The 144,179-nt window shown below is 37.8% G+C and overlaps 1 protein-coding gene and 1 non-coding gene across 11 annotated transcripts; one reads left to right on the top strand and one right to left on the bottom strand.

Annotated features, from left to right (window-relative positions):
- The first annotated feature begins 45,829 nt into the window (after window positions 1–45,829).
- Window positions 45,830–103,372, top strand: LOC145061082 (3-hydroxyisobutyryl-CoA hydrolase 1-like). Of its 10 annotated transcripts, none has more exons than XM_079008458.1 (16): window positions 45,831–46,087; window positions 59,962–60,163; window positions 60,789–60,869; window positions 60,972–61,040; window positions 66,714–66,779; window positions 70,185–70,226; window positions 70,312–70,375; window positions 70,832–70,911; window positions 71,152–71,320; window positions 71,401–71,486; window positions 71,667–71,797; window positions 77,899–77,959; window positions 78,053–78,151; window positions 78,229–78,330; window positions 78,842–78,883; window positions 103,101–103,372. In XM_079008458.1, exons 6-16 carry the CDS (start codon window positions 70,224–70,226, stop codon window positions 103,236–103,238), a joined length of 975 nt encoding a protein of 324 aa, XP_078864584.1. In that variant the 5' UTR covers window positions 45,831–46,087; window positions 59,962–60,163; window positions 60,789–60,869; window positions 60,972–61,040; window positions 66,714–66,779; window positions 70,185–70,223; the 3' UTR covers window positions 103,239–103,372. The 10 variants fall into 10 exon arrangements, with proteins under 10 accessions (XP_078864583.1, XP_078864584.1, XP_078864585.1 ...); XM_079008459.1 differs by having other exon boundaries at window positions 66,699–66,779; XM_079008460.1 differs by lacking the exon at window positions 60,972–61,040.
- Window positions 103,373–126,661: 23,289 nt separating this feature from the next.
- LOC145065168 (small nucleolar RNA R71) lies at window positions 126,662–126,767 on the bottom strand. Its single transcript, XR_013688316.1, has one exon. It is a non-coding gene; the product is annotated as a small nucleolar RNA R71 (small nucleolar RNA).
- Window positions 126,768–144,179: the final 17,412 nt, after the last annotated feature.

Here is a 144,179-nt window from a genome sequence, read left to right as displayed (position 1 = left end):
TAATTTGTTTTATCTTGGGCCGAAATCTTGGGCTAGGAGGAAGGAAATAAATTAATTTGGCCCACTTCTTATCTTGGTTCAAAATTTTGAGGTCCATAAAGATGTTTTTGGCCCATTGGGCCTTTAGGGTGGTTCACGGCCCAATTTTGTATAAAAGAATGGATTTATGGTCCATGGAAGCTAATTAAATCTATCATGGCCCAATAAGGCCCATTAAGGTAAACCAATTCATTTTGGATTCATTATGGCCTAAAATGTTAAATTTTATGAAAGTGGGTCCAATTAGGGCCCATTTAAGGGTCCTAAGCCCAAAATAGTCAAGTTAGAAGCTTATTGGTCCATTAGGCCCAATAAGGAAATCCTAGTCCATAATGGACTTAAATTGGGATCTGTAGGGTTTCCAATCTTTTATTGACTATTTGAAGTGTTTGTATAGAGTTTTTGATGGAATTTTGTTGTCATTGAATAAACATCATGCATGCTTTCAAGTTTTAGTCACAAATGTCATCATTGTTAATGTTTACAAAAGCTTTAGAATTCCTAGTTGTGACACTAAGATTCATTGTTGTGTATCTAATAAAATGTGATTAGATACATATAACCACGTGTGTTTATATACACAATTACAAACATTGAATCAAGAATGCGAAAAACAAATCTTTATCCACATTCAACATATCTGATTTAATATATCTAATCACATGTGATTATCTGGATCTAATCGCATATGATTTATGTGGACACAATTCATTTTCTCTTTATTGGTTCAATAGTTGTTCTCATGTATTTTATCACATGTTATTATATATATAATCACATGTGATTAAGTACAGGAGCACAACTATTGAATCGAGAAGGCAAAAATAAATCTTGTCTACCTCAAATCATATATGACTATATATAAATATAATTACATGTGATTAAATACACAAAAACAATTATTTAATCAAAACCACAAAAATAATATTGTCTACATAAATCATATATGGTTAAATACATATAATCACATGTGATTATATGTATCTAATTACATACGATTTATGTGGATAAGATTCATTATCACATTTTCGATTTAGTAATTGTTCTTTGTCAACTTTAATCATATGTGATTAAATACTTTTAATAATATGTGATTATATGTATCTAATCACATCTGATTTATATGGACAAAAAAGAATGATGACAATATGTAAAGCCCGTAGATCCGGGCTAGTCAATTTAGAGGCAATAGGGGTCGAAAACGACTTTTCGACAAAAGATTATTTAGAATAAGTAATCTTAACCAAGTTTTAGAATATGTCACAAGGTTTCCGTACATATAAAGAACGCCGAAATCCAAGTTATAACGAAGAAGTTATGACCCGTCGAAGTTTCGCGACAGAACCAACACGGCACCGGGAAGCGTAAATAGTGAATTTACGATAAAGCGAGATTTAGCCTTAGCGATCTAAACGAAAATCGTAGAGTATGTTAAACTAAGAACATCGATAAAAAGAACTCCCAAATCCGACTTCGTATGAAGAAGTTATGATTTTTCGAAGTTTCGGATTAGCGGTGTACAGCCCGAAATTCGAATTTTAGTTCGAGCGGTTTTTGGCTTACGCGACCTAAATGATAGTTGAATATCTCATTAATAGGAACTCAACGGTAAAATGACAGACGAAAACGGAGTCCGTATGAAGGAGTTACGAATTCTTCGCGGTCATTTAACAGTCTAATCTCCTCCTACTGTTAAATTTAAGATCGGTCAAGAATTAGCCGACGGAGTCTAAATGAAAGTTGTATATCTTGTTTTTACCTACGCGTGGAATAAAAGAACGTCAAAAATGGAGCTCATATGCAAGAGTTATGATTTTTCTAAGTCGGGAGGCTGCTGTGCGAAATCGGATGACGTGGCGCAATCCTGGCCGTTGCTTCCTCCCCAAGGCTAGCCACCAGATGGTGACACCTGGCCATAAAACTCGACGAGTTTGAGGTAAACTCGACGAGTTTTGGTGATTTCCAGCCTATAAAAAGGGTGCCGGGGCATCCTCATTTCTCACACCTTCCAACTTCTCTTTCTCTCTCTAGAATCTTTCTCTAAGCCTCCTTAAGCCCCCTAAAGTCTAGGAAAACCCCCTAGCACCCGAAGGAAGCCCCGAGGCTCCCGGAGTCCCGAGAAAAGGGGTCTTTCGACTCGGGAACGCTGCTCCAGCGAAGCCCGGTTTTCGAGAAAACCCGCTGTAAGTAAGCTACGCCTAACCTATCTTTAGTTTAGCTTACGTTTTAATATAGTAATGTTATTAGGACCTTATAATAAGTACTTGGGCTATTATTATGGGTTATATAAGTATCGTTTAACGCTTATATAATAATAATAATAGCTAGACTATTAATTAATCGCGGTTATCGTTAGACTAAACCCTAGTGGCAATGATACTAGGTTTTGCCAAAGGAAAAGTGTGTTAAGAGTAACGAAGTGTTGTCCAAGCGCCGAGTCACCACCTACTCAGGTGAGTGCATAGTTACTTTCAGCTTACACATAGATATGAAATATTTTATGTAAATTACGTGCTATGTGTGCATATTATCGGAATACTTGCTATCTATGCTGTATGAACATTGTTATACATGTTTTCAATGATTTAAACTGTATATGTATTTTATATCTACAAAATGTGTTGGGTAAAACATGGGTAGATGTAATAGTTGCTGTGTGACGAAATAAAATAATGAGAGGCCTCGTTATAGATGTTATTGATGAATCAGTCATCTAGCAGGGTATAGATGACGACCACGAACTATTCTAGACAGTCCAGTGGAACACTAGCAGGCTCGCAACCTGTAGGTGTTTATTCGAACTGTGTGTTTATTTGAACTGTGTGCTCACCAGATGTACTCCATCCCCCACATGGTTGCCTCAAGGACATTTATTGCCGAGGAATCCCCTTAGTAGTAGTGTCCGTCCCGATGATAATCCTTAGGGTAGGTCCCTTATGATAGATGCTTAGGGACGTAATGTGAGGATAACGGGAATGGGTAATCGGGTTTGTTTAATTTAATGAAGTTAATAAACTTATTTATTGTGGGTTGAAAACCCTATGTGCTCACCAGGCTCCCAAGCCTCACCCACTTAGTTTCTTGTATTACAGGTAGTGGCGCATGAACATAGATGTGATGTCTTGGGATGAGAGATTAATCGGATACAGGCCTGTAGATATGAAATAATGTAGTAAGGCTTATATTGTACTGTTTATGCTTTTGATCTGTACGAACATGACATCCCAAGTCTTTTAATGATATACATTTCTATGGAAATGCTTTTGATAAATCTTTATCATATTTTGTTTTGGGACAAATCCACAACACTTTTATTTAAAATGTTACTTTGATTTTTAAACAAAGCATAAACAACCGGTCTTTTCTGGACGTGATTTTGGGGATGTCACACAATATAAATCATATGTGATTAGATACATACAATCACATATGATTATATACACGAGAACAACTATTTAATCAAGAACACAAATATAAATATTGTCCACATATATCATATGTGATTAAATACATATAATCACATGTGATTATATCTATGTAATCACATAGAATTTATATGGAAAATATTCATTTTCGTGTTCTCGATTTAGTCGTTGTTCTTGTGTGTTTAATTACATGAGATTATATGTATCTAACCAGAAATGATTTATATGGACAATATTCGTTTTCAGAATATCGTTAAATAGTTATTATTTTACATTTAGTCACATATGATTTATGTATACAAGATTCATTTTTGTGTTTTCGATTCAATAGTTTTTCTTTTTCCACATTAATCATATGTGATTAAATAAATCTAATCACGTGTTATTATATGAATCTAATCACATATGATTTATGTGAACACAATTCATTTTTGCTTTGTCGATTCAATAATTGTTCTCATGTATTTTATCACATGTGATTTTATGTATAATCGCATGTGATTAAGTTCATAAGCACAACTATTGGATCGAGAATGAAAAAATGAATTTTGTCCACCTCAAGTCATATGTGATTGTATACACATAATCACATGTGATTAAATACACAAAATCAATTATTCAATCGAAAACGTAAAAAAAATATTGTCTACATAAATCATATATGATTGGATACATATAATCACATGTGATTATATGTATCCAATCATATATGATTTATGTGGATAAGATTCATTGTAACATTCTCGATTCAGTAATTGTTCTTTGTAAACTATAATCATGTGTGATTAAATACATATAATCACATTTGATTATATGTATCTAATCATATATGATTTATATGGACAAAGAATAATGATGTCTATATAAATCATATGTGATTATATACATATAATCACATATGATTATATACACGAGAACGACTATTGAATCGAGAACACAAAGATAAATATTGTCCACATATATAACATGTGATTAAACGCATATAATCACATGTGATTATATGTATCTAATCACACCGAATTTATGTGGAAAATATTCATTTTCGCTTTCTTGATTCAGTTGTTGCTCTTGTGTATTTATTTACATGAGATTATATGTATCTAATAAGAAATGATTTAGATGGACAATATTCATTTTCACATTCTCGTTTAATAGTTCTTGTACATTTAGTCACATATGATTTCTGTACACAAGATTCATTTTTGCGTTTTTGATTCAATAGTTTTTCTTTTTCCACATTAATCATATGTGATTAAATACATACGATTAAATACATAAGAAAAAATATTTAATAAAAAATACGAAAACAAATATTATCAGTATAAATCATATATGATTTGATATATATAATCACATGTGACTGATTACATGAGTACAACTATTGAATTGAGAAAGAAATAATGAATCTTGTCCACATAAATAATATGTAATTAGGTACATATAATCGCATGTGATTATATGTATTTAATCACATATGATTTTTTGTGGAGAATATTTATTTTAGCGTTTTAATTCAATAGTTGGTCTCTTGTATTTAATCATATACGATTTATATGAAAAAGATTTGTTTTCACGTTCTTGATTCAATAAATCATATGTGATGAAATATATATAATCACATGTAAGTATATACACGAGAACAACTATTTAATCAAGAACATTAAAACAAATTTATGTCCACATTAATCATAAGTGATTAAATACTTATAATCACATGTGATTAAATATATGAGAAAAATTATTGAAACGAAAAATCAAAAAATGAATATTGTTCATGTAAATCATATGTGATTGGATACATATAATCACATGTGATTATACGTATCTAATCACATATGATTAAAGTTAACAAAAAATAATTATTGAATCGAGAACGCAACATTTGATTAAATATATCTAATCACATGTGACTATATGTATTTCATCACATGATTTATTTGGACAAAAAATATTGTCCATATAAATCATATGTGATTAAATACAAATAATCACATGTGATTATATACACATAATCACAGGTGATGGTGATGGGTGGTAGTGGTGTGTAGTGATGTTTGGTGGTGGTAGGTGGTAGGTGGTGGTGGTGGTGAAGGATGGTGAGGGTGACATGTAGTGTGGTGATTATAGTGGGTGGCAGGTGGCGGTGACGAGTGGTGGTGATGGGTGGTGGAGACGGGTGAAGGTGATAGGTGGTGGTGGTGGGTGGGTGAGTGGCGGTTGGTAGTGAGGGTGGTGATGGTGTATGTTGGTTTTGGTGGGTGATGAGTGGGGTGGTGGTGGATGACGGTGATGGGTGGTGGTGGTGATGGATAGTAGAGGCGGGTTGTGGTGATGGGTGGTGGTTGGTGGTAATGGCAGGTGGTGGTCATAATGGTAGGTAGTGGGTGGGTAGTAGTGATAGGTGGTGCAGGTGGGTGGGGTGATAGGGGAAGGTGGTGGTAGCGGGTGGTGGTGATGGCTGGTTTTGGTGGGTGGTAGGTTGAGGTGGTGGTGATGGGTGGTGGTGGTGGGTTGAGGTGGTGGTGACAAACGGTGGTGATGGGTGGTAGTGGTGGGTAGTGAGAGGTGGTAATGGTGGTATATGGTAGGTGGTGGTGGTTGGTGGTGATGGGTGATTGAGTTGGGTGGGGAAGGTGGTGTAGGGTGGTGGAGGTAGGTGGTAATGGTGGTGGCAAGTGGTGGTTTTTGTCGGTGATAGGTGGGGGTGGTGGTGGCAGGTGGTGGTGGTGGTAGGTGGTGGTGATGAGTGGTGGTGGTTGGTAGTGATGAGTGGTGGTGCATGGTGGTGGGTGGGTGCGGTGGTTGGTGGTAGTGACGGGTGGTGGTGATGAGTGTTGCAGGTGGTGGGTAGTGGTAGTGGGTGGTGGTGGCGGGTGGTGGTGGTTGGGTGGTGGTAGGTGGTGGGTGGTGGCAGGTGCTGGTTATGGTGGTGGTGGTTTTGGTGGGTCGTTGGTGGAGGTGGTGGTCATGGATGGGGGTGTGATGGGTGGTGATAGGTGGTGGTGGTGGTAGTGGTGGTTGGTGGTGGTGGCGGGTGGTGGTGATGGGAGATTGAGGTGGGTGGGGGTAGTGGTGGAGGTAGGTGGTGATAGTGGTGGTGGGTGGTGATATGTGGTGGTGGTGGTGGGTGGTGGTGGAGGGTGGTCGTGATAGGTTATTGAGGTGGGTAAGGGTGGTGGTGATGGGTGGTGGAGGCAGGTGGTGATGGTTGTGGCGGGTGATGGGTCGGGGTGGTGGTAGCGGGCAGTGGTGGAGGTGGTTGGTGGTGATGAGTGGTGGTGGTCGGTAGTGATGAGTGGTGGGTAGCGGTGGTGGGTGTGGTGGTGGTGGCGGGTTGTGGTGGAGGTGGTGGTGGGTGGTAGCTTGGTAGGTAGTGGTGATAGGTGGTATTTGTTAGGTGGTGAGTGGTTTTGGTTAGTGAGTTTTTTAATTGTTTGTAACAATTGATTGATTTTTATGAATATTATTTTATTGTTTTAATTAAAAAAATTATGTGGTCCAAATTTGTTCTCAAATGTTATCGCAATAAGAAATATTCTCGATTGAACGCTCCCTTATATATATATATATATATATATATATATATATATATATATATATATATATATATATATATATGTTCAAATGTTTCTCACATCTATTGTGTGCTAGAATGCACCAATAGGAATTTAGTATTAATTATATGTATATTAAATGTTATCCATACTTATAACTCATTTTTATGGAAACCAATTAAATTCGTCATTAATGTCAACAATAGTATTATTTCAGAATAAATTCATATCTATAAGAATGAGAGTGTATTCCAGCAGAATGAGAGTGTATTCTACTAGAATACACGCTCGTTCTTCATATTCCATGCAACTTTATTGTATTTTAAGTAAGTGAGTCCTGAAAGAAAAAAACAAACTCATATATAAAAGCCTAGATGCGAATTCATTTGAAAGAATGTTATTGTTGACCTTAATGACATATTTAATTAGGTTCCATAAAAAGAGAATTATAATTATGGATGTCATTTATATACATATAATTATGAAAATTATTTAATATCTATATTTATTTAATTAAATAATTATTTAATTTACTAAAATCATATTGGTGCATTCTAGCACATAATAAATGTAAGAAACAAAATAACCTAGCCATATATATATATATATATATATATATATATATATATATATATATATATATATCTTTATACCTTAATAAGCATTTACCTCCAAATGCTGAATTTTAAGAGGTATAAGGCTTATTGCATTATTTACAAAAAATTTATGCATTAGATGATCTGTTTGGCCAACAATTGAAAAATTCAAAGCATTGTATGATCTGTTTGGTTAATAATTGAAAAAGTCAAAGAAAAATGGGTTCAATTAACCAACAGCGTCTAATTTCATTGACAAATATATCGGTCTCATTTGACTTTCCTTATATCTCGACATTTTCAACAATTTTATCTCAAAGCGTAGACTCATTCATAGGTTAAAATGAAATTGATATAAAACCCAACATCGCCCTCACTTCACATGATTCTTGATACAAATCTCTTTGAAAACCGTAGACCCATAAAATTTAGCCGCCGTCCCTCACTCTCGATTTTGTATATTACATTCTACATCTAGGTTCGATTTCAGGTATGGAATACCCTTCTTCCACCACAACGAGCATGCACCTTATCTTTCTTATCATCTCTATTTGAAGCCCTAATATGGTTTTATGTTTGTTGTTATGAAAGAAATTTTAATTTATTGTACAAATTCCTTTTTACGGTTCTTTCAATTTAAGCAAGTTATGATGTAACACCGAAATTTTTCAAAATAAAATTTCTTTCATTTTCAAACACAATAAACACATGTCACATTTCCCAAAAATCTCAAGTATCAACATTAACACATTTTATATCAAAAGTTGTTTATTACAAAATCCAGGATCCTCTAAAACATGTCTCCAATGCGAGTGTGTGTACAATAGTGTCAGGGCATTCCCGCGATCATCGGAAGTACGTGAAACACACAACATGTGACATCCCCATTTTCACGGCCATAAAAGACCGATTTTGTTTATGATTTAGAAAAATCAGAGTATCTCTTTTAATAAAAATGTTGCGGAATTAGTTCCCAGAAAAACATGATAATCGCGTTATCAAAGCATTTCTAAAGAAATATATTTTTATTCACTTTTAAAACATTTGGGATGTCATCGTCAATACAGAAACATAAGCATAACCAGAACTTACATTCATTTACACTAGTGATCTACATCTCTTTTAAATCTCTCAGTGTAATGTGACTTCATATCAACACTTGTGATATAAATAAATTGAGTGGGTCAGGTTGGGAAACCTGGTGAGTACATAGGGTTTTCAACCCACAATAATATAATTATTATGTTTAAACAATCAAACAATCAACCCAATTACCCATCCCCATTATCTTCGTTATTCTTAAGGATCTACCCTAAGAATCAGCTATTTCTCATTCATTCATTCCTAATGATCATCCTAAGGAAACAACATGAAGTCCATTGTTGTCAATGACACATTGGTCAAGCGCAGCTGCTAATATTATCACTTAGGCGCAGCTGGTCGAATTGGGACATTTTCTATGAGGCGCTTCTGCCGGTATTGACCTTTAAACTCTACTGTCATGGTCATAAGGCTCACTATTAGGCGCAACTGCCGATACTGTCCTTAGAGTGCAGCTGCTAGGACTTTTACCGTAGATCTAAATTATCTATGGGTTGTGGCGCAGCTGCCAGTGCTCATCTATAGGGTACTAGGTCCACTGCTGCCAATGTATACCTATAGGGCACTATGTCCGCACTACTAATGTTCCTCTATTTCAGATTTTATTCCTCATCATTCATCTACCCATGTTTTACCCAACATATTTTGTAGATATAAAATACTTTGTACAGTTTACATCATTTAAAACAGGTATAAAAATCTTTCACCAGCATAGACATCAAGTATTCAGACAATATGCACACATAGCACGTAATTTATATTAAAACACTTCATATCTATGTGTAAGATGAAAGGGATTATGCACTCACCTGGTAAGGTGGTGACTCGGTACTCGGACAACACTTCGTTACTCTTAAAACAATTTCCTTCGACAAAACCTAGTATCATTACCACTAGGGTTTAATTTAATATTCACCGAGACTACTTAATAGTCTAACTATTATTACTATTATATAAGCATTAAATAACACTCAATATAACTCATAATAATAGCCCAAATATTTATTTTAAGGTCCTAATAATGTTAGTATAATTAATCAGAAGCTATATTAAAAATAGCATAGGCGTAACTCACTTACAACGGGGTTTTCGCAAAAACCGGGCTTCGCTGGAGCAGCGTTCCCGAGCCGAAAGGCTCTTTTCTCGGGACTCCGGGAGCCTTGGGGTTTCCTTCGGGTGTTAGGGGGTTTACCTAGGCTTTTAGGGGGATTTAGGAGTTTAGAGATAGAGAGAGAGAGTGTAGAGAGAGAAAGAAGAGGGTTGAGGGGTGAGGAAATGAGGGAACCCGACACCTCTATTTATAGTGTGAAATCCTGATGGACTCACCGAGTAGGAGGACCTACTCGCCGAGTTGGTGCAACGTGTCATCATCTGATGGCTTTCCTTGGAGAGAAAGCAATGGCTGTGATCGCGCCACGTCACCCAATATCGCGTATTAGCCTTCAAACTTAGAAAAATCATAACTCTCGCATACCAACTCCATTTTCGACGTTCTTGTTTTCAACGCGTAGGTAAAATCAAGATCTACAACTTTCGTTTAGACTTCGTCGGCTAATTCTCGACCGATCTCAAATTTAATAGTAGGAAGCATTTAGACTGTTAAATGACCGCGAAGAATTTGTAACTCCTTCATACGGACTCCGTTTTCGTCTATCTTTTTTCCGTTGAGTAACTATTAATGAGATCTTCAACTCTCATTTAGGTCGCGTAAGCCAAAAACCGCTCGAACTAAAATTCGAGTTTCGGGCTGTAACACGCCGAGATGCAGGTACATTTCTTTTATCCTTGTTCTTTGTTGATTGGGCATGTTTAGTCCTTGAGTGGTGAGTTTGTAGCAAGTGAGTACGCTGGGCGTACCAGAGGGGTACGCTGCACGTACTCATGCGCTTAAATTGGACACGGAGTCGCCAAGGTACGTTGGGCGTACCTAGTGTTACGCCTGGCGTACCCGGCCCAGGTGCAAAAACCCAAACCCATCTTGTGCACTATTTAAAGGGTGTTATGGCTCATTTCTCAGCCTCCATATCAGTGAGTGAAACCCTAAAAGAGAGCCCCATCGTCCTTAGTGTGTGAGAGTGTTCATTTGAGCTTTTTGGTGCTTTAGTGACTTAGTGAAGAAGAAGGAAAGGAGTTCTTGGAGGCTAAAGCTTGAGGTGCCATTTTGGATCTGAGATCTACAGAGGAAAGGGCTACACTTGGAGGTATAAAGTTCAAAACTTTCCTCTTCTTTTGGTTGTTGTTGTATGTGCCCTTTTTAGGGCTAAAAACCCCAAAGGTGGAGACTTTATGAGTGTAAAGTGCTCCATGATCCGAGATCTGTCCCTTTTCAGTGGTATTGGTGATTTAGAGCCATAAAGTTTCCATCTTGGATGTTAGTTTGAAGTCATACATGTGTATTAAGCCTCCTAGAGTTGAAGGTTGGATCATTGTGGGGGTTGGTGAGTTGTTCAGCCATGCAAAGGCTTAAAGTCATCTACTTTATGGATTAAGGGGCTTAGATGGGGTCAGATCTAAAATATGGACGTAGGTCTTAATTGTTTAAGACCTCAAGAGCTAAAGGGCTGATGCAGGGGAGTACGCTGGGCGTAATCCCTAGTATGCGCCGTGTACTGGGTGGCGCTCCCCGATTCTGAGATGCAGCTGGGTACGCTCAGCATTCACATATGGTACGCGCAGCGTAACCCGGAGAGTTGACTTTTGGTTGAATTTTAGGGTATGTTTTATTGTGGGGCCTTTGAGCTATGGGAGGGGTAAAATGGTCTTTTACCCTTCTGAGAGTGTCATAAGAGAGCATAGTCTAGCCTTTGAGAGTTATATTAAATAGAATGTTTATTTCATATGATTAGGCGGAAGCTAGGCCAGCGTTTACCGAGTCAGAGATTTACCGAGATACCCGAGGTGAGTCTTCTCACTATACTTTACCTAGTGTGGTAACAGAGTTATGTGACAGAGTACTATAGAGTTATATGCCAGTGTGATTGCATGTTATTTATGTGTTGTGAATTATTATGATATGTGATATGTATGATTCAGAGTTACAGATTTGGGACTTTCGGGTCTCTAGAGTTAGGGCTAGAGGGCCCACAAAGAGTTGGGGCTGGAGGGCCCCACTGAGACACATTGACCTGAGGGTCGATAGAGTTACAGCCTCGAGTGGCTATTATTTGTTAGAGTGGTATTTTGGGGAACTCGCTAAGCTTATGCTTACAATGTTCAGTGTTATGTGTTTCAGGTACCAGTGATGACCGCGGGAAGGCGCCAGCTTGATTCGTACACACACAAGGGATTAGATGTATTTGATCTTGAGGGACATTTTGTGAAACAAAAACATGATGTTATGACGCTTTATGAATGAATGGTTTTGTTAAAAAATATGTTTAGAAATGCGAAAAATTGTTTTAATTTTTACGGTGTTACAAGTTGGTATCAGAGCCTTGGTTTGAGGGATTCGGATGCATCTTCGGGCGTATCTGAACTCAAACTGAGGACTTGAGGAAAAGATTTTGATAACAAAGTAAAATTTTTAAAGAGCAAAAAGAGTTTGGGGACAAACAGAGCAGAGCCGTGTGTACGATCAGCCAGCGCCCGAACGGTGATTTCCCAAAATACCCTTACAATAAGTGTTATAAGATATGTTATGTTATGCTATGTGATGAACTATGTTATACATGCTAGAGTAGACTAGGTATTCTTATTAGGACTAGAGTGTCCTGATATGTGATGCCTTAGTCTAGGGATTTTGCTGCTAGAGATGCTTGAGAGTGTTTAGATAGCAACGAAGAGCTTATGAGAGATCTGCTAGTGAGTAGCACATGATTAGAGAGAGTAGAGTACTTGGGAATTGGGACTCTGGGAGGAGGATTTGGGGTGAATGCTGATGCGGTGTGAACAGTAGTATTGGGCCCGTACTACTGAAGACACCGGGTCAGTGCACGGTCCAAGTAAGAATCCTTAGAGTACCAAGGAAAAAGTAGGGTGGAGTATTCGAGTGTGAGTATGCTCGAGCGAGTACCTAATATTTTTATGTGTATTTCAGAGAGAGAGGGAGATCATGGTTGGGACGCGCCACACATCAGGGACAAGCGATACGAGGGATGAGGAGATCCGTAGGATCATCCATGAGGAGGTGGCTGCGGCCATCAGGGCAGAGATACCAGAGATGTTCGGATCTATCAAGACCACACTGATAGAGACATTTGATGAGAGATACGTTGCTCTTTCTGAGGCTGCTGTTGCTGCGGCCACTGCAGCTATAGCAGCGACTAGGCCGCAGGGTGGTGATGCGTTGTTGTTCCGAGAGTTCAGCAACACAAAACCACCGGAGTTTGACGGGACCCAGGACCCGATTGCGGCGATGAGATGGATTTCAGACATAGAGGGGTGTTTCTTTACTTGCTCATCTCCAGAGCATTTGAGAGTCCGGTTCGCGCTGAACCAGCTTCACTTGGGAGCGAAGGACTGGTGGAAGTTTGTGACGGCGCACTACACGCTTGCTGAGCTTGCAGCAGTGACCTGGGAGAGGTTCACTGCTATGTTCCGAGATGAGTACGTTCCCCAGGTGGAGAGGGAGCGTTTGGCACAGGAGTTTCTGACCCTCAAGCAGGGTACTGAGTCTGTTACGGTGATTACGAGGATGTTTCATGAGCGGGCGATGTTCTGCCCAGAGCACGTGTCCTCCGAGCAAGCATGTATGAGTCGATATTTGAGCATTCTGAGGAGGGACATACGTGAGTTCGTGGCGAACTCGACGTACCGGACATTTGCCGAGCTTCAAGAAAATGTCCGGAAGAGGGAGATAGAGCTGGAGACTCAGGCTAGGGAGGAGGCTGAGTCTTAGGGGAGGGATTGGCGACCGGTGCAGTCTCAGCCGGTAGCCAAGCGGGCCAAGCCCGCCGATTCGAGATCAGGGAGCCAGAGGGGCCGCACTTGTGGCAAGTGCGGCAAGAGCCACGACGGGGTGTGCAGAGCAGGGTCTTGCTACAAATGTGGCAAGGAGGGGCATATGGCCAAAGATTGCCCCAAGGGGTTTGCAGTATGTTTTAACTGCAACCAGACCGGACACCGGAAGGCAGAGTGTCCGCAGTTGCGGGGATCAGTACAGGGAGCATCTCAGGGATCTGCCCCTGCTGCCATCAGAGCTACTAAGAGCCGGCCAGTGAAGGCTGAGGCGCCGAAGGCACGAGGGAGAGCCTTTCAATTGACCGCGGAGAAGGTCTGCGCAGCACCCGATGTCGTGGCTGGTATGTATTCTTTCTTGTATTTATTTGGATGTTGAGATATTGTGCTTATATTATGTTATGCATAGTTACTTTTCTTGTGAGTTCTGTACCTGCCTTGGTATTATTTGACTCGGGTGCGAGTCGGTCTTTTGTGTCTTTGGCTTTTAGTTAGCACATCAGTGTTAGTCGTGAGGCGTTGAGTCGACCTCTGAGAGTTTCCATAGCTGACGAGAGGGTGGTATATGCCACAGAGGTGATCCGAGGATGTGTACTCGAGATATTCGGTGTTGAGTTCCCGATTGATTTAGTCCCTATTGCGATGGGAGATGTCTGTGTCATCGTAGGCATGGACTGGTTGAGCAGATTCGGAGCGGTTATCGACTGCGAGCGACAGCTGGTGACCATACGCGACCCTAGTGGGGGAGTTCTTACAGTGTACAGCAAGGGTACACGTTCTGGGTCAGCGTTTTGTTCGGCCGCTAGAGTGAGACAGTGTCTACAACAGGGCTGTAAGGACTTTGTAACATATGTGATGGATACGCGGGTTGATTCAGAGAGACCGAGGTCAGTTGATGAGGTTCCGATAGTGCGTGAGTTCCCGGACGTATTTCCAGAGGAGTTGCCAGGCGTGCCTCCCGTGAGGCAAGTGGAGTTCAGTATCGATTTGGTTCCGGGGGCCGCGCCTATCGCCAAGGTGCCTTATCGCCTTGCACCTCCAAAGATGCAGGGGTTATCCTCGCAGCTTCAGGAGCTGCTGGGAAAGGGGTTTATTCGGCCAAGCAGCTCGCCGTGGGGAGCGCCTATCCTTTTTGTCAAGAAAAAGGATGGTTCGCACCGGATGTGCATTGATTACCGGGAGTTGAACAAGCTGACGGTCAAGAACCGTTACCCGTTGTCGAGGATCGATGATTTGTTCGATCAGTTGTAGGGAGCGTCTTGGTTCTCCAAGATCGATTTGAGGTCTAGGTATCATCAGGTGAGGGTGCGAGATTAGGACATTCAGAAGACAACATTCAGGACTCGTTATGGGCATTATGAGTTTGTGGTGATGCCTTTCGGACTCACCAATGCCCCGACAGTGTTCATGGATCTCATGAACAGAGTGTGCAGGCCGATGTTGGATCGGTTGGTGACTGTGTTCATCGACGATATTTTGGTGTATTCGAGATCCAGAGTGCAGCATGAGGAGCATTTGAGGGAGATCCTCGGAGTACTGAGATCGGAGAGGGTTTACGCCAAATTCTCCAAGTGTGATTTCTGGTTGCGATAGGTCTAGTTCCTAGGGCACCTCGTTAACCAGGAGGGGATATTGATCGACCCGGCCAAAGTGGAGGCAGTGATGAGATGGGAGGTGCCGAGGTCACCCTCCGAGATCAGGAGTTTCTTAGGGTTGGCAGACTATTATTGGAGATTTATCAGGGATTTCTCCAAGATCGCCGTGGCACTCACCAGGTTAACCCGGAAGGGTGTCGCTTTTTCATGGGGCCCAGAGCAGCAGACCTCCTTTGAGACGCTTCGCCAGAGGCTATGTGAAGCCCCAGTGTTAGTCCTCCCATAGGGAATGGAGGATTTTGTGGTGTATTGCGATGCGTCGATCTTAGGGTTGGGAGCGGTGCTGATGCAGAGAAGGCATGTGATAGCATACGCATCGAGGCAGCTGAAGCCTCATGAGACGAGGTATCCCATCCACGATCTAGAGTTGGGGGCAGTGGTGTTCGCCCTCAAGATTTGGCGTCACTATCTGTATGGGGTTCGGTGTACGATATACACGGACCACAAGAGCCTAAAGTATTTGATGGATCAGCCCAACCTAAATATGCGACAGAGGAGGTGGTTGGACGTGGTCAAGGATTATGATTGTGAGATCCTGTACCACCCGGGAAAGGCTAATGTTGTAGCCGATGCACTGAGCCGCAGGGCGGAGAGCACCCCATTGCGAGATGTATGTTTGAGATTGACTGTGATAGCTCCGGTGTTGGACACCATTCGTGGGGCACAGGCTGAGGCTGTGCAGCCTGAGAGACAGAAGAGAGAGCGAGTTGTTGGGTTAGTATCGGATTTCGTTACCGATAGCCGGGGGCTTATGACATTTTAGGGGCGTATCTGGGTACCGTTTGTGGGAGGGACGCGTACCATTTTGATGGAAGAGGCTCATCGGTCGAAGTTCTCGATCCATCCTGTGGCCACTAAGATGTATTTGGACCTGAAAAGAGAGTATTGGTGGCTCTGTATGAAGAGGGATGTCGCGTGGTTTGTTGAGAGGTGCTTAACCTGTCGTAAGGTTAAGGCCGAGCACCAGAGACCGCATGGTAAGTTGCAGCCGTTGGAGGTTCCCGAGTGGAAGTGGGAACAAATTACCATGGATTTTATCACCAAATTTCCAAGGACTGCTAGGGGAGTCGATGCAATTTGGGTGATTGTGGACAGGTAGACGAAGAGCACCCACTTCCTTGCTATCAGTGAAAGCTCTTCTGCTGAGAGATTGGCAGAGTTGTACGTGAGAGAGGTGGTATCATGGCACGGAGTACCGATCTCAATCGTCTCAGATCGAGATGTGTGTTTCACTTCCAGATTCTGGAAGAAATTTCATGAGGAATTGGGTACGAGGCTGCATTTTTGTACCGTATACCACCCACAGACTAACGGGCAGAGCGAGCGGACGATTCAGACGCTCGAGGACATGCTTCGGGCATGTGTATTGGACTTCGGAGGGAGTTGGGACACGTATTTGCCCTTGGCAGAGTTTTCTTACAACAACAACCATCATTCGAGCATTGGTATGCCACCCTTTGAGCTGTTGTATGGGAGAAGGTGTCGAACCCCCATTTGCTGGGGGGAGGTCGGGCAGCGTGTTATGGGTAGTATCGAGATCGTGCTTCAGACGACTGAGCAGATACAGCAGGTCATGCAGAGGTTATTGACCGCTCAGAGTCGTCAGAAGAGTTATGCGGACAGGCGCCGGTCCGAGCTCGAGTTCCAGGTCGGCGACTTTGTCCTCCTGAAGGTCTCTCCTAGGAAAGGAGTGATCCCATTCAGGAAGAGGGGCAAGTTAGGGACCCGTTATATCGGTCCTTTTCGGGTGATTGTAAGGGTAGGCAGGGTAGCCTACCGGTTGGAGCTACCGACAGAGTTAGGTCAGATCCATGACACTTTCCACGTGTCGCAGTTGCGGAAGTGTATAGCCGATGAGTCGGCAGTGGTACCATTGGAGGATATTCAGGTGGATGCGAGCCTGAATTATGCTGAGAGACCAGTAGCAATCAGAGATCGGAAGATCAAGGTTTGAAGGAACAAAGAAGTACCATTGGTTTTTGTTTAGTGGCAACCTCGGAAGGGGTCCGAGATGACTTGGGAGTCAGAGTCGGAGATGCGAGGGCAGCATCCAGAGTTGTTCCCTAATTAAGCTAGTGCTTGTGTCTATTCAGGTGTAATTCCTAAAATATATTAGACACACTCCTCACGATCATCGCTTAGCATTCTAAGTTTAAGTCTAGAAATAAATCCTTATTCCTAGTTCGCTTAAACTAATGCTCTGATACCAACTGTGACATCCCCATTTTCACGACCATAAAAGACCGATTTTGTTTATGCTTTATAAAAACCAGAGTATCTCTTTTAATAAAAATGTTGCGGAATTTGTTCCCAGAAAAACATGATAATCGCGTTATCAAAACATTTCTAAAGAAATATATTTTTATTCACTTTTAAAACATTTGGGATGTCATCGTCAATACAGAAACATAAGCATAAACAGAACTTACATTCATTTACACTAGTGATCTACATCTCTTTTAAATCTCTCAGTGTAATGTGACTTCATATCAACACCTGTGATATAAATAAACTGAGTGGGTCAGGTTGGGAAACCTGGTGAGTACATAGGGTTTTCAACCCACAATAATATAATTATTATGTTTAAACAATCAAACAATCAACCCAATTACCCATCCCCATTATCTTCGTTATTCTTAAGGATCTACCCTAAGAATTAGCTATTTCTCATTCATTCATTCCTAATGATCATCCTAAGGAAACAACATGAAGTCCATTGTTGTCAATGACACATTGGTCAAGCGCAGCTGCTAATATTATCACTTAGGCGTAGCTGGTCGAATTGGGACATTTTCTATGAGGCGCTTCTGCCGATATTGACCTTTAAACTCTACTGTCATGGTCATAAGGCTCACTATTAGGCGCAACTGCCGATACCGTCCTTAGAGTGCAGCTGCTAGGACTTTTACCGTAGATCTAAATCATCTATGGGTTGTGGCGCAGCTGCCAGTGCTCATCTATAGGGTACTAGGTCCACTGCTGTCAATGTATACCTATAGGGCACTATGCCCGTACTACTAATGTTCCTCTATTTCAGCTTTTATTCCTCATCATTCATCTACCCATGTTTTACCCAACATATTTTGTAGATATAAAATACTTTATACAGTTTACATCATTTAAAACATGTATAAAAATCTTTCACCAGCATAGACATCAAGTATTCAGACAATATGCACACATAGCACGTAATTTATATTAAAATACTTCATATCTATGTGTAAGATGAAAGGGACTATGCACTCACCTGGTAAGGTGGTGACTCGATACTCGGACAGCACTTCGTTACTCTTAAAACAATTTCCTTCGACAAAACCTACTATCGTTACCACTAGGGTTTAGTTTAATATTCAAGTCTAGCTATTATTACTATTAATATATAAGCATTAAATAACACTCAATATAACTCCTAATAATAGCCCAAATATTTATTTTAAGGTCCTAATAATGTTAGTATAATTAATTAGAAGCTATATTAAAAATAGCGTAGGCATAGCTCACTTACAGCGGGTTTTTCGCAAAAACCGGGCTTCGCTGGAGCAGCGTTCCCGAGCCGAATGTGACATCCCCATTTTTACGGCCAGAAAAGACCGACTTTGTTTATGCTTTATAAAAATCAGAGTACTTCTTTAATAAAAGTGTTGCGGAATTTGTCCCCAGAAAAACATGATAAATACGTTATTAAAACATTTTCGAAGAAACGTATTTTATTCATTTTAAAACGTTTGGGATGTCATCGTCAATACAGGAACATAAGCATAAACAAAACTTACATTTATTTACACTAATGATTTACATCTCCTTTATTCTCTCAGTGAATTATGTCTTCGTATTGATACCTGTGATACAAAGAAAACTGAGTGGGTCAGGCTTGGGAGCCTGGTGAGCATATAGGGTTTTCAACCCACAATAATACATTTATTATATTCAATTATCAACAATCAACCCAAATACCCATCCCCATTATCTTCTTTAAGGTTTTACCCTAAGAATCGATTATACTTTCTTCATTCATTCCTAAGGGTTTACCTAAGGAACTGGCACACAGTCCATTTGCTACCACAGTTCATACAATAGGCACTACGTCGCATAATCACCAGGGTTCATACAATTGGCACTACGTCTCATAGTCACCAGGTCTTACACAATAGGCACTACGTCTCATAGTCACCTGGGTTCATACAATTGGCACTACGTCTCATAGTCACCAGGGCATACACAATAGGCACTACATCTCATGGTCACCTGGGTTCATACAATTGGCACTACGTCTCATAGTCACCAGGGCTTACACAATAGGCACTACGTCTCATGGTCACCTGGGTTCATACAATTGGCACTACGTCTCATAGTCACCAGGGCTTACACAATAGGCACTACGTCTCATAGTCACCTGGGTTCATACAATTGGCACTACGTCTCATAGTCACCAGGGCTTACACAATAGGCACTACGTCTCATAGTCACCTGGGTTTACACAAAAGGCACGAAGTCACATCGTCACCAAGGTTTATCAAATAGGCACGAAGTCGCATCGTCACCAACTATTCCATCTACCCATGTTCTACCCAACATTTTTGTAGATATAAATACAACACAATTTAAATCATTTAACACCCGTACAAAAACATCAATTCCAATCCATCTCAAATAGATAATTAATATCTAACACATAGCACGTATTTCATAGCTAATACTTTATATTTATGTATTAGAAGAAAGTAACTATGCACTCACGCATATAAACAACAATATATATAAATATACACATAACACGTATTTTATAAAATACTTCATATTTATGTGTAAGATGAAAGTGACTACACACTCACTTGATCAGAAGATGATCTGACAGCACTACGTCTTGCAGAAGTAGTGTCTCTTCGTAGATCTGGAAGATCTTCACAAAAACCGGCTCCTCGCGGGCAGGGCTTCGGCTCGGGAATAACGCTCTTCGGGATTCTCGGGGTTTCGGATCTCGCTTCGGGGCTCGGGAATGATACCGGGGCTTCGGGATATGATTGGCACGCAAATCGAGGCAAAACTTAGAGAGAGGGAAGAGTTTGAACAAGAGAAAATGGCTGATTTCGAGTTCTATTTATAGGCTGAGGGTCTGGGATTACGCGGGGCGTAATCTCAAATTACGCAGGGCGTACTCAGTATGCGGGGCGTACTCGGTTACGCGGGGCGTACTTTGACGTCACTGCATGCGTCGATCTGTGGCACTCGAGTATTGGTCAGACAAGTTGCATCCGACTGAGTACGCGGGGCGTACTCAATTACGCGGGGTGTAATTGACTCGTCGAACTTCTAAGTTGCGTAACTTTCGCATACGAGCTCCGTTTTCGACGTTCTTTATATCCACGCGAAGGTCAGACCATACTCTACAACTTTCATTTAGACTCCGTCGGCTAATTTTGACTTTTATTTTTATTATTTATTTTTAGAAGGCCGGGACAGAAAAACTTCGTTATAAATTCATAACTTCTTCGTCTGACGTCCGTTCTCGCCTAACTTTTCATCGTTTTGCTACTAACAACGAGATCTTCGATTCTCATTTAGATTGTTTCGGCTAAAAACCGCTCGATCTCAAATCGAGTATTTGGGCTGCATACTGCTAAGTCAAAACTTTGAAAAATCATAACTTCCTCATACGAAGTCAGATTTGGGCGTTCCTTTTATGCACGCTCTCGGTTTAACGAAATCTACGACTTTCGTTTAGATCGTTAAGGCTAAATATCGCTCTATCTTAAATTCATATTTTACGTCACTCGACGTCGTGCCGGTTCTGTCGCGAAACTTCGACAGGTCATAACTTCTTCGTTATAACTCAGATTTTGGCGTTCTTTATATGCACGGAAACCTTGTGACATATACTACAACTTGGTTAAGATTAATCCTTCTAAATAATCTTCCATCAAAAAGTCATTTTGATGCTTATCGTCTCTAAATCGACTAGCCCTGATCTACGGGCGTTACACCGAAAGACTTTTTTCTCGGGACTCCGGGAGCCTCGGGGATTCCTTCGGGTGTTAGGGGGTTTACCTAGGCTTTTAGGGGGGTTAAGGAGCTTAGAGAGAGAGAGAGAGAGTGTGTAGAGAGAGAAAGAAGAGGGTTGAGAGGTGAGGAAATGAGGGAACGCGACACCTCTATTTATAGTGTGAAATCCTGATGGACTCACCGAGTAGGAGGAACTACTCGCCGAGTTGGTGCCATGTGTCATCATCTGATGGGTTTCCTTGGAGAGAAAGCAATGGCTGTGATCGCGCCACGTCACCTAATATCGCGTATCAGCCTTCAAACTTAGAAAAATCATAACTCTCGCATACGAGCTTCGTTTTTGACGTTCTTTCTTTCAACGCGTAGGTAAAATCAAGATCTATAACTTTCATTTAGACTCCGTCGGATAATTCTCGACCGATCTCAAATTTAACAGTAAGAGGCGTTTAGACTGTTAAATGACCACGAAGAATTTGTAACTCCTTTATACGGACTCCGTTTTCGTCTATCTTTTTACCGTTGAGTTCCTATTAATGAGATCTTCAACTCTCATTTAGGTCGCGTAAGCCAAAAAACGCTCAAACTAAAATTCGAGTTTCGGGCCGTGCACTGCTAAGCCGAATCTTAGAAAAATCATAACTTCCTCATACGAAGTCAGATTTGGGCGTTCTTTTTATGGATGTTATCGGTTTAACATATACTACAACTTTGGTTTAGATCACTAAGGCTAAAAAGTCCTTCATCGTAAATTCACTATTTACGTCTCCCGGTGCCGTGCCGGTTTTACCGTAAAACTTCGACGGGCCATAACTTCTTCGTTATAACTCGGATTTCGGCGTTCTTTATATGTACGAAAACCTTGAGACATATTATACAACTTGGTTAAGACTATTTATTATAAATAATATTTTGCTGAAAAGTAATTTTCGACACTTATTGTCTCTAAGTTGACTAGCCCGGATCTGCGGCCGTTACAATTATCTCCCCCTTAGGATGATTACGTCCCGGAATCATCAATGAAACAGGGCTCACATGATGACTCCATACGTTATCTCTTCATCCTAGGTAATAATCGTAACTTTCTATGTTTCTTCGAATACGTATCTAACTCCTAGTCTTCTTGACTGTAAGCGGTGCTTGATCTTGCACCCGTTCTCTATGTCTTGTTACAGTTTCAATCATGACCTTCATGTCACAAACTTGCTCTTTATCATAGACTCCTTCTTATTGTTAACAAACTTAAGATAAGATTCTTCTATTACTATAATGGATCGATGTTTCATATTCTAATGACCTATCATCGCATATTGCAAAGCTTAGACTCAGGTCTCTTAGAGTCAAATTCCAGAACGGACTATACCTTTCTTCATGTTCTAAATCACATATGAAAAAGGTAGTATTTCTAGCTACAAGCAACTATCGCGATACCTCTACCGATTGCTTTAATTATCTTTTATTTCAATCTTTCGGCTTAAGTCAGATGCTACATCAAACTTGGTTCTCTGAACCACGTAACATACTTATCGTAGTCGGACTCAATTCGATATGACCACTAGGGTCGGAATAACAATCATCCTCTTAGTCATTACCGTAACGATGGTAACGACATATTTGAATAAAACGGTATCAATTACTAGCTTCTTGGTAACATTGTGATTTTCCCTGATCCAAGCGTGAGTCCTGTGCTTCCGGTAGTATAGGCCTCTACTACCTTTCACACCTACTCATACTCGTCCCAAGTATTGTCTCACAGTTTTCCAAGCTATCATCACAAAAACAATTTTAACACATAAAAATGTGTCCAAACAATCACAAAATTTTCCCTAGATTCTACTAGGACTTCTTCCATGTGTATCTTCAATCATCAATTCCGCTTTAGCTGGGTGGAAATGCCATACGATGGGTCAACTTCATGAATTACGCCAATCATTCCATCATCCTGCCAATCGAAGGTGTACTTCGGACGTACTGTACTCCTCTAAACGTACTGCATGACATATTCTAAAGGCAAGATACCACTCTTATGATATCTTCTGATAGGTGTCATTCACTATCATAAGCCTTTTCATTTCCTCTATTTACTCAATTCTCTATGAGTCCTTATCATGACATTCTATTCTCCAAAGCAGGCGTTTGATGTATCGAGACGAGAATATAGATAGAGGAAGAATTAGACGCGTATTCCTCCTTATTACTCCAAAAAGTTACATGCCAGTTCTAATATCGTAATTAAACGTTTAGAAACCTGAGCACATAAAATTTTAAGATCTGGTCGGCAACATACCATAGATCCGATCAAACGATAGCATAAAGCATCTGTAATATTTTTGGAGTTTACGGTCATGTTTACGGTTGAGTTTATGGCCGTAAACACCTTACGGCCGTAAACCCATTTACGACCCATGTTCACCAAGCCCATATTCTCCAAGTATAAATATAGGTGTTAGGGTGAGGAGTAAAGATTGAAAAACCCTAGAGATTGTACGGCCAAGAGAGTGAGAGAAGAAGAGAGAGCATATTGTGTGAGAGAATCTATTGTAAGGAATTTCCTTTATATCATCAACACAATCAAGATTCTTAATATTCTTCTTCTCCTTCTCTTCTATTTGATCTGACATCATCCGTTTGATTGGGATTCCGCACCATCAAACGGATCTGACTGATACACAGACAAATTAGGGACTTACAATTGGTATCAGAGCTTGGTTGTATCAATCATTTTTTTTTAGATCTGGAGCTGATTTGATCTTATTTTGGAAAGATTCTTGCGTTTTTGGATAGATCTCGAAAAATTAAGGGGGGGTTTGTTCTTCGCGTTTTTCGTAAAAACGAGTTTTGGAGCAAAAAGGGTGAAAAAACACTGTTTTTCGTCAAGAACAACGATTTCTGGAGAGTTTACGGTCTTTGAATGGTTTACAAGCCGGAGTTTACGGCTGGAAATTGGTTGCCGGAGTTTGCGGCCTCGGCTTGGATCGCGGCTCGGTAGCATCAGTGGACCAGCGCGCTTCAAATAAAAAAAAAGGATGCAAAGTTGTGAGTGGCGGGGATCGAACCCGCGACCTCTAGTTCTCAAACCAAGCGCCTTACCATCTCGGCTAGCCAAGCACTTGTGATTCCATTCCGATATTTTAAACTTAACCACTTCCTGTCGCACCTAATTTTGAAATTTGACACTTTTAACCCCAAAAATCAATTTCTTTCAATTTTAAATTTCATTTTCAACCAAAAATTTTAATTTTAATTTTTTGACTTTTTACTTAAATTTTTGACTTTGACTTTTAAAATTTGACCTTTGACCTTAAGCTTTGACTTTCTCATTTAACTTTTAAATTTTCAAATTTAGCTTTTCGGTTTGACTTTTAAGTTTGACTTTTGAGTTTGACTTTTTAAATTTGACTTTTTAAATTTGACTTTTAAGGTTGACTTTTGAGGTTTATAGTCAAAGGGAATTTTTAAATTTAAGTTTGACTTTTGACTTCTAGTTGTGCTTTTAATAGTTTTTTGAAGTTTACGAGGAAATTGAAAACATGAAAGAGAGTCGTTAGGAGACGTTAAGATAAAACTTCAACATGTTTGATTATATCCCTGGAGAAACCCTGGAAGCTCAGTTGCAGCGATTTACCACGCTCTCTACTGAGATGAATATAGCTGGGATCGTCTTGACCAAATCTAAGATAAACAAAAAGCTGCTAAATGCACTTCCGAAATCGTGGGATATGGACATGACTGACATCAAGAAGACAAAAGATCTCAATCGTCTTAGTCTGGCTGATATAATTGAAGAACTTAACGCTTTGAATTGTCGAAAAACAATGAGTTCCACAAATCTCCCGGTCAATGAAGTTTCATGTTCTCAATCATGTGAAGTTTCATGTACGCTATCTAGTGAATATACGATTAAATTTCTTCGGGAACAAATTGATTTATTAAAAAGGGAAGTTGAGGACCTGAGATATAAAGGATATCAACTCAGGAAAGGACAGAAACCCCTGAAGGCTGAATTAGAAGCAAAAACCAAAAACTTTAGGAAACTTCAGGAAGAGTATAGCAACAAGTGTGAAAATTATAACTATATTAAGAGATAACTTGCTGCTGTAACTGAAGAACTTGAAGCATTAAAAATTAAGTGTGGAAAAACGGATGTCAGTTTTAAAAATTATACTGCGTCAAGTCAGAGAGTCGAGTCCTTATATGAAACCCAATTAAAATTCAAAGAAAATCAAAACAAGGGTCTAGGGTATGATAGTGTACCTCCTCCTTATAATCATAACTACACATTTATCCCTATGACACAGGACGAAACTGACAGGGAGCCACATCTTCGATATGGCAAACGAGCTGGATTTGTGTCAGGAAGAGTTATTAATGTTGAAAATACTAATGTTTCTACTTCATGTGCAGGTAAAGTAGCAGAAGATGAGAACAAGGAGAGCACTACTGAACAAACCAATGAATCCTTGAACTCAGAATCTGTTGCTTCGAATTCTGTTAGTCCTAACAAACATGCCGTTGAGAAATACAGGCCTCTAATTCCAGCGCAACAGAGTGCATCTGGGAACAATAAGAGACAAGGCAAGGATACGCCACCAGGGGCAGGAAGAAACAATTTCCCAGTGAAGAAAAAGACTTGTTTTCACGGTGGAACACCTGGTCACATTGCCCGAAATTGTCCAAATCGCGCATACGTTCCTTACTACGCACAAGGCTGGCAGAACGCGCCAAGAGGGAGATACTTCAAAAGAAACCCTTCGAGATCACGATCAGACATTGACGACTGGAATTCCAAGAAGGCCAAGAATCAAACTCCCAAGGCCAAGAATCCGAATTCCAAGGGCAAGAAGGGAATGTCGGCCAAGAAGCCAAATCCAAGAGATGCTCCCGTGAAGCCAAAATCAAAGTCATCTCAACGGCCGACATCAAGTTCCAAAGCAAGTACTGAGCCACCCACCAGATCGAAAAATAAATGGGTTAAACCCAACTACAAATGGGTTCCAAAGGCTCACTCTCCCAAATCTCCTAATGCTTCTAACGTTTCTACATCTTCTGTTTGTGATAAACAGGATATATCTTGGGAGAAAGTACCGTGCAAGGATGAAAAAGGTCAACCCAGTTTCAAAATGGATTGGGTTCCAAAGACCAACTAATCCCGCTCTGTGTCGGAGCAGCTATGGAGGCATATAATCAGACTTCGGTTTGTTGGTAGTGGCTGCTCCAGGCACATGATAGGAGGCATATCTCAATTGTACAACATTCAGAACTTTGTTCGAGAGTATGTGTCCTTTGCGGGAAAGGAAAGAAGGGAAGAAAAGAAGGGATCACATGGGGTTTGTGCTTAAAGACATGAAGAATTTTCGGATCTGTTCTGAGATTATGCGTGCTGTTCTCAGACCTTCTGGATGCAGATTCAATCGGTGAATTACGGTTTGCGTTTTCTTCTCTATACTCCAGAGTTTTTCTTAATCTGGTTCGCTTTAAAGACTAATTTTTGTTTTAGGATAGTTTAAATTTGCGCATTTATTTTCGTTTCTCTCCTATGCACAAATTTAGGGGGAGAAATAAAAACAAAGCAAAAATTAGAAAATTAAAAAAAACATTAGAAAATCAGAAAATTAAAAAAATATATGTTGGTCATGAAATGTGCTTGAGGGAGATGTTTTGGGAAATGAAATTAGCAAGTGATTACGGGCAATCTGAATCGGCGTAACGTACCTAAGTTGAATCGTCTACGCTCTGTGTTCGATGCGTTGGTTGGCACGAAAGATTTTAAATGGACTTGACTAGGGAAAGTTGAACCTAATGAAATTAAGGACTTGACAAACTTTGACCTAGTTGGATCTGTTTAACCTGATGTCATGACGCTCGGATAGGTTGAGCAGGGAGATATACATGGGAATCTACCGGTCACATTAAATAACCCTTATCTAGAACTGTGGATTCACTTTTCCTCGATGTGCGGATTATGTCCTTAATTCTGATTGGATGGGGCGACTGGTAAATTCCGATAAATTAGGTCTATAGAATATCATTTTCTTTCTTTCCATCTGTTAGTCATATGTTGTCTCCTTTGCGTGACTTCCAATCCGACCTGGTACACAACATATGCAACTCTATTTCTCTGCAGGCTATATATATGAAATTCCTCTCATCTGTTAGCCATATGATGTCTCCTTTGCGTGACTTCTAATCCGACTTGGTACACAGCATATGCAACCTTCTACTTCTCAACCCCTCTGAAACAATAAGTAATAGAATTCTGAATCTATCCTCTCTCTGAATGGTTGTATGCTCACCCGGTGTAAGGAGTACTCTGGAAGTTCTTGATGGTTGGGGCATATCAGGAAGCGAGAAACATGTTCTAGTACACTTAAAATTGAACACATACAGATTGTCTGTAGATCTCGCTGCTCGATTTAGGTGGACAACAATATCCCTAGTCGTCGTCAGCTAAATGGTCCTTAAGATATAGTATCGAGGAACTTAGGATCATATATAATATCTAGGAACTTAAGTTCACCTTGTCTTGTAACAAATAGTATGTCCTAAATAAGTCACAATTTTTCGTGTTTAAGGCGACAACAATACCTGCGATCGACCAGACAAAGACGTGAAGATAGAAGGTACCGACAAGTGGATAAAGGCTGTCTAAAAACTTTGATCCCAAATCACTCTTAAAGTTAGATATCATTTTTATTTTTGTTAAATTTGTCATAGTTTCTTCTAATTTAAATATTAGGGAGAATTAAAATTAAAAAAAAAACAAAAAAAAAACAAAAAAAAACAAACAAAAATAAAAAAAATTCAAAATCCAAAAATAGTGTTATTTCTGTTTTATTTCTTGTTCAGAAAAATCAAAAATCCAAAAATATTTTTTTCTGTTTTAATTTGTGTGCTAAGTTTTCTTTTAGTTTTGTTTTGTCTTGAAAAGTGATTTCAGGTATAGATAAGACTCATGGAGTTTGTGTTGAAGATTTATGAACCAAGGTTTCGTCCGTGAGCATCGAAGAATTCTCATTCGAAGGACCAAGAAATGAAGATTATTCTTTCAAATTCAATCTTTCAACCCCAGAAGCAAGGTGAAGCTGAAATTGAAGATTATGTGACGGATTGCATTGAACCCTCCTCAATCAGTCTGTTGCTATCTTAAACCTGCTGAAGCGATCCAGAAGATTTGTTCTCTCTGATGTTCTCTCTGAAGATTCTCAAGCTGAAAGCGTGATCTTTCAAGAATCAGTACAAGAAGCCTCCTCATCCAATGTGCATTCAATGTCAAATCTTGAACAAAAGCTCAAGTGCTCAAGATGAAGTCATTCATTGAAGATTCATATGTTCATCTTGAAGCTGTGAATAAATCGAAGGTTAAAGCTGAAGCTAAGCTCCCATTGAAGATTGACAAGAAGAGCCAGCTACTTTTTAGGGGAGCTTGTTGGGTCATTTAAGAAAAGAAAGCTATAAACCAAGGGGGAGATCGTTGGGTCAAAAATATGGTTTATACTTTGCTTTTCTAGGAAATTGTATTTTTCTGTAATATTTTTGGAGTTTACGGTCATGTTTACGGCTGTAAACACCTTACGGCCGTAAACCCATTTACGTCCCATGTTCACCAAGCCCATATTCTCCAAGTATAAATATAGGTGTTAGGGTGAGGAGTAAAGATTGAAAAACCCTAGAGATTGTACGGCCAAGAGAGAGAGAGAGAGAGGAAGAGAGAGCATATTGTGTGAGAGAATCTATTGTAAGGAATTTCATTTATATCAACAATACAATCAAGATTCTTAATATTCTTCTTCTCCTTCTCTTCTATTTGATATGACATCATCCGTTTGATTGAGATTCTGCACCATAAAACGGATCTGACTGATACACAGACAAATTAGGGACTTATAGCATCACAAATCATTTAACACATAAAAGCATTTTTGGCATCTTCCCTAATTAAGCTAGTGCTTGTGTCTATTCAGGTGTACTTCCTAAAATATATTAGACACACTCCTCACGATCATCGCTTAGCATTCTAAGTTTAAGTCTAGAAATAAATCCTTATTCCTAGTTCGCTTAAACTAATGCTCTGATACCAACTGTGACATCCCCATTTTCACGGCCATAAAAGACCGATTTTATTTATGCTTTATAAAAACCAGAGTATCTCTTTTAATAAAAATGTTGCGGAATTTGTTTCCAGAAAAACATGATAATCGCGTTATCAAAGAATTTATAAAGAAATATATTTTTATTCACTTTTAAAACATTTGGGATGTCATCGTCAATACAGAAACATAAGCATAAACAGAACTTACATTCATTTACACTAGTGATCTACATCTCTTTTAAATCTCTCAGTGTAATGTGACTTCATATCAACACCTGTGATATAAATAAACTGAGTGGGTCAGGTTGGGAAACCTGGTGAGTACATAGGGTTTTCAACCAACAATAATATAATTATTATGTTTAAACAATCAAACAATCAACCCAATTACCCATCCCCATTATCTTCGTTATTCTTAAGGATCTACCCTAAGAATCAGCTATTTCTCATTCATTCATTCCTAATGATCATCCTAAGGAAACAACATGAAGTCCATTGTTGTCAATGACACATTGGTCAAGCGCAGCTGCTAACATTATCACTTAGGCGCAGCTGGTCAAATTGGGACATTTTCTATGAGGCGCTTCTGCCGGTATTGACCTTTAAACGCTATTGTCATGGTCATAAGGCTCCCTATTAGGCGCAGCTGCCGATACTGTCCTTAGAGCGCAGCTGCTAGGACGTTTACCGTAGATCTAAATCATCTACAGGTTGTGGCGCAGCTGCCAGTGCTCATCTATAGGGTACTAGGTCCACTGCTGTCAATGTATACCTATAGGGCACTAGGTCCGTACTACTAATGTTCCTCTATTTCAGCTTTTATTCCTCATCATTCATCTACCCATGTTTTACCCAACATATTTTGTAGATATAAAATACTTTATACAATTTACATCATTTAAAACATGTATAAAAATCTTTCACCAGCATAGACATCAAGTATTCAGACAATATGCACACATAGCACGTAATTTATATTAAAATACTTCATATCTATGTGTAAGATGAAAGGGACTATGCACTCACCTGGTAAGGTGGTGACTCGGTACTCGGACAGCACTTCGTTACTCTTAAAACAATTTTCTTCGACAAAACCTAGTATCATTACCACTATGGTTTAGTTTAATATTCACCGAGACTACTTAATAGTCTAGCTATTATTACTATTAATATATAAGCATTAAATAACACTCAATATAACTCATAATAATAGCCCAAATATTTATTTTAAGGTCTTAATAATGTTAGTATAATTAATTAGAAGCTATATTAAAAATAGCGTAGGCGTAGCTCACTTACAGCGGGTTTTTCGCAAAAACCGGGCTTCGCTGGAGCAGCGTTCCCGAGCCGAAAGACTCTTTTCTCGGGACTCCGGGAGCCTTGGGGCTTCCTTCGGGTGTTAGGGGGTTTACCTAGGCTTTTTATGGGGGGGGGGGGTTAAGGAGCTTAGAGAGAGAGAGAGAGAGAGTGTGTAGAGAGAGAAAGAAGAGGGTTGAGGGGTGAGGAAATGAGGGAACCCGACACCTCTATTTATAGTGTGAAATCCTGATGGACTCGCTGAGTAGGAGGACCTACTCGCCGAGTTGGTGCCATGTATCATCATCTGATGGCTTTCCTTGAAGAGAAAGCAATGGTTGTGATCGCGCCACGTCACCCAATATCGCGTATCAGCCTTCAAAATTAGAATAATCACAACTCTCGCATACGAGCTTCGTTTTTGACGTTCTTTTTTTCAACGCGTAGGTAAAATCAAGATCTACAACTTTCATTTAGACTTCGTCGGCTAATTCTTGACCGATCTCAAATTTAACAGTAGGAGGCGTTTAGACTGTTAAATGACCGCGAAGAATTTGTAACTCCTTCATACGGACTCCGTTTTCGTCTATCCTTTTACCGTTGAGTTCCTATTAATGAGATCTTAAACTCTCATTTAGGTCGCGTAAGCCAAAAAACGCTCGAACTAAAATTCGAGTTTCGGGTCGTGCACTGCTAAGCCGAATCTTAGAAAAATCATAACTTCCTCATACGAAGTCAGATTTGGGCGTTCTTTTTATGGATGTTATCGGTTTAACATATACTAAAACTTTGGTTTAGATCACTAAGGCTAGAAATTCCTCCATCGTAAATTCACTATTTACGTCTCCCGGTGCCGTGCCGGTTTTGCCGTAAAACTTCGACGGGCCATAACTTCTTCGTTATAACTCGGATTTCGGCGTTCTTTATATGTACGAAAACCTTGAGACATATTATACAACTTGGTTAAGACTATTTATTATAAATAATCTTTTGCCAAAAAGTAACTTTTGACACTTATTTTCTCTAAATTGACTAGCCCGGATCTGCGGGCGTTGCATAACACATAACATGGTAAACTCAAAGCTTAGTGAATTCCCCAAAATACCACACATACCTCAATAGCCACTCTAGGCTATAAATTAATAAAACCCTCCGGTCTATGTGTCTCAGTGGGACCCTCCGGTCCCAACTCAGTAAGCTCATAATAACAATACTCAATATAAATCACAAAGACATAATGCAAAATATCAAATACATAGATAGCACAATAAATATCTCAATCACACAAAGGTATCACTCATGGTAAGTATAGTGTGAAGACTCACCTTGCAAGAAATCAACAAATCTCGAACTCAAATTACCGGTCTAGCCTCCGCTTAACATACACGACAATTATTCCTGATTAATCATGGCTCTCAAGAGGCTACACTAACTCATAGAATGGAAAAAGACCATTTTACCCCTAAATGGCCATAAATGTCCACAAATTGACCAACCCTAAAAGTCTACCAAAAGTCAACGGCAGGGAGTACGCTGCGCGTACCAGCTCTCTACGCTGGGCGTACTCGGCTGCCATGCAGGCATCGGGGATGCGCGACCCCTACGTTGCGCGTACTGGAATTTCGCCCGACGTACGCTCCAGTTTTACCCTTCTCACTCGTTTGGTCTTAACCGGTTAAGACCTTGGCTGATATTACAGATCTAGACTCCCTAATAGCTGTTAACCCATAAAGTCCGTGACTTTTAAGCCTTTGCATGGCTGATATGGTCACAAACACACAAAATATTCACACTTTTATCTAAAGAAGCTAATAACTCATGCATGGATTGATTCCAACGACTAAGATTGGATTTTTATGACATTACACCACTAATACACTCAAACGGGGATGGTTCTAGTCTCTGGAGCTCAAGATCTCACAAAGTCTCCACCTTTTTCAGACAAAACCCTAAAATACTCTACTATGATGCTCATAACAAAAGAGTGGTAAAGTTTGAAGCTTTATACCTCAATATGAAGCTCCCAACTCAGATATGCTCAGATCCAAGAGCTTGGACTCCCACTCCTTCTTTTCTAAAGCTTTCTATTCTCTTCAAGAACACACAAGAACTCTCAAAGGCTCTCAAATGCACTCACAAGCTCTAAAACGAGGGTTAGGGCACACTTAGGGTATGTTGTTTGAGAATAGTGGCCATAAATGATGCCATCATATCCTTTATATAGGGGAATCACCCTAAATTAGGGTTTTCACTATGGGCCTAGTACGCCCAACATACCCTCTGGTACGCCCAACGTACTAGGTGGCTTCTGCGTCAAATGAACGCTTATGAGTACACTGAGCGTACTCTCTTGTATGCCCCGTGTACTCATTCACCACCTTTTCTTAATAAAGGGCTAAAATGAACAAGTGCTCAAAGATCAAGGGTTACAAGATATACCTGGACCTGGGATGTTACATATGAAGAAGGAGACCCTTGAAGCCTTCCTTCATACACAGACAAAATACGACATCTTTGCACAGGTTACGGGAAAAAAAGATGGAGAAAAATATTGATGATTCTTTCCTCTGAAATTCGTATTTTTTCTCCAAATCTCGATGGGTTGATGATGTCGTCCTTCTGACTTAAACCTCCCATGGTAAGGGCGGTGACGGTGGATTTTGTTTTTGCAGGTTTGTTCGATTTGATTCCATTTTGGTTTTTCTGGTTCATATTAACATAAGGTTTATGGATAATAAGTTGTGTATTAATGCCACAGTAGGTGCATATTTTGTTATTTCACAGCCATTAGTAACCACCACTAGAGTCCCTTTTCTTTCTTTAGGTACCATCTTTCTCTCCTATAGTTTTATTGTTACAGGTTCATGATTATAATATTTTTGATTTTTGTTAGTTGTGAATCTTTTTTTCCAAAAGTCATTACTCCCCTGTGGAGATCAGCGGGAATGTAAGAATCGTGAATTTATACATACATGGCATAGATTTCTCTGTTTTTTGTTGTCTACACATACACATACACATACACACGAAAGATTTAGAACTTAAGGTGTTTGCACATAAGGTGTAAAATGAATTTCCTCATAGAGTTATTTGCTTGTTTTTTTTTTTTTTTTTTTTTTTTTTTTGTTTTTGTTTTTAACATGGATCATAACACTCTCCGAAGAGGTAAGTATTTCAATTCTTCCTAACAAATGCAATCATGATAATCTACTTCTAAAGTAGTCTTTATGACCATACTTTGTTTATTTGAAGCAGGGAATGGCAAATGTCTTAATTGAAATGTAACACCGTAAAAATTAAAACAATTTTTCACTTTTTAAAAAAAAAAATTTTAATTAAACAATTCGTTCACAAAACGTCATAACATCAAGTTTTCAAATCACAATGTCTCCCAAGATCAAAATACATCCAATTCCCATATGTGTGTACGAATCAAGCCGACGCCTTCCCGCGGTCATCACTGGTACCTGAAACACATAACACTGAAAACTGTAAGCATAAGCTTAGTGAGTTTCCCCAAAATACCACAATAATCACATAATAGCCACTCGAGGCTGTAACTCTGTTGACCCTCTGGTCAATGTGTCTCAGCGGGGCCCTCCAGCCCCAACTCTCTGTGGGCCCTTTGGCCCTAACTCTAGGGACCCGAAAGTCCCAACTCTGTAACTCTGAATCATGCATATCACATATCACAATAAATCACAACACATAATAACATGCAATCACACTGACATATAACTCTATAATACTCTGTCTCTTAACTCTGTTACCACACTAGGTAAAGTATAGTGAGAAGACTCACCTCGGGTATCTCGGTAAATCTCTGACCCGGTAAATGCTGGCCTAGCCTCCGTCTAATCATATAAAAATAATACTCTATTTAGTATAACTCTCAAGGCTAGACTATGCTCTCTTATGACACTCTCAGAAGGGTAAAAGACCATTTTACCCATCCAATAGCTCAAAGGCCCCACAATAGACCATACCCTAAAAGTCAACCAAAAGTCAACTCTCCGGGTTATGCTGCGCGTACCAGATGTGTACGCTGGGCGTACCCGGCTGCACCACAGAATCGGGGAGCGCCTCCCAGTACACGGCGCATACTAGTAATTACGCTCGGCGTACTCCCCTGCATCAGCCCTCTTGCTCTTGAGGTCTTAATCAGTTAAGACCTACGTCCATATTTTAGATCTAACCCCTTCTAATCCCCTTAATCCATAAAGTTGATGACTTTAAGCCTTTGCATGGCTGAACAAGTCACTAACTCCCAAAATGATCCAACCTTCAACTCTAGAAGGCTTAAAACACATGCATGACTCCAAAGTATCATCCAAGATGGGAACTTTATGGCTCTACATCACTAATAACACTGAAAAGGGACAGATCTCGGACCATGGAGTACTTTACACTCATAAAGTCTCCACCTTTGGGGTTTTTAGCCCTAAAAATGACACATACAACAACAACTAAAAGAAGAGGAAAGTTTTGAACTTTATACCTCCAAGAGTAGCTCTTTCCTCTGTAGATCTCAGATCCAAAATGGCACCTCAAGCTTTAGCCTCCAAGTTCTCCTTTCCTTCTTCTTCACTAAGCCGCTAAAGCACCAACAAGCTCAAATCAACACTCTCACACACTAGGAACGATGGGGCTCTCTTTTAGGGTTTCACTAACTGATATGGAGGCTAAGGAATGAGCCATAACACCCTTTAAATAGTGCACAAGGAGGATTAGGGTTTTTGCACCTGGGCCGGGTACGCCCGACGTAACTCTAGGTACGCCCAGCGTACCTTGCCGACTCCGCGTCCAAATTAAGTGCGTGAGTACGCGCAACGTACCCCCTTGGTATGCCCAACATACTCACTTGCTATACATTCTCCACTCAAGGACTAAACATGACAATACAATAAAGAACAGTGATGAAAGATATGCACCTGAATTTCAGGGTGTTACAATTCTCCCCCACTAGAAGTAGACTTCGCCCTCGAAGTCTCATTCCTCGAACAACTCTGGATGCTGCCCTTGCATCTCCGACTCTGACTCCCAAGTCATCTCGGATCCCTTCCGATGTTGCCACCGAACCAAAACCAAAGGCAACTCCTTGTTCCTCAAAACCTTGATCTTCCGATCTCTGATTGCCACCGGTCTCTCGGCATAATTCAGGCTCGCATCCACCTGAATATCCTCCAATCGTACCACTGCCGACTCATCGGCTATACACTTCCGCAATTGCGACATGTGGAAAGTGTCATGGATCTGACCTAACTCTGCAGGTAGCTCCAACCGGTAGGCTACCCTGCCTACCCTTGCGATTATCCGAAAAGGACCGATATAACGGGGCCCCAACTTGCCCCTCTTCCTGAATCGGATCACTCCTTTCCAAGGAGAGACCTTCAGGAGTACAAAGTCGCCGACCTGGAACTCGAGCTCGGACCGACGCATGTCCGCATAACTCTTCTGACGACTCTGAGCGGTCAATTACCGCTGCCTGACCTGCTGTATCTGCTCAGTCGTCTGCAGCACAATCTCTATACTACCCATAACACGCTGCCCGACCTCACCCCAGCAAATGGGAGTCCGACGCCTCCTCCCATACAACAGCTCAAAGGGTGGCATACCAATGCTCGAATGATGGCTGTTGTTGTCCGCTCACTTTGTCTGAATTGTCCTCCTCCCATATCCTCGAGTGTCTGAATTGTCCGCTCACTTTGTCCGTCATTCTGGGGGTGATACGCGGTACTAAAATGCAGCCTAGTACCCAACTCTTCATGAAACTTCTTCCTGAATCTGGAAGTGAAACGCACATCTCTGTCTGAGACAATCGAGATCGGCACTCGATGCCGAGATACCACTTCCTTCACGTATATCTCTGCCAACTTCTCTGCGGAAGAGCTCTCACTGATAGCAAGGAAGTGGGCACTCTTTGTCAACCTGTCCACAATCACCCAAATTGCATCGACTCCCCTAGCAGTCCTTGGCAACTTGGTGATAAAATCCATGGTAATCTGTTCCCACTTCCATTTGGGAACCTCCAACGGCTACAACTTACCATGTGGTCTCTGGTGCTCGGCCTTAACCCTAAGGCAGGTTAAGCACCTCTCAACAAACCATGCGACATCCCTCTTCACACATGGCCACCAATACTCGCTCCTCAGGTCTAAATACATCTTAGTGGCCCCAGGATGGATCGAGAACTTCGACCGATGAGCCTCCTCCATCAAAATGGTACGCGTCCCTCCCACAAACGGTACCCAGATACGCCCCTGAAAAGTCATAAGCCCCCGACCATCGGTAACGAACTCCGATACCAACCCAACAACTCGCTCTTTCTTCTGCATCTCAGGTTGCACATCCTCAGCCTGTGCCCCACGAATGGCGTCCAACACCGGAGCTATCACGGTCAATCTCAAACATACATTTCGCAACGGGGTGCTCTCCGCCTTGCAGCTCAGTGCATCGGCTACAACATTAGCCTTGTCCGGGTGGTACATGATCTCACAATCATAATCCTTGACCACGTCCAACCACCTCCTCTGTCGCATGTTTAGGTTGGGCTGATCCATCAAATACTTCAGGCTCTTGTGGTCCGTGTATATCGTACACCGAACCCCGTACAGATAGTGATGCCAAATCTTGAGGGCTAACACCACTACCCCCAACTCAAGATCGTGGGTGGGATACCTCGTCTCATGAGGCTTCAGTTGCCTTGATGCGTATGCTATCACATGCCCTCTCTGCATCAGCACTGCTCCCAACCCCAAGATCGATGCATCACAATACACCACAAAGTCCTCCATCCCCTCCGGAAGGGCTAACACTGGGGCTTCACATAGCCTCTGGCGAAGCGTCTCAAAGGAGGTCTGCTGCTCTGGTCCCCATGAAAAAGCGACACCCTTCCGGGTTAACCTGGTGAGTGGCACGGCGATCTTGGAGAAATCCCTGATAAATCTCCGATAATAGCCTGCCAACCCCAAGAAACTCCTGATCTCGGACGGTGACCTCGGCACCTCCCAACTCATCACTGCCTCCACTTTGGCCGAGTCGACCAAAATCCCCTTCTGGTTAACGAGGTGCCCTAGGAACTGGACCTCTCGCAACCAGAAATCACACTTGGAGAATTTGGCGTAAAGCCTCTCCGATCTCAGAACTCCGAGGATCTCCCTCAAATGCTCCTCATGCTGCTCTCTGGATCTCGAATACACCAAAATATCGTCGATGAACACGATCACCGACCGATCCAACATCGGCCTGCACACTCTGTTCATGAGATCCATGAACACTGTCGGGGCATTGGTGAGTCCGAAAGGCATCACCACAAACTCATAATGCCCATAACGAGTCCTGAACGCTGTCTTCTGGATGTCCTCATCTCGCACCCTTACCTGATGATACCCCGACCTCAAATTGATCTTGGAGAACCAAGATGCTCCCTGCAACTGATCGAACAAATCATCGATCCTCGGCAACGGGTAACGGTTCTTGACCGTCAACTTGTTCAACTCCCAGTAATCAATGCACATCCGGTGTGAACCATCCTTCTTCTTGACAAAAAGGATAGACGCTCCCCACGGCGAGCTGCTCGGCCGAATAAACCCCTTCCCCAACAGCTCCTGAAGCTGCGAGGATAACTCTTGTATCTTTGGAGGTGCAAGGCGATAGGGCACCTTGGCAATAGGCGCGGCCCCCGGAACCAAATCGATACTGAACTACACTTGCCTCACGGAAGGCACACCCGACAACTCCTCTGGAAATACATCCGGGAACTCACGCACTATCAGAACCTCCTCAACTGACCTCGGTCTCCCTGAATCAACCTGCGTATCCATCACATACGCCACAAAGCCCTTACAGCCCTGCTGTAGACACTGCCTCACCCTAGCGGCCGAACAAAACGCTGACCCAGAACATGTACCCTCGCCGTACACTGTAAGAACTCCCCCACTAGGGTCTCGTATGGTCACCAACTGTCGCTCACAGTCGATAACCGCACCGAATCTACTCAACCAGTCCATGCCCACAATGACACAAACATCACCCATCGCAATAGGAATCAAATCAATCGGGAACTCAACACTGAAAATATCGAATAAACACTCTCGGATCACCTCTGTGGCATAAATCACCCTCTCGTCAGCTATGGAAACTCTCAGAGGTCGGCTCAACGCCTCACGACTAACACCGATATGCTGACTAAAAGCCAAAGATACAAAAGACCGACTCGCACCCGAGTCAAATAACACCAAGGCAGGTACATAATTCACAAGAAAAGTACCTACGCATAACATAATATAAGCACAATATCTCAACATCAAAATAAATACATGAAAGAATACATACCAGCCACGACATCGGGCGCTGCGCGGACCTCCTCCGCGGTCAACTGAAAGGCTCTCCCTCGTACCCTCGGCGCTTCGGCCTTCACTGGCCGACTCTTGGTAGCTCTGATGGCGGCAGGGGCAGATCCCTGAGGTGCTCCCTCTGCTGATCCCCGCAACTGCGGACACTCTGCCTTCCAGTGTCCGGTCTGGTTGCAGTGAAAACATACTGCAAACCCGTTGGGGGCAGTCCTTGGCCATATGCCCCTCCTTGCCACATTTGTAGCAAGACCCTGCTCTGCACACTCCGTCGTGGCTCTTGCCGAACTTGCCATAAGTGCGGCCCCTCTGGTTCCCTGATCTCGAATCGGCGGGCTTGGCCCACTTGGCTACCGGCTGGGATTGCGCCGGTCGCCGATCCCTCCCCTGAGACTCAGCCTCCTCCCTAGCCTGAGTCTCCAGCGTTATCTCCCTCTTCCGGGCATTTGCCTGAAGCTCAGAAAATGTCGGGTATGTAGAGTTTGCCACGAACTCACGTATTTCCCTCCTCAGAATGCTCAAATATCGACTCATACGTGCCTGCTCGGAGGACATGTGCTCTGGGCAGAACATCGCCCGCTCATGAAACATCCTCGTGATCACAGTAACAGACTCAATACCCTGCTTGAGGGTCAGAAACTCTTGGGCCAAACGCTCCCTCTCCACCTGGGGAACGTACTCATCTCAGAACATAACAGTGAACCTCTCCCAGGTCACTACTGCAAGCTCAACAGGCGTATAGTGCGCCATCACAAATTTCCACCAATCCTTCGCCCCCAAGCGAAGCTGGTTCAACGCGAACCGGACTCTCAAATGCTCAGGAGATGAGCAAGTGAAGAAACACCCCTCTATGTCTGAAATCCATCTCATCGCTGCAATCGGGTCCTGGGTCCCATCAAACTCCGGTGGTTTTGTGTTGCTGAACTCTCGGAACAGCAACGCATCACCACCCCGCGGCCTCGTCGCAGCTATGGCTGCAACAACAGCAGCCTCAGAAAGAGCAGTGTACTTCTCATCAAATGTCTCTATCAACGTGGTCTGGATAGACCCGAACATCTCTGGTATCTCTGCCCTGATGGCCGCAGCCACCTCCTCCTGGATGATCCTATGGATCTCCTCATCCTTCGTGTCACTGGTCCCTGATGTCTGGCGAGTCCCAACCATGATCTCTCTCTCTGAAATACAACATAAGAATAATATCAGGGACTCGCTCGAGTATACTCACACTCGAGTACTCCATCCTACTTGTTCCCTAGTACTCTAAAGATTCTTACTTGGACTGTGCACTGACCCGGTGTCTTCAGTAGTACGGGCCCAATACTACCGTCCACACCGCATCAGTATCCACCCCAAGTCCTCCTCCTAGAGTCCCAAGTCCCAAGCACTCTACTCTCTCTAATCATATGATACTTGCAACAGATCTCTCAAAATCTCCTCGCTGCTACCTAACCACTCTGAAATATTCATAGCAGCAAGACTCCTAGACTCAAGCATCACATATCAGGCCACTCTAGTCCTAATAAGAATACCTAGTCTACTCTAGCATGCATATCATAGCTCATAAGATAACATATTACATCATATATTATAACACTTCTAATGATGGTATTTTGGGAAATCACCGTTTGGGCGCTGGCTGTTCGTACACACAACTCTGCTCTGTTTATCTCGCAAGTTCTTCTTTTGAAAACTTGTTTTATTATCAAAATTTTTATCAAATCCTCGGTTTGAGTTCAGATACGCCCGAAGGTGCACCCGAATCCCTCAAACCTAGGCTCTGATACCAACTTGTAACACCGTAAAAATTAAAACAATTTTTCACTTTTGAAAAACACATTTTTAATTAAACAATTCGTTCACAAAACGTCATAACATCAAGTTTTCAAATCACAATGTCTCCCAAGATCAAAATACATCCAATTCCCATATGTGTGTACGAATCAAGCCGACGCCTTCCCGTGGTCATCACTGGTACCTGAAACACATAACACTGAAAACTGTAAGCATAAGCTTAGTGAGTTTCCCCAAAATACCACAATAATCACATAATAGCCACTCGAGGCTGTAACTCTGTTGACCCTCTGGTCAATGTGTCTCAGCGGGGCCCTCCAGCCCCAACTCTCTGTGGGCCCTCTGGCCCTAACTCTAGGGACCCGAAAGTCCCGACTCTGTAACTCTGAATCATGCATATCACATATCACAATAAATCACAACACATAATAACATGCAATCACACTGACATATAACTCTATAATACTCTGTCTCTTAACTCTGTTACCACACTAGGTAAAGTATAGTGAGAAGACTCACCTCGGGTATCTCGGTAAATCTCTGACCCGGTAAATGCTGGCCTAGCCTCCGTCTAATCATATAAAAATAATACTCTATTTAGTATAACTCTCAAGGCTAGACTATGCTCTCTTATGACACTCTCAGAAGGGTAAAAGACCATTTTACCCATCCAATAGCTCAAAGGCCCCACAATAGACCATACCCTAAAAGTCAACCAAAAGTCAACTCTCCGGGTTACGCTGCGCGTACCAGATGTGTACGCTGGGCGTACCCGGCTGCACCACAGAATCGGGGAGCGCCTCCCAGTATGCGGCACATACTAGTAATTACGCTCGGCGTACTCCCCTGCATCAGCCTTCTTGCTCTTGAGGTCTTAATTAGTTAAGACCTACGTCCATATTTTAGACCTGACCCCTTCTAAGCTCCTTAATCCATAAAGTTGATGACTTTAAGCCTTTGCATGGCTGAACAAGTCACTAACTCCCAAAATGATCCAACCTTCAACTCTAGAAGGCTTAAAACACATGCATGACTCCAAAGTATCATCCAAGATGGGAACTTTATGGCTCTACATCACTAATAACACTAAAAAGGGACAGATCTCGGACCATGGAGTACTTTACACTCATAAAGTCTCCAACTTTGGGGTTTTTATCCCTAAAAATGACACATACAACAACAACCAAAAGAAGAGGAAAGTTTTGAACTTTATACCTCCAAGAGTAGCTCTTTCCTCTGTAGATCTCAGATCCAAAATGGCACCTCAAGCTTTAGCCTCCAAGTTCTCCTTTCCTTCTTCTTCACCAAGCCTCTAAAGCACCAACAAGCTCAAATCAACACTCTCAGACACTAGGAACGATGGGGCTCTCTTTTAGGGTTTCACTCACTGATATGGAGGCTAAGGAATGAGCCATAACACACTTTAAATAGTGCACAAGGAGGATTAATGTTTTTGCACCGGGGCCGGGTACGCCCGGCGTAACTCTAGGTACGCTTAGCGTACCTTGCCGACTCCGCGTCCAAATTAAGCGCGTGAGTACGCGCAGTGTACCCCCTTGGTACGCCCATCGTACTCACTTGCTATACATTCTCCACTCAAGGACTAAACATGACAATACATTAAAGAACAATGATGAAAGATATGCACCTGAATCTCGGGGTGTTACATGAAATAACAGCAATGATGAATCAACACAAATTCCGATGTAAATTTTTATGTTTCTGAGTTTTTTTTCCAAAGCATTATAAATTACAATGATTTAAAAAAAAATATATTTGGTGTTGTCAAGAAAATGTAAAGATGAGTTTTGAGATGCTAAAGGTTTTGTTCAAGGAGATGTGTTAAAGTGACATTAAGTAGTATTGCTGCAAATTGATTTTGAAGGTATGCAAAGCCGACTACAAGATCAGTTGGCTCCAGATGTCAAGCTGGTAAATAACAATCAATAATAAGAATTATGATCGAGTCTTCACAAGTCTTCCCTGGGTTAATGTGCAAAGAATGTAACTGTCTGTCTGAGTCAGACAGTCTCGAAGCTATTCACGATGAACCAGAAAGAAGAAGGTATGAAGGTGGGCTGGTGGTTTGTAGTTCTCAAGCTGTTCTTTAATAGTGTTTGAAAAAAGATCCAATAGAATACCTATGACAAAAAGGGCTGGAATTTTTTATATGTTGGAAATATCTGTGTTTTACTTGCTCAACATTATTTTTGTTGATTTGAACTGATCATATAAATGATAAATTGTTTTGTAGGACTATGGTATGTACGGGAAAATCCTGATGAAGATCTCCAATAGTCACAACTATTTGGTGTTAAGGGCCTAATTAGAGGTTATATAGATATACTTAACTATTCTCTTATCTCTATCTTACTATTCTCTTATCTCTATCTTATACGTTCAACAACTTTTTCTAATAAATTTATTCATTTCATCTATTGTGCCTTGACAACGTGTGGATCCATGAAGCATGCTTTGTCGCCCTTGATATGGTTTACAGAGTAAATGGAAACATGATGAAGTATTTTGAACTTCAAAGAAATTCAAATTGAAACATCTTTACTAATTACTTCGCATGTATCATGTTTCATATGTTGATGTCTTGTGATATACTTTTTAATTTAGGGGTAAGCGTGATGCGGTTCGGTGCGGTTATTGGCTAAAACCTTAACACTAACCGCAAATGCGGTTAATCCATTTTCAAAACAGCTTGGTGCGATTATTTTTGTGGTGCGGTCAAGTGGTTATTTTTGCGGTGCGGTTTTGTTTTTTTGTGTTTCGGTTATTAACCGCATGGATTTGGTGCGGTTATTTTGTGTGGGTTTTAACCGTACTTTAAAGTTCAAACTGTTTTAAGAGTTTAAACATATTACTTGTAATAATAAAAAAACAATAAGGTATAAGACAATTAACTGAAATTACAAACAACTAATATCTTAAAAACGTTGAATCACCAGTAATTAACAATAAATATCTTATAATTGTCAAATTTCACCATTTTCCAAAGTTAAACATAAGAAAAAACCAACACTTTTGTCTTCTAGAATTTTATCATTCTTTCATCCGTGAAACTTGTCTTATTTTTAATATTTAATATATTACTAATTAATAAAAAAATTTATATAATATATGCGGTGCGGTGCGGTTTTTTTGCAGTTTTTGATAACTAATAACCGCACCGCACCGCAAATTTGCGGTTTTTGAAAAATAGAAAACTTCATCATCGGTTGGTTTTTATTGCGGTTGCGGTTAATCGGTTGCGGTTTATGCAGTTTTTGTGGTTAATTTTAGTTGCGGTGCGGTTTTTGCTCACCCCTACTTTTTATAATAATCTTAGTGATCACTTATTTACAGTTCACTAATCTCATTGACCGGAATAAACTTGAACGAGATCGGAACAACTAAGTGTGGTCTTGCAACTCATGTTTTAAAATAAAAGATGATTCTGGTTGAAAGGCCTTGGTGCCTGAATTTCCCAGGATAATGCAGCAAGTATGTTCAAAAATAAAAGATGATGAATTTATACATTATCTTATATATAAATTATGGCTTTTTAGGGGTATGCACATTTAGATGATGGGATTTGTATGTCGAGAATGGGCTGCTGACTTATTTCATATCCATCTACAATTATAACTTAGTTCTTTGTTGGCAGGAAGAATGTTTCCACGCCAAGGAAGGTATTTTATTGTTTTAATTAAAACTTTGTATTTAAACTATCAAACTAGAAAGTGATAATCGGATGCCGTTCAGATTTTTAGCGTTAATTTGACCTTTTGTAACTTTTATTTGACAGATTTGCACAAGTCAGAAGGATGACTATTTTATGTGATTAACATCCACAAAAGAAACAGACTGAAAAATAAGGTGGATAGGCTTAGGGCAAATTAGTAATAGTGAACTTTTTTCTATTTGTCAGCCAATTATCGATTCCCAAACTTTATGTTTATTGTCCTTGAGTTCTATTAAAATTATGATACCAAACTTTATATGTTTTCCAATCAATCTACGTTGGCGGCTTACACTCGCGGCGGTATCTGTCATTTTAATGTAATATGTGTTCTCTGTATTGTCGCAAGTTGTGAAGGGATAAAAGTTCAATGTAGGGCAATATCTGACATTCTTGCATATGTTTTTATTGTCAGTTGCTTTATTAGCATTGCCTTGTAAAAATGTTTCCTATACAAAATATATGTGGAAAGCATAAAAGGGATAAAAATAGAAAAACTACTACAATCTTAAAATGATTTTTTTTATCCAAAAGCAATACATTTTCTATATTTAGATAGTTTAAATCGATTATTGAAATTATTTTAAAACCTAACTGGTATGCATCATTTTAAAACATGATTAGATTAACTTTCTTACCATGTTTTTTCAACAATTTAATTGTTTAAAGTCATAGGTGAAGACACCATTCTTAATCTTACTGTTACAAATTACCGATTTAATATTTTCAATTAAATATATAATAATAAATATATTTTTTTCATATTGAAATTTAATGATATTCATTATCTCTAATAACCTTATTAAACAAATAATAATAATTGTATGTTTATCTTTCCATACAAATAAAATTGCATTGTTTAACACTTTTTCCCTAATAACAATTTAAGATAGGCAATTTAAGTTTATTATCTGTATTAGTAGTAGTGTTTGTTTCTTTTTGTAATATAACCTTTAATATATTTTAACATTTTTTATAATATAACCTTTAATATATTTTAACAAGCCGCCATAAAATGTTAGCAGCTGTTTTATTTTAGTGTTTTTGACTTTGTTGTTTAGGTTTAATAAATTATTTGTGCAAAAAAATTGATTGCCTTTAAAAACTATATGTGTGTGTGTTAAATGAGATGTGGGTTAAAAGTAAGATGGGCTAGCTATCTACTCATGGGCTAAGAACCCAACAGTGAATATGATTTCGGTTGGACTCTTGATTCTCTTTCCATATCAAAAATTCAGTTCTTTTCTGTTATTTTGTTCTAAGAAAATGGGGGCATAATATGTATGGATCGAGAAATAAGTGTTGGCCCCCCCTGGAAGAAAAAGTGACGTCAATTGTATCAATCATTTGAGTGATTAATTCCGTTTGCACGTGGTTGGTTGCATCCTCAACTTCTGTGGCTAATATTTGCATCCATAGTCACCTTGAACTCCTTTAAACCAATAGCAAAAGTATTCGTTCAAAAAAAATCTCCCTAAATAACCTATGCCAGTTATCTCAAGGTGATTGTGGTGCTATCTAAACCTGGCTCATGGCTCGCTCTTTCAGCATCGAAGAAGAAAACCTGGTAACAAGCTTTTCTCTTTTCATCTAAGTTTTAACTTTTCACAAAATGGAGTTAGTCTCACCTGTTTCTCCCTAGAAATAGATAAAATCACCTTTTTTTTTTGGCGAAATGTTCTCATATACATACAAAGTACAAACGCATATGTCTGTGTTTCTATTTTGAGATGTTTGTGTTTCTATTTTGGAAAAATATTCTAACTGTTTCTCCCTAATGACTTATTATTATTATTATTATTATTATTATTATTATTATTATTATTATTGTTATTGAGAGAGAGAGAGAGAGAGAGATCTGCCACCAAAAGAATAAAGATCAATCCTGACCATAGAACGTGAGTAGATTGGCCCATATGTCATTCAATTTCAAACAAAAAGCCCTGACCATAGAACGTGAGTAGATTGGCCCATATGTCATTCAATTTCAAACAAAAAGCCATATGTTGAAATAATAATTATTTTCACGCCCTGCATAGTAGATATACATCAAATAGCTACTTCTAATACAAAGTGCATCCGTTAGTGGTGGTGCGGTGAACACGACACGAGAAAAACAAACACACTCTCAGCGGTCTTATAACACCAAAAACTTATCACTTCAAATGACACCTCATCCTTCAAATTATAACATAATTGTAGGAAATTATATTATGTCATAACACCACAATATTTCAATGTCATCATTTTTTTAGTTTTTTTTTTTAAATATTATAAAACAAATATAATTTTATAAGACATATTATTTAAATAAACCATATCATTTTCAATTAGAAAATGTGCTAAGATTGTATGCATTTTTAGAAAATAAATATTGTTTTTTTAATTGTGGTTGACCAATAGTCATGTCACTATTTGGTTTGGTGGTGTGCCAAACTCTTCACTGCCATTGAAGGCTTGCCATGTCGGCTCCTCAACGATGTTGATGACTCATACCGATCGATCTAAAATGTTTGTAGTTCATACAATTGAAATTTGCTGTTTTTTCTTAACTAGATGCTATACCTTCGAATATACCTGTGAGTTATCTTTCAGTGATTTACGAAAGATGTTTAATTCATTCCAATTGTATATACAATCAATATTTCATAACAAATGTTCGCAAATAATAAAATAGTTTTGTATTTTTTTGTTGTATTTTTTCTAGAATAAATTGAAATAGAACATTTATAATAGACCCTAGTGAATATATTTATTTTATAATGTTATAAAACCATATATGTTTATGAGTGAAATAAGTCAATCAATTACAAATTAAAGAAAAGAAAAAAAAATAATTTTTTTTGGCACCTTTATGTTTTTCAATATATATATATATATATATATATATATATATATATATATATATATATATATATATATATATATATATATATATATATATATATTGTGTCTGTATGATTGATTCTGGACCAATCATTTTAGTTATTTTAATAAAGTAATTAATGCATATTAAATGTTGAAGATGTAATTAATACCTATTATATCTTCAACATGTAATATGCATTAATTACTTTTTTAAAATAACTAAAATGATTGGTCCAGAATCAGTCATATATGGACACAATAGATAGTGAAAACAAAATAACCTAACCCTATATATATTCTCAAAGCATCTTCAACAAGGACTTTTTTAAAATTTATTATTATTAATCAAGCAATTATTATTACTGAGGGCAAAAAGTTTATATATATATATATATATATATATATATATATATATATATATATATATATATAATTTATTGACAACATATATGATCAATATATACTTTTAGGTTTTGTCTTTTAACCCTCTTTTACTTATATTTCATTTTATATCCTTACATATATTTTAATTTTAAATATTTTTTTTATTTATTGACTAATTAATTATTTCTATTAAATATTTAATAACTATAATGAAATATAAAATTATAATGATTATATAATTTTTTTAAAATATTTTATATGACTATTCTATAATAGTATTTCTTGTATTAATTTTTCCGAACAATATGTTGTAATATATTTCTTTGAAACAATGTATTGTAATATTTTTAATAAAATTAAAATATAATGTGTGTTTAAAAAATGAATAATTAAATAAAGGAGTTTTATAGAACATTTTAGATAGATGTAGATAAATTAGTTAAAGTTTATAAAAAACATGTTAGGAGAGGTTAACCATTAGAGTTGTTATTTTATTATAGGTTAAGTTATTAGAATGATGACGTAACAATAGTTTTAAATCATAGTATAATTTAACCATTAAAGATGCTTTCAGTTTCTCACCGATGTTATTGACTAGTAAGTTATATTTTTATTTTTTAAAACAAATAAAATCTTTAAATAGAACATGTGAATGGTGAAGATCAATATTATTATATTTTCGCTTATAATCCCTTTATTAGAATAGTAATTTTGTGTTTCTTTTTAGTTTGATTTTATATTTAAAGGGATTGATTTTGGTTGTTTTGAAATCTAATGATATTTTTAATTTGATTTTATATTCAAAGTAATTGATTTTGGTTGTTTTGAAATCTAATGATATATTGAGTAAATTACATAAATCGTCCTAACGGTATGATCCAACTTGCGTGTTTCTTTTTTTAACTTTTGCTTTTCACTCGGATTATCCATAATTTTAAATTTTATATGTTTATTTTCTTTCTTTGAATTACTTATCATTTGTTTATAATTTTCTTTGAATGACTATTTTATCCTTGTTAATTTTCTTTCTTTGAATTACTTATCATTTGTTTATAATTTAAGACTAATAAAATGGCCCCACCCCACCTAAAACCAATGTTTTAAAAACCAGTTTGAACCGGCCGGTCAAACCGGTTGGACCGAGAACCGGGAGAGGGAACGGTTCAACTATCACCAGTTTTATATTGATTTCTGAACCGGATTGAACCGGTCGGTTTTAGAAAAAAACCGGTTGAACCGGTAAAAATAAACCGGTTGAACCGGTTAAACCGAATAAAAACACATGAAAAAGAACCATTTACATAATAAAGTTTGGTGATTTTTTTCAAATCTATTTAGTTTACTCTAAATAAAAACATATGGTAAATGTTATAAATTATTTTGATGTGTTTGTATTCATCAAAAACTATATTTCGTTTTGGTATTATACTTTATTTTCTGTTTGACGTATATGGATTGATGTAAAACACTAAAACTTATGGTTATGTGTTATTTTAATATATTTGGATTCATCTACAATTTATTTTATGTGTATTTTTAATGTTTGAACTTGTAAACATCAAATTCATAATTTATATATGTATGTATGTGTAGGAAAATAGAAAAAAACGTGAAAAATATAGAAACCGGTTCAACCGGCGGTCGAACCGGTTAAACCAGTTGAACCGAAAATCGATCACCATACCGGTTCAACTAAAAAACCGGTTTTTAAAACATTGCCTAAAAACCTCAATGACTTATATATTTCTCTTCCTCTATATATCATTTTTAAACTCAAAACCGTCAAGATACTTTGGATCGACACCCGTGGAATCCTCTAGACAGCCACTGCCACCGATCATTCATGTCTGACAACCAAAAGGGATGATTTATGTTCCTATAACTATTTTTGTGCAAAAATTCATGTTTGATTTTACTTGGCCTTGAATACGTTGGTTTTGTGAAGCAATAGTTAAATAAAAGAGTAAATAACATATTTTTGTTTAATTAAATTTTCAATTTAATCGATAATTGTTCCATGTTTGTCTTTGATTTTAGAGTAAAATTACATAAACTTGTTTTTATGTATTTGAGCTTATCGGAGAAAACCAATAACATGGATGTACTAACTTTAAACCATTGTACATTGGTGTTCTCTTTATAATAAAAGAATGAACCTAAAAAAATACAATATAATATTTTTAGGTCCGGAAAGGATGAAACATACAATTTAAAATTAACCGAGAATAATTTGAATGAAAAAAGAAAAAAAAATTAAGGACAAAACGTATAGATTGGACCATAGCACATGGAGAGTTCATGTAATTTCCTCTAATATCTTTTATATAGTTCTATTTAGATGGTTGATTAATGATACATAAATCGGTGATGACATCATTGATAATGTGATCATAACTCAACATTTAGATCATTGCGATAATTTAGTTATCTTTGTTTTCGAGGTCAAAATATATTGAAATTTTGTTGTCGATATGAAGCTCTGAAGACATGTTTTACTATATTGAAATTTAGATCATAACTCAACATTTAGATCATTGCGAAAATTTAGTTATCTTTGTTTTCGAGGTCAAAATATATTGAAATTTTGTTGTCGATATGAAGCTCTGAAGACATACTTTACTATAGTGGACCCTGTGACAATGTAAACAAGAGCTAATATCAAAAGTTGAGATGTAGGAGAAAATAAAGAATTTCTTACGATGATAGTTCTTTCTAGTTAACCATATGTAGGAAGAATTTCTATATTATCATACCTTATCTTAATATAACCTATACGTTGAGGATTTCATCAATGAATTTGGTAGGCTTCATATGTGACGCTATGTGATATAAGAAGAGGAAAAAGAAGTTGATTAGTTTTTTGGTGGCCTTCGACTTAAGATTTTAGAGGATTTTAGTCATTAACAATATTTGACTTTTGTAGATATGTGACATTTGTATCTAAAAGTTTTTTTTGGACCAAGGAAGTTACACCCAACACACACCTAAACCCGAAACCATACCCATGGTAAACACCCTAACATCCAATGTCTATTATATAAACACGTTTGATACACATGTACTTTGTTATCGTAACGTCCAAAAAATACTGAGTAAAATTCCCAAAATTCGATCAGAGTAAAAGTATTATCAAAATATCAGAGTAAAATCATAAACAATCATTACAAAATAAATCTTCAGGGGATGTAGTGCGATTCAGTTGGGCTCTTCCTTTTGAAACTGGAAGTACCTTAAAATTTTCAAACCACAAAACCGTAAGTACAAAGCTTAGTGAGTTCCTCAAAATACCACATACAACATATATGTATATAACAACACATAACTGTGTTGGGTTCGTAACAACCCCCGGGTCCGTATCAACCCCGAGTCCACAATGACTATATATAACAACACGTAGCTGTGTTGGGTCCATATCAACTCCAGGGTCCGTATCAACCCCGAGTCCATAATAACTCCATTTAACACCACGTAGATGGGTCGGGTCCGTATCAACCCCGAGTCCATAATGACTCTAAGCCTAGATCGGCTCCATGCATACAAATGGGCCCATCCCAGCATATAAATGGGCCGAAACCAACATAAACATGTGAGAGTCATAAAGACAACTAACACAATCCAATGGGCCGACATTGGTGTCGTCGACCCATGAGTACAGTGAGAAGACTCACCTGAACTACTCAACAGAAGCCCAACAACTAGCTCAACATTAGAACAGCCACCCCAAACTTCCTAAAACCAAACCGAGATCAATCTTTAGTCAAATACTCAATTCTACCCAAGTTTGACCAAAAGTCAAACTGGTCAAAAAGTTAGCGGTCAAAGTCCACAAGGTTAACGGTCAGCTTAGCCAAAGACAATGTCATGTCGTGACCATTCCTAGGTCACGTCATGAGAATGCAACGACAAAATAATCACAATTCTGGGCACCGTCATGTCATGGCACATTCTATGTCACGTCGTGACTTCTGGTTAAAAGGCCAAAGTTTTCATTAAGTGCTCATACCAAGGCCCACAACCTCAGATCTAGTTCCTAAATAGCTTCGTACTGGATAAAGTTTCCAACTTTATCCATTAGGATGGCCTAAACAACCAAGATATAGTCTTTAAGTCTTAAAGGGACCAAGAATTCATATTTATCATCTAAATCCATTAAGTCCAAGTCTCTAACATTCAGATCTGAATCAACATGATGTTTAGATGGATAAAGTTTCCAACTTTATCCATAATAATGCCTCAAGCTTTCAAGATCTAAACTTTAATACACCAAAATGGCTTAAATGACCAAGATAACTTGCATGGATGAAAGGGAAGACAAAAGATCAAAACTTTCCTAGTCCACGAGGTCCAAGAAAATATTCTAAACTGATCAAAAGATGTTGGAGTCTATACCTGAAACATACAATATTCTTGGGACCTTGGAGAGTAATAAAGTTGCAAACTTTATTCCCAACTCTCACTCAAAACTCACTAAAATGGACCAAAACAGCAAATACACTTAAATCCAAGATGAAATGCAACAAATATTGGAACTTCATAACTTACAAAGGTCTAAAAGGTAGATGAAAGTTGATATCTTCAATTGACAAGCTTCAATGATCAATCTTTCATGAAAACATTGTTGTAAAATCACCAAAAACTCCAAAAAATGGATAAGAGATACCCTAAAAGGTTCTAGATATGATGGAGGCTAAGAAAATACCCTAAAACATGAATCCTTACCTTTAAATACCTTGAAACCCCTACAAAATTCATAGGGTTAGGATGCATAGTTCTCACGTAGTGAGAATAAACCTCTTACCTCGTGAAAACAGGCTCCTCACATCGTGAGAATATACTTCTCACCTCGTGAGAATGGGTTTCCACCAAATTCCATTCCAACTTCAAACAATTATAACTTCTTCGTTTCAACTTCATTTTCAACGATCTTTATATGCACGGAAAAATATTGACGAGCCCAACAACCTTATCTAATTACTTTTGGACTTAATACATGTCGAACTAAAACCATAATCCATGTGAGAAGCCCGCATTATTACTTTTTCCCTTTTACCCTTTTTATTCCAAGCACAAATCGAAGGATTTAATCACTTAACCAACATTATCATCATCCAATAAGGTCTAAACCCCATTCCCTTGAAGCCCAAGGCCTTTACTCAATCCATTTTTAGTCTATAATCCGAAAATGAGAAACTTATCAAAACAGGATGTTATAGTTTTTTCAAGTGCCTAGGAATCAGTGAGAATGTAGTAGCTATAAAATGGTCAAAATTTTAGGACTCGATTGGGAAGGTCATTTAGAATCGTACCAAATGACATGAATACATTAATTTTTTGTTAAGGTTAGAATAAGATGCTTAGTCTACTCCTTGATAAAAAATATGTATGAAGATTAGGTGTGATTGAAGGCAATTCATATTGATGCATATCATATCCTATTAAGGATGTCATAAAAATATGATCGAAAAAACAAGTATGATATGTTCCAAAATACTTACATTTTGAATAAGGACAGGTAAATGTTCTGTTGGCCCCTCTTGATTTGAGGTATGAGTCACTTGGCTTGTGTCCTTACACATTTTGAATTTCTAGGAGTAGCCACTCTTCACTCCAACCCCTTTGTAATGTCCCAAAAATATCGATAAAAAAATTTCTTTTAAAATCATTAAGTCATACAACCATTTATTCCAAAACCAGACATGATAAAATGTATTACTTAAACATCAGAGTAAATCAAAAGTAACCAGTACGAAAAAAAACCATCAGGAGATGTTGTGCAGTCAAGCTGGGCCATTCCCTTTGGAATTGGAAGTACGTGAAAATGTTAAACCACATTACCGCAAACACAAAGTTTAGTGAGTTCCCTAAAATACCGCATGCCATACACATATCAGCTCGAAGCTGTAACGAGATCCAACAACCCTATGCGGTCCTTTAAACCAGATTCCCCGTACTGCGAGTAGTTAAAAAATGTTATAACGACACTTATATAAGTCATAATAATATCTCAAATATTTATTATAAGTTCATAATAACAATACTAATTTTAAATATAAACTATATTTAAAATAGGGTAAGCATAACTTACTTACAATGAGATTTTAGCTAGGAGTCGGGCTCTACAGGGGCAGAACTTCGTCGCTGAATCTTTCTATGAAAGATTCGTGCAGCGCTTCAACGCTCACCTTACTATACTAAAACTACAGAAAGAGAAGTCGAATCATGAGGGACCAAAATGCTCGGGGGGGGGGGGGGGGGATAAGAAGAGAAAGACCGTTGAATCAAGACAATGAGGCAAGAAATATGAGAGCTAGAGGCTCTTATTTATACTAGTTGAATTTTCAAAAACTACCATCCATAATTACTTAATGACCTTATAGTTATATAAACAACTAAACACCCCTTTATATTACTATTTTAAATAGATTTAACGATATTTGCACTAAACTAATATCGAAAGAACTCAACATTAGTCTTATAATGACCGCATCGTCGATACCTTTCTAATGATATATACATATGTATATATATGTGTACGCATATATGATTTATACTTTATTTTAATACGTAAATATGCTATTATAATTTGTAACTCGTTCATACGAAATCCGTTTTTGACGTTATTTATATCCACGCGTAGGTGGAGACGTAATCTGCAACTTTCTTTTAGACTCCGTCGGCTAATTTTGACTTTATTTTTAAAGTTATATTTTTAACAGGCCGGGACAGGATTGGTCCGTTAATATCTCATAACTTCTTCATCCGATGTCCATTTTCGTCTGTCTTTTTATCGTTACACTAGTAATAACGAGATCTTCGATTCTCGTTTAGGTTGTGTCGGCAAAAAACCGCTCGATCTAATACTCGAACTTCGTGCTGTACACCGCTAAGCCGAAACTTCGAAAAATCATAACTTCCTCATACAAAGTCAAATTTGAGCGTTCTTTTTATGGACGTTCTCAGGTTAACATATTCTATGAATTTCATTTAGATTACTAAGGCTAAAAGTCTCTCTATCATAAATTCACTATTTGCGTCTTCCCTGTGCCGTGCCAATTCCGTCGAGAAACTTCAACGAGTTATAACTTCTTCGTTATAACTCGGATTTCGGTGCTCTTTATATGTACGGAACCCTTGAGACATATTCTACAACTTGGTTAAGATTATTTATTCTAAATAATCTTTTGTCGAAAAGTCGTTTTCGACCCTTATTATCTCTAAATTGACTAGCCCGGATCTACGGGCGTTACACAAAAAGCATAAAAACTAATGACCTAATCAGATCTAACAAAAGGAACATCAAGATGCAAGCTTTATACCTCTTGGATAATGCTAATGAAGTGCAAGGTCTGGATCTACAATGCTTGAAGCTCACCAAAGATTTTTCAATGGACTCCTTTCATTAAAAATGCAACCAAAAACACACTAAAAGCTTCAAGACTCACAAATGGTGGCTAGGGTTTCAAAATAACAGTATGAGGTGATGGAGGCTGGTTATGGGATGTGACATCCCCATTTTTACGGCCAGAAAAGACCGATTTTGTTTATGCTTTGTTTGAAAATCAGAGTAACATTTTAAATAAAATTGTTGCGGAATTTGTCCCAAAACAATATATGATAAATATTTATCAAAAGAATTTCCGTAGAAATGTATTTCATTAAAAAGACTCGGGATGTCATGTTCGATACAGATCATAAGCATAAACAATACAATATAGGCCTTACTACATTATTCCGTATTTACAGGCCTAAAATCCATTAATCTCTCATCCCAAGACATCACATCTATGCTCATGCGCCACCACCTGTAATACAAGAAACTGAGTGGGTCAGGCTTGGGAGCCTGGTGAGCACATAGGGTTTTCAACCCACAATAAATAAGTTTATTAACTTTATCAAACCAAACAAACCCGATTACCTGTTCCCGTTATCCTCACTTTACGTCCCTAAAACATCTAACACAAGGGACCTAGTCTAAGGACTATCATTGGGATGGACACTACTGCTAAGGGGATTCCTCAGCAATAAATGTCCTTAAGGCAACCATGTGGGGGATGGAGTACATCTGGTGAGCACATAGTTCAAATAAACACACGGTTCAAATAAACACCTACAGGTTGCGAGCCTGCTAGTGTTCCACTGGACTGTCTAGAATAGTCCGTGGTCGTCATCTATACTCCGCTAGATGACTGGATCATCAATAACATCTATACTGAGGCCTCTCATTATTTTATTTTGTCACACAACAACTATTACATCTACCTATGTTTTACCCAACACATTTTGTAGATATAAAATACATATACAGTTTAAATCATTGAAAACATGTATAAAACGTTCATCCAGCATAGATAGCAAGTATTCAGATAATATGCACACATAACACGTAATTTATATATAATACTTCATATCTATGTGTAAGCTGAAAGTAACTATGCACTCACTTGATTAGGTGGTGACTCAACACTCAGACAACACTTCGATACTCTCAAAACGATTTTCCTTCGATAAAACCTAGTACCAATACCACTAGGGTTTAGTCTAACGATAACCGCGACAAATTAATTAGTCTGACTATTATTATTATTATATAAGCGTTAATAACACTCAATATAACTCATAATAATAGCCCAAATAATTATTTTAAGGACCTAATAACATTCCTATTATTATTTGAAAACTATATTAAAAATTGCTTAAGCGTAGCACACTTACAGCGAATTTTATCGAAAACCGGAACTTATTTGGAGCAGCGTTTCGAAACCGAAAGACTCTTTTTCTCGGGACTCCGGAAGCCTCGAGGCTTCCCTCGGGAGCTAGGGGTTTTATCTAAGGCTTAGGGGACTCAAAAGGGGCTAGAGAGAGAAAGTAGTTTAGAGAGAGAAGTGAAAATGTGTGAAAAATCTGGGAGAATTCGCATGGTATTTATAAGGGCCGAAGTTCGGATTTATGCTGGGCGTACCGAGGGTACGTTGGGCGTACTCCTCGGATAAGACCACCAGCTCGGACCCAACTGTAATCGTACGTCGGATGGATAAGGGCGAGGGTACGCGGGGCGTACAGACTTCGGACGCTGGGCGTAATGCGAAGCGACGTGTCCTTCATCCGAAGCGAGCCGTGATTAGCAAGCGACGGTCAGGATTGAACCACGTCATCGGTCAAGCAACAGATTTAGCAAATTGCATTCTCGACTTCTAAAAATCATAACTTTCACATACGAACTCCGTTTTCGACGTTCTTTATATCCACGCGAAGGTGGGAACGTAATCTACAACTTTTGTTTAGACTCCGTCGACTCATTTTGACTCAATTTTAAATTTTATATTATTAACAGGCGGGACAAGATTGGTCCGTTAAATCCTCATAACTTCTTCATTCGACGTCCATTTTCACCCATCTTTTTCTCGTTACACTACTCTTAACGAGATCTTCGATTCTCGTTTAGGTCATGTTGCTAAAAATCACTCGATCTAATATTCGAATTTCGGGCTGTACACTGCTAATCCGAAACTTCGAAAAATCATAACTTCTTCATACGAAGTCAGATTTGGGCATTCTTTTTATCGATGTTCTTAGTTTAACATATTCTACGAATTTCGTTTAGATCGCTAAGGCTAAATCTCGCTCTATCGTAAATTCACTATTTACCCTTCCCGGTATCGTGCCGGTTCTGTCGCGAAACTTCGACGGGTCATAACTTCTTCGTTATAACTCGGATTTCGGCGTTCTTTATATCTCCGGAATCCTTGTTTCGACCATTAAAACTTTATATAAAGATATCGGGCTTATCTCACACTTTAATTTTGATGCTTATTTTTATCTTTTATTTATTATACATTTATAATTAAATAATAAGCACATAATTACACATAATTCACATAATACTCAAATATTTCATCTTTATTACTTCAAAAAGAGTTACAATAGTTGAACTAGAATATTACATTGACAAATATGCTTAGCCCTGAAACCCGGGCGTTACATGGGAGGGATCCAATGAAGTTATAATCCTTAAACATGGCTCAAAACCTTAGAATCAAGTTTTTTTTTTTGTCAATCGTAGTTATGCCTTATGTAACTTGAGTTACGCCATGCATAGCTCGTTAAAAACGCGTTTCTCCATTAGCCACTACGCCATGCGTAGCTGCCTTACGCCTTGCGTAGGGCAAAACCCTCATCTTCAAGTTTAATTTCAAACAACCATAACTTCTTCGTTTTCAACATTCTTTATACACACAGAAAGGTATTGAATAGCCCCATAATTCTATCTAGATACTTTTGGCTTAACACATGTCGAACTAAAACCCTAATCCATGCTAGAAGCCCGACATATAACTTTCCTTTTCTACCATTTGGTTCTAGCACACAAATTAAGGGCTTAGATCTTACAACCAACATTATCAACCTTCAACAAGGTTTAAACTTTACTTCCTCAAATCCCAAAGCCTTTATATGATTGAATTTTGGTCCACAACCCTGAATTAAGAAATAACCTGAAGCAGGGTGTTACACCCTTATATCCTCACACATGATCATGAAGCCAAGAAAAACTCCAGTCAATCATTATATCCCCTAATCTATCCTTTATTGGGTGAATTTATTGACATGTTGCTTGAAGGATTTCCACCTAAATTACCTTTGATGAGATATATACCACATGAGACTTTGCATCATACTTTCCTTGTTGGTAGCAAAACTCGGGGCATTTTCTACTCATAGTTGATCGGTATAAAATAACAATTACGTTTTTCTCCTTCCTTGATTTTATGAGTTACTTGACCAATTTCATGGGCGACCATTTTCTTAATAATTTTTTTCACAATAGGTATCATCATATAGGAATGAGACCCAAGGATGCTTTGTTTGTGAGTCACTTATGGTGTACCCTTTGCAAATTTGTAAATTCAAAACTGCAACAATTCACAAACAGAAAGCCAAACCAAAGCAGTAAATCAAAGTCTAGGAAACCTATTAGGAAGTCTAGTTGGAAACCTCGGAAAAAGTGGCGCCTCACGTTTACCCAAGCTGAGTTCACATATAACGATTCACCAACTGCACGACACAAATATGTATGTTTTTGATAGTGTGGTTGTGATCTGTTTACCCTACTTAACTAACACCAATTACCATTCTCAATCTTTTTAATTATTAAAGGTTCAAATAGTCTATGTAGATTAAAGAGCTACATCTATTGGGGATTGATGATCAACAACAATTTAATAATCATAGCAACAAAAGCAAAAGAATAGTTGAATACTTTTGTTCCCAAATAACCTTGGTCTATTTAAAAGATAACTAACTGGGATTTTAAGAGTTACCACCTCAATTTACATATGTTGGAGAACAACCACCATATCTAGGTAATGTTTACCATTGAACCATACAAAGCATAAATAGACATCTGTTACACCACCAATAAGATCACCTCCAACCTTCCTTGCTCATTGCTTAAATTCAACAAACTAAAGGGAAGGGATATGCGTTTTTGTCGTCTCTAACAAGTAAGGGTAAATAGGAGCTTTTAGAGTTTTAAGTATTTTTTTTCTTGTCTTATTAGTTATAACCCAAAAACTCCATTAAATTTTTATATGGTGGAATTCCATTACACTTAAACTTACCTTATAAGTATTAAGCCCAAATCTATGAATAATTAATTCCATAATTAATTATCCTTAGCATTTCAATTAATTTAAACATTTTTATTTAATCTTATAATAAATAAACCATTTATTATTTTTTTTTGACCAATACACAATAAACAACTATTATTTCATTATTTATATACTAATATTATTATTTATTTATTCTATTTTAATGATCTTTAGTGTAACTTTATTTATATATATATATATATATATATATATATATATATATATATATATATATATACACACACAAATACAAATAACATCGATCATAGTTAATTTACTGTTTTTCGCACACTATTTCCAACAACACCAATAAGTACCTGCCCGGATTATGTGACAAAATGAGTAGTATCATAATCGAGTAAACAAACATCAAAAGAACGATTCTTTACAAGGGAGTGTGATATTGTGTCGATCTATTTTCCAAAGGACATGTGGTCCTTGGTGAGTATTGAAAGATTAATGACGATGCATATACGATCCAACTATCGCTACTATAATATTTCGACCATCCTTCATGTTGTTGATTTATTTCGGTATGTAGGAAATTGTGATCATGAAGCAGGCTCGAGGTTGAGTCTTTCTCAATATGGGAGGATGATCCTTCATGTTGTAGATTTATCCCTGTTTGTAGGCAATCATGATCATGAAACAGGCTCGAGGTCGAGTCTTTCTCATGGTGGGAGGATAATCCAGAAAGGTATAAGGATATAAATGATGATGTCATCACAAGTCATCCATCGGAGGTAATTGTATCTCTATTACCTCCAAGTATTTAGGTGCGTTGAATTGACTAAAACATAATCTAATATTGGAGTTTGAGTTACTAGCAACAAATATTTGGAGGTAGTTGTGTCTCTATTAGGAGGAAAGTGTAACAACGATAACATTTATAGGAGTATATTGTATACTCATTATCATAAGCTTAAATTCCATAGCCTGATACATATTCATTTTTCTTATATAAGTTAAACTTTATGAATTCTCACAACATGTTCAATTTTTATATGATAATAGTAAATGAGATCGTGATAAGAACTTTTTTTTTGGAAAATTTAGTTTTATAAATACTAAAAATTATTTATAAGTATTGTGTCTCTATTAGGAGGAAAGTGTAACAACGATAACCTTTATAGGAGTATATTGTATACTCTTTATCATAAGCTTAAATTCCACAACCTGGATACATATTTGTTTTTTTATATAAGTTAAACTTTATGAATTCTCTGTTCAATTTTTGTATGATAACAATAAATGAGATCCTAAGAAGAACTTTTTTGGAAAATTTAGATTTATAAATACTAACAATTATTGAAAAGTATTGTTATGTTCATGAACCACAATAAACCATAATTCTTTGTTTTTTGACAGGTTGCGTCCATAGATATATCCAATGGGAAGAAGGTGATAATAAACAGGCCAAATAAACTAAATTGCCTTAACTACCAAGTTGTACGTTTCTATTCTCTAAGTGTTTGATAATGTATTCATATATATGGAGCATGCACATATAAGGAGTAACACCTCTACTTTTTTTTTTTTTTTTTTCTTCAGATTGTTCAATTATTAAAGATGTTTGAAGTGTATCAAAATGATCCAACAATCAAGTTCTTGATGTTAACGGTAAGAAAATATAACGAGTTATAAGTAAGAAAGTGGAATTTTTACAACCATATATGGCTACCTGGTATGGTTACCGTAAGACATATTTGGTGGGGTGCCATCTCATACCACTACATTAGATTGGTATACCCATCACGATACATAATATGTTTAATTAAAAATAAATAAAAATGTAATTAAAATTCTAGATTTTTATCTAAAATAAAAACATTACATTACATAAATTTAAAAAACACCAAAACTTAAGCAACTAAAATAAAAAACCTAGAAAAGAAAAGTACCAAACATTCAAATAATAATCTTAAAATTACATAAAAAAAAGTTACATAAATAAATATAAATCAAAGATGTTATTATTGTTCGTTCATGTTGTTTTGGTATAGGTGTTCCTCTAGGACTTCTTGAGGATATTGTCATGTTTCAGCATTTTGAATTTCAATTACTCTTGTTAAAAATTCAATACAAACTGGAATGAATTGTTGATCTGAGTTAACTATGTCGTTCTCGTTGTACATGCAAATCTTAAACATGCAAATCGCTCTATCTGTCATATTCAACCATCATATTATGCATTAAAGTACATGCATACATTATTTTCTATAATCTTTCATTATTTCAGAGTCGTTCTTGGAGTTTCACTACACGTTTCAACATTTGAATTTCAGTTGCTTTTGTGAACATCTTTGCCTTTTCAGATTGAGATACTGCATATGCCTTCATCGCAAAGGTAGTAATCGTGTTTGTAATCATGTTTGTTCACCGTGAAGGACATATCAAGTGCTCACACGGTCCATATATCTTTAAAAATTAGGGACCAACCAATAACATTCTGATCATTACTAGACCGTACAACCCTAAAGTACGCATGCCAAATCAATAAATCCCTAGATGTAACAACTTCCATTATCATAGTTGATTCACCTATATCACCTATGGTATATTGACTGTGCTAGGCATTTAGACGTTTTTCCCATATCCAATGTGTATAATCAAGGTTACTGATTAATCATGGTAAACCATGTCTCGCTTCATGTGCCCAATACAATATGTCAATATCACGTGAAGTAGTTTTGTGCAAATATTCTTTGTGAAAAACTTCATGAACACATGAACAAAAATAATCTACACACTCAATTGCCGTCTATTATGATATTTTCAAATACTCGTCTGATGCATCATAGGCTATTCCATATCCTAAGTACCTAAGTGCAACCATACATTTCTATATAGCACTAAAACCCATTCTACATCTAGCATCTGGTCTTTGTTGGAAAAATTCATATCATAACTCTAAAAATTTACTAATATGTAAAAATATTTCCCTACTAACATGAAAATGATGTTCCAATACTTCATCACCATAAAGACAATTATCAACAAAATAATCACGTACCAAAAAATTCATGTGCAGCTTGACGATCTCGGTTGATCAAAGTTCTTATATTACTAGCATTCGTACAATCTTCATTGACAATATTTTGAACAAAATTAAAGAATGTTGTCATAAACTCCCCATTATCATCTGAATCTAAATTTTGAAAAAAATTCATCTTTGTGGATTTAAAAAGTACAAAAATAATAAGGTTTATATGTGAAAGTGGTATATTTATATATAATATACCACTTTCACACATAAACCTTATTATTTTTATACTTTTTAAATCCACAAAGATGAATTTTTTTCAAAATTTAGATTCAGATGATAATGGGGAATATATATATATATATATATATATATATATATATATATATATATATATATTGGTTCAAATGTAGATGAACACCTATTTTGCGGACAATGCTATTCTGTGAGAATGACTAAGAGAATATGTTGTTTGATAATGTGAATATGTTCAACCTTACACAACTATCGTCATTATCATTCATTCCCACTAATTCTTATTCATTTTTGTTCTCATATATCATTTTTCACTCATTTTCATTGTTACAAAATACGATTATGAATAACACATTCTGACAACATTCTGACAGAATGGGAATCATAAAAGAAAGTCTACAATACCCTTATAGACGATTTAATCAGTGAGAATGTGTGATCATGCCAGTAGTAATATGAAGTTGAGCGTATTCACATTGCCAAATAATCTTTGATTAACTCTATCGAGTTAAATACTTATCCTTTGCAACCAAAACAATATTTGATTACAAGTCAAAGAAAGTTCACACTTTATATATTTTAGATTTTATCATTTGTTGTTTTATCTCTATTTATATATGTGGAATGAAATAAAAATTATTTTTGATATGAAAAATATCATTATGTCTATATAAAATGACAAAAAAAATAATAATCATCTTGGCACTACTTAGCCCCTGTGGCTACGTAGATTCGCTTGTAGTGACTCTAGGGTATGAGGCATAGTCTCATGTTCGCAATGAAGTCTTAGTCGGTGCGCGAATATGGACCGGAAACCCTCGTTAGGAAGTTCCTTTTCCAAAAAAATGACAAAAAATAAACCTCTTGAGGTAGTGGCTCATCGAGAAACACTCTTTAGAAATGTAGTTATAAAAATTCATTTTTGTTGACTTCATAACATAATTCATAGCCCCATATTCATACGGAGGATCAACACAAGATCTACTTATAAAAATTAAGATTAAAGACTTCTAAATTTTTACGAATAATCTATTAGAGTATCGAAAATGGTTGTGGTGGAGAACCGGATTCCTAATAGATCGCATAAGGTCACTTTTCGAATTGATATTTCCACCCTATGCTTAGGTTATAGGAAATCCAGTCAAGGATAATCCAACAGGACACTTATGAATCTAGGCAGAGAAACATAATTTAACACTCGCAGATTCGGGCTAGACAATTTAGAGATAATAAAAGTTAAAAAAATGATGTTTTGATAGAAGACTATTTAGAGTAAATAATCTTAACCAAAGTTATAGTATATGTCACAAGGATTCCGTACATATAAAGAACACTGAAATCTGACTTATAACGAAGAAGTTATGACCCGTCGAAGTTTCACGACTAAACCGGCACGACTCCGAATAATGTGAAAAGTGAATTTTTGATAAACTACTTTTAAGCCTTAGTGATCTAAATGAAATTCGTAGTATATGTTAAACCGAGAGCGTACATATAGAGAACATCCAAATCTGACTTCGTTTGAGTAAGGTATGATTTTTATAAAATTTAGAATAATAGTATGCAACCCGAAAATCGAGTTTTAGATCGATCCATTTTTAGCTGACACAACCTATATAAGAATCGAAGATCTCGTTAATAGGAGCTCAATGATATAAAGGCAATCGAAAGCGGACGTCGGATGACAAATTTATGAATTTTTAACGGACTTTAACCGTCTAAGCATGTTAAAATATAACTTTAAAAATAAAGTCAAAATTAGTCGACGAAGTCTAAAGGAAAGTTGTAGATCCCGTCGCTACCTACGCGTGGATGTAAAGAGCGTCAAAAACGGAGCTCGTATGCGAAAATTACGGAATTTAGAAGTTAATTAAGTTATGGGATTATGATGCGAGGCTGACACGTGGCAAGATCTGAACCCTTCCTTTCTCTCCACGACTTCGCACCGGATTGCGAGACCTGTACTGCATACGCCCAACGTACTCTGAAGTTACACCCCACGTACTCCGAGCTTCCAACCTATAAATAAGGGCGCAAATCTTCCATTTTTCTCTCATATTTCCCATTATTTCTCTCTCATATTTCCTATTATTTCTCTCTCAAATGCCCTCCTTAGCCCCTTCCATTCCCTAGCACTTCCCAAGTGTTAGAGTGGAAGTCCCGAAGTGCCAGAAGGCTCCTAGAAGAAGAGCTTTTGGATCAGAAGTTCTGCCCCTGCAGAGATCGACTCCTAGCTAAACTTCTTTGTAAGTGAGTTATGCTTACCCTACTTTAAGTATAGCTTATGTTTAAGTTCATTATCATTATTATGAACCTATAAACAAGATTTATCAGTGATTTCAAGTCATTATACTGATTGATCTACTTACGGGGATGATGTATAGTCTGTGATTTAGTGATGTGTTTAAAGGGAGATTTCCAAACAGTATACTTCGTATACCAAACGGACCCTACCTTCGATATGATCCTACCTGGTTGTTCCTTACTTGATAGATCATGCAAGTAGACCTTGAGTTAATAATGAATCTAGACTAATAATTAGCCGTAATAAATATTAGACTAAAACTTAGCGATAATAATGCTAGGTTACGTTAAAGGAAAAGACAATTGCTAGAAGCGAAGTGCTGTTCAAATTTCAAGCGTCACTCTAACAAGTGAGTGCATAGTCCTTTTCATGAAGATAATTTTAATACAAGTATTAATAAAAGTGTTAAATATATGTTGAAAGTTTATATGTTAGTTATATTCTTATTATCTAGAAATATGTGTTATATATATATATATATATATATATATATATATATATATATATATATATATGATATACGCTATGCGAACCAGACATGATTCTATATGTGTTGAGATGCATTTACATGATAATAATAATAGAAGTATTATAAATGAGAAGATAAATGTATGTTAATACTTAATCCTCTGTATAAAATATTACACTAAATTAAGGTAGTGTTGTTGTAACAGAATTAGTATTGAAAGTTGATTATAAACATTATAGGCTTGCTTAGTGATGAAATAAGACTTAAAAGAGATGCTTAGTTCAATTAAGTTTGAATATTGGGTAGTATCTTATTAAGGGTACGTGTGTGATCGAAATAGAGAATAGAAATTGTGTTTGAGGAGATTGATTATCGGTGGATTATGTCCTACGTACAAAAGTACTTTCTAAGTACCAAGTCTTTTTCAAAGCTCTGTGTCTTAGGTGCTGCTTGTGTCGGGGTATTATTATGTTCTAGTGTACGAGTCCTACTAATATCAGAGTACTATAATGTGCCAGAAGTATTATCATGTACAAAGTCTTTTTTACACTATTGTGTGTCGAGGTACGGGAGCATACAGGAGTACTTTATTAGTATTTCCCCATAGTTTTTATTTTGAAGAGCTTTGGAGTCATCGTTTCTTTTATGAAGTGATCGGACGAGCTTAATGTGTCAACGTTTCCTTTCACGAAGTAATTGAGGGAACTTCGTAGACTGCCTAATAGAGAGTGTCAGTAATAGACCATTATCAGGTATGTCTGATGTTGTATTGCCGAATAGGTTGAGTTTGGGGGTAAAATATCTCATAGTGTCAGACCACTGCTAGGGAAAGTTTCATGTTGTATTGCTGGATAGGGTGAGTCTGGGGGTAAAATACCTCACGGTGTCAGACCACTGCTAGTCATAGTTATCTAGATAACCACCCCTGACTTAAATGTCTGGTTGTTTTTACGAACAGAGGTTCGTGGTGAAACTTGTTCCATTCCCCTCATTGGATGTATTTATTGATCCTCGTTTGCTGCCAGGGAATTTCCGAAGCAACGTCTTCAGTTTGTTGTTCATATTGATCCTTTAGGCTAGATCATGTAAGATTGTTGTATAGGATCTATACATGGGAATCGACGGGATGGGGTAAATTGTTTTAGAGATATGATATATCTGTGTTAATGAATAGATGGATTTGCAGGTTTAAGATATACATTATTATCACATTGTGGGATTGAAATCCCTATGTACTCACCAGGTTTCCTAATCCGACTCACTTAGTTTGTTGTATCACAGGGGGCTACATGAAAGATACATTTTGCTGAGAGATTCAAGGAGTATTAGGCCACTAGTTTAACTATTGTAAGGCTTGTAATATTTCGTTATGCTTATGTTTCTGTATTGACGATGACATCCCAATGTTTTAATATAAATAAAATAAATTTCTTCGGAACTTTGATAATACCAATATCATGTTTTCTGGGAACAAATTCTGCAATATTATTCTTCAAAAAGGATACTCTGATTTTTAAATAAGCATAAACAAATTGGTCTTTTCTGGACGTGAAAATGGGGATGTCACACATAAGCCAAATTGTCAGATGAATTTTGAGTTTTTTTTATAGAAGAGAGAGAAACACAGAAACACTTGGATTTTCCATTATATAACTAATTCAAATTTCCGAAGACATTTTGGGGCGCTGCCCCTAGGACCCTGTAAGGGGGCATGACCCCCTTGAACTCCGTCATTTATCGTACCGACTTATATATGGATGCACTCCACAACTACCAAACATATAATATAGAGTAGAAATTATAAGCCCATTAACTCACGTATTATTTTTAATTACACAAAATGCTCCACGACATTAAAATCACAAACATAATCTCTCTAACATCAATAAAATACATATAAAGAAACTACAATCATTATGTCAATAATACCAATAAAGCTAAATATGTCTCTTGCCTATAGTTAGTCTATCTTTAGCATATGAATTAAAGATTTAAACTAATATTTCAATTTATTATAAAATAAGATAATATAACAAATCTCAATCAATTTTATTGCTATATTTTGTTAAACAACTAATAAAAACTTATTAATAAGTAGCTAGTTAAAACAACACAGAAAGTAATTGATATGTACATTCTTTTATTATATACATCGATTTATATTTTAAATGGTTGTACAGTATATAAATTGTATAATTTTCTTAAACATAAACAATTATATATATAAAAAAAATATTATATACGAATCACTTTATTAAAATTATTAGTAAATTTCCTATAATAATCATTAAAATCATGTCTAACTCTATATCATTTTTTGCATAAAAAAAATGATATATATCGATTTTAGTTATTTTTTTAAACTCAAAAGGCCTTTGTAATTTGGTTTTATTACATCTTAGTCTTTGCCAACAATAACGATAATAACTATAACATAATTATTATAACTTTTTATAGAAATTGACTTATTAAGGTAATTATTATTTTTGTTTTGTTCACATGTGGGTAACTTATTTTCTGTACACATTAACAAACTTTTTGGAAGTATTCACATATAACCATTATGGTCGGCTGTAGCAGATTACATTCGGTCATAATGATCATATTTGAACACTTTCATCAAGTTCGTTACTTAGATGTGTAAAAAAAATAGTTACCCAAATATTAATAAAACGAAAATGTAATTACTCTGATAAATTAATTTCTTTCATTTTTTTATTTCACCTTCTAAGTTTAATTTGGTATAAAACTTAATCTAAGTGGTAAATATTTATAAAACCATACCATCTTGGTAAATATCTTTTTTAAAATGTACTACTTTTATAAAAAAAAACTTTAGATTTGACATAGAAAAAAAAACACATCGTTATTTTATAAAATTTTATTGTTTAAGATACTAAATATAAAGCTTAAAATTTACTAGAGACTAAAAGTACATGAGATGGAGACTAATAACATGAAGAAGAACACAATTTTCAATGAAGTTTGCTCCATATAGTGTAGGAATTTAAAATACAAAAAATAAAAGTAACTTTTATCTATATCGATAATATTGCTCTTCTCATATATATATATATATATATATATATATATATATATATATATATATATATGATGGTTCAAATGAGTATAACAAATAAAGCGAGAATAATAACATACAATGAATATATGAATACTTATATGTTTAATATTCACATTATAATTACGACTATATAACACAAATTAAATTCAGAGCCGAATAATAACATAAAAGTAGTGTTCTCACGCTCTCAATTTATTTATTGCCGTCATTTGAACTTAACCCCCCCCCCCCACACACACACACACACACACACAAACACACACACACACACACACACACACACACATATATATATATATATATATATATATATATATATATATATATATATATATATAGCTAGGTTCAAATGTGGATTGACATCTATTCTGCGGACGTGTGGACAACGCTATTGTATGAGAATAACAAAGAAAATATGTTGTTTGATAATATAAATACGTTCAATCTTACATAACTATTGTAATTAACACACATTCTCACTAATTAAATTGTCTATAAAGTTATTATAGACTTTTTATTATTTTTCTCATTCTGTCAGAATGTTGTCAGAATGTTTATTGAGTCGTATTCTATCAGAATGAAAATGAGTGAAAAACGATATATGAGACCAAAAATGAATAAAAATTAGTGGGAATGCATGAAAATGACGATATTTTTGTAAGATTGAACGTATTCACATTACTAAACAACTTATTCTTTTACTAATTCTCATAGAATAACGTTGTCCACATGTCCGCACATAATTGTTCATCCACATTATAACCTATATATATATATATATATATATATATATATATATATATATATATATATATATATATATATATGATAATTATGTTACAAAAATAGCTCTTAACATGCCGTGACCACGTTAAATGCTCATAAATGGTCATAAATATATTTTTAAGGAAATTTAATAGAATATATTAATATTACAAACCTTATGATCGACCACCTTAATAATAATAATTAAAATCGACTTATTGGTGTAATTACTTTTTTCGTTTTGTTTATAGTTGAGTAATTTTATTTGTACACATCTAGGTAACAAAATTATTGAAAGTGTCCACATATGACCATTATGACTGAATGTAACATGTAACAGCCGATCATAATGGTCTTATGTGAACACTTCCAACAAGTTCGTTATTTAGATGTGTAAAAAAAATAGTTAAAATAATAGTTATAAAGATACAAACAAACAAAAAAGTTAATTATCTTAACAAGGTCAATTTTCCAACTTTTTTATTTTCTATTATTTATTTAAGAATTTAAATTAAAAAAAGTTAATAAGACACATCTATATCCCACCCAACCTCCTATCAAATCTAAACTAAACTCTCTCTCTCTCTCTCTCTCTCTCTCTCTCTCTCTCTCTCTCTCTCTCTCTCTCTCTCTCTCTCTCTCTCTCTCTCTCTCAATTTATTTTTTCCATTGTAATTTTATAATTTGTTTTTCACAACTTCATTTTGTACAGTTTTTTTTTTCTTTTTAATTCACATTTTGATTTACAACTTTATTTTTCTTTTACTTTGTATTACATGATTTTTTGTATTTCATTTTTATAACTACAATCTTACTTTATGTTTAGATTTTTTTTAACAAATCATTTTCACAATTTCTTTGTTGATAATCTAAATGATTTTTTATTGATGCAATTATGTTTCCAGATTGGGGAAGGATTTTTTTATGTGTCCATTACTGCATATATGGTAATAAACTTATAGATTGTTCACAGAATACACATATACCACCTTCGTAAGTATTTTTGTGATTTTTAATAAGCTTACTTGATAGGGAAATGGAAGAGCATTTTGCTCTGGTGGGGATATTACATCTCTTATGATGCTCACAAGTGCAGGTACTGTTTGAGTTACAATAAAATCTCTAAAATTTCATTTTTGCTTCTTGTTTTGTCGCAAAGAAAATGTCCATCCTCTATTATGAAAATCATGTTCTCTCCTTTTCATAAAAAAAAAACAGTATTTTGATTTATGGTATGTTTGATGGTGCTATATATATATATATATATATATATATATATATATATATATATATATATATATATATATATATATATATATATATATATATTCTCTTTGATGATTGTAATAATAATCAATGGAAACCATCATACTTACCAAAAAATATCATTTCCTTTAGTTTTGCTAATATAATTATAGAATGTGTTTTTGAGGAAAGAGTTTATGCGGTGATCTAAAATTCTAAATGGTAAATCTGGTGGAAACTTTTAGATTTTTGAGAAGATACAAATGTGTAGTGCTAAAGTTAATATCATTCTGTTTGATTTGGCAAGGGCATTGGAGTTTTGGTGCTAACTTCTTTCGGAAACAATACACTCTAAACTACTTACTTGGGACATACAAGAAACCATTGGTTAGTTTGCTCGAACTTTCATCATATTTTTTTTCCCAAACCATGCAACCCTAAGTGGGATGTGACGCTTTTAAGATGCTGCATTTACATTTAAGTAAATTCATTTGATAATATATTGCTACGAAATCTTTATCCAAACATTTAGGATATTGCACACAAAACTTGAAGGCTTCAATAAACACAACGTAGCTTTTTTAAACACACTGAATATTGTATTACTTATTGTCCATTAAACAACAGATTGTACTTCTAGATGGAATCTTGATGGGAGGCGGAGCTGGATTATCTATGAATGCAACATTTAGAATCGTGACAGAAAACACAATATTCGCAATGCCTGAAGCATCAATAGGGTCTGTTCCAGATGTTGGTTCATCTAATTTCCTATCACGACTTCCAGGTCATTTTGGTAATTTCTTCCCTCTTAGATTCTATACAATCTGATATCCGTCTTTCTATCCATTCTAAAATTTTTGTTGGAATCCATAGGTGAATATGTAGCACTCACTGGGGTACGATTGAATGGGATTGAAATGGTTAAGTGTGGTCTTGCAACACATTTTATACTTTCAAAGGTAATTCAATCCACATCATGATATTTTTAACCAGACAATATAAGTACTCAATTAGTAATTTGGGATCTCGATTATCCCCATTACGAAAGAGTGTAGCTTTTAGAACATATTTTATGTATTATGTATTTAATAAGCTACCACTCACTAAGAATATGTTTTTATTGTGTTGATTTTTTGTAGAATTTATCTTCACTCGAAAATGCACTTAGCATGATGACTTCATCTAATGCCGGAAGTCTAACAAAAATTTCAGAGATTATTAAGAACTTTGAACATGGAAAAAGCAATAAACTAGAAAAGACAAATTCCAGGTAGCTATTTTATCTTCTTTACATTTTTTATGAAATCCACCTAAATTTAATATATATATATATATATATATATATATATATATATATATATATATATATATATATATATATATATATATATATATATATTAAGGATATCGAGCCCAATGGACCCATCTAGACATAGCCCACTTCAATTGTAGAGTCAATTGTCCTATATGTAAAGTTGTAATACATATAATATCTTCTGTCTATAGTTAATAACACTACTCCTATAAGTGTGTACCTTCCAAACGTGTAATTGCCAATATAAGGCATCCAATTCCGTGAATGAAATCAACCCCTTTCACAATACCTTTCTTACACTCTTTATGGCATCAGAGCCTTCACTTTATGGTATTAGAGCCTTCACTGCTCCTTTGAGCCCTTTTCGGTTATATCCCTCTTCTTCTTCAAACACATTGTTGAACATTATTGATGTTACTGCTCACACTCACTTCCCAATCAAGCTTACCTATAGCAATTTCCCTATTTGGAGAAAACAAGTTCTTGCAAATCTAATTGGTCTAGGCTTAAACAACTATGCCGATGGCTCCAAAGTACCTCCACCAAAACAACTACCTTCAAATGTCACAAAACCGAATCCAGAGTATCTCCCTTGGTTTTGTCAAGATCAGATTCTACTCGGTGACTTACTTGGAAGCTGCTTTGACACTATTCAACCAATTGTCTCTTTTGCAGAGACATCGCATAAAGCATTCAAACGACTAACATATAGCTATGCTAGTGGATCCAGGTCACACATCATCTCCCTAAAATCCCGACTTGCTAATAACCCTAAAGGTGCAAGACCTGTTACCGAATTTCTCCATGACATGAAACACATTGTTGATGAACTTGCCCTAGCACAGAGCCCTATTGCTGAAGAAGACTTAGTTGTCCACATATTAAGTCAACTTGGTGACGACTATGCACACATCTCCTCTGCTTTAAAAATTAGAGAAACACCCATCACGTTCCCTGAATTATTTGACAAACTATCTGATCATGAAAGATCTTTGAAAGAAACTCAACTAGCATCTCTCATCACCACTGTGAATTACACCCAAAAATACTCCAATCGCTAATCTTTATAAAGGCCTAGCAATGACACTTGATTTTCAACCAGGTTCAATAACACACGAATCCGACAACCTTGCTTTCAAGGAAATTCCAGCAACAACAATTTCCAAAGTGGAAACAAGAACTCAAGCTATTGTCAATACTGTCACATTCCCGGACATGAAAGTAAAGATTGTAGGAAACTATCCCGTTTTATTGAAGAAAACAACATAACTCTATCTATGAATGCACACACAAATCCAACTGTCAACACATCATCCTCAACTTCACCATGGATGTTTGACAGTGGCGCATCTCATCATGTTGCATCAAATCCTACTTCGTTTCACACCCTATTAGAGTATGGTGGACCGAATGAGATTATGTTAGGAAATGGTAATGCTCTATCTATTTCTCACAATAGACACACAACTCTTCCCACTCCTTCTCGTCCCTTACACTTACACAATGTCTTATTTGTCCCTTAAATGCGCAATAATCTAGTCTCTGTTGCCAAACTCTCTAAAGCTAATAATGTTTTTGTTGAATTTTCCCCATCATTTTTTGGTTAAGGATCTACGCACGGGGGCGTATCTCATGCATGGAGTAAACATCAATGACATTTACTAGCCATCCATTCATTCCATTCGAAGTATACCTCAAATAAACTCTACTACAACCTCCACAAAGTCCATTCTATCTTGGCATCACAAGTTTGGACATCAATCAATCAAATTCTCAAAATTCTGCTTCATACTTTAGGCCTTCACACCAATAAAATGTTTGATTTTTCTTTTCATTTTGATGCATGCTCAATCATTAAAAGTCATAAATTTCCCTTTGGTGCAAACTCTTTTAAAGTTACAAAACCTCTACAACTTGTATATTCTGATGTTTGGGGTCCTGTTACAACCTCTACTTACAATTACACTTACTATGTTATCTTTGTCGATTTCTATTCAAAATACACTTGGTTGTACCCCATGAAACACAAATCGGATGTTGCAACCTTGTTTCCTTAATTTTGAAACCTGGTTGAAAAATATTACAAAACCTCGCTTGTTTCTCTCTCCACTGATAATGGGGGTGAATTCATTGGCCTTACCTCATATCTCCAACAAAATGGCATATCACATTTCACTACTCCACCACACACTCCTGAACAAAATGGAGTTGCATAGACGTCACTGAAACATTGTAGAAACGAGCCTATCTCTTCTTCGTCATGCTCAACTGCCCCTCACCTTTTTGTCTCGTGCATTCCAAATGGCAGTTTACCTCATTAATCAACTTCATACATCTATCCTTGACCTTAAAACTCCATATGATCAGCTTCACCAAACGTCACCTCACTATCTGAAACTCAAACCGTTTGGCTGCCTATGTTTCCCATGGTTGCGCCCCTATACTTCATCCAAACTACAACCCCGTTTAGCTAAATGTATTTTTCTTAGTTACTCATACTCAAAATCAGCATATAGATGTTAAAATCCCTCATTTCATCGCCTTTACCACTCATGTCATGTGGAGTTTATTAAACACATCTTTCCATACAAAACAAATAATATGAATTCTCTTTCATTTCCAACAGCTGATGACCTCATACACTATCTTCCTACTACATCTCAACCTATCTCTACCCTTTCTTCTACTCCTTTTTGTACTCATCGTATCCTCTCTACTCATCTACCCTTAACAAATCCTACCTCACTCTCTCATCTCAATCCACCTATTTCCATAACTCCTACACCCGCATCACCTCTTCCTTCCTTTTCATCACCTTCGCCACCAGCCTCCCCTGACACCACTATGCCTTCTCCCCCCTCTCAAAACCAATCCACACCATCCCTCCTCCTCGGACACGCAAATGCAATCCAAAGTACTATAATCCCAACCTTATTAACTCTACCACCCTTCACCCTATTCCTCCCACACTAGAACCATCAACCCACACTCAAGCTTCTAAATATCCGAAATGGCATAGTGCCATGGATTATGAGTTTAACGCTCTTATAAAAAATCAAACTTTGGATCTTGTACCCCCATCCTCTCACAAACCTATTGATTGTAAGTGGGTCTATCGGATTAAGCATCACCCTGACATCTCTGTTGAAAAATACAAGGCTCACCTAGTCGCCAAAAGGCTTTCTTCAACAATACGGGAAAGATTATTTTGATACCTTCAGCCCTGTCACCAAACCTGTCACAATACGCACCATTCTCTCCATTACCTTGTCAAGAAATTAGCTACTATCTCAACTTGACGTCAATAATGCCTTTCTCCAAGGCACCCTTCATGAACAAGTCTTCATGAGTTAACCGCCAGGGTACTTTCACCTTCAATATCCTAACCATCTCTGCAAACTAAAGAAATTCATCTATGGGCTCAAACAAGCTCCAAGAGCTTGGTACATTGAGCTTACTACCTTCCTCCTTTAATTCGGTTTCAAAAAATCCTTAGTTGATGCATCCCTCTTCATTTACAACCATGACAATGTCACTTGTTACTTTTTGGTTTATGTAAATGACATTGTTCTCACATGCAATGATTCCAAATTCCTAAACCACTTCATCTCTTCCTTAAGCACAAAATTCTCCCTAAAAGATCTTAACATACTTAACCATTTTCTTGGAATCGAAGTAATCCACACACCAACCGGTATCTTTCTCTCTCAACACTGAGATATTCACGATGTTCTTTCCTAATTCCACATAGATGGTGCCAAAGATGCCATGACTCCTCTTAGCACCACTGAAACTTTGAATGTCACCGATAGTTCTCTAACAATTGATGTTACCCCCTATCGCAAGATTGTAGGTTCCCTCCAATACCTGGCATTTACACGTCCTGACATTTCCTTTGCCATCAACAAACTTTATCAATTCATGCATGCTCCCCGTCAAACTCACTGGCAAGTTTTCAAAAGTGTTCTTCATTACCTTAAAGGAACCATCCATCAGGGTATCTTTCTCAATCGAAATTCTCCTCTCACACTCTCGGCCTTCTTCGACTCTGATTGGGGTGGTGTTCACAGTGCAGGCCGGTCAACTACAACTTATCTCACATACCTTGGCACAAACATTATTTCATGGAGGTATATAGGGAAAAAGTCGGTATCTCGTTCATCAACTGAGGCATAATATAAGGCGTCAGCGAATGCCTCGACTGAACTTATTTGGCTCAAGAACCTGTTGACCGAACTCAGCATACCCATCACACAAACACCTACCTTGTTCTGTGATAACACTGGTGCTACATACCTTTATGCAAATCCTATCTACCACACACGCATGAAACATGTGGCTCTTGATTACCAATTTGTCCGAGAGCAAAGTTCTAATGGTCTACTACGGGTACTTCACATCAACTCTCACGATCAATTAGCTGGCATGCTCACCAAGCCACTCTTTAATATATATATATATATATATATATATATATATATATATATATATATATATATTAGACTATATTATAAAGCATATAAGTCATATCTTGAATTTTAAGAGGTATAAATTACAAACTTTTTATACAAATCAATTATGCATTATTATCATTAATACTTGCCAAAAGTTTGATGACTTGAATTAAGGAAGGTTATGAAGAAATTTAATTTGAAGCAAAATGATAATTTTAAAGTATTAAATTCATCTATATAAATTAATTTAAATTTCTTAAACTAGACAACAATATTAATTAATTTACATTAAATATATAAACATGCAATATAAACATAAGGTCTAAACATAAATATTTTTATTTAAAAGTGCTAATTTTGTTTACATAATAACTAATAATTAAATCCAATATTTATTTCCCTGTAAGAAAACTATTTGGTAAAAGAGTTATTTATCGCCGTCATTTTGCATGCACACACATCTAGTGTATATATATATATATATATATATATATATATATATATATATATATATATATATATATACACACACACACACACACGCACATACACTAGAGACATTTGAACTTAACTCTATACAGAGCAATGTTTTAAAAACCGGTTTGAACCGGCCGGTCGAACCGGTTGGACCGGGAACTGGGAGAGGAAGCGATTCAACTATCACCGGTTTTATATTTATTTCTGAACCGGATTGAACCGGCCGGTTTTTAGAAAAACCCGGTTGAACCGGTCAAAATAAACTGGTTGAACCGGTTAAACCTAATAAAACCACATAAAAAATAACCATTTATATAATAAACTTTGGTTATTTTTTTCAAATCTATTTAGTTTTTTCTAAATAAAAACATATGGTAAATTTTATAAATTTTTTTGATGTGTTTGTATTCATCTAAAACTCTCTTTTGTTTCGGTATTATATTTTATTTTCATTTTGACGTATATGGATTGATGTAAAACACTAAAACTTATGGTTATATGTTATTTTAATATATTTAAATTTATCTACAAATTATTTTTATATGTATATTTAATGTTTGAACTTTTAAAATCAAATTCATAATTTATATATGTATGTATGTGTAGGAAAATAGAAAAAAAATCTGAAAAATATAGAATCCGGTTCACCCGGCGGTCAAACCGGTTAAACCGGTTGAACCGGGAACCGGTCACCATACCGGTTCAACTAAAAAACCGGTTTTTAAAACATTGATATAGAGTTAGATTATTATGTTCTAGCTATCTTGTGTGTGTATATATGATCGATTCTGGACCAATCATTTTATTTATGTTTAGAATGTAATTAGTGCATATTACATGTTAAATATATAACGAGTATTAATTAAATTTTCAGCATTTAATATGCATTAATTACTTTTTTAAAATAACTAAAATGATTGATCCAAAATCAATCCTATATGCAAAAAATAGATACTAGAAATATTTGAACCTAACTCTCTCTCTCTCTCTCTCTCTCTCTCTCTATATATATATATATATATATATATATATATATATATATATATATATATATATATATATATATATATATTGCATAAAAGATGTGATTGTTATTAAGCTATACACCAACATTTTCGTTGCTAGGCTGGAAATGATCAATGAATGTTTCTCAAGAGAGGATGTAGAAAATATATTATCATCATTGGTATGTTTATTACTAGCGATTTCACTAAAATCTTGTTTTATCTCAATTTTAACTTGCCAATATAGATTATTATTTGCATTTGCATCTATGTAGGAGAATTTGGCCGCATGCAAGCATGAAAAGTGGATTAATGATGCTATAAAATCGATCAAATATGCTTCTCCATTATGCTTAAAACTTGCATTAAAACTGGTAACTAAAATAACGTATGTTTCGAATAGAAATCGTAATTTGTTTGATCGTTGTTAATTATTTCTAACTATTTGTAGATTAGAGAAGGCCGACATAAAAAACTTGAACAATGCCTTGCTTGTGAACATCTTGTTGTTAGTCATCTTCTACGAAGAACCGTGAATGATGATTTTTACGAGGTTTGTTAGTGTTTTCCATTTTCTATGTTTCAAGATCTATTTTGTACATGTATGGCGTGTGTCTTTGGAAAATTTCTCTATTTTTAGAGTAAATTATACGAATGGTCCCTATGATTTGGGGTAATTTGTATGCTTGGTTCCTAACTTATTTTTTTAACTCAGAAGGTCGCTACTGTTTGTTTTTGTTACGCGTTTGGTCTCTGTGTTACCTAAAAAGACTATTATTTAAATAGAAAAAATTAGTGATTTAGGTAAAGTAAGATGAGAGAGATGAGGTTGGGTGTATGTTTATTTAAATAAGTTAAAAAAATTAAGTACAAAATAATATTTTTAGGTAAGACAAAGATCAAGTGCGTAACAAAAACAAACAATAGGTATCTTCCGAGTTAAAAAAATAAATTATAGACCAAATCCACAAATTACCCTAAACCATAGGGACATTTTTGTAATTTACTCCTATTTTTATTTCTATCGTTGTTGAAAACCCAAGTCACAAGACTTTAAAATGCAGGGACCTAGAGCAATGATAATTGATAAAGATAAGAAGCCACAGGTAACATTATATTTTCGTTTTCGTTCCATAACTTGATTTCATCTAGCTATACCATTTAACATTTTACTTCAGATTATCTTATATCTCACGACATGAAATAAGATATGAAATTATTTAAACAACAGAGAACAATAAAATATTAAAATAAATAATAATAAACAAAAAATAAATAGCTAAAAGTTAGCTGAAAGATAATTAACAAGAAAGTAGAAAGATCAAACACTAAATGTGTAACACCCAAACCTATTAGGGGCAACCAAATCAACGTAAACTTAAAGATGCTTAGGAGACCAAGTTTCCTGTGATAACTTATTATTTAGAAATTTAAAGAATGTTGATTTTCTCTTCTTTAGTAATTTTCATTAGGACTTTAACATCTTTGAAAATAATTTTATTACAAACCTTCAAATGACACCACACACATGTCTCTAGCACAACATATAGACACCTTATTTTGAATTGAAGATTTAAATAGATCCTTATTTTAAACCGGAGAGTTAAAGGAATCCTCGACTAATCAATATACCAACATCCACCAAAATCTATATGTATAGAGCCAGTGTAAGAACTTATCACAAATATGTGTATGGTTCTCTGCATTGATGGACCTATGCAGTGCTTTGGGGGGGGGGGGGGGGGGGGGGTGACATTCCTAATTTTACGTTTAGAAAAGACCGATTTGTTTATGCTTTAATTAAAAATCAGAGTATCATTTTTAAGAATAATGTTGCAAAATTTGTTCCCAAAAATATGATAAGTAAATTATTAAAGCATTTCCGAAAAGATGTGTTCTCATTATATTAAAAATGACATGATGTCATTGTCAATACAATACATAAGCATAAACAGAAATAATACATACCTTACAACATCTATTATTCTAATAGTCTATAATCCATTGATCTTTCATTAGATCATCACTCATGTGCTCTATTGCTACTATCTGTAATACTAGAAACTAAGTGGGTCAGACTTGGGAGCCTGATGAACACATAAGATTTTCAACCCATAATAATTAAGTTCATTAATTTCATCAAATCATTCAATCCGATTACCCGTTTCCGTTATCCTCACTTTCTGTCTTTAAAGCATCTAATTTAAGGGACTTAGCCTAAGGATTATCATCGGGATGGACAAGACTGTTTAGGGGATTCCTTAACAATATATGTCAAAAAGGAAACCATGAGGAGGATGGAGTACACCTGGTGAACACGTAGTTCAAAAACATCTACAGGTTGCGAGTTTGCCAGCGTTCCACTGGACTGTCTAGAATATCCTGTGGTCGTCATCTATACTCCGCTAGATGTCTGAATCAGCTTAAACATAAAGGCCTTTCATCATTTATTTCATCATCTATATTATCTATCCATCTTTACCTATCATAATTATAAGTATAAAATACATATACAGTTTAAATCGAAAAAAACATATATATTTTGTTCATCCAACATAGATATCAAGAACACAAACAATATGCACACATAACATGTAATTTATATTAAATACTTCATATCCATGTGAGATGAAAGTAACTATGCACTCACTTGTTAAAGTTATGACTCCAAACTCGGGCAACACTTCGCTTCTAATAATTTTATTTTCCTTCGACGAAACCTAGTATCATTATTACTAGATTTTAGTCTAATATTTATTGCGACTAATTATTAGTCTAGATTTATCATTAACTCAAGGTCTACGTCATAATCTATCAAGTAAGGATTAGCCAGTCAGGACAGTTGGGAGGCAGGACCATTTCGGCATACAACTTTTCTGAAATCCAACAACCAAGCCCAATGTGACCATTCTAGACACCTCTCCCATAAGTAGATCAATCAGTATAACGAATTTGAATCATTGATAAATCTTGTTTATAGGTTCATAATAATGATAATGAACTTAAACATAAGTTATACTTAAAGTAAGGTAAGCATAACTCACTTACAAGGGGCTTTTAGCTAGGAGCCGAGCTTTGCAAGGGCATAACTTCTGAGCCGAAATCTCTTCTTCTCGGAGCCTTCTGGCACTCCGGGCTTCGCCTCTAATACTTAGGAAGTACTAGGGAATGAGAGGGGCTAAGGATCGTATATGAGAGAGAGGAAATGAGGTGATTTATGCCTCTATTTATAGGCTGAGGGATTGCATTACGCGGGGCGTAACTTAGGAGAACGCGGGGCGTACTCGGTACAATGGGCGTACCAAGCTCTACGTTAGGCGTACACGGGCCACGTGTCGAGATCTGGTGCGAAGTCGTAGGGAGAAAGGCGGGTTTGGGATTGTGCCACGTGTCAGCCTCACATCTTAACCCATAATTTAATTATCTTCTAAATTCCGTAACTTTTGCATACGAGCTTCATTTTTTACGTTCTTTATATCCACGTGTATGTAGCAACGTGATCTACAACTTTCGTTTAGACTCCGTCGGCTAATTTTGACATTATTTTTAAAGTTATATTTTAACAGACTTAGACAGATAAAGTCTGTTAAAAATTCATAACTTCGTCATCCGACGTCCGTTTCCGTCTGTCTTTATATCTTCTGTCATAAACTCGATTTCCAAGCTGCATACTGCTATGCCATATCTTAGAAGAACCATAACTTCCTCTAACGAAGTCAGATTGGACATTCTCTATATGCACGCACTCGGTTTAACGTATACTATGACTCTTGTTTAGATCACTAAGGCTAAAAAGTATTTTATCGCAAACTCACTTTTTACGATACACAACGTCTTGTCGATTTTGTCGCAAAACTTCGACGGGTCATAACTTCTTCGTTATAAGTCGGATTTCAGCGGTCCTTATATTCTCAAAATCCTTATTACGACTACTTCAACTTTCTTTAAAGATATTGGGTTAAATTTTCGTTCTATTTTTGACGCATATATTTACTATTATTTAATTACATCGTTATAAGCACGTATATTGCACACAAATAATATAAATCACATAATACTCAAATAATTCCTCTTCAATACTTCAAAATAGGTTACCATTGTTGACCCTAAGTATTACATCATAATATTAATGATTAGCCAGACACGCGGGCGTTACAGGGGTCTCGTGCAACTACTCCGATTTAGCCCTATAATATAATTTTTTTTATTTTTTTATTTTATTTTTCTATAGGTGCAACGCCTTCGAAATATGAGTGTCAGTATTATTTTTTTGGTGCCACCACTATTCAAATGTTTTGCATTCGCCACTAGTGTGACATCCCCATTTTCACGGCCAAAAAAGACCGATGTTGTCTCAAAACAATTTTCCTCAAAACAATTTTCCTCGACAAAACCTAGTATCAATACCACTAGGGTTTAGTTTTTAACGTTAACCACGACTAATTAATAGTCTAGCTATTATTACTATTATATAAGCGTTAAATAACACTCAATATAACTCATAATAATAGCCCAAATAATTATTTTAAGGTCCTAATAATGTTACTATAATTAAATAAAATCTATATTAAATATAGTATAGGCGTAGCTCACTTACAGCGAGTTTTTATTAAAAACCGGGCTTCGCTGGAGCAGCGTTTCCAAGCCGAAAACTTTTCTTCTCGGAGCCGTCGGGCGCTCCGGGGCTTTCTTCTCGTGCTAGGGAGGTTCCGTAGACTTGGGAGGGGTTTAGGGAGGCTAGAGAGAAGTTAGAGAGAGAAAGAAAGGCTTATGGTGTGAAGAAAATATGAGGAGTTCACCCTTGTATTTATAGGAAGTGTATAGTAAAGTAGTCTCCAAGCTTCGTCCGTAACTTTTGCGTACGAGCTCCGTTTTTGTCTGTCTTTTTACTGTTGAGTTCCTATTAATGAGATCTTCAACTTTCATTTAGACCTCGTTAGCTAATTCTCATTCTATCTCGGATTTACAAAACTGCATCGAATTCGCCACGCTCGAAAAGTAGGGACTAAGCTTCGTCTATAACTTTCGCATACGAGCTCCATTTTTGTCTGTCTTTTTACCGTTGAGTTCCTATTAACGAGATCTTCAACTCTCATTTAGACCTCGTTGGCTAATTCTCATTCTATCTCGTATTTACGAAACTGTATCGAATTCGCCGCGCTCGAAAAGTAGGGACTAAGCTTCGTCCATAACTTTTGCATACGAGCTCTATTATCGACGTTCTTTATATCCACGCGTTGGTATTTACGAGTACTACAACTTTCATTTAGATCCCGTCGGCTAAAAATCGACCGATCTAAAATTCAGATTTCGGGCTGTGCACTGCTATGCTAAATCTTAGAAAAATCATAACTTCCTCATACGAAGTCAGATTTGGGCGTTCTTTTTATTGATGTTCTTAGTTTAACATATTCTACGACTTTCGTTTAGATCGCTAAGGCTAAATCTCGCTCTATCATAAATTCACTATTTACGTTTCCCGGTATCGTGCCGGTTCCGTCGCGAAACTTCAACGGGTCATAACTTCTTCGTTATAACTCGGTTTTCGGCGTTCTTTATATGTACGAAAACCTTGTAACATACTCTACAACTTGGTTAAGATTATTTATTCTAAATAATCTTTTGTCGAAAAGTCGTTTTCGACCCCTATTGCCTCTAATTTGACTAGCCCAGATTTGCGGGCGTTACAATTATCTCCTCCTTAGGATGATTACGTCCCGGAATCATCAACGAAACAGGGTCGTATAATGACTCCATACGTCATCTCTTCATCCTAGGTAATAATTATAACTTCTACATTCCTTCGATTCTATCTCTTAGACTCATTGACTGTAAGAGTACTCGATCGTGCACCTGCTCTCTACCTCAGGTTAGACTCCAAATTATGACCTTCAAGTCACAATCTCGATCCTTGCTGGATACGGACTTGAGATAAGTTCTTTTATTACTACTATAGATCGATGTGTCATATTCTAATGACCTATCATCGTATGTTGCAACACTTAGACTTAGGTCTCTTAGAGTTAAATTCTAAAACAGACTATGCGTTCCTTCATGTTCTAATGTGATATAATCACACTTTAACATTAGGCATTTCTAACCACCAACTTCTTTAACAACAAGTGCGATACTTCTATTGATCGCTTTGATTTCAACCGTTTGGTTTAAGTCAGACGCTACATCAAACTTGGTTCTCTGAACCACACAACATACTCATCGTAGTCGGACTCGATTCGATATGACCACTAGGGTCGGAATATCAACAATCTTCTTAGTCATTACCGAAACGATGGTAACAACACACTTGAATAAAACGAAATCAATTACTAGCTTCTTGGTAACCTTGTGACTTTCCCTGATCCAAGTGTGAGTCCTGTGCTTCCGGTAGTATAGGCCTCTACTACCATTCACACCTACTCATACTCGTCTCAGGTATTGTCCCGCAGTTTTCCAAGTCACCACACAAGAAAATCATATAACAGCTTAACACATCAGATATCAAAACGAAGGTTTTTATTATTCCTTGAAACTATTACATAGGTGTTCAAGTTCACCCTAGACTATGTCTCTAACAGGCTACATCATACGATTCTATGGCTACTTCATAACTCAATCTTTGGATGTCAAGCCGTCACTCCTGAATCCTCGCGTTGTCATCTGCTTCGTCAAGGATCATTTGAAATGCTCTCGCCTTTGGCTTTGGCGGCACATTTGGCTTTGTAGCCCCCTCTCTCTTTGGGCAATCTTGCTTGAAGTGCCCTTCCTCATTACATTCGTAACACACCCTTTTATTGAATTCACACTCGTTGGCATAATGCCCATGCTTCCCACACTTGAAACAAGTTACTTCCTCACTGCATTTTCAAGAGTGTTTCTTTTTGCACTTCTCGAACCATCTTTCTTCACTCCCTCCTCCTCTAAACTTCCTGGTACTTGATTTGCTTCTCTCATCGGGCTTCGCAGACCCCTCAAACTTCCTCTTTTCACCAACCTCAATCTTGTTGGCAGCTCTTCCCTTAATCATATCTTCCACAGACTTGGCAGCCCAGATAGCTGCCTCCAAAGTAGGTGCCTGACGCACTGGCACTGCATATTCCCATGGAAGTCCTTTTGCATACTTGTCAATTTTTGTCAGCTCATCCGGAAGAAGATGTAAGGCGAACTCCATCTTCTCTGTGAAGTTGTTGGTGTATTCATCAATAGACATGCTTCCTTTCTTTAAGGTAAGGAATTGGTTTTCTAGCTCGAGCAGATTTTGGGCTGAGCAGTACCTACGTTTGAAATGCACCAGAAATTCTGCCCATGTCAGTTGCAGGGGCTCATTGGGGCTCAGCGTCTTTCCCAAGGTATTCCACCATCGTACAACGCCTCCTCGAAACTGACGCACTACAAACGTGGTCTGTTGTTTTCCCTTGCAACCGCACGTCATGAAAGCTAATTCCATCTCCGAGATCCAATCCATGACCCCGATCGGATCCTCCTTTCCAGTGAAAGTCGATGGCTTGCAAGTTAGAAAATCCTTGTACTTGCATCCATTCCTCTCTACTTCGTCATCTTGGTTGTTTTGTCGAACTATTAGTGGGTTGACTTGACCAACAATCCCACTGTAGTTTCCTTCCTCAGTCTGCCCTTCGTTCAACTTGGGCTATTCGATCTGAATAGTTGCTTCCTCTCGATTTTGCTGGAGAAAACGTCTGGTTTCCTCCATTTGACGATCCAACATCGCTTGGATCATCGCTTGCACTCCTGCCATCGTTATTGGCTCAACAACGGCTACCACAACCGGTATTTGCTCAATCGCTGGGGGTTGATCTCGGTTCCCATTTGCATTCACGTTTCCGCTACGGGTTCTTGCCATCTTGATCTATACACCGAATAAGGTGAATCTAGACCTTTACTTAGGATTGACGTTTAAATCATTCCTATCACTCCGAAACGTTTATATGCTAGTTCTAATATCGTAGTTAAACGCTTAGAATCCTAAACACATAAGGTTTTCAGATCTGGTCGGCAACAGACCATAGATCCGAACAAATAACATCATATAAGGCATAAAGCATTTAGCACATAAAAGCATTTTAGGCATAATTCCTAAAATAAGCTAGTGCTCACACCTCACAATCATCGCTTAGCATTCTAAGTTTAAGTCTAGAAATAAATCCATATTCCTAGTTCGCTTAAACTAATGCTCTGATACCAACTGTGACATCCCCATTTTCACGGCCAAAAAAGACCGATGTTGTTTATGCTTTATAAAAATCAGAGTACTTCATTTTATAAAAATGTTGCGGAATTTGTTCCCAGAAAAACATGGTAAATACGTTATTAAAACATTTTCGAAGAAACGTATTTATTTCATTTTAAAACGTTTGGGATGTCATCGTTAATACATAAACATAAGCATAAACAGAACTTACAATTATTTACACTAGTGATCTACATCTCTTTAAATCTCTCAGTGTAATGTCACTTCATATCAACACCTGTGATATAAATAAACTGAGTGGGTCAGGTTGGGAAACCTGGTGAGTACATAGGGTTTTCAACCCACAATAATATAATTATTATGTTTAAACAATCAAACAATCAACCCAATTACCCATCCCCATTATCTTCTTTATTCTTAAGGATCTACCCTAAGAATCAGCTATTTCTCATTCATTCATTCCTGAGGATCATCCTAAGGAAACAACATGAAGTCCATTGTTGCCAATGACACATTGGTCAAGCGCAGCTGCTAATATTGTCACTTAGGCTCAGCTGCCAGAATTAGGACATTTTCTATGAGGCGCTTCTGCCGGTATTGACCTTTAAACACTACTGTCATGGTCATAAGGCTCCCTATTAGGCGCAGCTGCCGATACTATCCTTGGAGCGCAGCTGCTAGGACGTTTACCGTAGATCTAAATCATCTACGGGTTGTGGCGCAGCTGCCAGTGCTCATCTATAGGGTACTAGGTCCACTGCTGCCAATGTATACCTATAGGGCACTAGGTCCGTACTACTAATGTTCCTCTATTTCAGCTTTTATCCATCATCATTCATCTACCCATGTTTTACCCAACATATTTTGTAGATATAAAATACTTTATACAGTTTACATCATTTAAAACATGTATAAAAATCTTTCACCAGCATAGACAACAAGTATTTAGACAATATGCACACATAGCACGTAAATTTATAATAAAATACTTCATATCTATGTGTAAGATGAAAGTAACTATGCACTCACCTGATTAGGTGGTGATTCCGAACTCAGACAGCACTTCGTTATCTCAAAACAATTTTCCTCGACAAAACCTAGTATCAATACCACTAGGGTTTAGTTTTTAACGTTAACCACGACTAATTAATAGTCTAGCTATTATTACTATTATATAAGCGTTAAATAACACTCAATATAACTCATAATAATAGCCCAAATAATTATTTTAAGGTCCTAATAATGTTACTATAATTAAATAAAATCTATATTAAATATAGTATAGGCGTAGCTCACTTACAGCGAGTTTTTATTAAAAACCGGGCTTCGCTAGAGCAGCGTTTCCAAGCCGAAAACTTTTCTTCTCGGAGCCGTCGGGCGCTCCGGGGCTTTCTTCTCGTGCTAGGGAGGTTCCGTAGACTTGGGAGGGGTTTAGGGAGGCTAGAGAGAAGTTAGAGAGAGAAAGAAAGGCTTATGGTGTGAAGAAAATATGAGGAGTTCACCCTTGTATTTATAGGAAGTGTATAGTAAAGTAGTCTCCAAGCTTCGTCCGTAACTTTTGCGTACGAGCTCCGTTTTTGTCTGTCTTTTTACTGTTGAGTTCCTATTAATGAGATCTTCAACTTTCATTTAGACCTCGTTAGCTAATTCTCATTCTATCTCGGATTTACAAAACTGTATCGAATTCGCCGCGCTCGAAAAGTAGGGACTAAGCTTCGTCCATAACTTTCGCATACGAGCTCCATTTTTGTCTGTCTTTTTACCGTTGAGTTCCTATTAACGAGATCTTCAACTCTCATTTAGACCTCGTTGGCTAATTCTCATTCTATCTCGTATTTACGAAACTGTATCGAATTCGCCGCGCTCGAAAAGTAGGGACTAAGCTTCGTCCATAACTTTTGCATACGAGCTCTATTATCGACGTTCTTTATATCCACGCGTTGGTATTTACGAGTACTACAACTTTCATTTAGATCCCGTCGGCTAAAAATCGACCGATCTAAAATTCAGATTTCGGGCTGTGCACTGCTATGCTAAATCTTAGAAAAATCATAACTTCCTCATACGAAGTCAGATTTGGGCGTTCTTTTTATTGATGTTCTTAGTTTAACATATTCTACGACTTTCGTTTAGATCGCTAAGGCTAAATCTCGCTCTATCATAAATTCACTATTTACGTTTCCCGGTATCGTGCCGGTTCCGTCGCGAAACTTCAACGGGTCATAACTTCTTCGTTATAACTCGGTTTTCGGCGTTCTTTATATGTACGAAAACCTTGTAACATACTCTACAACTTGGTTAAGATTATTTATTCTAAATAATCTTTTGTCGAAAAGTCGTTTTCGACCCCTATTGCCTCTAATTTGACTAGCCCAGATTTGCGGGCGTTACAATTATCTCCTCCTTAGGATGATTACGTCCCGGAATCATCAACGAAACAGGGTCGTATAATGACTCCATACGTCATCTCTTCATCCTAGGTAATAATTATAACTTCTACATTCCTTCGATTCTATCTCTTAGACTCATTGACTGTAAGAGTACTCGATCGTGCACCTGCTCTCTACCTCAGGTTAGACTCCAAATTATGACCTTCAAGTCACAATCTCGATCCTTGCTGGATACGGACTTGAGATAAGTTCTTTTATTACTACTATAGATCGATGTGTCATATTCTAATGACCTATCATCGTATGTTGCAACACTTAGACTTAGGTCTCTTAGAGTTAAATTCTAAAACAGACTATGCGTTCCTTCATGTTCTAATGTGATATAATCACACTTTAACATTAGGCATTTCTAACCACCAACTTCTTTAACAACAAGTGCGATACTTCTATTGATCGCTTTGATTTCAACCGTTTGGTTTAAGTCAGACGCTACATCAAACTTGGTTCTCTGAACCACACAACATACTCATCGTAGTCGGACTCGATTCGATATGACCACTAGGGTCGGAATATCAACAATCTTCTTAGTCATTACCGAAACGATGGTAACAACACACTTGAATAAAACGAAATCAATTACTAGCTTCTTGGTAACCTTGTGACTTTCCCTGATCCAAGTGTGAGTCCTGTGCTTCCGGTAGTATAGGCCTCTACTACCATTCACACCTACTCATACTCGTCTCAGGTATTGTCCCGCAGTTTTCCAAGTCACCACACAAGAAAATCATATAACAGCTTAACACATCAGATATCAAAACGAAGGTTTTTATTATTCCTTGAAACTATTACATAGGTGTTCAAGTTCACCCTAGACTATGTCTCTAACAGGCTACATCATACGATTCTATGGCTACTTCATAACTCAATCTTTGGATGTCAAGCCGTCACTCCTGAATCCTCGCGTTGTCATCTGCTTCGTCAAGGATCATTTGAAATGCTCTCGCCTTTGGCTTTGGCGGCACATTTGGCTTTGTAGCCCCCTCTCTCTTTGGGCAATCTTGCTTGAAGTGCCCTTCCTCATTACATTCGTAACACACCCTTTTATTGAATTCACACTCGTTGGCATAATGCCCATGCTTCCCACACTTGAAACAAGTTACTTCCTCACTGCATTTTCAAGAGTGTTTCTTTTTGCACTTCTCGAACCATCTTTCTTCACTCCCTCCTCCTCTAAACTTCCTGGTACTTGATTTGCTTCTCTCATCGGGCTTCGCAGACCCCTCAAACTTCCTCTTTTCACCAACCTCAATCTTGTTGGCAGCTCTTCCCTTAATCATATCTTCCACAGACTTGGCAGCCCAGATAGCTGCCTCCAAAGTAGGTGCCTGACGCACTGGCACTGCATATTCCCATGGAAGTCCTTTTGCATACTTGTCAATTTTTGTCAGCTCATCCGGAAGAAGACGTAAGGCGAACTCCATCTTCTCTGTGAAGTTGTTGGTGTATTCATCAATAGACATGCTTCCTTTCTTTAAGGTAAGGAATTGGTTTTCTAGCTCGAGCAGATTTTGGGCTGAGCAGTACCTACGTTTGAAATGCACCAGAAATTCTGCCCATGTCAGTTGCAGGGGCTCATTGGGGCTCAGCGTCTTTCCCAAGGTATTCCACCATCGTACAACGCCTCCTCGAAACTGACGCACTACAAACGTGGTCTGTTGTTTTCCCTTGCAACCGCACGTCATGAAAGCTAATTCCATCTCCGAGATCCAATCCATGACCCCGATCGGATCCTCCTTTCCAGTGAAAGTCGATGGCTTGCAAGTTAGAAAATCCTTGTACTTGCATCCATTCCTCTCTACTTCGTCATCTTGGTTGTTTTGTCGAACTATTAGTGGGTTGACTTGACCAACAATCCCACTGTAGTTTCCTTCCTCAGTCTGCCCTTCGTTCAACTTGGGCTATTCGATCTGAATAGTTGCTTCCTCTCGATTTTGCTGGAGAAAACGTCTGGTTTCCTCCATTTGACGATCCAACATCGCTTGGATCATCGCTTGCACTCCTGCCATCGTTATTGGCTCAACAACGGCTACCACAACCGGTATTTGCTCAATCGCTGGGGGTTGATCTCGGTTCCCATTTGCATTCACGTTTCCGCTACGGGTTCTTGCCATCTTGATCTATACACCGAATAAGGTGAATCTAGACCTTTACTTAGGATTGACGTTTAAATCATTCCTATCACTCCGAAACGTTTATATGCTAGTTCTAATATCGTAGTTAAACGCTTAGAATCCTAAACACATAAGGTTTTCAGATCTGGTCGGCAACAGACCATAGATCCGAACAAATAACATCATATAAGGCATAAAGCATTTAGCACATAAAAGCATTTTAGGCATAATTCCTAAAATAAGCTAGTGCTCACACCTCACAATCATCGCTTAGCATTCTAAGTTTAAGTCTAGAAATAAATCCATATTCCTAGTTCGCTTAAACTAATGCTCTGATACCAACTGTGACATCCCCATTTTCACGGCCAAAAAAGACCGATGTTGTTTATGCTTTATAAAAATCAGAGTACTTCATTTTATAAAAATGTTGCGGAATTTGTTCCCAGAAAAACATGGTAAATACGTTATTAAAACATTTTCGAAGAAACGTATTTATTTCATTTTAAAACGTTTGGGATGTCATCGTTAATACATAAACATAAGCATAAACAGAACTTACAATTATTTACACTAGTGATCTACATCTCTTTAAATCTCTCAGTGTAATGTCACTTCATATCAACACCTGTGATATAAATAAACTGAGTGGGTCAGGTTGGGAAACCTGGTGAGTACATAGGGTTTTCAACCCACAATAATATAATTATTATGTTTAAACAATCAAACAATCAACCCAATTACCCATCCCCATTATCTTCTTTATTCTTAAGGATCTACCCTAAGAATCAGCTATTTCTCATTCATTCATTCCTGAGGATCATCCTAAGGAAACAACATGAAGTCCATTGTTGCCAATGACACATTGGTCAAGCGCAGCTGCTAATATTGTCACTTAGGCTCAGCTGCCAGAATTAGGACATTTTCTATGAGGCGCTTCTGCCGGTATTGACCTTTAAACACTACTGTCATGGTCATAAGGCTCCCTATTAGGCGCAGCTGCCGATACTATCCTTGGAGCGCAGCTGCTAGGACGTTTACCGTAGATCTAAATCATCTACGGGTTGTGGCGCAGCTGCCAGTGCTCATCTATAGGGTACTAGGTCCACTGCTGCCAATGTATACCTATAGGGCACTAGGTCCGTACTACTAATGTTCCTCTATTTCAGCTTTTATCCATCATCATTCATCTACCCATGTTTTACCCAACATATTTTGTAGATATAAAATACTTTATACAGTTTACATCATTTAAAACATGTATAAAAATCTTTCACCAGCATAGACAACAAGTATTTAGACAATATGCACACATAGCACGTAAATTTATAATAAAATACTTCATATCTATGTGTAAGATGAAAGTAACTATGCACTCACCTGATTAGGTGGTGATTCCGAACTCAGACAGCACTTCGTTATCTCAAAACAATTTTCCTCGACAAAACCTAGTATCAATACCACTAGGGTTTAGTTTTTAACGTTAACCACGACTAATTAATAGTCTAGCTATTATTACTATTATATAAGCGTTAAATAACACTCAATATAACTCATAATAATAGCCCAAATAATTATTTTAAGGTCCTAATAATGTTACTATAATTAAATAAAATCTATATTAAATATAGTATAGGCGTAGCTCACTTACAGCGAGTTTTTATTAAAAACCGGGCTTCGCTAGAGCAGCGTTTCCAAGCCGAAAACTTTTCTTCTCGGAGCCGTCGGGCGCTCCGGGGCTTTCTTCTCGTGCTAGGGAGGTTCCGTAGACTTGGGAGGGGTTTAGGGAGGCTAGAGAGAAGTTAGAGAGAGAAAGAAAGGCTTATGGTGTGAAGAAAATATGAGGAGTTCACCCTTGTATTTATAGGAAGTGTATAGTAAAGTAGTCTCCAAGCTTCGTCCGTAACTTTTGCGTACGAGCTCCGTTTTTGTCTGTCTTTTTACTGTTGAGTTCCTATTAATGAGATCTTCAACTTTCATTTAGACCTCGTTAGCTAATTCTCATTCTATCTCGGATTTACAAAACTGTATCGAATTCGCCGCGCTCGAAAAGTAGGGACTAAGCTTCGTCCATAACTTTCGCATACGAGCTCCATTTTTGTCTGTCTTTTTACCGTTGAGTTCCTATTAACGAGATCTTCAACTCTCATTTAGACCTCGTTGGCTAATTCTCATTCTATCTCGTATTTACGAAACTGTATCGAATTCGCCGCGCTCGAAAAGTAGGGACTAAGCTTCGTCCATAACTTTTGCATACGAGCTCTATTATCGACGTTCTTTATATCCACGCGTTGGTATTTACGAGTACTACAACTTTCATTTAGATCCCGTCGGCTAAAAATCGACCGATCTAAAATTCAGATTTCGGGCTGTGCACTGCTATGCTAAATCTTAGAAAAATCATAACTTCCTCATACGAAGTCAGATTTGGGCGTTCTTTTTATTGATGTTCTTAGTTTAACATATTCTACGACTTTCGTTTAGATCGCTAAGGCTAAATCTCGCTCTATCATAAATTCACTATTTACGTTTCCCGGTATCGTGCCGGTTCCGTCGCGAAACTTCAACGGGTCATAACTTCTTCGTTATAACTCGGTTTTCGGCGTTCTTTATATGTACGAAAACCTTGTAACATACTCTACAACTTGGTTAAGATTATTTATTCTAAATAATCTTTTGTCGAAAAGTCGTTTTCGACCCCTATTGCCTCTAATTTGACTAGCCCAGATTTGCGGGCGTTACAACTAGTTCTCTATTTTGTCTTTTATTATGGTGAAACATCCTAAAAAATTTCAGACAAAGAAATCATTTTAAATTCATTTCAAAGTATCCAATAATCATGTAAAAATAACCGAAAAGTGTATCATAGTTGAATAACATCAGGGTATAAAATCCCAAAATCACATAATGTGGAAAACATGGGCGGATACAGTGCGATCAAGCTAGGCCATTCCCTTTCGTGTTGGAAGTACCCGAGACATAAACTGTGAACTGTAAGCACAAAGCTTAGTGAGCTACCATAAAATACCACATACCATACATAATAATCATATAATGGGCTCCGCCTGACATCGAGTACCGTTCGGTATACAGATCTGTCACTCATCGAGCCCCACCCGGTATACATATAAACATCTAAATGTATAAACACATAACTCATGCAATAATCACAAGATACATAGCATATAGAATGGTCATTGGGTCCCGATCGGTATATATACAAGCACATGACACATGCAAGAATCACGTAGACATCTGACATCCTAAACATAACAAAATCATGGGTCGGCATTGGTGCCTTCGACCCGCCAAACGCAGTGAGGAAACTCACATGAACTACTCAACAGAAGCTCACATCGACCTCAACAACAGATCAACCAACCCAAGTTTCCTAAAGTCAAACCTATACCAGACCTTAGTCAAATAATCCATGCTACCAAAGGTTGACCAAAAGTCAACCGATCAAAAAGTCACCGATCAAAGTCGATTGAGCCGTAAATAATATATTTTCATTTTATTATTGAGCCAGGAATGATCGACTCCAAAAGTCAAACTCGATCGTACATGACCAAAAATAAATACCATACATGTCTAGATTGTTTGGATATACCTATTTCACTTTAACCATTAAATATATGATATGCCTTAGATAAATTTAATTATCTAAAATTACTCATCTCAACAAATAAGTAAACTTAATTTTGTTAGTATTTTAATGATACGATATTATCCTGTACACCTTGAAATCCATTTAACTCTAATTAATTAATCATCTCATAATTAATTAATTAACCCATATCCGCAAAATATTTTACATCACCTAGTCTTAAATGCTCATCATTTTAAATAATGAAATTCTAGCTTTTTGTCCAATATTGATGAGCCCAAATATTTGGTTGAATCCATAATTCTTTAGCCCACACAAATAAAAGCCCAAAACCTTAATAAATGAAAAGCTATTAGGTTAAGGAGTACCTCTCATACCTACGATGACCGTACATCAGCCAATGCACACGGATTCTCAACTAAGGCCTAGTGGTCGGGGCCACCCTCTTCTCCGTCGACGTGTCCTCGTCCGGCGTCACCCTCTAAGCTTGCTTCAAACCACCGAACCATCTCAGTCATTACAGGAAGAAGACATTATCCCATCTTACTCCCTTCCGATTCTTCCCTCTCTACTGAAGTTGACCATGGCCAGAAATGACTGTGAGCCCATTGATGCTCAAGATATCTGAACTTTTACAGTTAATGCTTTATCTCTTGAGTCACTAGAAAATGTCACCCACTGAAACACTCCATGGAAGCCTCACAACAACCTTGACCACGATTGATGTTCGTTTTCCTCCTTTCTTCTTGACTGGGAATCGATCACCATGTGGCCTCTCTTTCTCTCTCAATGCATGTTTTCACTCTCTTTCACACACATACTCTCACCGAATGTTTCACTGGAGGAGCAAGGAAACCATTCACCTCACTTGCTGGCATGCCATCTCACCAGAATACACTCACCTTTGATATTTTCCCATCCCTCTTTTATCCCTCGTTCCTTCTAGATTTTCATCTGTTCCAGAGACTCCCTACACTGACCCTAATCGATATGTATACAAGAGGTGTGATAATGTGGCTAGAAGTTAGCTATCTTTCGAAAATAGTCGAGATATGCAGGTCCAAATATGGGAAACGAAATTTTGAGGAAGTCATGATGCTGACCATTTTGATGGAGATGGAGACAATTAAGTTTCGAAATCTGGCAAAAATAGTCCCTATGCTTTATCAAGTTGACATATTAAACACTAAATCTAATTTGTCTTACAAATAAATTTACAAAAATTACCATTTAGTCCTTGTACTTAAATATTCCAATTCTTATTATTCATTGAACTTAAAAATGTTCTTAATAATCATTTAATTTAGTAAATCACATTTCAATCAATTTAATTCATCTCTTTCATCTATAAATGCCTTTTTACTAATCAACTCTACTTATTTCACTTTACAAGTTATTCTTGAATGAAATCATTATTTGAGTTATTTAATAACCATATTTCAAAATATCTAGACAGAAGACTGGTATTACATATGGAAAGTGGAACATAACTATGTATTCAAATCAATACTCCTACATATGATATATGCTCTAGCTAGAAGGGATAGGATTAATCAAGCCCTTTATGATTTTTTCCCACATAGGTTAACTATAGGAGATATTGTGATCCATATATAGGAGAATAACATCATCTATTGGATTGGAGACTAAAGAAATGAAGAATTACCCACATATTCTAATTCACATGCCTAAATAGTTAGGTTTGGTACATCTCTTCTTTGTATTTCATTTTAATATATGATAAACATTATACAACATGATATATACTCGACCTACATACAACCCTTTGTCCTAAAGGCCTAACTATATAATATGGCCTACCCAACTAGAATATATTTGAGTTTCCACCGAAAGAAAAACCCAGGAAGAAACATAAAGTTAGAAAAAAAAATTGAGGACTATATAATCGTTTGTTGAGGGTCGACAATGCAAGATGATCCTGTATAGAGATTAAATGAACTTGTAAATACATTTTTTTATATAAATAAAGTGAATGTATACATGACATGACTCATCAAAGTATGAATCATCGAGTTGGTAGGGATATAAGTGTCTAAAACGTTACCGTACCATAATTTAAGAGGAACACAAGAGGGAAAATGATGTGTGGATAAATGACTTTGAATCCATTTAATTTCTAAAGTAAGATTGTCCAATTCCTTTTACTCACCTTCCATAGAGGAATATGAAAAGATCTATTTCTTTCAAGAAGATCATGATATCGTACTTCTAGCAAGGAAGGTTTCAAATCCTATTGTAAATCATATATGATCATGACAATCATCCCAATCTAATTCCATAATGGCCTCAAGTTGATTTAAAGGGACCGTGCCATTAGATCAAGAAGAGTATGTTAAGGTATCTAATAAAATAGGGGAGACTCAATGAAATAAGCCCCCATGAGAGGTGGTTCCTCAACGACAACAAACAATACACTTAGCTGTAGATCAATGAAGTTTTATAGGATAAAAAATGAATTGACAAACTTTCTTGATATAAAAGGCAAGATCAGGTCAAGTTAATGTCATATATCGAATGAACTACATGATCCAAATATATCAAGTAGAGTAAATGTATAGGTGACGAGATAAACCCTTTAAATAGTGGTAGAGTTAAAGTATGCAACAAACATATGAATAACATAAAAAAATATTTTTTTCTTTAGTTAAAATGTGCATTGTGTTTGGGAAAGCACAAACCTCACACCATTAAGAAACTTAAATACCAAAAAAGTATTAGATTTGACCCAAATCTTTCAAGGCAAACTCGTAGGAAAAGCAAGTGATGGTACATAATAACTTGGTAGGATTATTGCCAATGATAATGATATAATCTATGTATACTAACATATACAAGTGCAGAGTCTCCCAACTATACATACACATATAATCGTTTGTTTTGGATCCAACATATCCAAAGGAAAGTAAGAATGAAGATAGAAAATAAATCAATTGAAGCTATATGAAGCTAAAATAAGGTAATAAATATGATAGACAAAGTGAATAATGTTATAGGTCAAAAATATTATTTCATATAAATAATATATAACATGTATCAATTAAAAGGGCATACTAGACATTTAATTGATGTATGAATAACATAGGGGGTAAGTATTAATGGAAAAACAAACCTAAAAACGAAAACAAAAAGTATCAATTTAAGGTTGGATCTAGTGTAGGGGTTTTCAGGCTTGGGGATGTGGTCGATATTTATATTCAAAGTTTAATAAATACATGTTCTAGGGATGGTATTGATGATCACACCACTATAACCTATAACTAAGCCCAAACCATAACCATAGACTTAAAAACAATTTATAGATACATACATACATACACACATACAAATATATATATATATATATATATATATATATATATAAGATGTATTTTTACTTGCACTATATGCTTTTGAAGAGATTTTGCCATTAATAGACATTAGGGGGGGGGGGGGATTTAAAAAAATAGACACAAAAAATCGAATTTTCAGGTATAGATATGGATTCTGTGAAGCTGAGTTCTGAGGGCTTCGCAGAATCAACTTAATCTCCGAGGAATCAATGTGGCAAAAAAATCTGATGATCCATTCCATGGAGATAGCTCCGCAGAGCTCTCTCTCTCTCTCTCTCTTTCTCTCTCTCTCTCTCTCTCTCTCTCTATATATATATATATATATATATATATATATATATATATATATATATATATATATATATATAGGATGAATTATCATTGCATGGGTACTGGAGGGTGGTGTGTGATAAGAAAAGCCTAAGTAATAGTATGGAGTAGGGATTATCGATTAGATCCAAAATACATGCTCCTAGAGCAATCAATAGATGACACAAATATGGGACGAAATATTGTAGACTAGGAGTTAGAGGTGAAAAGAGTAAATATGTAAGATGTTATCTCAAGTTTGATGGAGGAGCTATTGAATATTGACCAAAAAAGCTAAAAAATAGGAAGGGGTTGTGGGGTCCTTGGGAGTTGAGATGGAAGTGGTAGATGCGATAAATGATGTAACACTTAGGAACGACTGAACTAAGACTAATCAAACCTAACGTAATATGATATGTAACATAATAGGTGAAAGGGTCAAAACAACAATACACATGGTCTTTAGAACTATATCTAAGCAACATGTAAGGAAGGGAATGAAAGTCCACCTTATGTGGATTATAAGGGCTAAGATGAGAGAAACACAAACATCGAAATAGATAGAGGAGCAAATAGTCGGGAGCACATGTAACAAAAGGTGAGAGATTATGAGAGATGAGGGAATGAATACCATTATTGAGAGATGAGGGAATGGATACGTTTATTAAGATAATCAACACTTTTAGTGGAGAATTTCCTAATATCTTGAGGTATATTAGATTGAGCTAGAAACAAATTCTAAATAGCAAACACATAAGCAATCAAGCACTCAACCATTTAGTTTTTTTCCATAAGTATACAAACAAGAGACTTTACGGGTAATTCTAAATCAAGGGAACAGGCATGTTTGAGTATTTTTCAAATTGACATACAACCATAAAGACCCAAACAAAGAAAACTTTTGCAACATTTGATTATATTAGAAATAAGTTAATCCGCATGCACATAGAAATATGTAGACAAATAAGAAAAATTAGAAATGAGCATCAAAGAATATTATGTGGCAACCCCTAAAACGTTACTAAACATAAGACCAACAACTTCACAATAATGATTTTTTATTTTAAAGGTCAATATGCAGATGTAATAATTGACGAAGAAGTATAATAATGATCAAAGTTTTTCTTCATACATGGTAAGAAACATTTGCTAAAATATATTTAAAAGATGTAGATATAGATGACCCAACAACAATGCCAAGATATAAAATATGCATGTTTACCAACGAGTGTGACAGGTGTTAGTAACAAAGGGATGAGATATGAAAGGAGTAGAGTGATGGGTATTGGATCCTTCAAAAGAAAAAAAATAGCATAAAAGTCAAAAGAAATATCATTGTCTTCTGATATTTTTTTAACATAGTGGAAAAGGTAGATATGCCAACATGTAAAATAGATAAACCCGTATCGCTACAAACATTAAAAAAGTTAATGGCCTAATATGCTTCAATGTACTCTAATTATGCGTGATATGGAGTAAGTACATGGTTGGTTGTACTTGTATTGAGGAATAGCTATGAGACTAATAATGAGGCCAAGAATGGGGCGTGAGGGATACAAGTATGCCGATGGTGCATGGTAACACTATCAACATTGTCAAAGCTATTGAGGATGTCGTCCTACTTATATTTTTAGTGTTATAACATCCAATATAGAAATGGACAACACCAAATAATATATAATAACATTTACCATTTTTTATTTGTTTTATTTTATTTTATTTTTTATGTTTTTAATTTCTATTTTTCTATTTGTTTTATTTTTTTAATTTATGTCATAATTTTTTTAAAAAAACATATAAATTCATAAAACATAACTAAATTAAATACTTAATTAAACATACCATTTTATAAATAAAAACGACACGACAAAGGAAAAAAACATTGAACAAAAACATATGATAGTTTGAAGAATTGTCAAATCCTTCGTAATGCGATCTTCCTTAGCTTCACGATGAAGGAACTTAAAATGCTCACGTTGCAACTCATATCTTTTAAGCGCGATTTCATTGTGGGCATCAAATTTCTGTTTCATTTTCGCTTTCTCTCGAAGTCTACTTTCGCTTTCCTCCGCATGTCGTTGAGTCAGCCTCACTTTGTCGTGACCTATCGGTCGCTGAGGTGGGGATATCTCTTCGATGTCGTTGAAGTCGTCCGGTATTTCATATGTGTCCACATTGAGGTCAATTTTCGTGCGTGCGTCCGAAACGTCTACCGAACCTGAACCGCGAGACCTCTTGGATTGTTTTTCCGACAATGTGTCCGTTTAATTCCATTTTGGGTCTTCCTTGACAATCTACCAAACCTTTTCGTGCTCGAAAAACGTGACTCATCTCGACATGATATTGGTCCCTCGTTGCTTTATAAACATTAAAATCATTCGCACCACTTTGTTTGTGCGATGAAAGTTTGTTATAAATGGAATTGAATTTGGTGCACTTCTTGCTTATTTGAGTCTACTTGCTTCACAACATATCGTGATTGTGATAATTTTCACCCTTTTTCAAAATGGTCAGAAATTTCCCAATCACAACTTCCCAAAAAATGAATTTTCTCATACCGTTTCCCTGAGTTGAATTTTTGATGTTCTGCACCACGACACCGCCAACGCGTATTCTTCCTCCGCAGTCCACCATGTTGGAGGTTCTTCTTCCGATTTCTCCACCACGAACGCTTTCCCTTTCCTTCTTTCTCTCCCTTTGTTGGCCATTTTTTCCGGCTCTCCCTCTGCTTGCATCTCGGGTACCGTTTCTTAAGTGGGTGGTGGTTGTGTGTTATTTTGTTGCATTATAGCGAATGTGTTGAAAAAGTTTTGTGGAAGGGTTATAGGGATTGAAAAAGTTGCCGAAAATTTGAAGTTAAGTGTACCTTGAGTGTTGAGGATGGTCACGTACAACTCATATTGTGCAAAACCGAGAGGAGGAGATGTATCTGTGTTTGGAGGAGGAGTGTTGAAGTTTTGATCTATATTGTGTTGTGTGTAAAAAATGAATCGAGAAATGGTATGTAAGAAATGAAGTGAGAAATGATATGTAAAAAATGAAGTGAAAATGTATATATATGCAGGGGTGGATGCAATATTTCATGGTATGGGTTGCACGGAAAAATTAGGGGTTGCACGATAGTAGAAAAAATAAAAATTTTAAAAATTTTCGAAATTTTTTCCATTGCGGTCGGAAAATTTAGGGGTTGCCAGTGCCACCCCGTAACCCCCCTAAATCTGCCCCTGTATATATAGTGAGTAAAAATTGAAAAAAATAGATTTTTTTTATAACATTTTGACAATTCTTCAATGGTCAGTTTTTTGACCGTTACCGAAAAAAATCGACGACATATATTGCGCTTCTTCCCATTGCCACGATAACGCATGATACCATAATGCCAAAAAATGGGGACCGGGGTCGGTGTTCCTCACGTTATAACAACGTTATTACGAGGCCACGTCGAAAAAATGGCATCCGGCGTTGCCCGTACCGACTCGTCTAAGAAAACTAGAAGTCCCTCTAGTTCCGCTCTTTCTAACTTTATCTTTTTTTCCATGGCCATCAGAGTTACAAAGGTTTCTGTGACTGCAATTTTTGTGGTGTCTAGAAAAGAGGGATTAACTGTTAAAAAGGATATTGATCCAATATTAATACCTTACGGAAGAAGTATCCACACACCAACGAAATATAATGGTTTGAGAGTTAATAAAATATGAACTTTGACTTTTATATTTTATGGCTCTTTTCATTTCTTCTAGGTGTACTAGAATTCTCATGAAATAGTCTCTTATTACTAGAGACAATTTATAGATTGGGAACACTTTTTGGAACATGAGACATTTATTGATCAATAATTGTTGAATTATTTAAAAATTTATTCTCAAAGTTTTTAACATATATTTTCAATGTTTTTAACATACCTTAATTCAACAATAACTTTTGTATCCAACCATAAAATACGACATGCCGTCAAATTTTTTGCATATCCCACACAGACACTTTTTGCTTTAGGTTAAAGTTTTCAAATCTTAGGTATGGGCCTTATAATAAGCCAAACATAATGAAATCTTAGAATAACTTATATTGGGTTTTCTTCTTTTCCAAATTTCATAAGGATCTACTTTGATTTTATTAAATATTGCTCTATTTCTTACATAACAAGCCACGAGTAATGCTTTACCCCACCGATTGTTTGGCGGATTTGCATTCACCAACACATCATTAAAACATATTTTGCAAAACCCCATTATCCCTTTCTTTTACACCATTATGTTGTAGTGTACATGGAAATATCATTCCATGAGTTAAACCATGACTTTTACAAAAGGAAGAAAATTTTGTTGGAAAGTACTCTCCACCTCTACAACTTATAAGTATTTGAATATTTTTACCTTTTGAGTCTCTACTTGAAACATATATCTTTTGAAAGCTTCAAAAGCTTGGTCCTTAGATTTTAACAATTATACATAAGTATATTTAGAACAACTATCAATGAACGTTATCAAATATCTATTTCCTCCTATAGTTAGTTGTCTATTCAATTCATATATGTATGAATGAACTAAATAAACGATTATAGTGTTCCTATCATTATTGGGAAAATATTCATTTTGCCTTGATCATAGATTTCATGCTTTTCACTATGATCATTATTATAAGAAATTACCCCTTATTTAGACATGTATAGTGGGCCTCCAAAGTCCTTACTAATCAAAGGTTATGGTCGTTTTAATATGGGCTTCTATTGGCCCTGTTAATCATATTCATATTTGTCCATAAATGCTTTAAGTTTAACCAAGTCTTATATATGCTCCACATCACAATGACATCCTTTGTATTTGTGCTATATCCTGACAAGAAACACATATAAATAGTTACATGGTTGAAGTTTTGTGTTTCCATGAAGTTTCTATTAGAAAAAGAAAGAAGGCCCTAAACTTTGATAAGATAATAATACAAAGCTTTTCAGTGGGGGGTTTCATACAAACAGTTGTTATGGAGAAGAGGGGTAGTACTAGTATGAAGGTTGTGAATATTGATGACTTCATCGACTTCATCTTTTTTCCATTTGACATCTCCAGCTTGTTGCTCACCCTTGTTCTATATCTTCTCTTAAATAATTGTTGATCTAATTGAATCATTTAACGACTTATTTGAAGATTCCTTTAACTAAATAGAGACAATAGCTTTCTTTTTTAGAAACGATAATTAAGTAAAAAATGAATGAAAGTACCATATGAAAGTTGACGTCCAACATGTAAGTACATTCTTTTAATCAAATTTTAGAAACTTTTTTTTTTCTTATCTACAGTGGTCACCATCAAAACTTCATCTAGTGAATGAGGAAATGGTACGCACATGTTTCTCCACAATTGACGATGAAGATTGGCAACCATTAAAACTATTTGCAAGAGAAAACTCGAATCAATTTATGATGTCAAGGATCTAGCGACTTATCTTCGTTATGTGTCCATTATATCTTATTATCATGTATACTCATGTTGATTTAGGTGTTTGCATATTCAATGTGTGAATCATATCACTTTTTAATTAATAAAATAATATAGTTGATATATTTAACAAGATAGATTTGTTTTAAAGGTTAAAAACAAAATAACATGGTAGTCATTGCCACTATGTTTACTTCATACATTTGAGACGACAGTTGAACCATCTTAAGAGTAGATTCAAGTATCATCAAGTTCATAAAGTCAAACCTTATGCCAGTGAATGGTAGCATTTCAATTGTTTGTTATATGGAATAACTATTTAGTATTTTGTATTAATATTAGTATAAATAGGGACAATATTTACATATATAAGAAACCCCTCTATATACATGAAGTAAGAAACAAAGAAATCTATACAAAGATATTCTAACACACCCTGCCAGTTGGAGCAAGAGTTTCCCGAATGTTCAAACTATTTCCGAAAGCAAGAAAAAACTATGTAAGTACTCCCTTCATAAAGATATATGAAAACTAATGTGCAGATGACACATGCAAAACATGCATTTAACCAATAGCAACATGTTCTCTGACAAAATGTAAGTCTATTTCCACATGTTTAGTGTGTTGGGGTTGAACATGGTTAGACGAAAGGTACATGACACTAACATTATCACAAAACACAACTGTAGCACAAGACAAATGAGAACCCAATTCTAGAAGGTTTCGAAGACAATCAACTTTAGCCACAACATTAGCCACCCCAAATACTCATATTTAGCGTTGGAATGAGGGATAACATGTTGATGCTTAGAGGATCGAGAAACAAGATTGTCGCCTAGATAGATAAAAAACTTGGATGTTGAGTGTGATCCACGAATTTGAGGACAACCAACCTAGTTAGCATCAATATAGGATACCAAACGATCAACATAGGAAGGATGAGGATAAAATCCATAAGAAAAGGGAACCCTGAGAATACCCTTGAGCATGAGGATGTAAGGTTCTCAAGGGCTATGCATGTATAGACATGACCTGTTGAACTGTACATATCCAATATTAGGATGAGTATATGTAAAATATTGAAGTGTGCCAGCCAAGTTACGATACATAGTAAGATTAGTTGTAGGGTACCTTCAGATGAAAATTTGGGATTTGAATAAGTGAGAATACTACAAGGATTATAAGTAGCCATGTCAACATGAAGAAGGATATCTCTAGTAGAAGATGACTACGAACGAAACCATCCTATAGAACTGCAAGAGGCAACAACACCATGAATAAGGGAGGACAAAGGGCCCAAATCTGATATAGGAAGCTTAGAGGATAATATTAAGATGAAGTTGCATAATAAAGGAGGTGGATGAGGGTGTCAATATTATATCATCAATGTATAAAAAATACAAATAGTATCATTACCACAAGAGAAGGTAAAATAGAATTGTCGAGTTCATATATATATATATATATATATATATATATATATATATATATATATATATATATATATATATATATATATATAGACACACACACACACGAGTAACAAATTGTTACTACCATGCGTAAAGTTGATTTACTAGCAAATTACGGGAAATGGAAATACTTAAGATAGTAGGAATGGTAGTTGGTTTGACAATGAGACTAAATGGTTTCATCAAAATCACACATGAACATGTTGTTGTAAGAAACCTTGAGCAACTATTCTACCTTTGTATTACATCAAATGATTGTAACTATCAAACTTGTGACGGTAAGACATCGACAACCAACAATGTTGGCATTTAGAATGGAACACCTATTCTAGGTAAATGATTCATTTATGTTTTTGGCAATTAAAGAAGTAAAATGTGGGTTTTGTGATGTTCACGACGTGGTGGAGGATACACCACGACGAGGTCATGGCCGTATGAAACACACATCATCTTTGCGCACCACGACGTAGCAAATGTATGGCCACGATGTGGGGGCCGTCAGAGTGCAAACCCTAATTTTCTGGGTTTTATGCCTTATTTAACGGATGTGATGACTAGGATTTTCACATCCTCAACCTCCATCACCTTCCCTTCCACCTAGAAGAAACCTTAGCCTCCATTATTAACCTTGTGAGCTCTTTGTGGTGATTTTATTCTCTTACATAAGATGAAGGTGTTTTTGGTGCATTGTTCTAACAAGAAATCCCCCCTCATTATCTTGTGCTATTTTAGGACTCGTGTAAATCCTCAAACACCTAACTTTTTATGTCAATCATACTAGATCTAGGTTTCCATCCACTTTCTTCCATGTTTGAAGGGGTTTGAGTGTATGAACTCCATAAAGTTGGCAACTTTATGGGTCCTTGAGGTTTCTCTTGTCCCAGATCTAGTGAGTTATTGTCACACCCCCAAACCGGAATGGCGAAAACGTTCGGGGGTGGTGAAATTCATGTATAATATCACAACAATTGCATAATAGTAATCAAAGTACAACATCCATGTATTGATAAAGTATAAGTTTTTACATATGTGTTCAAATCAGTGTATACTTGACACCAAAATGTATAGCAAAAGTTAAAAGACATGAGTCTATAATTCTACATCTTCTCATAAACTCGTGGATGTACCTGTTTACTGATTTCTTGAGAATATAAGTAGTTTTGAAAAGAATGTCAACAATTAAGTTGGTGAGTTCATAAGCATGTTTGTAACTGAAATCTGTTATTTGTTCCTTGAAAATGTAAGTATGTTTTCCTATAAAATCCTATATTTTCTGTTGTAATATGTATAAATCAAAACGTATAAATGTTTATCGTACTATGAGATAGTAAAATGTAGTTTTAGTTCACATGAAACCATAAAAGTATGTTTTCTCTGTACTGGAATAGTATTATGTATTTATACTTGTATGAAAACGTTGTAATTGTAAATGTCTAGATTAACCGGTTGTACTTGTAAAATAATGTATTATAGTCTTATTATTTAATAAAATTATGTGAAGTTGTTTACTTATTCATACATTAATCGTATTCTTTAATACCAAATTATGAGTTATCATAACCATGCTTGATAACCTAAAATGGCCTGAACACGACGTTCTTCAGACGTCGAAATCGGTACAACATTTGTCACCTTAGGCCTGCCGGCATAGCTGTTGCAAGCAGCTCAGGTGCGGGATTGTTAGCCTCGTATAGATCTATACACAAGTGTCACTCTTTCCCTCCAGGAGACTGGTTATAATTTCAGGACTTGGTTGGTACTTAGATAAGTACGTGAAGTGTGTCTCACAAATGCTATATCTCATAATCTATATTTATTATAGTTTTTATGTTTGTTTTCCATAATGTTTTATGGGTATGTAGTGCATATGATCCATAAACTATACATATTATAGTTTATATGTGTTGGTTTTCCGTATTGTATTCTGAACTTTGAAAAGCAATATGTAAGTTCCATAAACTATACCTATTATAGTTTAGATGATTATGTTTTACTGAAATTGAAAACTTTTGTACTGTTAATTTGGCAAGTTTAAATTATAAAATATGTGATACGGTTGTTTCGTGAAATTCAACATTTATATCCATATGGTACTAAAATAGTTTGCAAAAATTATATTTTTGTTTAACAAGTTTTAAATCATTTTATACTTATATAAATATAATATTTATATAATTATGATTAAATAAACAGCCGAATACATAATTCTACCCCAAGCTCACAACCAAACTAACAACAGGAAATGTAGTCAAATTATCAATTCTAAGCCTGTTGAACCTTAATTATATAATTTATACATATATAAATATATATTTTTTAATAACGGCAACGATTGATAGATATTGAAAACATTTAGATATTAACATAATTTTCTTGTGTTACACTTGTATTCCCCCACTAAAATAGTGAAAAATCATGAAAACATAGGGGTATGAACTCACCTTATGTGTGATAATAGTTTTTATAACGGAATAGATACGATGAACTTCGATTTAGAACAAGTAACGATAGCTGTTTCCTAATGATTTTAAACATATAATCATGTGTGACTAAGATGATACAAGTAATATATGTGTTGTATACTAAAAGTTTTATGGATAAAACTTGCCAAAACTTAGGAGTGGTATGAAGATGTTTGTGAAGAACTTGAAGTGAAAACAAAAGAAGGTTGATAATTTGAGAGAAAACATGAAGGATTTTGTTTACTGTGAATGTTTTATGAGAAGACATTTTCGAAATGTATCTTTTATATGAAGTAAAATATTAGGTGGTTTAAAGAATAATATCTAGATATTATGGGTTTTCAGCCTAGAACTCATCCCGAGGAAAGGAGTCTTCGGTCAACAAAGTGATTTCATTCCAGTTGCTTTCGTTGTGGACCGAAAATTGATTTCTAGAAGTCGGCTTCGCACGTTTTTGGTGGGGAACAAAGAGGTTTTTGGTTAGGTTGTTTTCGGTCTGAGGAGGGTAGGGTCTGCGAGGGGTTTTGGTTGGTGTGTTATCGGTTCTCGCATTTGGTTTATAGTTTGGGATTAAAATTCTCAATTTTTTCAACACTTTAATAAAAAGGAATTTCCATATATTAATTTATTTTTATTTTAGCCTTAATAAATTACAAATCAACAAATTTAACTTTTATTTAGCAACTTTGACTTTTGTTGAGTTTTACAGATTTGAAAATAACGGGTTGTTACAATATCCCCCTGCTATAGGGAGTTTCGTCCCTAAATTATTTCTAAAGTGGTACTCATGAACTAGGGAAAGGATGTGGATACTTTTGTTTATTTTGATCTTCCCGTTCCCAATTGAATTCAGGTCCCCACTTGGTATTCCAGCGAACCTTCACTATTGGTATACGACTTTATTTTGTTCTTTTGATTTCCCTATCCATGACTTCCACCGGTTCTTCTATGAAGTGTAGACTCTTGTTTAACTCAATTTTATCAAGTGGAATTATAAGAGTCTCGTTAGACAGACACTTCTTGAGATTAGAGACATGAAAAGTGGGATGAATGTTACTGAGTTCATGTGGTAGTTTGAGTTTATAAGAAACCGAACCAATTCTAGCAAGAATATCGAAGGGTCCGATGTAGCTTGGACTTAGTTTTCATGTTTTCCGAAACGTGTCATTCCTTTCTAGGATGAGACCTTTAACAGGACGTGTTCACCAACCTGAAATTCCAAGGAATTTCTTCGTTTGTCCGCATAACTCTTTTGTCTGTCTATAGAAGCTTTCATTCGTTCCTGGATTTGGACAATCTTTTTTGTGGTTTCTCGAATGATCTCGGGATCAGTTAGAATACTGTCAGATGCTTGGTTCTTGGCTAGTTGCGTATCACCCACTTCAGCCCAACACATAGGAGATCTGCACTTACAACCATAGAGAGCTTCAAAGGGAGCAACTTCGATGCTAGTGTGATAGCTATTGTTGTACAAGAATTTGATGAGTGGTAAATGGGTATCCCAAGCTTTACCAAAATCTATCACACAGGCTCTCAACATGTCTTCCAACGTTTGTATAGTTCTTTTGCTTTGCCCATCAGTCTGAGGATGGTACGTTGTACTCATGTCAAGATTGGTTCCCAAGGACTTTTCAGTGATTGCCAAAACCACGAGGTAAATCTACGAACCTAGTCAAAGATAATGGATATTGGCACACCATGCAATCGTACTATTTATTTAATGTACGTCCTTGTCAACTTCTCCATTTTGTCAGTTTCTTTTTTTGACAGGAAGTGTGCAGATTTTGTTAATCTGTCGACGATCACCCAAATGGTATCATGACCACCCGTTGTCCTGGGTAACTTGGTTATGAAATCCATAGTAATCCACTCCCACTTCCAATTAGGTATTTCGTGTTGTTGTAGTAAACCTGAGGGCTTTTGATAGTCTACCTTAGCTTTGGCGCAAGTCAGACACTTGCCTACATAGGTAGCAATCTCAGCTTTCATGTTCGGCCACCAGTAGAGTTTCTTAAGGTCTAGATACATCTTGTCTGAACCTGGATGAACGGAGTATTGAGTTTTATGGGCTTCGTTCATGACAACATATCTGTAGCCACCAAACTTCGGTGTCCAAATTTGATTCATGAGATAACGAGCTCCGTCACCCATGATTTCCAAGTTCTTTTCCATTCCTATTAAGGCTTCACCTGCCACGTTCTCGGGTTTCAAGGCTTCCAACTGAGCCTCCTTGATCTATGTGGACAGGTAGGAAAGGATAGTCATAGTTAGAGACTTTACTCGGCAGCCCGAGTACTATTTTCGACTAAGGACATCTGCTACTACATTGGCTTTACTGGGATGATAGCGAATCTCGCATTCGTAATCATTGCATAGCTCTACCCATCGTCATTTCCTTATGTTCGGTTCTTTTTGTTTGAAGATGTGCTGTAGACTTTTGTGATCCGTAAAGACTGTGCATTTCGTACCATACAGGTAATGCCTCCAGATATTCAGGGAAAAAACCACTGCTCCTAGTTTGAGGTCCTGTGTGGTATAGTTGACTTCATGGTTCTTAAGCTGTCTCGAGGCGTAGGATACAACCTTTCATCGCTGCATAAGAACACAACCTAGCCCTTGCTTGGACACATCGCAGTAAACTACAAGATTGTTGTTCCTCTTAACATGAGGAGTATCTACGAGAGGTTCTTGGATCGATTAGTGATCTTTTTATCGATGACATTCTGGTATATTCGAAGATCGGGTAACAACATAAGGAGTATCTACGAGAGGTTCTTGGGATTTTGAGGATGGTTGCGCGAGGTTCAAGTTTTGGGACACTTAGTTAATCATAATAGTATCTTGGTCGACCCAGCCAAGATAGAGGTTGTGATGCAGTGGGAAGTGCCGAGATCTCCATCTGAGTTTGAAGCTTCCTCGGATTGGTAGGTTGTTATCGAAGATTCATCAGATCTTCTCCAAGATTGTTGTTCCTCTCACCACGTTGACAAGGAAGGATGGTACTTTCAGTTGGGGGCTTGAGCAGCAGGCATCATTTGAGACTCTTCACCAGAGATTGTGTGAGGCACCAGTACCTGCACTCCCTGAGGGAGTTGAGGACTTTGTGGTCTACTGTGATGCATCCATTGCATGATTGGGTGTTGTGTTGATGCAGAGAGAGCATGTGATAGCGTATGCTTCAAGGCAACTGAAGCCTCATAAAGCAAAGTATCCCACACACAATTTAGAGTTGGGGGTAGTGGTTTTTGCCCTCAAGATTTGGCGCCACTGTCTCTATGGTGTTTGGTGTACCATCTACACAGACCATAAGAGCCTGGGATATCTTATGGATCAGCTTAACCTGAATATGTGGCAAAGGAGGTGGTTAGATATAGTGAAAGACATGACTATGAGATCTTGTATCATCCAGGAAAGGCCAATGTGGTGACCGACGCCTTGAGTCGGAGGGCAGAAAGTGCCCCGATTCGGGATATGTGCATGAGGATGACCGTGATGACTCCAGTCCTAGAGATCATCAAGGAAGCGCAGTTGGAGGCTAAAAAAGAGTGAAATCAGAAGATTGAATGGGTGATCGTCAGATTTCAGCCTTTGACATTGACAACCGAGGACTTTTGACTCTTCATGAGCGGGTATGGGTACCGTATGCGGGTGGGGCCTGACGGATTTTGATAGAGGAGGCCCACAAATCAAGTTTTCCCTTCCACCCGGGGGATATCGAGATGTATCTTTACTTGAAGCATAATTATTGGAGGCCATGTGTGAAGAGAGATATGGCATGGTTTGTGGAGCGATATTTGACCTGCCGGAAGGTTAAGGCTGAGCACCAGCGCCCTCATGGCAAGTTGCGGCCTCTGGAGGTTCCCTTATGGAAGTGGGAGCAGATTACTATGGATTTCATTAGAAAGTTACCAAGGACCATGAGGGGTGTTGACAATATATGGGTGATAGTGGATCATTTGACGAAGAGTTTTCACATCTAACCATTAGTGAGAACTCTTCTATAGAGAAGTTGGCTGAGATTTACGTTCGAGAGGCGGGAGCTTGGCATGGGGTTCCGACGTCTATTGTGTCTGACCGGGATGTGCGCTTTGCTTCCAGGTTCTAGAAGAGATTTCATGAGGATTTGGGTAGCCGGCTACACTTCAGTACCGCATACCATCCGTAGACGGACATGCAGAGTGAGCGGATGATTCAAACGCTCGAGGATATGATGTGTGCATGTGTTATTGATTTTGGTGGGAGTTAGGACTCCTATATTCCGTTGGCTAGGTTTTCTTATAACATCAACCATCATGCAAGTATCGATATTCCCTTATTCGAGCTCCTTTATGGTCGGAGATGCCAGAATCCTATTTGTTGGGGCGAGGTGGGGTAGAGGATCATGGGAAGCACGGAGGTAGTGCTCAAGATGAAATAGCTTGTACGATAGGTTCAACATAGATTGTTGATAACATAGAGCCTCTAAACGAGATATACGGATCAATGACGCTGTGAGCTAGAGTTTTAGGTGGGAGATCTAGTGCTCCTTAAGGTGTCACCCTGGAAGGGTGTTATCCGCTTCAGGAAGCAGGGAAAGCTGGGCCCCAGGTTCATTGGAACTTTCCGAGTGATGGCCCATGTGGGCAAGGTGGCCTATCGGTTGGAGCTACCGGAGGAGTTGAGATAGATTCATGATACCTTCCGTGTTTGCCAGCTGAGGAAGTGTATAGATGTCGAGGCAGCTGTGGTCCCTTTGGAGGACATTTAGGTTGATGATCACCTGAATTATGTAACGACCGAAAAATTTCAACCAATTTAAACTTTTCAAAAACAACCCGGTTTCATTAAATTATTACAAAAAGGTTTTCAATACAATTTATTTAGAGTATTCCCAGAATCACATCACAACATAAACATGAGGAGCGGTACGATCACGCCTTAACCTTGCCACAGTCTCCTGAAGAACCTGAAAAACATAAAACCACCACTGTAAGCCCGAAAGCTTAGTGAGATATCCCCAAAATACCAACTACATATACCATACACGCATAACATGCCATATTATATCCGAACACATAACAGCCATGCACTTCAGGTCTACTGTGTGACTGGTCCGCCGCATCGGCCAACAGTCCACCTGGTCCACCCTCCGAGTCTAGCCATATACATCGAGTCTGCAGTGTGATTGGTCCGCCCGCACCGGGACTTCAATCCACCTGGTCCACTCTCTGAGTCTATAGTATGACTGGTTCGCCCGCGCCGGGCCTTCAGTCGGCCTGGTCCACTCTCCGAGCCTCGGCACGTCTGGTCCGCCCTCATGGGGCCTACAGCCTATCCGGACCGCTCGTTGGGCCTTCGGGATAACCAGTCCTCCCTGGGTATCTTGGCCTACAGCATAAAGCAGGACCCGCCTCAACCCAACTCCAGTCCAACAAACATGTGCACATAAACATACAATCATATAATAATTCACAGTCAACAAGCCGATCAAACAGATCACATAGCATATCATCATCCTAACTAGGATACCGACCTAACTGGTCACTAGCATAGCATCACCCTATATCTCAGGATACCGACCTCAGCCAGGTCACTAGCATATACCATCCTAACTACCAGGATGCAAACATTGATGGGTTTTTAGCCATAAGAACTTTCCTATGTGCGCATGCAAAACCCTAATGCTTGGATCTAGGCTTTCTAATAAACATGCTTTGAATCCAAGTCTTCTAATGACTAATTAGGTTAAATAACAACATTGAAACAGATCTAGAATCATACCTTTGAGTTCCTTGTTGATCTTGAGGTCTTGGAGCTTTTAGAGTCACAAATGTCAATCCTCTAACGGCTTACAAACACCAATAGTAAGGAAGATGATTTAGGAGAGAGGAGAGGGGAGGAAATCGGCCAGGGTTCTCTTGCTTTAGGAGAGGTGCCCATTTCCTTATGCCATGGGGTCTATTTATACTTGTAGACTCCTTAAGGGTTACAACCTAAACCCTAATTGGATAATCTTCTCTTAAGGCTATCCATATCCTTTCCATAGATAAGCCTTGGACGATTTTGAAGCTATCCTAGATTCTAGAATCCGTCCCTAGCATATCCATAAGGATTTACAGTCTAAAGCTTAACTATCAAACAATTGACAGTTTATACCCCTTTATTTAATTAATCTCTTTAAGTCACCAAATTAATTCTAATTAATTCTATGACTTATATTAATCAAATAACAAATATATTATTCATTATATTATTCTCATAATATATTAATAATATTTACTCTCTCATAATAAATCATCCTATCAAGTTGCTATGGTGAAGGCAACCCAAAAGGACTATGCACAACCGGGTCAAATACTTGCCTAATATAGTTGCAGCCTTAGACACTATTCCAACAGTCTCCCACTTGGATAAGTCTAGTAACTATATACACAAGTACAATTCGGTTTGCAATCGTAGCTCTCAAAGACGCTGTCAAACTCTGATCTAATCAATCTTGTCCTTTAGATAAGGGAACGTATAGTCCTCTGTTAGATATCATGCTGACAATCCTATGGAATGTTAGTCAAGCATTTAGGTTTCTCGATCTCTGAGTTATTTGACATAGAACTTAATCGAACACATCAATTGAGTTCTGAACAGGCCCGGCACATAAGTCAAATCAAATCATCGAGCGGCCGAGATATCGCTTTTACCTTCTTAGATAAAAGTTACAGATAAACTTTGACTTATATGCATTTACTTATTCATTAACCAACTATACACAACAATACGTTTTATAACACCGAGTTACTGATGCGTTTTCATATTATCAATGTACAATCAATTAACAAATAACAAATCATATATCTAGGTTTTAAGACCATATGATATTATCGTCTTGCGATCACCCTTTATATCATATTCCATAAGGTGATTCCAGCAAGCGCGGGTTTGTTCCAATGCTCAAAACTAGTTCATAAGCACTCATGAACGTTGCAGCAATCCTTTGCTATGTCTAACACCATTTAGACATTCTACACACCAATTCATGACAATCTTCATTCATATCTACTTCCAACATATGAACGATTGTGGACCATTTGAACAATTTCTATTATTCTTAATAATCTTAATTATTCTGGAAGTCAAAACATGCAAAATGAAACAATAGTTAAACAATTAACATAAGACAGTAACATTACTTATAAATAAAACTCCTTTATTTAATCATCAAATGTTAATTACATTTATCTATTACACGTTTCTAATGCTATCTAATCTATGCTAATATCATCCTTCAGCCCAATACTCCTAGCATGCTGCAAGTGCTTAACCCTACTCAGTCCCTTCGTAAGCGGATCTGCTGGGTTATCTTCTGATGATATCCTCTTCACTACGAGTTGTCCTTCTTCTACACGATGTCTAATGAAGTGATACTTTCTGTCGATATGTCTTGATCTACCATGATCCCTCGGTTCCTTGGTCAAGGCAACTGCGCCTTCGTTATCACATAAAATCTCCATTGGTTCCTTTATGGCAGGTACAACTCCAAGATCACCGATGAAGTTCTTTAGCCATATTGCCTCCTTCGACGCTTCACTCGCTGCAATGTACTCTGATTCGCACGTTGAATCAGCTACGGTCTCCTGTTTGGAACTCTTCCATGTCACTGCTCCTCCATTTAGGGTAAAGACCCAGCCCGACTGCGAACGGTAGTTGTCTCTGTCGGTCTGAAAACTGGCGTCACTATACCCTCGCACCTTTAAGTCATCACTCCCTCTGAGGACTAAGAACCATTCCTTCGTCCTCCGAAGGTACTTAAGGATGTTTTTCACCGCAATCCAATGTGCTTTGCCAGGATTCCCTTGATATCTGCTAACCATGCTCAAAGCGAAGGCTACATCAGGGTGAGTACAAGTCATAGCGTACATGATTGAGCCAACTGCGGAAGCGTATGGTACTCGGCTCATTTCTGCTATCTCAGCTTCGGTACTCGGACTTTGAGTCTTACTCAACTTGGCATTGCTTTGTATTGGTAATTCTCCCTTCTTTGAATTTTCCATACTAAAACGTTTTAGTACCTTCTCTAAGTAAGTATTCTGACTAAGTCCAATTAGTCTCTTACTTCTTTCTCTTACTATCCTTATTCCCAAAATGTAAGAAGCCTCTCCGAGGTCCTTCATAGCGAAACACTTCCCGAGCCAGGACTTAACCTCCTGCAGAGTCGGGATGTCATTTCTTATGAGTAATATGTCATCGACATATAGAACGAGGAAGCTTACTATACTCCCACTGGCTTTGACATATACACAAGATTCGTCTTCGCTTCGTACAAAACCAAACTCTTTGACTTTCTCATCGAAGCAAAGATTCCATCTGCGAGGCGCTTGCTTAAGTCCATAAATGGACTTCTCAAGCTTACACACTCTATTCGGATGCTTCGGATCCACAAACCCCTCTGGCTGAGCCATGTAAACATCCTCAGCCAACTTTCCGTTAAGGAAGGCGGTCTTGACATCCATTTGCCAAATCTCATAATCATGAAATGCGGCAATTGCTAGCATCACTCTAATAGATTTAATCTTCGCAACTGGTGAGAAGGTCTCATCATAGTCAACTCCGGGAGTTTGAGTAAAGCCCTTCGCAACCAATCGGGCTTTATATGTGTGTACGTTCCCATCCACGTCGGTCTTCTTCTTGAAGATCCATTTGCACCCAACGGTCTTACGTCCGGGCACATAGTCAACCAAATTCCAAACTTGGTTGTCATACATGGATTGGATCTCGCTATCCATTGCCTCTTTCCATTTTACAGACTCCGGGCCTGCCATGGCTTCCTTATAGCTATTAGGTTCATCAAGATTTATTAGTGTACCATCACTAATATACGTGTCCCCTTCGGTAGTAATATGAAAGCCATAAAACTGGGGATGAACTCTAACTCTATCGGAACGTCTAAGAGGTAAGGATTCGTCAATCGGTTCAACCGGAGTTTCCTCCTCGGGTTAAATGTCAGCGGTAGAGGTTCCTTCATCTATCGCCTCTTGAATCTCTTCAAGTTCGATTTGCCTCCCACTGTCTCCTTGGCTTATGAGTTCTCGCTCTCGGAAAACTCCTCTCCTTGCAACGAAGACAACATTGTCCTTCGGTCTATAGAAGAGATATCCAAAGGATGTCTGCGGGTAGCCGATGAAAACACATCGCCACTTCGAGGTTCAAGCTTGTCGTGAGTATCTCGTCTTACGAAAGCCTCGCAACCCCAAACCTTGATATGTGCCAACGAGGGAGCTTTCCCTGTCCACATCTCGTGAGGTGTTTTGGCAACCTTCTTAGTAGGGACTCGGTTAAGGATATGGGCGGCAGTCTCTAAGGCATACCCCCAAAAAGAGATAGGTAGTGAAGCACGACTCATCATAGAGCGAACCATATCCAATAAGGTTCGATTACGCCTTTCTGCCACACCATTTAACTGCGGTGTCCTAGGAGGCGTCAATTGTGAAACTATTCCACACTCCTTGAGATAATCGTGGAATTCAAGACTTAGGTACTCTCCTCATCGATCGGATCGAAGCATCTTGATTTTCCTGCCCAATTGATTCTCCGCTTCATTCTTGAACTCTTTGAACTTTTCAAAGGTGTCTGACTTTTGCTTGATTAAGTAGATATACCCATATCTACTATAGTCATCGGTAAAAGTCACATAGAAGCGGTTCCCATCCTTCGTGGTTGATCTAAACGGTCCACATACATCGGTATGTATTAGGTCCAATAGACCCTCGCCCCTTTCACATGTACTCATGAAGGGTGACTTAATCATCTTTCCAAGCAAACAAGACTCGCATGTGTCATCTTCCCTAAGGTCGAATGACTCCAACACTCCATCCTTTTGGAGTTGGGCTATGCGTTTCTTGTTGACATGTCCAAGACGACAATGCCACAAGGATGCTTTATCGATACTAGTGGAAGAATCAATATTTAAAACATCATTTCCTAAGTTATCAACAATCATAACGGTTTCATATATTCCATTACATGGTATAGCTTCAAAGTAAAAGACACCATTTAGATAAGCCAAAATAGAACCATTCTCATTATTAAAAGAAAATCTAAATCCTTGTCTATATAAACCATGAAATGAAATGATGTTTCTAGCCATTTCTGGCGAATAGCAACAATTGTTCAAATCTAAAACCAAACTATTCCTAAGCACTAAAGAATACACTCCAATCTTGGTCACAAGCGACGATTTTCTGTTCCCCATGATTAGATTGATCCTTCCTTGCTCCACATCCTTACTTCTTCTTAGTCCCTGCACATTAGAACAAATGTGATAACCACAACCGGTATCAAGAACCCAAGAAATAGCATGATTAGAATCGTTAGATTTGATTGTGTATATACCTGCGAAAGATGGCTTGATCTTTCCCTCTTTGATTGCTTGCAGGTAATCTGGGCAGCTTCTCTTCCAATGTCCTATCTTGTGGCAGTGGTGGCACTCTGCCTCCTTTAGGTTAGGACAGGGCTTAGCGGGATCAACTTTGGTCCCACTAGAAGAGGCACCATCTCGGGCCTTCACCTTGCGATAGTTCTTCGATGAAGCTTTCCTCTTCTTTCCCTTTCCTTGACCAATAGCCAAGACAGGAGCAGCGGGCGGATTGGGAGTAGGTGCAACAGACTTGTCCTTGAAGTTGCTCTCAGCGACCCTCAAGAGACCTTGGAGTTTGCTTAGGGTGACCTCTTCTTTGTTCAGGTGGTAGGTCATCCTAAATTGGTTGTACATCGGAGGCAAAGAGTGAAGCACCATATCGATCGCCAAGTCTTCACCGAAGTCAACATTTAACTTGCGAAGGCGGTCAACATACCTTTGCATCTTTTGCAGGTGCACGGTAATAGATTCTCCATGACCCATCTTAGCAGAAATCATGTTGGTGAAAATCTCATAACGCTCTTGTCTCGCGTTTTGGTGGTATCTCTCCAATAAGTCTTGGTGCATCTCGTACGGGTACATGTCCTCGTAGGACTTTTGGAATTCGGAGTTCATGGTAGCGATCATGATGCAATGTACCTTCGTTGCATCTCGCTCATGAGTCTCAAAAGCGGTAATTTCGGCGGGAGTAGCAATTTCGGGGTTGATTTTCTCAAGCTTCTCATCGAGGACATACTCCTTATCCTCATAGTGAGCAATGGTGCGAATGTATCTTATCCATTCGCTAAAGTTCGTTCCATCGAAGGTGACCTTTTGGCAAAGGCTTATCAACGTGAAAGAACTAGCAGCAGCGTTGTTTGCGTTCGACATCTACAATTAGAAAGGACAAAGATAGATTAGAATAAGAATCCCTAATTATCACCCAATAAGAAAAATTAGGGCTAGGATCCAACAATAACATTTACATACTAGAAAAGGGATGCCGTAATCTAACATGCAAATAAATTGAAGGTAAGTGAATGACGATTCACTAATTCTCCATCACAAAACTTAAACTATTAGTCTTAAGTGTTTTTGAGAATTCCTAGTTTCGGATGAGATTCATTGAAACTATTCAATGGCATGTTTAAATCTCGATATGCCCCTCTTTTTTGTGACTGGGATACCGAGGATCACAAAGCGGGTGTGAATTACCATGCAAATTCACATGGTGCGTTCATTGTAACGATCACCTATTCGATGTGCCGGTAAACCACACACGCTCCATCGAACTATGATAAACAATGAATCACCCTTTGCCACCTTCGCTTAGAACCAATTAGTGTGCCGGTAAACCACACACGTTCTACTAACTTCTTAGCAAGGTGCAATGTGTAATTTCATGGGATTGCATCAATTCACTTTTCCTAAAGTAACTAAGATTGGGAAATTTTAAAATATGTGTAGTTACTTCATATTTCTTATTATACTTTTAATGAGAGGATGAGGTTGCCCTATCCTACCCGTTCGGCTAACGACCCTCCACCAATCAAGCAAGCGGTGGGTGTGAGTGTACACCCATTAAGCGCCATTTTATAGGCCGCAACCTTATACCCACCTTATAGATCGGCTTCGTGAATGAGGCCTACTAACGGTAAGACTAGCATTTAGTTATACATATATATATATATATATATATATATATATATATATATATATATATATATATATATATTATTCTAGTAATATCATATTAGTATAGGGCTATATTTTAAAACCTTTTAAAATCTAGGGTTTGAAATTTAAGTTGTCTAAATTAAAACTTTTAATCACAAATATAAATTTCAAAACTTGTGGGTAAGTTTTAAACATTTAAAACATGGAGGATCAAATAACAAATAATTCCAATTAACAATTAATATCCTAATTATCTATATTTGATTTTATTCAAGATTTCTTTGAAAGATAATTATTAAAATAATTAATTAATTATCATATAAGGAAATTAAATATTTTATTAGTTGATAAATACCTTTAACTAGATCAAGATAATAGTCATATATATCAAAAAATCGGATTTAGATTGATCTATTATGATTAAGGTAAGTTTCCATAAGATAATTATGAAAAAATCCCGAATCTGGCCATTCCTGACGCCTGGACTCGCCGAGTGCACAAGGGGACTCGCCGAGTCAGGCCTACTCGCCGAGTCCACCTTGGAACTCGCCGAGTCAGTGACTCAGAAACCTAAAAAACGAATTTTGCAGGTTTGTTTCAGTTAATCAAGCAACAATTTAAAGAAAACCAAGCTAGGCTCTGATACCACTGATGGGTTTTTAGCCATAAGAACTTTCCTATGTCCGCATGCAAAACCCTAATGCTTGGATCTAGGCTTTCTAATAAACATGCTTTGAATCCAAGTCTTCTAATGACTAATTAGGTTAAATAACAACATTGAAACAGATCTAGAATCATACCTTTGAGTTCCTTGTTGATCTTGAGGTCTTGGAGCTTTTAGAGTCACAAATGTCACTCCTCTAATGGCTTACAAACACCAATAGCAAGGAAGATGATTTAGGAGAGAGGAGAGGGGAGGAAATCGGCCAGGGTTCTCTTGCTTTAGGAGAGGTGCCCATTTCCTTATGCCATGGGGTCTATTTATACTTGTAGACTCCTTAAGGGTTACAACCTAAACCCTAATTGGATAATCTTCTCTTAAGGCTATCCATATCCTTTCCATAGATAAGCCTTGGACGATTTTGAAGCTATCCTAGCTTCTAGAATCCGTCCCTAGCATATCCATAAGGATTTACAGTCTAAAGCTTAACTATCAAACAATTGACAGTTTATACCCCTTTATTTAATTAATCTCTTTAAGTCACCAAATTAATTCTAATTAATTCTATGACTTATATTAATCAAATAACAAATATATTATTCATTATATTATTCTCATAATATATTAATAATATTTACTCTCTCATAATAAATCATCCTATCAAGTTGCTATGGTGAAGGCAACCCAAAAGGACTATGCACAACCGGGTCAAATACTTGCCTAATATAGTTGCAGCCTTAGACACTATTCCAACAAACATATCAAAGCAGTAACATAACAACGAATACCCGGATCTCAATCCGGTAAAGGGCCGGCCTTGTTGCCGTAGACCCGGTTGATATAGTGAGGATAACTCACCTCGAAACTTCCGACTGAACAGATAACCCAAGCTGCTCCGATCACTGCTACGATCTCCACCACTGGCCAACCACCAAAACACTGAACTCAAAACAATATCCAACAAATACCAAAATGCCCCTAGAAGTCAACTGGATAACCCTTGGCCAAAGCCAAAGTCAAAGTCAACCCCTGACTGGCTCTACTCGCCGAGTCAACCCGGTGACTCGCCGAGTCCCCATGCTCAGAACTTTCCCCCCCAATCCGCGACTCAACTCGCCGAGTCACCCTGAGACTCGCTGAGTCCAACAACTCTGAGTCCTTCCTCACTCGACTCACCGAGTCATCCCTTGACTCACCGAGTCACAGCTCAACCAGAAGAAACTTGGACCTCACGACCAGACTCGCCGAGTCCAAGAACAGACTCGCCGAGTCCAAGGCTATCTTCAACCTATTCGCCGAGTTGTTCTTCCAAATCGCCGAGTTCTAGAACATCTTCAAGCAACTCGCCGAGTACACACCTATGACTCACCGAGTGCCTCTAGATCTCATTCCAAATAGAACCTTCCAGGCCATGCAATTGATCCAAAACGTAGATCTAGCCTCCTACAACCCATCCATCACGTAAAGTGGCGAACTTTACGTGAATCCAAAGAGATCTAGGCGTTTTATACTTTAGGGTTTGGGTTTGGGACAAGATAGCTTCACCAATCACTTATCAACATGGACTTTATACGATTTTGGACCATCACTACTCTAGATCTGAGGTAGCATCCTCAGATCCTCTTCAAATCCCAAAATGACCCATGAAATCCTCCAAAAACCCCAAAACAATCACCACGGATGACAATAAGGGAAAAAGGGTTCAAGACAGAGGATTCTTACCCCAAAGATGAGCCTAAACCGATGTAGACTTCAGATCCACAAGCCCTCTTGATGCTATCCACGAATTCCTCCAAATTCTCTTCACAAATCCCTTCTCCCAAGCTTCAATCCTCTCAATAATGGAACTTCTCATGATTAGGGTTTTCCTTGGAACTCTCAGGGTAAATAGAGGCTGAAGAGAAGGCATAACATCCTTTAAATAGGGGGCAAACCCCGAAGATTAGGGTTTTCTTCACCCAGCACCAACTCGCCGAGTCCAGCCGCCGACTCGCCGAGTTGGCCACTTAACACGCACCCAAAGTCGCGACTCTACTCGCCGAGTCCACCCATGGACTCGCCGAGTTGCCCTTAAGCATTTTCACTTTGAACCCTGAACTTGCACTCTTGAACTCGGTATGTTACAAATTATATGGAGAAGCCTATGGCCATTTGGGATTGGAAAGTGAAAACCTTGAGGAACAAGGTTGTGAGCTTGGTCAAAGTTCAGTGGCAGCACCGAAGAGTTTCAGAGTGGATGTGAGAACATGAGTCTGAGATGCATGAGCAATATCCTAAGCTGTTTCCCGAGGATGACTTCGAGGGCAAAGTATGATTCTAGTGAGGGGAATTGTAACATCCCAAAATAAGGTATATTTTATTATCTCTTGAATCCTTATCAAAAATGGCACATTTGGTCCCTTAAAGAAAAAGGCTCACATATTAGGTCGTACACAGGGCGTACACAAGAGTACACGCATTGTATTCATGCAATGTAAATGATCGTGGATGGGCAGCTAGAACGTTAGGCATACGTGTGGTATGTCGAACGTACTATCCCATATTTCATACCCTAATTTTAAGGGTTGCCCCATATATAAAGAACATTATGTCTTCTTTTGAGCATCCGTATCAGCCTCCAAACCCTCTCTAAAATCCTAATCCCGAGTTGTGTTGCTTCTGTGAGCTTTTGCAAGTTTTTGAGTGTTCTTGGTGCTTATAGTGGAAGGAGGAAGCTTGTGAAGAAGGAGTGGGTGCTAGCAAGATTCTATATCTAGAAACATTCCCTCTTTATGCATCATTTTCAGGTATAAAGTTTATACCTTGGGAATCCTTTCTTTAGATCTTCATGGTTGAAGTTTTAAGCACTTTTGTCCCCAAGATTGGACCTTTATGAGTTTGGAGCACTCTAGATAATTGTAGCTGTCATTTCATGCATTTTAGGACGTATGGATTCATAAAAATGGTTACTTGATCATTCCCTTTGGTTCATGCATGATGAAAGTTGCTTAGAGTGCACTAGAAGCTAAATATTGTTGCATTGGGTCCTGCCTAGCCATGAAAATGCTTAAAGCCAACGAATTTATAGGTTAAGACATCTTAGATTAGTTAGATCTGTGGTTGGGTTAGTTGTCTTAAAGGATTAAGACACTAACTTGGTGAAAGTAGAGGCAGATGGAGTACATCGGGCATACTCCTAGCTATGCACAACATAGCTTGATCCTTCCCCGATGAAAGTTGGCTTCGTTGTACGCCCATTGTGAGGATTGGTACGCTTAGCGTACTTGTTGAGTGATATGCGCATATCTATACATATAATTTTACATCATATCTTAATGTTTCTAATTATTTTTATGTCCCTTATAGAGCAAAAGGTACTTAATTTGCTATGTATTGTGTTGTAGGGGTAAAACACATGCTTGGAGCTGAAAGGAACCTAGAAGCTTGGAGTTTGAATGAAGACTTTAGAATAAAGAAAAAATACACTCTCCATGACGTGGTGTTTTGGACATTCCCGATTAACTTAGAAGACTTGCTAAGTACGAGATAACCACGAAGACCATGACCTAGTGGCAAGGGGTATATTGCATTAGGAAAAAGCATTTGATTTTTCAAAATTTGCATTGCTAGTTTTCACTTATATGCATTCATATGAACTTGAAACAATATCTTAATTTAGGCGCACCTAGCTAACTAAATTTTTTGCTAGTATTGGATGGGATGATCCAATGAGAGCCCAAAAGTTTACCCGAGCCAACACATGTTATAGTGTATTTGTGGCTTCCCATTATTATTGAAAATCTATGACATATGAAAGATAATCTGGTAGTTTTTATGGCATACTACGTTTTTTTAGCTTGTACTTGAAATCTATCTAGGAGAGCTTATGTAGTCATTATACTTAGACTAATGCCTCTAACCAATAAAGGTTGAAGTTAAGCTCCTTGGTTAATCATGTAAGATTTGAGTGAAAAAAGCGAGATATACTTAAAAAAGAGAAAGAAATTACCAAAAAGTTGACGAATGTTGGAGCTGACAAAGTATGGAATCCAAAGATCAAAAATTCTAAAGAAATTTCAAAAGTTGTAGATACCAAAAATAAAAAAAAAGGTGGTGAAATCAAAGAAATTGAAAGACAAATATCAAGGAGGAGAAGAATTCCAAAGAGCCCCATTGTGGTATCAAAGTGTAATTCTTTTTAGAGTTCATGTATGCTTGGTAGTATAACCAAAAATACATTGAGGTTAAGAAAGATTTATGAGGATGGATTTGGATGGTTGCAATAGTGTATGTCGTATGAGATAAGGGGTGAAGGTTCATAAGGATTGTGGGTATTTAGGAATGAGAAGTCTTTAGGAGCCATAGACACAAATACATGCATTGCGATCTTGTGATAATGGTTGGGTTTGAAATGGATTGTTTTACGCGATATTGGTGAGATAATAAAAATCAATTTGCTTGGGGGCAAGCAAATAATAAGTGTGGGGTATTTTGATATGTGCATATCTATACATATAATTTTACATCATATCTTAATGTTTCTAATTACTTTTATGTCCCTTATAGACAAAAAGGTACTTAATTTGCTATGTATTCTGTTGTATGGGTAAAAGACTTGCTTGGAGCAGAAATGAAACTGGAAGCTGGAAGCTTGGAGTTTTAATGAAGACTTTTCAATGAAGAAAAAATACACTCTCCACGATGTGGTGACATCACCATGACGTGTTGTTTTGGACATTCCCGATTGACTTAGAAGACTTGCTGAATATGGGATAACCAAGAAGACCACAACGTTGTGGCCTTACCACGTCGTGGTGATCTGTTTTCGGATTATTATAAATTTAGGCCATTCTTCTCTGAAATTGGGACTTTTGCTAGAAGCTACTTTCGATATTTGAAGGCCAAGGATCTATATTGAAACTTGGAAGTGAAAAATTTGATTATACCTTGGGAATTTAGAGCATTAAGGCAATACAACTCTTAATTACGACTTTCTACTCTACTTTAATCATGATTACTGCTATGAACCTCGTTTATATGTGTTTGATTGTCGAAATCATGGGCTTAAACCCTATGACTTTCGTTTAGTGTAGATTTACTTCACTTATTATGGTTTGATTATTGGTTTGGATTAAGTTTTATTGGTTATTTGTTACTTTAGCTTATTAAAGAACCTTTTGTGCTTATGATAAGTGCTTTCTCTATTTATTGTTGAGTTTAATTAAGTTTGTGTGACCATCTTTCTTAATTGAATTTGAATCTTATGACATTTGTGAATTGAAAAATTATAGGACTAGAGTTTTGACCAAAACCTAGGGTTAAATAAAAAAATGGTTAAATAATCATAGGATCTAATATATGACGACCAATCATATATTGAGTTAGGCAAATAAACCAAATTAATCAATTCGTTATAAGTCTAATTTAACTCGAACTGAACACTAGTAAACTTGGTAATTTATCCGGCTGATCACCGTATGAATGAGGTTTGCTAAAGGATTAGGATTAGTGAACATGGACCTAGTCATCTTAGGAATCGGTAACCAATGAAACTATAATCCATTACACTTCCATAAATCAACCATAATAGCAAGTAAATTTAAGCTAAACGAAAGTCTCTCAATTACCTTGGTTTAATTCGTCTTTTATGCTTTTGCTTTTAGTTTTAATAATGCAGTTAGTTTAATTTTGTTAATTAAGTTTGTAGTCTTTCAAAACTAGAGAAAACCTTTTTTCTAATTAATTAGTAATTTATTTAGTAGTAGATAAAAATTTGCTAAACATTCCATTCCTTGTGTTCGATACCTTTCTATTGAGCAATACTATTTTGAAGAATGTACACTGCCTTAGGTAATAATTAGTTTCATTAGTAGGATAAACTAGTGCATAATTATTCAAGCATCAAGTATTCGGCGCCATTTCCGGTCCATTTTAGTTAATTTGAATCTGCTATTTTGTTAGGATTTTTCTGGTTATTTGCTTTTAAATTGTCGTATTAAGTTTTTCTTCTGTTTGAGTCGCCACGTCATGGTCATTAACACCACGTCGTGGTGTCGTAACAGTAAATTTCCAGTTTTTGTTCTTTTTACGAGTTTGATTGGTTTTTGTTGCAGTACTTTATGACCCGTGGATCTAATACACCTTTGGTACCACCACTTGAAGACTCAGAGTCAGCTTTTCGTAATAGGACGGAAAAGACCGTAGGAGAGTCGAATACACCAGGGAAATCACCTATCAAGAATATCAAATCGGTTTTTAGTATGAAGAATGGAAAACAAGTAGGAGAATCAAACAAAGCCCCGAAAGAAGAAGGCATTGAGAACAATCCTACTAAAGAGGACACTGATTATGAAACAGACAAAGAAGAAAGCGAACCCGAATCATAGAAAGTAAGTGAACAAGACAGCGAACCTGATAACATCATGGCGAACATTGCTGACATTTCCATGGAGGCATACAAGAAAATAATTTTTGACGACACCGGTCCGGGTCTTGTGCAACCCGCCATTCCAACTACCACCACATTTGAACTAAAGGGGCACATCCTTTCCGTGTTAAAAGAGATCCCATTCACCGGAAAAGATCATGAAGATGCCTACAAACATCTTGATGAAGTCAGTGATATCGCTGACTACTTCAACATCCTGAATGCTCCATGCAAAACAGTGTTATTGAGAATGCTTTCGGTCACTTTCATGGGAGCTGCCAAGGAATGGTTGAAGGCACTTCCACCCAGCGCAATCACTACATGGGAAAAAATACGTGAGGAATTCTTAGGATAATTTTCCCACCATCAAAGGTGGCTAAACTCAAAATTCCATCGCTAACTTTGAGCAACAAATGGGTGAGTCGTTATTTGAAGCTTGGGAGCGCTACAAGGGATTACTTCGAAATTGTCCCCAAAATGATCTTAATGTGCAACAAGAAGTTTCAATATTTTATGATGGGGGTAAACGTACCAATAAGGTAACTCCTTGATTCTCAAGGACCATTAACCAAGAAGAATCCCGCTGAAATTAAGGAGCTTGTTGAAGAGTTTTCTAAACATTCGAGAGAGTACCATAACCCGCGAAATGATGTAGCAAGGGGATCAACAAATTCTGCTTTAGAAGACATGTTGGCGGTCTTAGCAATGTTGCATAACATGGATAGGAGGATGACTAAAATGGATCAAACAATCCATGCTATTAGAGTGGTGGTGTGAAAACTGTAACGAGCCGCATTTAACTAGAGACTGTGATCTAGATGAGAATGGAAAGTGAAAGGTTCAAGCTTGCTACTCAAGCGTCGTTATGATGAAGACTGGAGAAAGCCCAAGAAAAGGTGGTTACCTTATGATGAGTACAAGAAAGTAGAAGAGGAGAAGTTTGAGCAAAAAGGAAGAGGATTTTATCAATGAGAGGAACCCGCGCCAGAAAAGAAACCCAATTTTGAGTCAATACTCACCCGCTTTGCTGCTGCATCAGAAAAGAGGCATGAAGAAACTGAAGCAACCATAAAAGAGGAGCAAGTTGTAATGAGGGATCAACAAACTTATCTCAGAAATCAGCAAGCTTCAATCCTCAACATTGAAAAACAACTTAGGCAACTAGCTAAACAATTCAATGAAAGATCATCGGGCTCCCTTCCTGGAAACACTAAACAAAACCCAAAAGGAGCTCACATCCAAGCTATTACCACAAGAAATGGGAAGATTGTTTCCCACCTGACTCCCATTAACAGAAACAACTCGAATGATGAAAAAGAAGGTCAAGAAGCAAATCAAAGAAGGGAGTCTGAACAGTCACCACAACGTGGTGTTAACACCACGTCATGGCAAGAACCTGAAAAGAAAAAATGTTGTACCTGTTCAGCCATATCGTCCGCCACTTCCCTTTCCAAGTAGATCACGACAACAGAAGAATGCCGAAGACTACTATAAGTTTTTAGATCACATAAAGTCCCATGAAATGAATATTCCGTTCCTTAAAGCCTTGGCCAAAATGCCAAAATATGCGAAATTTCTAAAAGATCTCCTAACTAACCGAAAGAAGATGGAGGGAATATCTAAGGTGGTCCTAAACGAAACATGCTCAGCTGCAATGTTAAATATGCTACCAAAGAATATGGGTGATCCAGGAAGCTTAACTCTACCATGGCAATTCAGAAATCTAGCCACAAGCCATGCTCTTGCCGACTCAGGAGCAAGTGTTAATTTGATGCCTTATTCATTCTTCAAGAAGCTTGATCTCCCTGAACCAAGACCGGTCTGCATGGTCATCCACTTATCCAATAAGACTAAGACCTTTCCAAGAGATATTTGTGAAGATCTACTAGTAAAAGTTGACAACTTTGTTTTTCCCGCGAATTTTATTGTTTTAGACATGGATGAAGACAAAAATTCGCAATTATTCTTGGAAAACAATTTTTTAGCACCGCCCGATCCTTAGTTGATGTAAGAGAATCCAAACTCACTCTATGCGTTGCAGAAGAAGCGGCCACTTTTGGAATAAATTGAGCAATCCAACACTCAAGGATAAGTGATGATACCACTTTTTCAGTTGGTGTGTTCGATGAATTGGTAGAGAAGGAACTTGGAGGATGGAAAGAAAAGGAAACCGCGGGATATATGGTGCTGCAAGAAGGAAATTTCAATGTTGAACTTGACATACAAGAGCTAGAGAAACTGTTGGAAGAAAGTGAATAAAACGAATTGAGAAAAGAACCTGAAGACACACCACGATGTGGCATTGGCACCACGACGTGGTCATCTGAATTCTCACGATCAGACGTGAAAAACTGCGACACCATGACGTGGCATGAAGCCCACGTCGTGGTCACTAACCAAAAGCCAAAAATGGAGTTGAAAGCCTTGCCCAAACATCTAGAGTATGCATTTTTGGATGAAGATCAACAAAAGCCAATAATCATAGCAGCTGATCTCGTAAAACATGAAAAGGAAAGCCGTCATGGCCATTGACCAAAAGCCAAAAATAGATTTGAAAGCCTTGCCCGAACATCTGGAGTATGCATTTTTGGATGAAGATCAACAAAAGCCGATCATCATAGCAGCTGATCTCGCAAAACATGAAAAGGAAATCCTACTGGAGGTATTCAGGAAAAGACAAAATGCCATATCAGGGAAAATCACCGAAATCAAAGGCATTAGTCCCGCATATTGTTCGCATAAAATCAACCTAGAAGAAGGAGCTAAGCCAGTGGTTCAACACCAAATGAGACTAAACCCAAACATGCAAGAAGTGGTTAAGAAAGAGGTAGTCAAAATCTTGCATGTTGGTATCATATATTCAATATCGCATAGCCAATGGGTGAGTCCGATGCACGTGGTACCCAAAAAAGGAGGAATGACGGTAGTCACCAATGAAGAAAACGAGCTTATTCCAACAAGAACGGTAACCGGTTGGCGTGTGTGCATCGATTATCGTAATCTAAACGATGATACATGAAAAGAACATTTCCCTCTACAATTTATTGATCAAATGCTTGACAGATTATCCGGTCATCTCTATTTCTGTTTTTAGATGGTTTTTAGGATACTTTTAAATTCCTATCGATCTTCAAGACTAAGAAAAGACAACGTTTACATGCCCAAGCGGGACCTTTGCTTATAGAATAATTCCATTTGGGTTATGAAACACACCAGCCACATTCCAAAGATGCATAATGGCAATCTTCCACGACATGGTTGAAAAATTCATGGATGATTTCTCGATTTTCGGATCCTCTTTTGAAGATTGCTTGTCCAATCTTGACTTAATGCTTGCAACATGTGAAAAGACCAACTTGGTCTTAAATTGGGAGAAATTCCATTTTATAGTTAAGGAAGGAATAGTATTATGGCATAAAGTATCCAAGTTAGGAATGGAGGTGGACCGTGCAAAGGTTGAATCAATAGCCAAGTTACCACCTCCCACAAATGTGAAAGGGGTAAGAAGTTTTATGGGCCATGCGAGATTTTACGGCCGATTCATCAAGGACTTCTAAAAAATCACCAGGCCATTAACACAACTTCTCTTGAAAGATGTTACATTTGAGTTCTCTAAAGAATGCCTTGAAGCTTTTCAACTATTGAAGGAGAAATTAACCAATACCCCTATTATGATTGCCCCAAATTGGAATCTCCTATTTGAGCTTATGTGCGATGCAAGTGACTTTGTGGTTGGAGCTGTTTGGGGGCAAAGGGTTGATAAGCATTTTCAACCGATATATTATGCAAGCAAGACTCTAAATCCGACTCAAGAAAATTGGACTACTACCGAAAAGGAACTCCTAGCTATGGTTTATGCTTTTAACAAATTCCACCCTTACTTAGTTTTATCTAAAACTATTTTGTTTACTGACCATTATGCCCTTAAGTATCTTTTTGCTAAACAAGATGCCAAACCAAGATTGATACGCTGGATGTTACTTTTACAAGAATTTGACATTGAAATAAAGGATAAAAAAGGAATGGAGAACGTGTCGGCCGATCACATATAAAGACTTGAAAACCCGGGATCGGAAGAATTAGAAGAAAAAAAAGATTGGAGACCACTTTCCTGAAGAATATTTGATGGTAATCGCTAGAGAGGTGCCATGGTATGCAGACATAGCCAATTACTTGGCTAGTGAATATCTTCCAAAAGAACTGACTCGACTACAAAAGAAGAAGCTATTTTCCGAAGTTAAGTACTACTTTTGGGATGAGCCATACCTCTTCAGAAGATGTGTGGATGAAATGATAAGAAGATGTGTATTCAGGAAAGAAAGCTTAGAAATCTTGAAACAATGCGATAACGGGCCCACCGGAGGACATCATGGAGCACAATATACAACAAAGAAGGTCTTTGATTTCAGATTTTATTGGTCGACAATTTTTAAAGATGCAACCCAATTTTTCAAAGAATGTGATTCATGCCAAAGGTCGGGAAACATTTCCTCCCGTAATCCATGTTTGTGAAATATTTGATGTTTGGGGGATTGACTTCATGGGACCTTTTCCAATGTTACACGGAAATAAATATATATTGGTGGCAGTCGATTATGTATCTAAATGGGTGGAAGCATAAGCATTACCTACAAATGATGCTTGTGTAGTGGTCCGTTTTTTAAAAAAGATTATTTTCACGATTTGTTGTCCCGAAAGCTCTTATGAGTGATCGGGGAACTCACTTTGCAAATGAACAATTGGCAAAGGTGTTACAAAAATATGGTGTACACCATAGATTTAAACACCATATCATCCACAAACAAGTGGGCAAACCAAAGTCAGAAATCGGGCATTTAAAAGAATTATGGAGCGATCAGTTGGAGGTAATAAAAAGGAGTGGTTGGAAAAGATTGACGATGCATTATGGGCATTTTGTACCCCATTTAAAACACATATTGGTACTACACCATATAGGTTGGTCTATGGGAAGAATTGTCACCTACCGGTGGAAATTGAATATAAAGCATTTTGGGCTTTAAAGACTTGCGACTTTGAATTAAATGAACTTTGAGCTAACCGTTTAATGTAAATGAATGGTCTTGAATAATTGCGAAATGAAGCATACACGAGCTCTTTAATTTACAAAGATAAAAAAAAGAAATGGAAAGATGCAAGGTTTAGGGGACGCAAAGACTTTCAAAAGGGGCAAAAGGTTCTACTTTTTAACTGAAGATTAAATCTTTTTCCTAGAAAATTACAATCTCATTGGGATGGGCCATTTACTGTCAAACAAGTTTTTCCACATCAAGCCATCGAGTTGATAGCCATAGATGGGAATCCCTTCAAGGTTAATAGCCATAGGGCAAAGCATTATGAGGAAAGCATGCCAAATGAAGAAAAAGAAAGGGAAATTCTGAAGTTTGCATGAGTCGAATCAACATAAAGCGGGAAGGAGTCTGTCTCAAGACTCCCCAAAAAGAAGCGCATGCAGGAGGCAACTTGTGGTTTAGAATTTGCATTTTCTTTCCCTTTCTTTTAATTTTCTTAATTTTTGTTGATTTTGCTTTATTTTTGATCTTTCACTCATCTGAGTTTTTACATGGACTTTGTTCAGAGAAATAGCATGGAATGAGTGTGGCGTGGTAGTTTTTATGAAAATTTGGTCGAAATTAAGTTACTTTTTACACCACGACGTGGTAAAATTCACCATGACGTGATGACTTTACATAATCCATAATCGAAAATTTCTATAAAACAACATGACGAGGTGTGAAAACCACGACGTATTGTCGGAAAAATGCAGTAAAAAAATTAGTGTTTTAACCCTATTCGGTCAAATTTCCATTTACTTTTTAACTACCCATTTCTTGCCGTGCTCTCTTATCCACAGAGACTCCTTCCCTCCTGGTTCAATTTTTCGATTTCTACATAAAAAAGGTAACATTTTTCACTAGATATCCTTGTAATAATCGTGTATAGAAGTCTACATGGTGTGATTTTGCTGTTTAGAGTGGTTATTTTAGGGTAATTTTACGGTTAGGGTTCCAATTTTTGACAAAATCGGACTTGATTTTTTGTGTTTAGACACTGCATTTTACTTAAAATTACTCGATAATAGGCCCTAAACAAACCCTTGACTTGATTGGAGTTGATTATGGCGTAAAATTTGTTCGATTTTGCCCAGTTACTCGACCAGTTCGTCGCTCACGATGACTCGTCATGGTCAGTAAAAAATAAACATAATATGTTGGATTTGATTATTAAACTTGCGACTTGTTGTTTGGTTTTGTGTTTTCATTTCTTTTGCAGAAAATGGCTAGTCGAGGTAGACGAAACCAACCCGGAGGTTGTCTCAAGTTCCCATAGCTCACTTTTCCAAGAGTGGTGGGTCCAGAAGTGTTAGCATAATTGTAACATCCTAATCTTCATGTATGAATTTAATTTTATTATTGATATTTTCAGGGCAACTCGACGAGTTGGAAGGCTCAAACTCGTCGTGTAGAGTATTTAATGCCCATGTATATTTCATTGTCTACTCGACGAGTTGGAAGGCCCCAACTCGACGAGTTGAAGGATGAACATTAAAACCCTAAATTTTAGGGTTTTCACCCTATTTAAAGGTCTTAAATCTCATTGGTAGCCTCCCTCATTGTCCCATCAATCCAGAGAAAACCCAAATCGTGCCTCTTTCCCCATTTTGAGTGTGTGTGAGCTTGAAGAGTATTCTTTGGTGCTTTTCTTGAAGGAGCTTGAAGTTGGTGGTGCAAAGTTGAAGGGAGAAGCTTTAGATCGGGGATTTTCATTGTTGTTGCAGCCACTCGGAGGTATAAAGTCGTTATCTTGATCATCCCTTTTTCTAGATCTCTTCTTTTGAAAGTTATGGCCATTTTTAGCTTATTTTGGGACCATTCTTGGATTTGAGTATGTTATAAGGCCAAGGTTTCAGAGATGGACATCTCATGGCCTCTATGGACTTACAGTTGCCAAATTTATAAAGTCTTGGCCCTCCTTCACGCCCTAGGTCCCTTGATAAGCCTTCTTTGAGTGTTTTAGCCCTCTTGATGCCATGCATGGATGTAAAGCTAGCAGCTTCACGTGGTATTTCAGTCCTAAGGGAACATATCTACAGTTTGGGTCTTTGGTTTCACTTGGAAGTGTCTGAACGCATTAAGGCTAGGAAAACTTGGTGATTTGCTCTGCCAACTCGATAAGTTGGATCCGATTTTCCCGCCTTCTGGATACTGAGCGAACTCGGTGAGTTGATGAGATTACTCGACGAGTTTGCTAGGGTTTTTCTTGGTTTTCTGAACACTGAAGGAACTTGACGAGTTGCTAGATGCACTCAAAGAGTTGGGTCAACATGGACAGTTGACCTTGATTGTTGACTTTGACCTTGACCATGGTTGACCAAGTTTAACTTCTGGGGGTATTTGGGTAATTTGGTATTTTAATGAAGTGAGTCACATGGTGGTTGTAGGCATTTGAGATTGGAGCTGAGAGTTGGGATTTGATCTTCTTGATTCAACACTACCTGTGAGGTGAGTTTTCCTCACTACTCAAGGGTCTAAGTTACCAAGGTCGACCCTTCAGTTTTTATCCTGCTTTGTTACTGTTATGATATGTTAGATCGGTATCCTAGCAGATAGGATGTTTCCATTTTGTTATGATATGTTAGATTGGTATCCTGGTAGATAGGAGGTTGCTATGTTTAGTTATCTGTAGATCGGTTTAACTATATGTAGACTGTTATGTGATTATCTAGTATATATGTATATGTGTGATTGGTGGTTGAGGCTGTACTGCTTTGTGCGCAAGCCAACAGAACGAGGCATTCCAACCCGATGGTTGAGGGCTGAGAGTATTCCATCTCGAGGATGATTGGACTCATAGTATGTTGGCATTGCAACCCGATGGTTGAGGGCTGAGGGTATTCCATCCTGATGGATGATTGGACCCATAGTATATTGGAATTCCAACCTAATGGTTGAGGTCCGAGGGTATTCCATCCCAATGGATGATTGGACCCATAGTTTGTTGGCATTCCAACCTGATGGTTGAGGGCCTGGGGCATTCCAACCCGATGGTTGATTGGGCCCACAATATGTTGTTATTATATGTGTGTTATTGTTGTGCGGGTATTTTGGGGGAACTCACTAAGCTTCAGGCTTACAGTTGTGCATTTTGTTTCAGGTACTTCGGATGATCGCAGGAAGGTGAAGACTTGATCGTGCACCTCCTCGTTTTTCATGTTGTGATTTCTAGGAAAACTCTGATATTGGATTATTTTGAAAACAATTTGTAAACAATGGTTGGTTTTGGTATGTTTGAAAAGTTTAAATTTTTCATGAATTTTCTGGATGTTCAAGTTGGTATTAGAGCATTGGTTTGAGTGAATTGGAGGAACACTAGTGTGAATCTAGTCTCAAATTAAGGAAAAGATTTTCAAATGGTTTTCAAAATACTTAAGGAGGATGTGAAGTGTATGATCATCCGGAGCCAATAAGTAGAACCAAAAATACCATGTTATTATTGAGATTATGATATGTTAGAACATCATGCTAGTACTAGGCTAGGGATCTTCAAGAATTACATGATAGAATTTCCTGATTATATAATGCCTGATAGCCTAAGGCCTTTCTTTTGTGAAATTGACATCATTACTATAGTTTCTTAGTGTATGCATGACGATTGTATATAAGTAAGATCTTATAGCCTGAGAATGTTTGGTTTGTCCTTATTTCCTGTTCTTGTTTGATGAAGGGCTTAGGGTAGGATCAGATATTCAGATGTCTACACGGGTCCAACGTTATGTATAGCTAGCATACATGAGTGCTGCAGGGTTAGTGGAAGTTTCATGGTTGAGTTGTGTATAGTCAGCCGGCCAGTCAGGGGTCATTTAGCCTTCCTCTAGGGAGTAAGGATTGCATGTATAATTACACTTTCGAGTATTGTTAAGGCTTTGTGATGATCCTTGAGACAAATATGGGTAGGTGTGGAAGGTAGTATGAGCCCGTACTACTGAAAGCAAATGACCTAAACGTGTAGTAAGGAAGTCACACCCCCTAGGGATTTGTTGGGAATTGGTTCCCTGTTATTTATATGGAATGTCTGAAATATTCCTGTTATATTTCAATATGGTGACTACATGGCGATTTGAGCCGGATCCAGGTCGGGATCAGGAGCTGACAGTCAGGGTGGTCCAACATTGACAGAGGACCGCGTCAGGGAGATCATTTGTGAGGAGGTGGTTGCGATTGTCTGGGGTCAGATTCCGAAGATGTTCGGGTCTATCAAGATCATGATGATGGATTATTTTGATGACAGATACGCAGCCATTGTTGAGGCTACTGCTGCGGCTTCTACAGTCGTGGCAGCTGCGTGTGTTGGGCCAGGATGGGTATTTCAGTATCGGGACTTTGATAATATGAATCCCGCTACCTTTGATGGAGTTCAGGACCCGATCATAGCCATGCGGTGGCTATCTGACGTGGAAGGATGTTTCTTTACTTGTTCTTGCCCTGCTGACCAGAAGATCAGGTGTGCTCCGAAGCTTCTGAGGTCCAGAGCCAAAGACTGTTTCTTGGGAGCAATTCTCTGAGATGTTTCGTTCCCGTTATGTGCCACTCGTGGAGAGAGAGAGAGAGAGAGAGAGAGAGAGAGAGAGTGAGAGATTGACCATGGATTACTTGGATTTGAGGCAGGGTACTGAGTTGGTGACAAAGATCACCAAGATGTTCAAGAAGAGGGCTATGTTCTGCCCTAAGTTTGCTGTGTCTAAACAGACTCAGATGACCCGTTATTTGAGCATGCTCAAGATGGAGATCAGACAGTCCGTCTCTACCCAACTCTATGCATTATTGCTGGAGATGCAGGAGGCCACCAGGCGGCATGAGATTGAGATTTAGTTGCAGTCTCAGGAGACGAGTCTGGCACCGGTTCCGTCGCAGCCTGCGTCGAAAATGTTTAGGGCCGCTGACTCCAGGTAGGGATGTCAGAAAGGTCATACTTGTGGGAAGTGCGACAAGGTGCATGATAGAGTTTTTCGGTCTTCTTCAGGGCGCCACAAGTGTGGAAAGCAGGGCCACATTGCGAGGGATTGTAGGCAGCAGACTCCAGCTTTTGGTGACATACTTTGTTACCATTGTGAGCAGGTGGGCCATATGAAGACCCAGTATCCCCTGCTAGCTGACAGGCTGGCGTAGGATCCAACGTCGGCTACACTAAAGGATCATTAACGGGGTATAGGGCAGGGCAAAGCCCTAAGGGCTCGGGGATGTTCCTTCCAGCTCACTGCCGAGGAGGCCAAGACAGCCTCAGATGTTGTGTCTGGTATGTTTCAATTCTTTATCTCATTGATTATCTTTATAAATGCGCATGTGGTTGTATCTTTGTTAGGTACGTTCATGGTGAAATCCTTGCCTGATCTTGTATTGTTTGACTTGGGGGCGAGTCAGTCCTTTGCTTCTCGATCGTTTAGTAGGGGGTTTGATTTTCCCTTAGGAGTGCTAGAGTTTCCGTTGCGAGTTTCTATCGCCAACGAACATGGCATTTCTGCTTCTTTAGTCTATCGGGGTTGTGTTTTACAGATCTTCAGAGTGTCTTTTCCGACTAATTTGATTCCAATCCCCATGGGGGATGTCTGTGTGATAGTAGGTATGGACTAGCTGAGTTGGTTCTGTGCAATGATTGACTACGAGGTTCATCGTGTAGTTGTTCGAACCCCAAGTGTGGGAGAGCTGGCCATTTATGGAGAGGGCACCAACATGGGTTCAGGATTTTGCTCGGCAACCAAGGCTCGATAATATATTCAGAACGAGTGTGCGGGTTATTTGGCGTATGTGGTAGATACGCGGGTCGGGGAGCAGGTCTGAGTTTCATATGTTCCAATTGTTAGAGATTTCGTTGATGTGTTTTTGGAGGAGTTAACCGGAGTGCCTCCTGAGAGGCAGGTCGAGTTCAGGATCGACCTTATGCCAGGTGTGGCCCCTGTTGCAAAGGCGTCGTACCGATTGGAACTACCTGAGATGCAGGAACTGTCATCTCAGCTACAGGAATTGCTAGGCAAGTAGTTCATCCGTCCGAGCAGTTCTCTGTGGGGAGCACCAATCCTTTTCGTAAAAAAGAAGGATGGTTCACACCAGATTTGAATTGATTACCAAGAGCTGAAGAGGTTGACGGTGAAGAACCGTTAACCCCTCCCATAGATAGATGACCTCTTCGATCAGTTACATGGAGCATCTTGGTTCTACAAGATATATATGAGGTCCGGGTACCATCAGGTCAGGGTGAGGGAGGAGGACGTGGAGAAGACCGCATTCCAGACTCGTTACGGGTACTATGAGTTTGTGGTGATGTTGTTTGGGCTTACCAACGCCCCAACAATATTCATGGACCTGATGAATTGTGTATGCCGGCTGATGTTCGATTGCTCAATTATTGTGTTCATCGATAATATCTTGGTGTATTCCAAGACCAGAGAACAACATGAGGAGCATCTCCATGAGCTTCTGGGAGTTCTAAGGCGAGAACGACTTTACGTCAGGTTCTCGAAATGTGAGTTTTGGTTGCGAGGGATTTAGTTCCTTGGACATCTCGTTAACCAGGATTAGATTTTGGTCGATGCGGCCAAAATCGAGGCGGTGATGCTGTGGGAGGTTCCAAAATCTCCCTCGGATATCAGGAGTTTTCTCGGATTGGCAGGGTACTATCGGAGATCTATACATGATTTCTCTAAGAATACAGTACCCCTCACTCGTCTAACGAGGAAGGGGGCGGATTTTTGGTGAGGCCCTAAGCAACAAACAACATTTGAGACCCTCCGGTAGTGACTTTGTGAGGCTCCAGTTTTGACACTCCCTGAGGGATTTGAGGATTTTGTAATTTTCTGTGATGTGTCCATCACTGGGTTGGGAGCAGTCCTCATGCAGAGAGGACGAGTGATAGCTTACGCTTCACGGCAGCTGAAGCCGCATGAGACGAGATATCCCATGCATGATCTTGAGATGGGAGCAGTAGTATTCGCCCTCAAGATCTGGAGACATTACCTATATGGGGTCCGTTGTACCATATACACGAACCACAAGAGCTTGAGACATATCATGGACTAGCCGAACCTGAACATGAGGCAGCACAGATGGCTGGACGTAGTTAAGGATTACGACTACGAGATCCTTTACCATCCTGGTAAAGCGAACGTTGTGGCAGACACCTTGAGCCGCAAGTCGGCTGGATCTTTAGTTTCGGTGTCGTGTATGAGGATATTTGTGGATTCTCCACTTGTGAGCTGGACCAGGGAAGCTCAGACTGAGGGTGTACGGCAGGAGAATTTGAAAATTGAGAGGATCAGGGGCGAGATCACCAGATTTGTGCGAGATAGTCGTGGATTGTTGACTCGTTTCGGTCGGGTGTGGGTTCTGATGTCTGGTGGGGTCAGACAGATTGTACTGGTGGAGGCTCATAAGTCTCGCTTTTCCATTCACCCGGGGGCCACCAAGATGTACCGGGATCTAAGAATGAGTTGCTAGTAGCCGTGCATGAAGAGAGAGATCGCTTGGTACGTTGAGAGGTGCTTGACCTGCAGGATGGTCAAGGCCGAGCATCAGACGACACATGGCAAGCTGTGGCCTCTGGTTTTGCCCAGGTGGAAATGGGCGCAGATCACGATGGATTTTATTACCAAGTTGTCGAGAACGACAAAGGATTTTGACGCTATATAGGTCATCATGGATCGACTGACCAAGAGCGCCCATTTTCTGGTAATCCAAGAGAGTTTGTCGGCCAAGCAGTTGGCTGATGTGTATATCTGCGAGATTGTTGCTCGCCATGGGGTGCCGGTCTCTATTTTTCAGACCATAATGTTCGGTCTACCTCCCATTTCTGGCAGAAGTTCCACGAGGAACTGGGCACGAGACTGCATTTCAACACATCTTATCATCCGCAGACAAACGGACAGAGCGAGCGGACCACTCAGACCCTTAAGAATATGTTACGGGCGTGCTTCATTGATTTTAGCGAGAGCTGGGACTCCTAACTACCCCCCGCAGAGCTCTCTTACAACAACAGCTTCCATTCCAGTATTGGTGCTCTGCCTTTTGAGCTGTTGTATGGGTGGAAGTGTCGTATCCAGTCTGTTGGGGTGAGGTTGGCCATAGGGTTATGGGACGAACCGAGGTGGTTCTGCAGACTACCGAGAAGATTCAGCATATTAGGCAGCGATTGCAGACTGCTCAGAGTCGGCAGAAAAGTTATGACGACCAGTGCCGATCTGAGTTGGAGTTTCAGGTTGACGATATGGTGTTGTTGAAGGTCTGACCCTGGAAGGGTGTGATCCGCTTCAGGAAGAGGAGAAATTTGGGTCCCCGATATATTGGACCGTTTTAGATTATTACCAGGGCTGGAAAGGTGGCATATAGACTGGATCTTCCGGAGGAGCTCCATCAGATTCATAGCACTTTCCATGTTTCACAATTGGGGAAGTGTATATTAGACAAGGATGCCGTAGTGTCATTGGATGACAATCAGGTTGACGAACGCCTGAATTATGTTGAGAAACCGGTGGTTGTCTTAGAAAGGAAGATAAGAGTCTTGTGTAACTAGGAGATACCTTTGGTAAAAGTATAGTGGCAACGCCGGAGGGGATCTGAGTGGACTTGTGAGTCAGAGGCTGAGATGGGGGAGCATTATCCAGAATTTTTCACCGTAGTAGGCTTCGAGGATGAAGCCTAGTTCAAGTAGGGGAGAGTTGTAACATCCCAATCTCTAGGTATGAATGTAAGTTTATTATTTATATTTTCAAGGAAACTCAATGAATTGGAAGGCTCCAACTCGTAGTGTAGAGTATTTAATTCCCACGTATATTTCAATGTCTACTCGACGAGTTGGAAGGCCCCAACTCGATGAGTTGAAGGATGGACATGAAAACCCTAATTTTTAGGGTTTCCACCTTATTTAAAGCCCTTAACTCTCATTGTTAGCCTCCCTCATCGTCCCTTCATTCTAGAAAAAACCATAATCGTGACTCTTTCCCCATGTTGAGTGTGTATGAGCTTAAAGAGTATTCTTTGGTGCTTTTCTTGAAGGAGCTTGAAGTTGGTGGTGCAAAGTTGAAGAGAGAAGCTTTAGATCTGGGATTTTCGGTCTTGTTGCAGCCACTTGGAGGTATAAAGTTGTTATCTTGGTCGTCCCTTTTTCTAGATCTCTTCTTTTGAATGCATTAAGGCTAGGAAAACTCGACGAATTGCTCTGCCAACTCGACGTGTTGGATCGGGTTTACCGTCTTTTGTACTGAGCAAACTCGGCGAGTTGATGAGATAACTCGACGAGTTGGATAGGATTTTTACCAATATTCTAAACACTGAAGGAACTCGACGAGTTGCTAGATGCACTCGACGAGTTGGGTCAACATGGACTTGTTGACCTTGGCTGTTGACTTTGACCTTGACCATGGTTGACCAAGTTTGACTTATGGGGGTATTTTGGTAAGTCGGGATTTTAATGAAGTGAGTCACATGGTGGTTGTAGGCAGTCGAGATCGGAGCTGAGAGTTGGGATTTGATCTTCTTGATTCAGCACTACTTGTGAGGTGAGTTTTCCTCACTATACTCAAGGGTCTATGGCACCAAGGCCGACCCTTCAGATTGTTATCCTGATTTGTTACTATTATGACCTGTTAGATCAGTATCCTGGTAGATAGGATGTTTCTATAGTGTTATGATCTGTTAGATCGGTATCCTAGTAGATAGGATGTTGTTATGCTTAGTGATTTGTAGATCGGTTTGACTGTATCTAGACTTTTATGTGATTATATGGTATATGTGAATATGTTTGATTGGTGGTTGAGGCTTTACTGCTTTGTGCGTAAGCCAACATACTGGGGCCTTCCAACCCGATGGTTGAGGGTTGCGAGTATTCCATCCCAAGGATGATTGGACTCATAATATGTTGGCATTCCAACTCGATGGTTGAGGGCCGAAGGTATTCCATCTGGATGGATGATTGGACCCACAATATGTTGGCATTCCAACCCAATGGTTGAGGGATGAGGGTATTCCATCTCGATGGATGATTGGACCCATAGTATGTTGGCATTCCAACCCGATGGTTGAGGGCCTGGGGCATTCCAACACGATTGTTGATTGGGCCCATCTGTTATTATATGTGTGTTATTCTTGTGCGAATATTTTGGGGGAACTCACTAGGCTTCGGGCTTACAGTTGTGGATTTTTATTCAGGTACTTTGGATGATCGCGGGAAGGAGAAGGCTTGATCGTGCACCTCCTTGTTTTTCATGTTGTGATTTCTTGAAAAACTATGATATTGGATTATTTTGAAAACAATTTGTAAACAATGGATGGTTTTGGAATGTTTAAAAAGTTTAATTTCTTCATGAATTTTATGGAATGTTCGAGCCAGTAAAATCTTTCTCACATTTATTATACAAACATGCCCGAATTGTCATTCATAACGGGTTTGGTAATTTCCTCATTCCCGATGATACACCGAGAAACCAACCGGGAGGCGGGTGAGACACAGAGGAGGCGATGCGAGTGATGACAAATCTCTCGTCATTCCAACCGAAGACGAGCTCCTAATAGACCCACACAATGTTGAACAAAGGAGGTATCATGATAACTTGGGTAGGGGTATTAATTACACTAATATGCATTTGGATCTCCTTATAGCATAATATGTTTTGCAGCCTGTACTTGAAATCTATCTAGGAGAGCTTATGTAGTCATTGTACGTAGACTAATGCCTCTAACCAGTAAAGGCTGAAGTTACGCTCCTTGCTTAAGCATGTAGGATTTGAGTGATAAAAGTGAGATATATTAAAAAAAGAGAAATTACCAAAAAGCTCAAGACTTTTGGAGCTGACAAAGTATCAAATTCAAAGAACAAAAATTCTGAAGAAATTCTAAAAGTTGAAGATACTAAAAATCAAACAAAAAGGTGGTGAATTCAAAGAAATTGAAAGGAAAATATCAAGGAAGAGATGAATTCCAAAGAGCTCCATTGTGTTATCAAAGTGTAATTCTTTCTAGAGTTAATGTATGCTTGGTAGTTTAACCAAAAATACCTTGAGGTTAAGAAATATTTATGAGGATGGATTTGGAGGGTTGCAAAAATGAATGTTGTATAAGATAAGGGGTGAAGGTTCATAAGGATTGTGAGTATTTAGGAATGAGAAGTTTTTAGGAGCCATAGACAAAAATACATGCATTGCGGTCTTTGGATAATGGTTGGGTTTGAAATGGATTGTTTTATGCGATATTGATGAGATAATAAAAATCAATTTGCTTGGGGGAAAGCAAAGAATAAGTGTGGGGTATTTTGATATGTACATATCTATACATATAATTTTACATCATATCTTAATGTTTCTAATTATTTTTATGTCCCTTACAGAGCAAAAGTTACTTAATTTGCTATGTATTGTGTTGTAGGGGTAAAAGACATGATTGGAGCAGAAAGGAAGATGGAAGCTTGGAGTTTGAATGAAGACTTTAAAATGAAGAAAAAAATACACTCTCCACGACATGGTGACATCACCACGAAGTGGTGTTTTGGACATTCCCGATTGACTTAGAAGACTTACCGAATACGTGATAACCACGAAGACCACGACGTGGTAGCCTTACCAAGTCGTTGTGATCTGTTTTCAGGATTATTATAAATTCAAGCCATTCTCCTATGAAATTGGGACTTTTGCTGGAAGCTACTTTCGATATTTGAAGGCCAAGGATATGTATTGAAGCTTGGAAGTGAAGAAATCGATTATAGCTTGGGAATTGAGAGCATTAAGGAAATACAACTCTTAATTACGACTTTCTACTCTAGTTTTATCATGATTATTGCTATGAAACTCATTTTTCTTTGTTTGATTGTTGAAATCATGGGCTAAAACCCTATTAATTTTGTTTAGTGTAGATTTTCTTGACTTATTATGGTTTGATTATTGGTTAGGATTAAGTTTTATAGGTTATTTATTACTTCAGCTTCGTAAAGAACCTTCTGTGCTTATGACAACTGCTTTCTCTATTTATTGTCAAGTTTAATTTTGTTTGTATGACCATCTTTCTTAATTGAACTTGAATCTTATGATATTTGTGAAATGAAAAATTATAGGACTAGAGTTTTGACCAAAACCTAGGGTTAAATAGAAAAATAGGTAAATAATCGTAGGAGCTAATATATGACGACCAATCATATATTGAGTTGAGCTAATAAATCAATTTAATCAATTCATTATAAGTCTAATTGAACTTGAACTTAATACTTGTAAACGTGGTAATTTATCCGCCTGATCACCATATGAATGAGCTTGTTTGCTAAAGGATTAGAATGGTGAACATTAACCTAGTCATCTTAGGAATCGGTAATCAATGAAACTATAATCTATTGCATTTCAATAAGTCAACCGTAATAGCAAGTAAATTAAAGCTAAACGAAAGTCTGTAAATTACCTTAGTTTAATTCGTCTTTTGTGATTTTTGCTTTTAGTTTTAAAAATTTCCTTAATAGTTGATAGTTAGTTTAATTTTGTTAACTAAGTTTCTAGTCTTGCAAAACTAGAGAAAATCCTTTTTCTAAATTTATTAGTAATTTAGTTAGTAGTAGATAAAAATTAGCTAAACATTCCGTTCCATGTGTTCGATACCTGTCTATTGAGCTATACTATTTTCAACAAGATACACTGCCTTAGGTAATTATTAGTTTCATTAGTAGGATAAACTAGTGCATAATTATTCAAGCATCACTGAGCGTTGACTGTGTTGACTTTGACCATTGGTCAAGATCTAGGGTTTTGGACCATAAGAAGGGCAAAAAGGTCCTTTTCCCTTAGAAGGTTTAGCTATGGGATTTGGACTCGCAAGTGAGTTTTGGTGCTTAATTATTAATTAGGGTTAATTATTTT

Source organism: Lactuca serriola, chromosome 7 (genome assembly GCF_051521515.1).
Source record: "Lactuca serriola cultivar US96UC23 chromosome 7, Lser_US96UC23_V15, whole genome shotgun sequence".
NCBI classification, from domain to species: domain Eukaryota; kingdom Viridiplantae; phylum Streptophyta; class Magnoliopsida; order Asterales; family Asteraceae; genus Lactuca; species Lactuca serriola.
The sequence above is the reverse complement of the archived record's forward strand: the minus strand, read 5'-3'. Positions and strand labels throughout refer to the sequence as shown.

Coding starts and splice junctions, on each gene's coding strand:
- LOC145061082 (XM_079008451.1), top strand. CDS start 46,052: ATGGCTCGCTCTTTCAGCATCGAAGAAGAAAACCTG. Junction 46,088..60,788: donor GCATCGAAGAAGAAAACCTG/GTAACAAGCTTT, acceptor GTTTTTTGACAG/GTTGCGTCCATAGATATATC. Junction 70,227..70,311: donor TGTCCATTACTGCATATATG/GTAATAAACTTA, acceptor CTTACTTGATAG/GGAAATGGAAGAGCATTTTG.